Source organism: Bactrocera dorsalis, chromosome 5, assembly GCF_023373825.1.
Source record: "Bactrocera dorsalis isolate Fly_Bdor chromosome 5, ASM2337382v1, whole genome shotgun sequence".
In the NCBI taxonomy this organism is placed as follows: domain Eukaryota; kingdom Metazoa; phylum Arthropoda; class Insecta; order Diptera; family Tephritidae; genus Bactrocera; species Bactrocera dorsalis.
In genome coordinates, this window is record NC_064307.1 from 4,123,407 (window position 1) to 4,256,998 (window position 133,592).

At 33.7% G+C, this 133,592-nt stretch overlaps 14 protein-coding genes across 33 annotated transcripts; 8 read left to right on the top strand and 6 right to left on the bottom strand.

The window, feature by feature from the left end:
* The first annotated feature begins 1,590 nt into the window (after window positions 1-1,590).
* LOC105232645 (vanin-like protein 3) lies at window positions 1,591-3,568 on the top strand. Its single transcript, XM_011214416.4, has 4 exons — window positions 1,591-1,755; window positions 1,846-2,500; window positions 2,558-3,269; window positions 3,332-3,568. Exons 1-4 carry the CDS (start codon window positions 1,606-1,608, stop codon window positions 3,525-3,527), a joined length of 1,713 nt encoding a protein of 570 aa, XP_011212718.2. The 5' UTR covers window positions 1,591-1,605; the 3' UTR covers window positions 3,528-3,568.
* Window positions 3,569-4,683: 1,115 nt separating this feature from the next.
* LOC105232809 (elongation of very long chain fatty acids protein 4) lies at window positions 4,684-7,654 on the top strand. Its single transcript, XM_011214676.4, has 5 exons — window positions 4,684-5,019; window positions 5,096-5,258; window positions 5,331-5,502; window positions 5,632-5,759; window positions 7,487-7,654. The coding sequence occupies exons 1-5, from the start codon at window positions 4,853-4,855 to the stop codon at window positions 7,652-7,654; spliced, it is 798 nt and encodes a 265-aa protein (XP_011212978.2). The 5' UTR covers window positions 4,684-4,852.
* Window positions 7,655-11,272: 3,618 nt separating this feature from the next.
* Window positions 11,273-12,636, bottom strand: LOC105232644 (telomere length and silencing protein 1 homolog). Its single transcript, XM_011214415.3, has 4 exons — window positions 12,374-12,636; window positions 12,200-12,314; window positions 11,643-12,141; window positions 11,273-11,539 (listed from the first exon to the last, which is right to left on the bottom strand). The coding sequence occupies exons 1-4, from the start codon at window positions 12,529-12,531 to the stop codon at window positions 11,370-11,372; spliced, it is 942 nt and encodes a 313-aa protein (XP_011212717.2). The 5' UTR covers window positions 12,532-12,636; the 3' UTR covers window positions 11,273-11,369.
* A 17-nt stretch (window positions 12,637-12,653) lies between these two features.
* On the top strand, window positions 12,654-13,665 carry LOC105232643 (39S ribosomal protein L12, mitochondrial). Its single transcript, XM_011214413.4, has 2 exons — window positions 12,654-12,788; window positions 12,850-13,665. Exon 2 carries the CDS (start codon window positions 12,860-12,862, stop codon window positions 13,409-13,411), a length of 552 nt encoding a protein of 183 aa, XP_011212715.1. The 5' UTR covers window positions 12,654-12,788; window positions 12,850-12,859; the 3' UTR covers window positions 13,412-13,665.
* A 129-nt stretch (window positions 13,666-13,794) lies between these two features.
* Window positions 13,795-16,868, top strand: LOC105232641 (uncharacterized). Its single transcript, XM_011214411.4, has 4 exons — window positions 13,795-14,658; window positions 15,611-15,769; window positions 15,832-15,919; window positions 16,001-16,868. The coding sequence occupies exons 1-4, from the start codon at window positions 14,475-14,477 to the stop codon at window positions 16,782-16,784; spliced, it is 1,215 nt and encodes a 404-aa protein (XP_011212713.2). The 5' UTR covers window positions 13,795-14,474; the 3' UTR covers window positions 16,785-16,868.
* Window positions 16,869-20,464, bottom strand: LOC105232642 (valine--tRNA ligase). The gene is made up of 7 exons (XM_011214412.4): window positions 20,230-20,464; window positions 19,731-20,170; window positions 18,409-19,674; window positions 17,901-18,350; window positions 17,372-17,828; window positions 17,130-17,308; window positions 16,869-17,072 (listed from the first exon to the last, which is right to left on the bottom strand). Exons 1-7 carry the CDS (start codon window positions 20,333-20,335, stop codon window positions 17,022-17,024), a joined length of 2,949 nt encoding a protein of 982 aa, XP_011212714.3. The 5' UTR covers window positions 20,336-20,464; the 3' UTR covers window positions 16,869-17,021.
* A 255-nt stretch (window positions 20,465-20,719) lies between these two features.
* On the top strand, window positions 20,720-56,186 carry LOC105232639 (protein boule). Of its 8 annotated transcripts, none has more exons than XM_011214407.4 (9): window positions 25,079-25,218; window positions 26,315-26,455; window positions 34,528-35,081; window positions 35,310-35,463; window positions 38,998-39,057; window positions 39,587-39,689; window positions 39,773-39,873; window positions 40,000-40,033; window positions 40,505-46,776. In XM_011214407.4, the coding sequence occupies exons 3-9, from the start codon at window positions 34,966-34,968 to the stop codon at window positions 40,519-40,521; spliced, it is 585 nt and encodes a 194-aa protein (XP_011212709.1). In that variant the 5' UTR covers window positions 25,079-25,218; window positions 26,315-26,455; window positions 34,528-34,965; the 3' UTR covers window positions 40,522-46,776. The 8 variants fall into 8 exon arrangements, with proteins under 8 accessions (XP_011212710.1, XP_011212709.1, XP_019848096.1 ...); XM_019992537.3 differs by having other exon boundaries at window positions 25,129-25,255; XM_029552992.2 differs by lacking the exon at window positions 40,505-46,776 and adding an exon at window positions 47,526-56,186 and having other exon boundaries at window positions 25,156-25,317; window positions 39,788-39,873.
* Window positions 56,187-60,226: 4,040 nt separating this feature from the next.
* LOC109579995 (uncharacterized) lies at window positions 60,227-60,706 on the bottom strand. The gene has a single exon (XM_019992650.3). It carries the CDS (start codon window positions 60,572-60,574, stop codon window positions 60,350-60,352), a length of 225 nt encoding a protein of 74 aa, XP_019848209.1. The 5' UTR covers window positions 60,575-60,706; the 3' UTR covers window positions 60,227-60,349.
* An 8,307-nt stretch (window positions 60,707-69,013) lies between these two features.
* Window positions 69,014-74,746, bottom strand: LOC105232638 (uncharacterized). Its single transcript, XM_049457264.1, has 4 exons — window positions 74,406-74,746; window positions 70,939-71,049; window positions 69,424-69,807; window positions 69,014-69,305 (listed from the first exon to the last, which is right to left on the bottom strand). Exons 1-4 carry the CDS (start codon window positions 74,580-74,582, stop codon window positions 69,150-69,152), a joined length of 828 nt encoding a protein of 275 aa, XP_049313221.1. The 5' UTR covers window positions 74,583-74,746; the 3' UTR covers window positions 69,014-69,149.
* A 1,126-nt stretch (window positions 74,747-75,872) lies between these two features.
* On the bottom strand, window positions 75,873-88,587 carry LOC105232808 (uncharacterized). 5 transcript variants are annotated; one of them, XM_049457260.1, is made up of 19 exons: window positions 88,239-88,587; window positions 85,819-86,722; window positions 84,532-84,720; window positions 83,930-84,211; window positions 83,633-83,860; window positions 83,308-83,571; window positions 82,457-82,711; window positions 82,137-82,397; window positions 81,631-82,077; window positions 81,044-81,571; window positions 80,793-80,978; window positions 80,182-80,520; window positions 78,605-78,708; window positions 78,423-78,543; window positions 77,527-77,918; window positions 77,294-77,449; window positions 76,438-77,233; window positions 76,184-76,360; window positions 75,873-76,113 (listed from the first exon to the last, which is right to left on the bottom strand). In XM_049457260.1, the coding sequence occupies exons 1-19, from the start codon at window positions 88,308-88,310 to the stop codon at window positions 75,974-75,976; spliced, it is 5,841 nt and encodes a 1,946-aa protein (XP_049313217.1). In that variant the 5' UTR covers window positions 88,311-88,587; the 3' UTR covers window positions 75,873-75,973. The 5 variants fall into 5 exon arrangements, with proteins under 5 accessions (XP_049313217.1, XP_049313216.1, XP_049313214.1 ...); XM_049457259.1 differs by having other exon boundaries at window positions 78,605-79,044; XM_049457257.1 differs by having other exon boundaries at window positions 78,605-80,520.
* Window positions 88,588-89,472: 885 nt separating this feature from the next.
* On the bottom strand, window positions 89,473-91,051 carry LOC105232637 (cytochrome c oxidase assembly protein COX18, mitochondrial). The gene is made up of 4 exons (XM_011214403.3): window positions 90,450-91,051; window positions 90,120-90,395; window positions 89,951-90,061; window positions 89,473-89,891 (listed from the first exon to the last, which is right to left on the bottom strand). The coding sequence occupies exons 1-4, from the start codon at window positions 90,987-90,989 to the stop codon at window positions 89,664-89,666; spliced, it is 1,155 nt and encodes a 384-aa protein (XP_011212705.2). The 5' UTR covers window positions 90,990-91,051; the 3' UTR covers window positions 89,473-89,663.
* Window positions 91,052-92,120: 1,069 nt separating this feature from the next.
* On the top strand, window positions 92,121-102,128 carry LOC105232636 (F-box only protein 33). Its single transcript, XM_011214402.4, has 10 exons — window positions 92,121-92,285; window positions 92,575-92,821; window positions 93,058-93,213; window positions 93,294-93,398; window positions 93,464-93,695; window positions 93,768-94,040; window positions 94,114-94,188; window positions 94,246-94,482; window positions 94,540-94,709; window positions 94,770-102,128. The coding sequence occupies exons 2-9, from the start codon at window positions 92,682-92,684 to the stop codon at window positions 94,678-94,680; spliced, it is 1,359 nt and encodes a 452-aa protein (XP_011212704.1). The 5' UTR covers window positions 92,121-92,285; window positions 92,575-92,681; the 3' UTR covers window positions 94,681-94,709; window positions 94,770-102,128.
* Window positions 102,129-102,209: 81 nt separating this feature from the next.
* On the top strand, window positions 102,210-126,805 carry LOC105232635 (arginine kinase). 7 transcript variants are annotated; one of them, XM_011214398.4, is made up of 4 exons: window positions 102,210-102,469; window positions 104,769-104,817; window positions 109,127-109,561; window positions 125,357-126,805. In XM_011214398.4, exons 2-4 carry the CDS (start codon window positions 104,774-104,776, stop codon window positions 126,438-126,440), a joined length of 1,563 nt encoding a protein of 520 aa, XP_011212700.1. In that variant the 5' UTR covers window positions 102,210-102,469; window positions 104,769-104,773; the 3' UTR covers window positions 126,441-126,805. The 7 variants fall into 7 exon arrangements, with proteins under 7 accessions (XP_011212700.1, XP_011212699.1, XP_029408871.1 ...); XM_011214397.4 differs by having other exon boundaries at window positions 102,210-102,348; XM_029553011.2 differs by lacking the exon at window positions 109,127-109,561 and having other exon boundaries at window positions 102,272-102,348.
* Window positions 126,806-127,566: 761 nt separating this feature from the next.
* On the top strand, window positions 127,567-131,110 carry LOC105232633 (nucleolar protein dao-5). 3 transcript variants are annotated; one of them, XM_011214396.3, is made up of 5 exons: window positions 127,567-127,775; window positions 127,841-128,221; window positions 128,277-129,356; window positions 129,586-129,753; window positions 130,745-131,110. In XM_011214396.3, exons 1-5 carry the CDS (start codon window positions 127,677-127,679, stop codon window positions 130,895-130,897), a joined length of 1,881 nt encoding a protein of 626 aa, XP_011212698.2. In that variant the 5' UTR covers window positions 127,567-127,676; the 3' UTR covers window positions 130,898-131,110. The 3 variants fall into 3 exon arrangements, with proteins under 3 accessions (XP_011212698.2, XP_049313219.1, XP_011212697.2); XM_049457262.1 differs by lacking the exon at window positions 129,586-129,753 and adding an exon at window positions 130,187-130,379 and having other exon boundaries at window positions 127,568-127,775; window positions 130,410-131,110; XM_011214395.4 differs by lacking the exon at window positions 129,586-129,753 and having other exon boundaries at window positions 127,568-127,775; window positions 130,187-131,110.
* Window positions 131,111-133,592: the final 2,482 nt, after the last annotated feature.

A 133,592-nucleotide genomic window follows, 5' to 3' on the forward strand; every position in this document is an offset into this window, starting at 1 on the left:
TTTTCCTTCCTCTCTTCCCAGCTTATGTGCCATTATTTATTCATAGATGTGTATGTGTGCGCGTAATTTTTTGCATGGTTTACGGATAGTTTCGAATTTCTTTTCAAGCGTAAAAACATTTTAACCGCTTCATTGATTTACGAGCCGCAAACAAAGTTACAAAAAATTGCGGAGCTGCTGCGTGCATAAAAAATTATGTAAACTACTGGAGATATGTACAGAAGAGTAGGTGTTTACGTTTCCTAATTTAACAAAACAAGAAAAAACGCTGACTTCGGTTGCAACGAAACTATAAAACCTTTTACGAATAAAAAAATTCCCTTGCCAGAACATGATTTTGATCTGTAAATTTTTATGGCAGCTATATGCTATAGCTCGAAGATTGCACCGTTGGCTTGAACAATAATCGCTCCCTTCTAGGTGTTACAAACTTCGTGGCGAATTGAATATACTCTGCTCATAGTATAACAAATGTAGTTATTACTCCCGACTGAGACGAAGTAGTCAAAGTTATTCGAAGAGTTCACCTTTGGCGACGACATAAAATCTCCGACGGTTAACAAAAAGCTTTCCCTTCAAAGGAATTTTTATACTGGAAAAATGTAATTTGTCTACAATACATGGTATATACCGTATCTCGGTATTTGTATGAAGAACACATTATATGGAGATCATGGAAGACTTGTGTCGAACAAGCCGCTTATTCAACTATGCCGTGAAGGAAAGAGTCTCGTAACGTTATGGATCAACTCAAACTATGTATTGCACCAACAGGTGCTACTTCGGACTGAGTAGGCAATTGAGAAGTAAAGTTCTCTCTCGACAAACAAAAACCAAACTCTATAAGTCGCTCATTATTCCCGTCTATAGTGCAGAGGCATAGACTATAACAGCATCTAGTGAGTCGATGTTCTGCGGAGTCGCTAGTACTCACCGATCCAAACGGGGTTAGATCGTCGAAAAACCAGCCCTTGGTCGGATAAAATCCGAATCAATTCCGGTGCGTAGAACCGGCTGTCGTGGGAATTGTTCTACGGAATTGCTCATTGACCACGGCGAACATCGCATTCGATGGAACGATGAGCTGTATCAGCTCTGAAAGTATTCGACGCACTACCCGTCGGGAGAACCACAAAAAGAGGAAAGCGTTCACTCCGTCAGAAACACTAAGTGGAGAAGGAAAGTGGAAAAACAAGTAACGTAGTAAAGTTGAAAAGTGTGGCCTCTTGTACAGACTTGCTTTTTTTGTAGTTATGAAAACTACTGAGTAGTTCTAAACGTTTTCCCAGTCTCATCGAATGTCTTCAGAAGACGTCTGACAAATTGCAGCATAATATTCAGATAAGTTAAAATTATTTATTCACTGTTAGAATTGAAATTGAAAAGCAAAAATATTTATTATCAAGAAAGTAGTTATACACATATAAAGATTAAACACCTAATCATTATAACATCAATTACTACCGCTGTGTAAAAATGAAGAGATCTCAGGTAATAAAAGTAAAAGTAGTAGTAGTAAAAGAGCGTGAAAGAGAGCGCAATAGAGGAAAAGAGAAAATAAGCAAATAAAACGAATTAGATCAAGACACTTCGCAGAGCAACTAAATGCTACGGAAGTGGTGTGATGGGATTAGTAGTTTGACAGCCGGCATCGAGGCAATTGGCTCGAAATTTCCACAAAACATGGGGCCGTTGTTCGTAAATATTTTCCTCAACAGTTTGCTAGCCATTGCGCTTCAAGCTTTTGGTAGTCAGGTAAGAACGGCTTTCATGAAATTTTTAGACAGTGCTGTAGCAAATCATAAAGATAAGATAAATATTAAGCTTAACAAACACCTCATATAGGCCTCAGACATCAACGATTCCCACTTTGTTGCTGGCGTGGTGGAATTTCGACCAGACTTTATTGGCCTAACGACCGAGCAATTGATTGCCAAACACACAGATGCGTACATAGAGATACTCTCATCACCTGAGGCGCTGGAGACTGATATTGTAGTGTTTCCGGAGAGCACACTTAACAATGAATTTAATACTACCTATGTACCAGCACCTGAGGAAGCCATCATACCGTGTCTACTGGCTAATCAAAGCAGTCGCTATGAGTACTATTTGATCGCGCTTTCCTGCGCAGCCCGAGACAATCGAAAATATGTGATCATAAATTTGACGGAGAAGGAAGATTGTGCAGCCAACGCAGCCGTCGATCCACGGCCTTGTGCCACAAATGGCTTAAATATATACAATACGAATGTGGTATTCGATCGAGAGGGACGCGTCATATCGCGTTATCGCAAGGTGAATATCTATGTAGAGCGTAAAAATACCACTTATCAGCCCGAATTCGCAATATTCGATACGGATTTCGGTGTGCGTTTTGCACACTTCATATGTTTCGATTTGCTCTTTTATACACCAGCCGAGGAATTGGTGGCTAAATATGGCATTAGGAATATCATATTCACCAGTATGTTCGCCTCCGAAACGCCGTTTCTCACAGGTGAGCACTACTTAGTTGCCACAGTATGAATTTAGATATAAACTAATTACATTTCAGCCGTTCAGCTGCAGCAGTCGTGGGCTTGGGGCAACAATGTCACCTTACTTGCCGCAGGCGCCAGTTATCCGCAGTCAGGCGCCACTGGTTCAGGTATCTATGCCGGTAGTAGTGGTAGCTTAGTGTCTGCTATGATCGGCAATAGCGGCGTGCGCCAAATCTATGTGGCAAAAGTGCATAAATTTGCTGAAAAAAGCCCGTATACCACGGCACCAGAAACACACACCACAGCTGCTGCCCAACCCCAAACCGGAGTTAGATTACTGCGCGATCCACAGTTGGATAACTTCAATTCACAGCTGCTGCAGTTAAACGCTTCCTCCGTGATTTCAGTCGAGCTCTGTACCGAAATGCTCTGCTGTAGTCTGATTGCCGAAACTACAACTACAGAAAATTCCTACGGCAATGGCACCACCTCTGATGCTTACCAATACCGCTTTGGCGTCTTCACTGGGAGGCGTTCGTATGAGAAAGAGCAGTACAGCGATGTAGCCATTTGTGCTATATATGCTTGTACCGACGACACAGTCTCCAGCTGTGGTCTCTTATTCCCTGCGAACACGACGATAATGCCGAAGTTTGCTTTCAAGCGTTTGCAAATTGAGGGGAGCTTTCAAAAGACCGAACGTTTGTTGATTATGCCAAACACACTGGACTTCAGCTTTTATTCCCTGCAGCCTGCTCAGGTGGCTTGGAACCTCGCCGATAAGAGGTACATATATTTTTCCATTTTCATTAAGTGTGGACCTTTTATAGACCCATTTCATTTTTCAGCAAATCATATGATGCTGAAATAGCGTTAAAAGCCTCTGCGGACAATCTTCTGGCGTTTGGCATTTACGCCAATTACTATGACAGTTCGTCGGGGGCACACAAATATTGCAGCTCTATGTTAATATTGTCAACAAGTGTTCTACTCTGGATTGGAGCCTATGCCACAGATCTTTTATATGTATATGAGATTTTATAATTCTATTTAAATGTATTAAATAAATACATACTAAGATGTAATCTATATTTCTACTTAAATACATCTTAAACGCTCTTTTCCGGTAAGCTACGTGCGAAACATGATTCAACTGACCCTTTCAAGCTTCGATTAAGGATTCTAGTTGAATGTGGAAACTTTTGTTGCTAACAGTTACACTAAGAATAGAGTTACCATCTGACTGACATAAACAGCTGCTGCAAACACACTGGTTGACAGATCGCGCTAATTTTTGGCATTACCTGTCTTCCATATAAGAGAGAGATGAGAGGGGGGAAATGAAGAATTCTCTATGCTTTCTTGACAGAATTTACATAAGATGGTTAGGCTTTCTGATCTTCAATAAACGATTCAATCTTTCGATTTGCTAAAAAAGAGATTGTTTATCATAGAAATACACATACCAAGATTTGTACATAATATCAAATTACATAACCCCTGATATTTTAAGGAATTGTTGAGGATATAATGTTAGTCAGCTTAAACGATATCCCAAAAAGCGAAGCAATTACAGCGGTGATGATGAGAACATTTCAGCAGATAGACCCCTTATCAGAACGTGTATTCTTGGGAGCCGTTTACAAGCATTGTTAGTCCTTCCAGTAGGACCCTCTATCGATTAAACAAATCAAGGCCTCAATTCGTGGCGTTCATTTTGTGTTGAGCTGCGACGATAAGAAACGACTTTAACTCGATAAAATTACCTATGAGGTTATAACATACAGCAAAAAACCTAACGGTACTTCGAAATAGACGGCTAACCGATAATTGAGCTCGTTAGCGTTAATTACAATGGTCCTAAAGTTTTAATTTGTTTTATTAGTGAGATTTGACATGACTTATTGTAAGGTAGAGAGGCTCGCTCCATAGTTTTGTAATATTGTATTTGTAATAATTTACGCATCGTTGCGTCCAAAACTGACCAACCGATTATTGTATATTTCATTTTATTCGGTTGCTATTTATGTTAATGCGGATGACATTTTGGTCAAGGTCAAGGGCGTTGTTGTAACTTAAATGCTCTGCTTCTTTCGAAACGAAAAGCAGACTTAAATTTAAAATTTCTGCCGAAGGTTTTCTGGCCGATATGCAAGACTAAGTACAAATGTCTCGACGTTAAAAAGAAATGGTTCAACATTGGAGAAGTATGGGTACTATAAAAGCACTCTACAAATATTGGCTGATATTTAATACCAGACAGTTTCTACATGCGAGCATTACATGTTGCAGTGACGGAAAAGAAAAAAATTAAAACAAAAATAAAAAAATTGTAAACAAAAAATAAAAATTAAAATCAACTGAGAAGCATGTTATTGCTCCGACTCTTCAATTTGAACGACATAAGTTTTCCCTACGCCCACCTGGCGGACAAGCGCACCCAGAAGTGGCTTTTGGTGGAATCGTTTGCTGACGTCTTGGCGCTGGTGGCCTTGTACCTGCTGTTGGTGCGCTATCTGCCGCAATGGATGCAAAGGTGGCACAAACACAAACTAGCAAAAGAACGCAGCACAAATACAATAACACTTTAATCGCTTTAATCATTTTCGCAGACGCAAACCCCTTCAGCTCAGGCCACTGCTTCTGCTCTACAACTTTCTCTTGACTCTGCTGAACGCGCACATTTTCAAGGAGCTGCTCATCAATGGCGTGCGCTTGAAATACAACTTCTGGTGTCAACCGTGTCGCGAGCTATACTCCAAGGAGGAGCTGAGGGTGTGTTAAATGTGTTTGCATAAAATTACTGTTATTGTACTGTTTTCCATCCCCGTCGTTTGTCTTGCCTAGATTGCTGCTGCCGTTTGGTGGTTCTATGTATCCAAGCTGCTGGAGTTCGCCGACACTATTTTCTTCATTTTACGCAAAAAGCAGACACAACTGACATTCCTTCATGTTTATCATCACAGCACAATGTTTCCACTCTGGTGGATCGCTATCAAGTGGGTGCCCACCGGTTCGAGTAAGTGCAAATGTTCTCTCTCTCTCTCTCTGTTGCTAGTGGTAATGTGTTATCATTAATGTTTTAGTAATTTAATCTCGAGCAACAACAAATTTAAATATGTATGTTTTTGTCTTTAATTTCCCATAGCAATAGTGCCGTCGATGATTAATTCTTTCATACATGTCATTATGTACAGTTATTATGGTTTAAGCGCACTTGGTCCCAACGTGCAAAAGTTTTTATGGTGGAAAAAATATCTGACGACTTTGCAATTGGTAAGTTTTAGTATAGTTACTGGTTTATATATATATTAAATTTCGACTTAGGATCTCGGATATCTTCGGCAGTGGCGAAGTTTGTCTATAATCATCAGACTTTGTTTATAGGGCGCCATATCTTATATTCGCATAGTCGACCGTCTGATTAGAGTGATCTTAAACTCAACGTATGAATTCATACTTTTGATACAAAACGTGATCGGTTCAGTTTGGACTAATTATTTGCTTTCACTCTCACACTCGCACTCGCGACTTGGTTCTCACGTCATGTCTAACTTGGAACCAGTGTAAACACCACCAACAATGTCAGCCTGGTGCTACTTCAGACTGAGTAGGTAATTGACAAGTAAATTCCTCTCTCTACGAACAAAAGCCAAACTCTATAAGTCACTCATAATTCCCGTCCTGCTATATGGTGCAGAGGCTTAGACGATGACAACAACTGATCAGTCGACGTTGCGAGTTTTCGAGAGAAAAGTTCTGCGGAATATTTATGGTCCTTTGCACGTTAGTTACGGCGAATATTGCATTCGATGGAACGATGAGCTGTACGAGATATACGACGACATTGACATAGTTCAGCGAATTAAAAGACAGCGGCTGGCTAGGTCATGTTGTCCGAATGGACGAAAACTCTCCAGCTCTAAAATTATTCGACGTTATTCGGGTACTGCACCCGCCGGGGGAAGCAGAGGAAGAGAAAAACTTCCGCTCCGTTGGAAGGACCAGGTGGAGAAGGACCTGGCTTCGCTTGGAATATCCAATTGGCGCCACGCAGCGAAAAGAAGAAACGACTGGCGCGCTGTTGTTAACTCGGCTATAATCGCGTAAGCGGTGTCTACGCTAATAAAGAAGAAGAAGAATTTGTTTTCTTTCTCATTAGTTCTTGTTCTCGAAACTCTATAACATCTTTTGACTTATACCTATTTAAATTAAAAGGTACCTTGAATTGGATTTGGATTTTTAAATACGACCTCCATGAAATCTTTGCCATGGTTTGGGAGAACTCCGCCGTAACGTTGTATGTTAGGACGTTGGAGTTTCTCTCTGCATGGAAAAGGAAATAGCGAAGTAGGAACTTTGTTCCAAATCAAAGCCGAAAATAGAGCCACCTATCACTAGAAACTTTAGAACGCTATTTTTTTTGTTTTTTTTTTGGAATCCATAAATTAGAAAATGGTGTTAACATTAGTACCTGCGTATTAGGTCCAAAGCCTTTACTTTTGGACTTCTGACTTCCTTTAAATCTGTTTCTTTCTCTACTGGCGTAGACACCGCTTACGCGATTATTCATCTGAGGCTTGTTGTTCCTTTTTATTGGTAAGATTTTTTACGTGGCGGGTCCCAAACCCAGCGCACAACCCTGCGGAGGGGATGTTTCGCCTTCTCACTTTAGCTCGCCTTCAAACGGATGTTCTTAGAACTTTCCTTACTTGCGTGAACTTTTACAAATGACTCCATCCTCCATCTGTACCTACATGCCACATATTCCATCTCCGGTCAATAAATTTTTATGAGAAGCTTTTCCAAGTTCTAAATAAACTAGAAGCTGTCCTCATGCCTATCGAGAGCTTATTAGAAGTCACAGTTTGATATCTGTTGAAACTGTTATACATGTCAGATCCTGTTTAGTAGGAGTTTGCATCTATAGTTACACTTACACTCGAAATCACTTTTCAGCTATAAGAAATAAGTTATAAATTTCAAAAACTTTCATTTTCCAGGTGCAATTTGTTTTCGGTGCTGCATGGTCCACACAAGCCATCGCCAGAGGTTGCGACTTTCCCGCATGGATTAATTACATAACCATCCTCTATATGGCCACCTTACTTTTCTTGTTTGGACAATTTTATGTGAAAACATATCAAACAAAAAGAAATAAACATAATTAAATATCTAACGCATCACTTGTTCTCAATTTCCTTCAACACAGCCCCCACCAAACGCACTTCTGTACACACCAACACTCCTACAGGCTTAACATAAGAACTTCGACACCCAAAAGTGTGAACGTGTTTTATTGCCATTGAGACGCCCAACGAGAGCGCAGCACAATGTCCAGCGTCGAAAGTGTTTCCCAGCAACGTTAAGGAGCCAAGGAAGCCAGAATTGAAGGCGTTGAAAAATAATGGTGATGACGTTGGCGCAAATGAAGTTACAACAATGATTGCAGCTTAACAAAAATCTAATTAGCTGCGCTTTGACCTTCGTTGGCGCACGAAGCACTACAACAACACTCGTACAACTACATAAATACGTACATTTATATTTATGTAGACGCGTTAGACTACGAGGCTTGTAGTTTGTGGCTCCCTGCTCGCCCCAATTTCAGCAAGCTAAGTAAGAAGAATTATAAGAAAATCAAATCAGCACAAATCAGCAGAAATTCGTACGCCACGCGCACAGTTTTGCCAGCAACAAGAGGTTGCAGTGCGGAGCAGTGAAATGAGTAGTCGACTGTCTAGCCGCATGCATCTACAGACGCTCCTTTAATTCTCTCGAAGGAACAATTTATTTTAATATTTTCACGCTTGTAATGTTCATCTGCGTAGCAAGAAGATTGGATCTGGATACATCTATACATATGTATAATCTGTACTTTGTGTCTGTAGGAAGTTAGAAAATTTTCAAAACCGTTAGTCTTCATAGGGTCCATTAAAAGTGATGCCATATTTCAAGACTTTAATTGAGGTATCAATGAGTAGGAGATATGCGTAGCTTTCAGTTACAAGTCCAGAATAATATTAGTTGCCATAGGATGAACTTCGAAGTGTAACAGAAGTGTACAGCTGCTGGCGTAAGCCGATAATATTGATACCATTGGCCTCAAAATCCACGACCTTAGTTCTGCTTTCTCGAGACTAGATAAGGAAGCAAAGTAAATGGATCTGGCAGTGAAGGAAAGCAAGATGAAATATCTAATATCATCCAACAAACAGTCGTCGCACTCCCAACTTGGCTCTCACGTCACTGCTGACAGTCATAACTTCGAAGTTGTAGATAATTTATTCTATCTTGTAACCAACATTAACAGCAACAACAATGTCAGCGTCAATTGAGAAGTAAAGTCCTCTCTCGACGAACAAAAACCAAACTCTATAAATCACTCATTATTCTCGTCCTGCTATATGGTGCAGAGGCTTGGACGATGACAACAACTGATGAGTCGACGTTGCGAGTTTTCGGTTCTGCGTTTTTGTTCTGCGAAAGATTTACGGTCCTTTGCGCGTTGACCACGGCGAATATCGCACTCGATGAAACAATGAGATATACGACGATACGATAGTTCAGCGAAATAAAAGACAGCGGCTACGCTGGTTAGGTCATGTTGGCCGAATGGACGAATACGCTCCTGCTCTGAAAGTATTCGATGCAGCACCCGCCGAGGGTAGCAGTAGTGATCACTTTGGGAGGAAGACTTGTTCAAGCGATACTTAGTACACAAAGCATTTCGTACGAGTTTTGCCGATTACCACTTTTTCCATATTCTAATCTACGAAATTGGACCGGAGATGAATTTTTATCAGTGCAAGAGCATTCGACTCAGCTGTTGACTTTAAATTTGGGTTATAAATGATTTATAACTCTGTAGCAATCACAATTCTGAAGAAATTTATTTATTATATTTTATTCTATTTCGAAAAGAAGCGCATTGCTCGAAGGATCTGATAACTGTTTCCATTACAGTCGGGTATACGTAACCGGAACCGTCTTTTTATTAGGTAAAGAGCTGTCAACTCGGCACCATACCTCGAAGTTACTCCAGGAATGTTTTCTGTCACCACAACAATAACAGTAAAGTCCTGATAACAATTCCCACAACTGTCGGTTCTACGACAATAGAATTGATTCTTGGATTTTATTCGGTCAAGGACTGCTATATCGACGATTTAGCCCTCTTTGGACCAGAGAGTAATAAAAGGCCAGATACATACTTAAACGCGGAGACTGAGTATATTCGGCCAAAAAAAATATATTTCCTTTTCACCTTTCATTTCATTAGCTCACTAACAGTTAGTCGACTCCAGCAAACCAAAATTATTGGCCCATTACTTAATTATATTATTGTAGTGGCCGATACGTGCAAATATTTAGGCATTCCGTGCCCGCTAAAAAGTAACTGAGGAAAACATCACGACATCAATTTCATGGTGTGCGATATTTAAGCTCCAGGATCCTTTTCTAACCATAAATTAAAAATGTAATTTATTGGCAGCAAATTAGATGCAAAAACAGATGAAAAGCACACGAATACTAAATGGTGTGAAGTGTGTGTGTGTGTGTGTATGTATACATGTAGCCAGGCAATTCGAATTTGAAATTCCAGCAAACCTTCGTTAATTAGTTGCCAAACTGTTACGAAATGTTGATGAGACGAGCAGCGCAATGATGTCCGTTTATTTGTATGCCAAAGCAAGGACTCCGGTCGCGCCTCCTGCCATTTCCACCGAACATTAAGGTTGATTTTTATTTTAGTACTTTCGTTGTTGTTATTTTATTTGTATTTACATTAGTTGCTGTTTATTGGCTTTGGCGAGCGTCGCATTTGAGTCACGTACTTAATTCGATTTGTGGCACGAATTGGTAATGCTTGAATAACTTATTAAGCCGCATCGTTTGAACACAATGAACTGGGTAAATGCACTGCTGGTGCCGGGGGTGTGGAACGCAAACGGAACTGCGACCGCGAGTGTGGTTGTGTATGTGACAGCGAACGTTGCGATACATACCATATTTAAATATAAAGCAAATTATATTGCCCAGACGTTGGAGTGTTTTGATGGGCCGATGATTTGTCGTTAACATTAAATTATACGTGTGAGCACTTTTATGTACGTGCATAGTGTTGAGGTAACTAGATAGATTACACATTATTATATACATACATATTTATATAAATGTGGAATGGGTTAAAAAAGTTCAATATTTGAACAGGCTTAAGGAAATAGAAAGCTTGCAACATCGATCTCAAATTTTAGCTGGTGTTCAAAGTTTATTATACTTCACTTCAGAATAATTAGATCCTGCTAATTTAATACAGTCGACACAAAATAGTTAGAACATTGTGATTGAAATTAATTTCAAGGATGTTTTGGGAAGATTATGTTCAGAGTTGACGTAGATCTAATAAGCTGTAGGTGTGGATATTAAATGTAATGGAGAACTTTAGCAATCTAAATCCTACTTAGATCAATTATTTTCAGAAAATATCTACACATCTAAAATCTACTTAGACCCATTATTGAACCCGCATTCAACAACCAAAGTTCGCCGCCTTTTCACCGTTTGTGTATCCAAAAGAAGGCAGATAGGTGGTAAGGAGCAGCAAATATTAATAACGTGGATAACAATAAATATAAATTACTATATAGTAATTATACATATTTATAAGATAACGAAAATAAGACTCCCGTCGCTCTTTTATTCCCTTGCATCGAATATTGATTTGTTATAGAATCGCTTTCAAGAACTTCCATTAAATATTAAATGAGTATGTATGTATGTAAATGTACCTTGAAAAGTTTTGCACCATTTATTAGTTCAGGAGCATTTCTTCTTTAATATTATATTTTTACTATAATTAATGCTAATATGAAATGATCTTATCTAATAACGACGAAATTGTTTCTTAAATTTATCATAATGGTAATCATCTGTGGCACGCTTGACGCCATTTACAACGCCGCCTTGAGGATGTGATTGCTGTTGTTGTTGTTGTGTATTTTGGGCAATATAATCACGTTTGCGACGTTTTTGTTCGCTATCTTCTATGTTAACTGCAAAATATACATATATTAATTTAATTATAAATTAAATAAATAAAACGAGCATGGTATGTAATTATATATGCATATGTACATATGTAATATATAGACTTACATCTATTATGTTGCATAAAGTTTACAGCCATATTCGTCGGCACGAACTGTGATGGACCGTCTTTTTTATTCTTTTGATCCTGAAGTAGTTTTTGTTTGGCCTCCTCAGTCGCTTCAATATTTTTAATTTTCGCTTCAATGCCTAAATCGACTTCGGGTATACCGTTTAACATTTGATTGGACAACATTTCCTCGGAGCGATTGGAGGAGGAATGACGCAGATGATCGGGTAATGCGAGCAAGGCTGCTTCTTCCGGCGTTAAATACTTATTTGGATCACCTTCTTCGTTATCAGCATTTGCTTTGGCTAAACCTTTTCTTTTTTGCAATTCCTGTTCAATATATTTCATCATTTCTTCGTCTTCATCACGTTTATTTGTTTCTGCTGAAAATTGTGTTCCAATTCCTACGTCATAGGCATCTTCTGGTTCTTTCAGTTTTCCAGACTTCAGCGCCTGCATATTCACCAATCCACCGGTTTTTACATTAAATGGATCTTTCTGCGATATTAATAAATAACTGTTATTAAACAACCTATTTACCAAACCAGAAACTTACTATGGTGATTTCTTCTTCAGGTGCCAATTTCTTGCCCAACGCCAACCCTATGACACTCACCCCATGGGGACGCTGGCGCAACTTTTGACGCTCCTTAATTTCTTCCAGAACAGCGCTAGAAATTGAATCATTTAATAGTTTGGGGTTGAAATACACAATTCTCGACATACATACATATCATCTTCAGGTTTATCATCCTCATCAGAATTCGAGAGCTTCCTTTGTCGTAGATTCTTCCGTGGTTTCTTTTTAAAAAGTAATTTCCCACTCTCTCCTTCTACATTCGACTTTTCTTCGATATTTTCCAACTTTACCTCTACCTCTTCAGACATATCTTATATATTACTATAATTTTATTAATAAAAATCTATATTTCAACGAAATATATGCTTTAATAATTTTGTTCACTTAATTCGACAGTAATTTATGTTGACAAATTTACCTTTTGTTTTGTTACCTCATTCGTTTAAATATACCATTCACAATTGAAAAAATATCTATTGTGAACAATTGGTACGAAAACACGGGTTTTGACAGCTGAAACACCGACGATCATATAACAGGCACGTTGTGATAACATAAAATTTTTGTGAGTTCTAAATGTGATTTAATTAATAACACACATTATTAAATTTGTTTACGTATTTCAGAATTGGCAATATGAACTTCTCACGCGTCGCTTTGCGTCAATTCACACGTCACAGCAGCCGTGTACGCATGTACTCGGCCGAAGCAGCACCTGCTGCGGCCGGTGCCCCTGAAAAATTGGTGCCTCCGCCTCCAGAGGGTGCTGCCAAGCCACCAAACCCAAAATTGGACAGCCTTGTCAACAGTATTGCGGCACTCAACTTACTTGAAGTTTCTGAGCTTAGTGCGTTGCTTAAAAAGAAATTAAATTTGCCTGAAACATCATTCGTGCCACAATTTGCTGCCGGCCCAGCACGTCCTGCTTCTGCTGAAGAAGAAGAGGAAGCAGCCGCTCCGAAGAAGGTACAGACCGCATTCAAAGTGAAGTTACTAAAATTCGATGAGAAACAAAAGGTTGCGCTAATCAAGGAGGTAAAGAATCTCTTGGAGGGCATGAATTTGGTGCAGGCTAAAAAATTCGTTGAAAGTGCGCCAACTATTGTTAAAGAAGATTTACCCAAAGATGAAGCAGAAAAACTCAAAGAAGCTTTGAGCAAAGCTGGCGCTGTCGTTGAAATTGAATAGATTTGATGCATTACCTGAGTTACATGTGCAGTTAGAAGGAGCTGTATTATATGTAGCGCCCGTTATTCTTAAATACAAACATAGTTTTACACACATTTATTTGTGCCTACAAAAAATGGCTTATTGTTTTATTTTCAACTTTAATTACCAAAAATATAATAAATATTAATGTTTTATCTCTAATACACACTTTCTGTAATACATTTACATTTATTATACATTTGTTCGAAATTAAAAATCAAACTTTCCAAGAATGGATTCTTTTAACTTTCAAGAACAATCGAACCAACCAGGTGACTTGAGACTAACGCTCAACATTTCTTTCATTTAAGTGTATTTTTGAGAAACGTAAGAAATGCCACCATAAATGGATATTTACTTTCACGATATTTAAGAATAAATGTTATAATCAACTTGTCATACCTCTCCGATAAAGCAAGTGAATTTAAAACCGTTACGCAAATAACAGTTTAGCATAGCATACATTGTATCGAACACGATTCCAGGCATAACCTAAAAGATAAATACATCAAATTACTTTGTTGTATATAGGCAACAACAAAATAAGTGAAAATTTCATCACGATTGTGTTAAAAGCAAAATATCAACAAACATTCGTGTTGAACTACATATATTAATATTCTGACCGATCAAACGCGGTCAATTGCTACCATCAACCAACCAATGAAGTAACTGAACTTCCCATAAGTTTACTCATGCACACACACACAAACGCTACAGAGCGTGATCAATTGTAATTAGCACCTTTGCGACAGCAGCAAAAGAAGTTTGGATGCCAGTACTCAGTGCAGCGCCAAATTCTTGCAGGCACATCATATCTGCTTCACCAATGCTGGAGTAGACATTTACTTTCGAGAATTCTTGCAGAACACACATTCGGTTTAGCTGTTCGCTCGGCTTTGTTAGTGATTTTGTGGCTATAAGTGCACAATAGAATATACCATTAAATAAAAAATTATCATTTGGAGAACTGTGTAAAATATATACCAAAACGAAGTGATAAAACGAATATTCATACAAAATTTAAGTATATTTTGCAAAAATGACGTTCGTCTCTGTAATCGCCGGAGTGATAACGCTGGGCATTATCGGTTATGTTATGTGTAAGGATATTAATGAGTATCCCAGAGAATTATCATTTCAAAATTCATTAGAGACACCTGTTGACACATTGATATCCACCAATGAAATACTTCAAAATCATTCACATTCGAGATCTCCCAGATGTGAGTATGTGTACGCGAGTGTTAACCAATACCATTCGATTCTAAAGCCAGCTCACGCATATAAAATACATACACAAATTCATTTGCATAGATTTACAATTCACTTTATTATATAATTTACAAACGCTGCATTCATCATCCTCATCCTGTGTACCATTCATCTAAATGCATATATGTACATATATATCCATCCACATATTAAGTTTTTAATTTAAAAACTCTTCCAAAAACGGTTGTCAGTTTAACATTATCTGCTCTTGTTTTCATTACTCCATTTCCGGTCATTCCATGTAGAGCCTCTGCCGTGTGTGAGAGACATAAGTACATATGGTGCATACGTATGTGTAAATTATGCGCAATTCATCCAGAAGTGCTAACTACATATCATAAGTGTGACCTAATTTTACTTTTTTTAGATCAGCATGTATTTATAACAATTATTATCCCACGAATTGACAATTAATTAAACAAACAAATGTTTCCATACTCACTTAAGCGTAAAAAGATAGCGGTTTTAAACTGTGCAACAGATTTTAGAACACAAAAGTGAAATGTTCCTTATCGCATACTATCAGGAACCAGAGCGCCATCATCGATAATATTTTGAAATCAGGAAACAGTTTTCATTGAGTTATTTGGTAATTTTTGCAAGTAACAGTTTATTGCATACTTTTAGGAATTTTTAATTAGGTGTTGATAAAACCCGTTAAGCCACGTCCATACACATATACATACATATAACCACTCGCCATAACTTAGTTTTTAGTAGCTTATAAACAATTACGGTTAATTTAATATTTAAACTTTTAAAATTTGTTTAAACAAAATTACTCATTTATTGTTAGGAGATCCACGTAATAGTTTGTAGTTACAGCCTTAAGTCAAGTTTTTAAATCTAACTTTTTCATTCGATTTCATTACACCTGCTCCATTCAAAATCTTTCCCAATCAGGGTTTCCCTTCTACACAATTGGACGTTTTCCTAATGATGTCTGTGTGGGCGCCAATCAGCTGGCTGGCACATGTGTGGTGCGTGGCGAATGCAGTGATAACGGTGGTGTGGCGGCTGGCACTTGCAGCACCATTACAACACAAGCTGTGTGTTGCATATGTAAGTATGAAGTCCTAAAAGCCAAATTAAAAATAATTGCCGAACTCAATTACAATCTGTAGATCAACTGGGTTGCGGCTCCACAACAAGTTACAACAACACATATTTCTACAACTCCGGTTACCCAGGCACTTATGCCGGTGGCGGACGGTAAGGCTGCTTACGCTTTCAAACTCAAATATGTACAAATATTGAATATTAAACAAATTTTCTTCGTCCACCCTTATACAGTTGCACAATTGTTGTCTCGAAATGCGATAGTAATATCTGTCAGCTGCGCATTGACTTCCTATCGCTGTCGATTGCGCCGCCAAACGGTGATGGGTTTTGTGTAACCGATACCCTAACCATAACGGGTGGTTCAAGGGTACCCACAATCTGTGGTGAGAATAATGGCCAGCATGTATATGTGGATTTCAATGGCGACTCGCCAATCACTATTTCCGTCGCCACATCCGATGACTACACATTCAATCGCCAATGGCAATTTCAAATCGCACAACTCGCCTGCGCATCTGCCACGCAAGCGCCATCGGGCTGTCTGCAATACTACATGGATTCTAGTGGAACAGTGTCGAGCTTCAATTACGACTCAGCTGCTAACTCGCTCGCGAATTCAATTGGTGTAGCAGGCACGCGGCAAATCGCCAATCAGCAGTATGGCATTTGTGTGCGCATGGGCGCAGGCATTTGTTCAATTACGTGGAGTCAAGTGAGCTCCGATGCATATTCGTTTACATTAACCAATGATGTGGGCGTTATTGATCCATCGCTGCTCGCAACATCAACGGTACAAAGTCAAAACTGTACAACTGATTTCATTATCATACCAAATCCGACGCAAAACGGGGCGGCACTACCTAGCGATCGTTTTTGTGGACTAGGTTTGGTGAGTACAACCAGCGCGACGAAACCTTTTGTGCTTTACTCGGTGACGGACGGAAACGAGGATTTGGATATGTCGAATCGAGGCTTTCATTTGTCATACTCTCAAAATTCGTGCCCTGTAGTTTAAAGGCACTCAGGACAACTTACTAAACTTAAGGCTTACATTAAAATTACTTAGGAATATTTACGAGAATAAATGTGTGATTTATAATTCAGTGTTTTATCAATCGTGTTCTTTTTTTACATTTATTTAATAGATAGTTCTGTACAATTCCGATTTTTAAAGCTCCGTACATAGTAAGGCAACAACAAAAAGTTTAACTTAACAAAGCCTTATACATTTTGCTAACTTTTTTAACATATTTTAACTCGTCAAATTTCGAATATTTTTTATTTCTAATTCTAGTTGTTGAATCTGAAATAAAGCAGTTTTAATAGACATTCACAGAGAAATACTGAAGCACATAAATACCTTTTGGTTGTGTCGCTTTTGCACTTGTTCACTAGCCGAGCGCAGAAAGCCTTCGTCATTGATTCTCATACGGTAGCGTTCCAGTTCTGCTTGCAGCCGATCCAGTTTCTTTTGGTTCAGTTCATGACTGGGTTTAACTACTTTTCTCGTTTGCTCATAAACTCTATTTACTTGCAAACCTAAAAGCAACAAAATTATTGAAATAAGTATTTGTGGCGGAGGATTTTTTTTTAATTAACTACCGAAAGAGCAGTGATGTCCCGCAGTTGAAAAGAACTGAAACGACTGCCTGCGCAGCTTCAGTTCATTCGGTGTTAGAAGTTCCACAAACACCTCTGTGGTTAGTGTCAGTGCGCTTATTGGCTTCAAATGCAATTCAAGCTCCGCAAGAGCTTTTGGATCAGAGACGAATATAAACAAGCATGGTTCATGCTTTTTCGATATTTTATTTTGGCTCTTCAGCTGCCGCACGGCGTGACAGATAGTCAATATCACCTCAATTTCCGCCTCCACATCAGCATTGAAGTACCTACTCAAGTGCAGGTGTATGCCGCGTGGCAAATATTTCAGCAACTCCTCGACGATGAATGGCGTAAACACTGACATTGCTTGAAGACCCCAACTGAGACAAGTCGCCAATGTAGCACAACTAATGTAACCATTTGCCGTACCTTCATTAATTGCTGGTTTTGTGGTTTCCTGCAAATCAAAAGAGTTATTAGAACGGAAATGCTTTAAAAATCACTGCAACGATTTGAAACGCATGCGCACCAGATATACGTCGCACAGGTTATTATAAAAGAATTGTTTAAGCGCTGCTGTGGCCAAGTGGAAGTCGTATCTCTCAATGCTTTGACTAACTGTTGTTAAAGTGTCTGCCAAACGGCTGAGTATCCAGCGGTCCCATTTGCTTAATGGGCAATTTCCCATAGTCTCGATATCCGTAAGAGATAAATTCAGCTTTTCAGCCGCACCAATGGTGTATCTAGTTGCCTGCCAGATTTTATTAAGAAATAATTTGTTGGTATAACACTCGGCCACATCGAAGTTGACAAAATGATTTTTTATATTGTGACTGCATAGAGTGAAACGAAGTGCATCTGTGCCGCATTGTTGTATGCCTTGCGGAAACATTTTTTGCAACCCTCTAAGGGATTTTTTCAATTCATCTTGACTTAGTATACCCGCATCATAAGAAGCATGTATCTCTTTTTGTAGCTCCTGTAATAAACATTAAAGTAGTATAATAAAAATATAAAACATTTTTAATGGCAATTACCTCTAAACTGGCGCCTTGTACAACTTGGTTTGGCGTTACTACATTACCAAGACTTTTCGACATTTTTCGACCATGTGCATCGCACACAATACCATTTAAGAGCACTCTCTTAAATGGCGCCTCACCTGTTAGCTTTACTCCCATCATAACCATACGAGCCACCCAGAAGAATAGGATATCATGTCCTGTTGCCATTAAGTCCAATGGGTAGCGACTTTTATACTCTGACGAGGGCCAGTTGGATACAGAGAAGGGCAGCAGTGACGAGGAAAACCATGTATCCAACACATCCGGATCTCGTTCCACACTTCGAAGTTCTGCATTTAATTTCGTTTTAGCAAGTTTTGTAGCGTCTTCTGTGTTTAGTGCAGCTACCCAGCAAGTGTTGCCCTCAATGTCTGTAGCCAAGTAAGCTGGAATTTGATGTCCCCACCACAATTGGCGAGAAATACACCAATCACGACATGCTTCAAGCCATCGATACCAATCAATTTCGAAGTTTTCAGGTTGAATTTTCATTCGGCCACTTCGCACTTCGGAGACGGCAGCCTCCGCCAAGGGTTTACAATGCAAAAACCACTGCGGTCGCAACATGTACTCGACTACGTCTTTTGAACGCGAGCAGATGGGTAATACCATGGCATGTGGTTTGGCAGCCCCTAGCAGCTGAAGGTTTGAGAGTTCATCCAAAACGCGTTCGCGTGCTACGAATCTAGGCAAACCCTTAAATACTTCAAATTTATCTGTAATAGTCCCTTGTTCTGTGAATACTTGTATGGGTTCCAGAAGATGTTGTTTAGCTATTTCATAATCAATACGATCGTGAGCGGGAGTGATTTTGACGGCACCAGTGCCAAAATTCTGGTCTACTTTGACATCGAAAACCAGTGGAATCTGTTCGTTGCGAAAAGGATGGTTGAGAAAAACTTGCTCTTGATTGCGATATTTTTCATATCTTGGATCTTGTGGATGTACAGCCACTGCAACATCGCCCAGCACAGTTTCTGGCCTCGTTGTCGAAACCGTTATTTCATCATTAGAATTGCATACACGATATTTAATATCGTACAATCTTCCAAATTCAACACTGGCTTTATGACCTGGCACATTTAGTGTAGTGGGTCCACTTAGCTCTAATAAGTCCACTTCGATGTCGGAGATAGCAGACTCTAGCGCACAAGACCAATTGACTAGTGATTTGTGTCGTTGAATGAGACCTTCATCGAACAGACGAATGAATGCCGTATTCACAGCTCGTGATTGTTTCTGCCAACGTAAATAATAAACATATTTAAAATTTCTTTGGAAAAAAAAATATATACCTCATCCATTGTAAAGTATTCGCTATCCCATTCGAGCGTACATCCTAGTTTACGAAGATCTTCTATGATCCTATCACCTTTTTTTCGTTTCCATTTCCATACCTCTAACAAAAATGGTGTGCGCCCGAGTTGGTGTCGTGTAATACCACGTTCCTTAAACAAATTTTTTTCCACAATCACTTGTGTAGCAATGCCCGCATGATCTGTGCCCGGGATCCATTCTACTTCATACCCCAATTGCCGTTGCTGACGGCATATAACGTCTTGTAAAGTCGCATTCAATGCATGTCCTAAGTGCAGGTTTCCTGTTACATTCGGTGGAGGAAGGAGCATCCGATATGGACCGTGTTTACTACCACAATGTTTTTGTGTTTTTTGAAATACATATTTGTCTTGCTCCACAGATGCTGGATTATATCCTGTTGCTAACGGCGGAAGCGCTAGAACAAATCATTACTTTCAAATTTTAAATTGTCTATGAAAACTAATATGACAGTACCTGCGAATGTGTGTTTCTGATAACATGAAAACTTATTTTCATATCTGCTGCTTAAAAAATGCAATCCTTTATTTGTAACACGTGAAATTTTTAGTTTTGATTGCATTTTACATTTAAAAATGAATAATGTGAAAAAATAAAAGTCTTCAATTACAAAATTCTAAAAGCAGCTGATAAATAGGGTGATACACACTCCTCTAAATCGTTGTAAAGGTAACATGAGATCTACATGTCGGATAGGTCACTCAATTTTTTAAGATATTTATTAAATTAGAAATCATATACAAAACAAGACCAATACGATCTAGCAAAATACATTAAATACTTATTATAGTTATGAACTGGTCGTCCAATATAAGAAAAAATTAAGTGCAATTCACAATAAATAACACAATTGGCGAAATCATTGCATAACTCCCGTGTAAAAGTGGCAACACAATTTTGGGTAAATGTCAAAAGTACAGAAACAAAGAGAAAATACTGAAGAGGTAAAGAATTAAGCAAAAGTGTACAATACGAGATCATAACATAACTTGCTGCTCCAATTATAATTGTGTTTTCAGAAGAAAAAAAAATCGAGCATCCTAGAGTTTATTGAAGATATTTTCTAATAAAAGCTTGACAACCATTGTGCGCAGTAAATTTTCCAGCAAACGCAGGAAGAAACAATAAATAATTATACATTCAGAATTCCGTGGTAAGTGGTCACATGCAGCAAATTATTTGATTTACTTGGTGTTTTCTAGTTCTCTTACAAACTTATTAATGAAATGAACATTAAATTGAGAACTTTGCAAAACGGGCGTTAAATTTTTCATAACTACGAGCATAACTAAAGTTGCTGTGAAGAAAATGTTGTCCAAGAAAACCAGTAATCGAATCTCGAATTAGGTCACTATGTCAAGCTGGTGGCGTAAGTCGGCGTGATTGTTGTTTTTGCTAACGTTCTTCTTTGCCTTGTTTCGTCTACCATCTACGTAGAAGTTATTGTTGTTTTCTTGGTAAAATGTGTAAAAGTTGCGTTGATAGTTCTGTATTTGGTTTCCAGGATATGTATAATATCATAGCTGTGGTAAAGATTTGAATATTCATATTTAATATGACATGAAGGAGAATTGCATTTCATTTCATTAATATAACAATTGTATAGAAGAGAAATTGATTCCGAGTAAGCTCGAATCGGTTTCGGTTGTATTAATAATTTGCGATTTCGTTTTTTATGCAATTCATCTTATACCGGCGGTTTTCAAGCCAAGTGCCGGCATTCTAATTTATTACTTGAGTAGTAAAAATGGGGAATGATACATTTTGGTTACAAAGCCACTAACGGAATTAAAGTTTCATACCTATAGGGAATCTGGTAACGTTTGTTATTCCGACAATATTAATCTGACTAATCTGATGCAGTTAATTTTTATATTAAGTTATTTTGCACCCTAGGTAACGATATGTACATACATAACTTGTGGTATCTTAATTGATGGAGTTCTTTCTTCTATACAATCGTTTGTATGTAGATAATTTGGATGCATTTACGCCTGGATATGGGTCGTGAAGCATTTTTTATATTAACTATAAAACTAGTTACTTAAAAAATATTTAATACGGTAAAATTCTGAAATACTTTTTTACAACTTGCCTGATCTTAACCTTTTAATAATAGTAGAAACTTATTCTTATTTTCCTGTATAAATGAAAAATGTCATTTAAATTTGCACATTTTCGCACACACACATACAAGCATATGTGTATGATAGCATCAGAAGTGTTCCTTTGAAATGTTGATGGAGCAATTCAAATACACATGATACAGGTTTGTATAAAGTTAGTTGATAACCAGCTCACGAACCGCCGAGTAAATTGTCAACCAGACACGCGAACTGTCCAATCTCTATTCCGTGTCATTAGGTTGGTAGTTTACTGGATTACTGTGCTAAGAGATCGAAGAGAAACAGTAATTTTTCGCTATTTTAAGTGGGAGGATTTGATATTGGTGATGCAATGATGGAATGGATGTCCAAAGAGCGCTGTTAAAGAGAGTACTTGTAACCGGGAGTACGGACTAGTTACATGGATGTGTTTTTATGTTGGTTTTAATTCTGATACTTTTTTCTGTAGAGACTCCATTTGTATACATACATACATATGTAAGTTTACATTTTGGCGTAGAGCTTTGAAGATGTTAGGAGAAGCTTGCATGTATTGGCGGAAACTGTGCAAAATATATGCATGCTATGTATAAGTATACTATGTAGTATGAGAAAGTGAGCGAAAGGGAAATTTTTACTTTTAGCTGCGAAAGCTATTAAAAATAAAGAAATCCGATATGCACTTGAATATAAGAACTTTTGCTTAAAGGGTTCTTTGTTTGTTAATTAGCAGTGGCAAAATGCTGATCGAAGTTTTTATATAATTATTTAATAAATATTATTAAATTCAAAATGTTTTGTGATATTCTGGAGACTCTGCGTTTCTTAAAATATCAAGTTTTTTTACTTTGTAGTGAGACTAGTCTTTAATTTGAATAGGTCTAATACGCATGTTTCAATACCGTCTTACGAACTTTTTATATCAGATTTCGAAATTTAAAAATAAAAGTACCGACTCCTCATAACTTCAGAACTACTTCATCTCTCCTTTTGAAAATTTGAATGTTATTTCTGTAATAATTTTGGAAGTAACACCGGAGAGTTATTTGCAAACCTACTGATTTATCTTAAAATATTTTCGAATTGATGTTAGCAAAAAAATCATTCAAAGTGGTTCAAAAACGATAAATTAAACCCCGTTAAAGAATCTTCTTGCATATTGTAATTTTTGATATGTATGGAAAAGAACTATTGGCCTCAGTGCAATCTTCACACTAGTTCTATGTAATTTTCCACACCATATCTATTTATTAGTTTCGACTGCGTTGGAAAAGTTGTCCATTATACATTGTACATATACTTCTTGGAATTAATAAATATTTAACACCACCATAACAGTATGCATTACTGTGTGTACTCTATCTTACGGAGCTTTGAAACCAGCTACGTAAACCTTTAGGTCTCATGGTTACCAGTTAAACTTGTGTAGTAAATATTCTACATGGATATCCGAACTTGTCCTAAATTTTCTTGAAAAGTATCTAGTATATGTGATACGAACATATTCATACGCACTTGTGTATTTGTATGTGCTATGTAATAATACACACATATATATTTGGTGTTTTTTCAGATTTGCTGTTTTCACTCTATTTAATGGCTTTAAATATGTATTAAAGTATTTATGTTTATATGTATTGTATTTCAGGCCTTAGTTCGAGTGTGAATGTTGGATTATTCGATTACTTCAAACTTAAACTACATACACATACATATGTATATATTTTGAAAATAGTTTTAACACATCGGCCAAAAATACATATATTTAATATGGCAAATACACACATTTTAATATATATAATCTTATATACAACGCACAGGCTATTATTGCACATGCTTTAAGTAAAAAGATAATAAAACTTTTAGTTTATTAAGTCAACTCTCAGCTCACATCATGCCTATGCACTACTTATATACATAGGAGTGTGTCTACACACGTGTATGCAACGCTTAGCAGCCACACTTATTTACAACTCTCTCATGATTATTCAATGTTTTCCTGCCGGTGAGATTGAATTGGTGAGCAGCAACGAATTTGATATTAGGTTAACAAAGCGTCTACGTAGTGCTACTCTAGAAGCTAACTAATGTGAAACACATGTTTCCACATACATACATACATATGTACAATATATCTAGCGCTGTATATTAGTATATTAACTCAAAAATATAAACGTACGTGTGCAGGCTCTTTTGAAATACGCTAACCGAGTTTTGAAAAGCCAGTAAAAGAGCATTCGCATCGAGCAGAGTGGCTGCATGCGGCGTACTACACTTGACTTTTATTGTTTTCGTTCACATCAACCCGTTGGGTACTCCAGTTGGGACTACATGCGCACACATACATACATACATACATGCCAGCTTCAGTTTTTATTATTCATATTCTAGCTCATTTGCATTGCCATCTCCGTATCACAATGAAAAGTGAATTTATATTGCTATCACTGGGTCAGGGGTTGCTCATACACACATACGTACATATATACAACACACATTGAGGTTTGGAAATATATACACAGACGTATGTACAAATGCTTGTAGGCGTATTGTCATACCCACAAGGCCAGTAGAAAATCATTTTTTGTATATTTTTATAAAGTAAGCATGCATGTATGTAGATATGTATGTATGTGTGCTTATATGTAGGCATTTAAGGTAATATTCATTTATACATACCATACTGCCAATGTTTTCAATTATTATTTTCATGCAAAAACAAAACTTTGGCATTTCGGTTTGCGCCTCCCACACTGATAGGTAGTTTATCCCAGCTTTTGGCTTGCGGAAAAGCGTACAAACAATCGCGCATACACACATCAATACCATACAAATATACATACTTTCAGACATTGCGACACCCATATATTATAGCTAACAAAGCCGCCTATACGACCAGAGACTTGCCGAGATTGTGAGATACGCGTATTATGAGTTTGTTCTCCCACTATGTAGTAGCCAGAAAATTGTCGTGAAAATGAGTAGCGCGCTGCTCCAATGTACACATGTGTGTGCGCATGTAGGTACGAGTTGGATTTTCGGCGAGAGCAAACCACAAAAAATGTTGTTCTTTACCGTGAGCAATATTGTTTGAGAATTGCCTTTCTTGCTTGACGCTCTGCACCGCTATTCGACACAGGAGCATTAAGTCAAACAAGCAAGCGTGCACACAAGTGTACATGTGAAAGCTAGAAATAGAAATTTTCGCTGTCTGTTAACTGCCTCAACGCCGTCAGCTCTCACGGCAGGTTAGTTCGCTTGGTTGCTGGCTGCGTATATGCTCTCACCCGATTGAGTCGTTGTTCTACTGTCGATTGCAACACTTCTGTGCCAGTTTGTTGTTAGTTATTATTTTGCCTTAGCTTTAGTAGCCAAAAGTAATATATACAAAATATATAAAAAATATACAAAATACCAAATAAAAAGTGAAATAAGAAAAGTACGGAAATACAGAATGTGGCAAAGAAAATCACATTTATTACATACGATTATTTTTTGTTTTGCAATTCAACAGTCAAATTGTGACCGTTAAAAATAACAATAACAACAAGCAAATCACAATCGAAAAGAAATATATTGAATTGTTGTAAGAATCGTATAGGTTTTGCGCGAATTGTGTCAAATTTCAAAAAAAAATCCGTTCCTTGTATATTGTGTATGTGACAGCACAGTGTGCTAATGGGATTTTGTGTATACTGATTAGTAGTGTATATCAAGAGGACAAGAGCGGGCCTACGTATAGACATGTGCATGCGAGGGAGGAGTTTTGGCAGGATGAAATGTACATACATACCTATATTGCGTGCCAAAGGAGAATGTATCCTTCAGCTTTTTTCTTTTTTTTTTTTGCAAGACCGCATAATAACTATCCAGCCCTGCAAAAGCGCAATTGTGCCATACAACTTTCAAAGTAAATACCTTGTTTGCTTTTGACGCGTTGTTTTAATAGTTTCCCCTAAAGAAGCAAGTTATGAAATTCATTTGACGAAATTTCACATGCTATGCAAATTGAAAACCTCGTTTTTTCTGCCTCCTTTTTGCATACTCATACACAAGTAGATACAAATTCTGTTGGGCGTCTGCGCCAAGGCGTACTTGATTGTCAATACTTGGCAATTCCCATAGATGAACTTAGTATATGGCTCATACATACATACACATATATAAATATATGCTCATATTAGGGCAAATGTATCTGCAATTGCAACTGCACCTTTTTATGGACGTCGCAAGCACCTGGAGCAAGTGCATCCCCATATTATTCTTGCCTACTTACCGAGACTCTATTACGCTGTTGTTATTGTTGTTATTGCATTCTTTAAATGACAAATACTCGAAATAATGAAAATCATTAAAATAATCAAATATTTCTGTTCCATGCACCATCTACAATAATAATAAACACGAACTTAAAAATTGAAATTGAATTGGAGCAGCAAGGCGCTCCGCTTTTATAACGAAACAAAGTGAGATTCAGTGGTTTCGTCCGTTTCGCGTGTGTGACTCTGTGCTTTTAGCCAAGTGTTTGGTCTGGTCACCAGGCGATCGACGTCTATCTTACGGATACATTTCACAAGGTACTATAAAATGTTTGCAATTTAGGACACACACGCATATACATATATATATAGTATGTATGTACATAATATAATATATATTTATATGTGAGTAAACATGCATTAGTGCATTTCATTTCCATTTCACATAAATATCTAAATTTTTTCGCTATACTTTAAAGAAAAACCTTGCTTCTACATACATACGCACATAATTATATATCAAGGCATGATACATACATACATGCATATGCATACATGCACTACACGTATAATAAAGTACAAAAAGGTAACAAAACGAAATGCATTAAATACGTGTACTAAAGTACAAATCTACATACAGACACAAGCATGAAAAAATGCTCGGCCAACGATCGCTCGAACCCCATCGATCGTCACATGTGTGAAATGCGCTTCAGTTCTAAGCATGTGTGTGTGTTTTTGTGCATTTAAATGCACATCGTGAGTCTTGAAGATCTGTCCGTGGGGTGTACGTGTGAAGTATGTACTAAAGTTTTATAAATAAATTGCCATTTTCGAGATAATTCATTTTTTATGTTCATTGCATTCAAAAAAGCATCCACTGAGTGAGTTAGCGTGTTCGCAATGTGGTTGTGGCGACATATAGGAAGCAACAATTGCGTACACTTGTACTAATAATTTTATTTTTCATATTGGAGATTGGTATCCTCTCAATGCATCCTTATTTTTTAGTAAAATAAAAATTTCAAGCTTAAAAAGTGATTATCTATCTGCATTCAGCCTCACTTTCGATATGTGAGGCTTTAACGGTGCTCCTTATTTCTGTTAAACGATTTGTGGCGCTTTTTTGCATTGCTGATTTCACATTTGCTGCTTTATTGTAAACGGTAGCCAGTATATGTTAATCATGCATCTAATAAAGAAAGTTTTTATTATCATTTCCACGTGGATTCTAGATTTCAGTTAAAATTCGAAGTCTTATCTAACACGCTCTCGAATACTCCTATTGCACTCTTAAAAGCCTGAATAATTGTTAATAATTACAATTATTGATTATTTTACGGGTTCGCAACAAAGAGTATTTTCTGGATATTATTGAATTAAAATTTAAAGAGCTTATTTCTAAAATGTAAATCTCTAAAATTTCAAATATGCATACATATACATATGTATCTAAGATTCCCTGCATTACATAAAGACATTATATCCACTTGTGATTTTCAGTTTATTTTAAATATATAGAATGTACATACTTATATCTGAAAATATTGTTTTAAATTTTGAAGTAGGTTCGACAAATATGTTAGTTTCGGAGATATGAGCGTATTTATACATGTATGAATTTTTTAACTACTGTAATGAGCTCCTAAAACTTATAACTTGCGTTTCTCGCAACACTGTTTTGATAGTCGGTAAGGTAAATTTTTCTAAAACGGCAGTCCGATCAGCTTAAAGATTACACACAGTTTTCTCGGTAAGTCAAGACTTTCGGGAATATTTTACCACGGCAAAAAGTATAGGAAAAGTTTTTGCTTTAATCGTGATAATACACATTACGGATTACAGTTAAAACACACCCTGTATTATATATAACTTTTCCGAATCTCCATGCAGTTGTATTGAAAAGTACAGCAAAATCTTGTTTAGTGAATTTATATCATAACATATGTATACTATACATACCCCTGCATACAACACATACAACACATACATATAAACAACATTATAAACTCTTATTTACTGTACACTGCTTAAAATGGGTTTCTAACTTTCCCTACCGAACGATTTCTACATTTCGGTTGGACATATCCGAAAGTATATTAGATGGCTTACAATGTGCTTTGGTACAAAACCAGCGGGGCATCCTTCGAAACGTGCTTTTATATTGATTATCATCCCTTTGCTTGACTATACTGTAATATCGGTCAGCCTGGAAACTACCGTAACAAAAGTTGATGAGGATAAACAACTAAGAATAATATGATTTAGTAGCAGTCGTGCAAAAATTGGAATAGAACCTCGCAGGACCCCTTTAAACCTCATGTAATTACTTATCAGCATTTTATATTTTCAAGATTGTTTTCAAAAAGCCATAATTTACTATATCTTCTCATATTGATATGTGTTTATGTAAATCTTAATATTATATATATTTAGTCTATTTAAACAATTTTACGCCAAATCGTATAGATTACAATTTCCCGAACAAAATTTCGTTTTGTAATCAAGTAATTTTATATAAAAGTACTCCATAAAATGAAATAAGTACTGATAACAAAACTAATGTGCTCATTTTACAACTGCTACCATTAACAAAATAGAAGAGAAACTTTCGTATGATTTACTCACGAGTCCTTGTAGCTTGTTATCATGGCCAAACGGCTTTGAGCGACTCGCGCTCTTTATGTCCTAGTAGTGTGGTACTAGTCGCATTTTCTGAAGAGAATTTAGCTGCAAACTCTCTTATTTCCTTCATAACTTGCGCTTACTCTTAACAAGAGGAGTTCTAAGAGCACTTAGTGAAAACTTGAATTAATTGTTTTTTTTTTTTGTAGTTATCCAAAAAAGTGCGGTATATAGGAGGAATACTTGCGCGATTGTGTGTGTGCATTACCTAATCGAATAAAGGGTGTATTCTCGCACATAGCATGCTATAAAATTCAAGCAAACCGCTAATAGGACACTGGATTCCTTCATTATTAATATACTCGGAGGTTTGACATTGTCTGCAAGGGCCAACAATGTTGGAATGGCCTTTTTTGCCTCGGTTTGTATTTGAAACCTCAACTCCACTTCGCGGTCGCCTGACTGTAGGCAACGTTTTTTTTTTTATGTGTGTGTATGCGTTTTTCAAGAGCGTGCTCAACCGTAAACTAAAAGCAAAAGTTACCGATATTAAGGTTAATGCTGAATGAAGTTGGCGGTAATAACTACCATAAAATTCATTTTAAATAAAAATCGTTTGAAAGACAATTTGCAAAAAAAGCAACAAATCACGTTAACCATGGCAAAAATACCCTTCACAAATAAAAAATTAAATAACTTGATTTTGATCGGTCAGTTTGTATGGCATATTTAAGTAATTTCTTCGGAGTTTGTACCACTGACTTGGACAATAATAATATTGCCAAATAATAAAGCTTTATAATACATGTGAAGACTTGATTTTGATCGATGAGTTTGTATGGCACTATACGTTAAAATGGTCCAAAATCGGCAGTCCCGACAAATAAGCAGCTTCTCGGGGAGAAAAGAGTGTGTGCAACATTTCCGCTCGATATCAAATTGTAGGTTCTCCGACATTGCTTTTTGGGTGTTACAAACTTCGTGAGAAACTTAATATACCCAGGGTGTATATAGTTCACCATAGTCAAAATAATAGGAACATAAACCCGTGTGTCTTTCAATGCATAATAAATTCACTTTTATTCATATTTTGAAGGAAAGTTTGTTACATTTTTTTTATTTTTTCACTTAAATAAAATAAATAAAAACATTAGTAATAATAAAATTGAAATAGGAACTTAATATAAAATATGTACATCAGATATCTGTGACTATAAACAAAACTTTCTAGGTTCAGTTTTCTGTATCCTTTCTGTACTTCTTTTATCAGTATCTTGTATGTCCGCCGTATTTTTGTGAATCGAGAAATAAACATTTTCTCGTTATTCTGCCAGGTAAATTAGCTTGTAATTGTTGGGAAGATATTATCTATGAAATCACTCTTGAAGACATAAATGCGTCCTTTTTAGCGATACATGACAATACGGTTGTCTGTTGTTATTGATGAATTTGTTGGTCGACCGTGCGTTTTGACATTCCTTTTAATCTTTAGAGCATTCTGTACGAAATACAAATAAAACCCTAAATTTTTTTGCGATATTTCAAAGAACGATTTTCTTTTAGTCAGTAATTCAATGCTTATTTTTACATATCTATAAAATATTTACAAGTGAAAGAAGGTACCATTTGCTGAAAATCTTAGAAAATTAAAAATATATTTATAATTTTTTGACCACTTAAAAAAGGAATTTCAACAATAAATTGCAACGCTTGCTTCAATGAGGGGATTTGCCATTTTCTCTTCACTCTAAAAATATTGTCATATCGAATTTATTCAAACCGACCTAGATTTGCATTCTCATTATTTTGACCATGTGTATCTTATCGGACTGTTGTGGTGCTATGCTTCCTTAACTTGACTTGGAGTCAAGTCCAAACTGACCTTCACACACCACAAAAATCAAAAATATTAGGTATTATTCAATAATAGATATGGATTTTGACGAAATGGCATGAATCACAATAGAAGGAATTATAAATATTAGTGGTTAATGAAAAATAATTCTTTTCGACCTTAGTTTATTTTTCTTTCTGACTAATTGTGGTTAATTCATGTGTAAATCAAATTTTATGCCCGCCAAGTTTCACATCTTCCGGTGCACATACTTACATTGGTTCTATATCATGCCATTTGAAAATGTTTTTGGTAAACTGAGTTAGTGAGTTTTGAGGTCCTATGTTCCACCTAGGAACTACGGGAAAATATATATATATATAGTTAGTTTAGGACTAATTCGCTGGTTCTCAATCTATTTCAATATTTTAATATGCCGACGACTTACGAAGTGGCCATTTTCACCCACACTTCAACACACGTACTGAATTGCTGTAAATTGTGAACTCATTTAAGGAATCGCAGCTATGTTACCGCAGATGTGAGGATTAACTGAACCACATTTGATTCGTTTTGCAACTGTTTTGAGACAGTTACAAAATTTGTAGTGCGGAACTAGAACTAACGGTTGTTACATCTCTTTTTACTGCAGTATTCGAATATTTCAAAGTGAAGATTTTAAAAATTCGTCATCGAAAATATAGAAACAACACGTAAAAAAGCGCTAAGTTCGGGTATAACCGAACATTTCATGCTCTCGCAATTTGAAAGGATTAAAGCCAGGCAAGAACCAAGTTTCATCAAGTCTCAATTTTTGTTTAAGTTACAGTTTGCACGGACGAACGAACAGACAGACAGTCACCCGGATTTGAACTTGCCCCACCATCCTAATCATTTATATGTATATACATATACATATATATTTTATATCTACATGTATCTCGCTTAATTTTAGGTGATACGTACAACCGTTAGTTGAACAAAAATATTGTACCTTGTAGTAACGTGTTGCAAGAGTATAAAAAAATATTTGGTTAATTCAAAAACTTCTATGTGGATCAACTATTTTAGATTGACTACATAAAATAGTTGTGTGTATACATATGTATGTGTAGTATGAATGTGTATACATCAAATAACGGCAGTAATATACATATGAACTAAGTAACCTTATTTGGCTCGATGCGGCTATTTCTGAAGAATGGAGTGCAATTATTGTTCAGAGCATTTTTCCACGGTTCAATGATTCTATATACAAGTACTTTACGGTTTGTTTTCATTTCGATTGGAGTTACGGCTATTTAGTTTCAAAAACGTACATACAGCAATGTGCTTTTCATTCTAGATATACTATATGTATGTATATGTATATTTTCTGATCATTGAATATATCTAGTATCTAGAGCTGCATACATATGTACATATATAGACGTACCGATGCATAAGTTGCGTAAATATATTCGTACATTTGTTTATGATCATTATGGCCGCTGAAATTTCACGATTTTCACTTTCATATAGAAAATTACAAGCCCAATCGGCGACACGCATGAAAGGAGCTCGTTAAAAAATATTCACCGAAGCCCAGAATTCAATGTTTTTGTCTATATACCTATATATAAAAGCTTATGTACATATATATTTATGTATTTTTATGGTGTGTAGAATAGAATAGAAGAAAGAGACATCTATGTTTTGTTATTGTGCAATAGCAGAATGTTTTGGTTTTCAGTTTTTGTAGAATCGCCAAAGGTGAATTTTTAGAATGCAGACTGTCTCATACGGTTTGTAAGTGTATTGGGCATGTTTCAAGCAACACATACTAAAAATCACTCGCAACCGTATATAAAACTTTTAAATATGTACATATGTATATTTATACATAAACACAAAAGCGTACGTAGTTGTGTACAAGCGATGTCTTGCGACGTATTTTCTTCCGACCATATGTCGCAGCAAGCCAAAAATAGCCTATTGGAATATATACTCGTGCACCGAATTTTCCTTCCAAATAATGGCGAAGTGAGAAGTGAGAATCGGTGTACAAGAATAATTTCATCCGACGATTTTGATTAGCTCGATTGTCCTTAGTTATTATATTATTGTTTACTGAGTAATTTTGAAAACAATTTACATACATACATACATCGTCATTCGTGGAGGTGATCACATTTGCAGATCTGTGGTTGACTAAACAATGGTCACGCTGCATTTAAACAAGCCAAATATATGTACATATGTATGTATCATATATAGTTGTTTAACGAATTAATTTTTAATAATTGTCGTTATTGTCACTTCTGTTGACGTTTAGCAAACTAAAATTGCTAAAAACTTTTTGGGGAAGTTGCAGATGACCTAAATGTTTATAAAACAAAATATGTTTATCAAGTTTAGGCCACGTTTGTCAGTAGTGAATGAGTGCTCTGCTAGAACAAATAATTTCCACGAGATTAGTATTTTGAATACTTCGAGGTCTAACTATTTATTTCCTCTTGATGTAACCATGCCACATGCTAATATGGCTGACAACATTCCTTAAAAAATTTCGAGGATTGATGCTGAGTTGACAGTCCTTGGCTGGGTAAAAATCCGTGTCTATTCTGGTTGCGGAACAGACACGATTGTTGTGGGAACGGACGAGGGTTCTGAATGAGATTAGTCGAAATTATGAGGCTAAACATTTTACTGATAAATATGTTATTTATTTATTTCATGTAAAAAACTTAAAAATTGATGTAAGTACCTCTCAATTATAATTCAGTTGATCTTCTATTTTTTTAATTGTATATTTTTTCGTGTATAGTAGATTTTTGTATATTTGTAGATGGGAATGTACCTAGACCGGCAAATCATTAGCGTTTTCTGTCACTATGTCCCCTGTTGGCGTGTGAGAATACAGTTCGTGCATACATTTTTTCCGTTTATTTATAGGCTAAAAATGGTTTTCAAAAACAACCATACAAAAAATAACATGAAGCAACAGATAAATCCACATTTTCATGCAAACATGCATATATAAGTATCGACTTATAACAGAAATCAGATCGGCTACGTTTTTAGATCTTTTGTATTTAAGAATATTCTGAATATGTGCGGAGGTATTTTGTATAATAGAACGTAGTCTTAGATATTTTGTGTAATAATATACATAGTATATCTTATATATATGTATATATAAATATATTTACCTCTTTTATGCGTTGTATTTGTTGTAAATAATTATGTGCTCGAGCAGTCACATGCGACAGAGTTTAGCGAGCGCTCTTCACAACTTTCAAGTGATTTGCAGTAAATCGAAGTAAATGATTTTTTTAGATGGTTAATTTTTAAATTTTTTGGGGCTTATTAAAGAGGTTTTGAATCAAATTATACACTATTATTTAGGAGTAAAAAAAATATTTTCCAGTCGAAAATTTTTTATATTTTACAAAACCATACAGTTTCTCTTCTTAATTTATTTATCTTCACTACCAGTAATTAAGGTTGGGCTTTAGTACATTTTAACCTTCAAACTCAAAAAGTATTCATTGTTGTCCCTTTATATTAGAGAGGATTTATATCATATAACCATGTAATCTCATAAATTTGGCGACATGCCCGTTTAATTTCACTATAATTATCATCGGTCTTATTGTGCTTTAGACACGTCTACAAGTTATCAAGCCACTGCATATATTCTAGTATTGTTCCGTAATCTTATGTACGCTTTCCGCTGCTAATAAATAATAAAACACATACCTTTCATATACTCCTCTATAATAGATGTAGTTTTTGTAATACTACGAAGACTACATTTCTGAAACCCTTGTTGAAACGTACATGTTCTGACACTAACAGAAAATAATAAATGAGCATATTGACTTGTGGAAAATAAAATTTTTTCTGTCATACAACATACAATTGCTAATTTTTTATTTGTGTATTTCAGAATTTGTAATAAAAGAGATCATAGATCCGATTTGGTGTTAATTGAGAAATAACAACGGCTTTTCATTAACCCAGGACAAATACAAAAAATATTTTAAGGAAAGCGTCAACCGCACACTCCAGCGCCGAAAAAGCTCAAAGCAGCCACAAACCTTGGCCCACGTACTTAAAAGAGAATATAGTCGCATAGTCAAATAAATAGCGCGAACTGATTCATTCAAAAAGCAATTTATAGTGAATAAACTGCGAGTGATTATACTGGTTGTCGCAATCTAGATATTAGTGTATACTAAGACAAAAAACCATAAGAGAACAAAAAAAAGCAAAAAGAAACCACAAGTCATACGCATAAATCCAAAGGATATTCTGAGCCCAAAGGTAGTGATTAAAAACCGTCAAAATTCTTCCCTTTGCAAATTTTAAAATACAACCACAGCCAATGCACAAGATGGCAGCACCGGCCGGAGCAGCGCCGACGGCGGCACTTGAGGCCCCACTATCCGCCCCAAAGTATGGCACGCTTATACCAAACAGAATTTTCGTTGGCGGCATAAGGTGAGTGTGACAACATACATACATACATATATATATACTTATCTTTGTATATATAAGTATATATTTATCTTTATTTATATGCATTTTTGCTCATAAAATTCATTTTATTATGGCTTTCTCACATATTTCACTTTATTATGCACTTAATTTGGACCATCGCCCAACAACAAACAATATGCATTAACAAAAAATAAAAAATACTAATAATTAAAAATCTTACAAAAACAGTGGCGACACAACGGAGTCGGATTTGTGCCGCGTCTTTTCCGCTTATGGCAATGTGAAGTCTACCAAGATCATCGTGGATCGTGCTGGAGTCAGCAAGGGTTACGGTTTCGTCACTTTCGAGACAGAACAAGAGGCTCAAAGGCTGCAGACGGATGTAAGTAGTTTTGGCTTGCAATCTACATTTAATATTAATAATAATATTATATATAAAAAATATAGAACTTATTTCGTATTTATGGCACATTTACTGCTTTAACATCTTAGTTTTGGTTTTTTTGTCATACAGATAAAGAGCAACACTTGCAAGACAAAGTAAATTTTTAAATTAAAATTAACAACCAATTTAAACTACTTTGTGCTGTATTAAAATATTGAGGATACTTACTAATTGTCAATATAATTATAATTTAGGTTTAAATAGGGTTTATTCTGTTGTTCGTTTCTCGATAGCAAAATTGTCCAAAAAGTTTTGAAATGATTTACATATATTAATTGCCTATTTATTTTTTTATGGTTATATACTTTCATCTTATATAGGCATATTCATGATGAAATGATAATAAGGCGGTTCATCTTTGCGTTTGATTGTGGTGATCTAACTTGCCCAATTGTGCAAATCCATTTGACTGTTTGTGCACAAAATTTGTGCAAGGTAAACAAAATGGAACGAAAAGTTAAAAAATAAAGCCTTACTTCGAACAAGTGCGCTTGCGTGTTTGCAAGCTGTAAGCGTTGAGCTGCTAAATCGTTGAGTGTGAGGCATTTGATAGACACAAAAGTTGCTCTGAAACGAGAGAAATTCGTAAACGCAAATAAAGAAAACATAATACATATAAATAGGGTGCTGATGCTGCTGCGGCTCCTTGGCGATCGTAACGTTGCCTCTCGTAGGTGTCTTACGTAATATATTACGACGTGATTTATGAACGATTTTTATCAGTAAATACGTAACGACTAAATATACATACATATACATGTAATATGTAACGATATTTGCAACACCATTCTGCCTACTAGCGCCACTACTACCACAACACTGCTATTTAAACATTAAACTACTACTGCTACTGCTCTTCTATGAACTGTGTTCAATGCTCAGGGAAGAACCAAATATATCTTGATAATTTTGTTTGTTGAGTTTGTTTTTGGAATTGACAGTTTTTCTTATTCAATAATTACTGTACTCAAGTTTAAGCTATTTTGAATAAATAATCACCAACGCTGCAGCAGTTTGTTCCATTTAAAAAAAGTTAAATAATAAATAAATCAATTTTTAAATCAACATAAAACCTTTTAACTCACAATTTATAAATTTAGTTTGCAAATAAAACTTTGTTCAACATTTTCACATTATAAAAAAATTTCATGCACATATAGCAATCCAGTTCTGCATTTGCCTGGATATAAATTCAAATTAATATATACATACATATATAAAGCGATTTTCGTACTAAGTAAATTTTAGCAATCCTTAGAGGCAATTTTATAGTCGGATTTGCAAATACTACATACATTCTTTGTTTATGATGGCCAAACAATTAGATAGTGCTTCGTTTTGTTCACTTGTCGTTCTTACGATTGTATTACTTTAGCAAAAGCAGTTCCAGCTAACAATTTATTGTACAGTTGTTAATATATTTCAATATTATTACTATTATTTCATTCTATTTGATTTAGTAATCCGACAAATTATGCATTGTGTGTATTATATTTCGAACTGAAAGTTGATTTTGTACAAATTTGTATTTAATTTAAATAATTGCAATTTGGTTTTGTAATTTTTAATGTGCTTAATATTGTACATATGTACATGTGCGCGTCGATAAGTGTAGGGGAGTGAACCATAAACAGAAGTTTTGCAAATAATTTGTTTGTTTTTGCTTTGATGCGATATAATTAATATGCAATATTTTTTTGTTCTTATAATTGTCGGACCTAAAAGTTGACAACAAGTTATAAACAAGCAATGCGAATAAAAATTTTACGGTCATTATGAGTGTAGCCGTACTTTTAAAGTGTCTTCTGCCTACTCTGCTTTTATTAATAAATATATGTATATTATATACTACATATATAAATAAACATTAAATTAAATATTTTTATTAAACAAACAAAAATATTTCAATTAGTCATGAGTAAAAACTGCACAATAATTTTAGAATTTACATAATTTAGTTGTATAAAATTTCAGAGAGATTTCAACAACAGTAGAAAATCCCAAATATATCGCTTAAATTATTTTTAGAGAAGATATACAATTATGTTGGCAAAAGAACCACTTTTTATTTCTTAATTAGCTGCTATCGACCGTTTTAAATTATTTATTTGAGGATATATTCCCTAAAAAAATTTAAGGATCACTATTTCCAAGAATCCAAACGCATACAAAAAATAAATATTAACTGCAACGCAAGTCTGAAGGCATATTCATAAGTTATCTTAATTATGAATATTAACAAAAAATTATTGCATATACAAAGCTACTCAGTGAAGTATTTGCATTAAAAAATCATTCAAAGTGTCCTGTACATGTGTATGAGCGCACAATTCTGTAACAAAAAAATGTAAAAGTTAAGCAAAGTTTTCATTTCATAACACGAAATTAAAATTTTGTAGGCACTAGGCGCTAGCAATCAGTTTATGTTCTTTTTGAAAAACAACAAACATTCTTACCTTGTTCTTCAAAATATAATCAAAATTGAATATATACTTTTCTCAACGCCGTAAATATGCAGTCTAAAAGCTAACTGTTGCTAAGGTCTATCGCAAGCGTTTTTTTTTTATTTATTTTTCATGATTTACTTTAGTAAAAGTTGCCGTTTTTGGTTGAGTCACATACATACAGTGTGTGTGTGTCCGTGTATAGTGTATAGTAAGTTAGCAGGAACTGTCTTTTACTTCTGCAGTGTCTCCTTCAGCGTTTTACCGCCTAGTAGTGTGTCTTTAAAGAGTTTATTGTTTCTACTGCTAATTTGTTACAACTTCAATTGTTTTTTTTTTCTATTAAAAAATTGTTTTCGTTTATAATTTCGTTCATTTGATATACATTTATATATGTTTTAACGTATATAATTGTATTTGATTTCATTAACCATTAAACTACTGTTGTCGATTTTTTAATTAATTCTCGTTGTACATTTGCCGAGTTTTTTAAGTGCGTTTTAGATTTATTTATTTGAGTTACATATTGTTACGTTTGATTTCATTTTGCAGCCAATTGTGCTTGTGCGTTACATAATTTTATTGATTTAATGAAAAACAATAAAATTAAAAATATTGGTGCTAAATGAGTATTAATTAAAAAAAATGTAAACGATTTGAAAATTTGGTTTCGTTACTTCACATACTCGACGTTCAAAAATCTGCTGTGTTTTTAAACAAATATTCGTATGTTCGTATATTTTTCAAATATTGTATTAGTTGTTATATTTTTTAAGAGCTTTTCCTATTAATATTTTAGTGATAATTTTTTTTTCAGTTATCCGTTATTAAAGTCATAAAAATTCAAAAGATTAAATTGTTTCAAGAGTTTGTTTGTTAAAGAAGCTAAAGCATTTTTTCTAAAACGTTTTGTATTGAGCTGCCTTGAAATGTTTTCTTGTTTAGAAATGCAATTGAATTTTATTTTTTCGTTTTTTCTCTCCTTCTTGTTTCGTTTTTTGCTTTCACCACGTTTTCATATCTACAGGGTGAATGTGTCGTGCTAAGGGATCGAAAACTGAATATAGCTCCAGCTATCAAGAAACAAGTGAGTATGCCAAATATTTTCACATATATACAACTATTAATTATTACATATACTTTATTTATAACTTTCTTTATTTTGTAAAAAATTTAAATTTGGATCAAAATTTATATATTAAGTATAAATTTATTATGTTTCGCCTAAATGTAGGCAACAACTTCACGACATTCGAATAGTTAATCATAACCTAGATTGTGTCTACGGTTGTAAGCAATTTACTTTCGAAACGCTAAAGTCAAAGCAATTTTTGTATTATTTTGTTTTTAACTTGAGTCAAAGCCACGCTTTCCTCCATGCTTTCCAATAAATTTTTAAACCATATTCAGGCAACTTTCCAACAAATTCTACCAAATATTACAATTTGTATATTATTTACTATTAAAATATATTGAAGCAACGCTTTCCAATGTAATAAAATGTATCAAAATATTTTTTATTTTCGCAAATTAATTAAACACTTCGTTAACTGTAGTTTTCATAAATCTTTTGCATTAGAATAGTAAATTATATAATTTTTGTTTAAATATTTCAGTCGATCGTTGCAACGAATGGTGCTGTCTATTATACAACAACACCACCGGCCCCAATTAGCAATATGCCCATTGATCAATTCGCCGCCACGGTTTATCCGCCAGGTAACTCGCAATTTATGATATTTAACCACTATAAACTATAAAGATCAGATCAGTTATAATTAGCATAACCTCTTAACAAACAGTTACTGATTTTACAGCAGCCGGCATGCCAACAATTTACCCACCTTCAATGCAATATCAACCATTTTATCAATACTATAGTGTGCCAATGGTCAGTGCGGCGGTAAGTTAAACATCCATTGTACATTACTTGAATTTAACGAACTAATATTATTTTCTTTATTCCTCCTAATCGATCATCGTAATGCTGTGAATATAAATAAATGATCCTCCAAACTCGAATCAACAGAATGTACCCACCATTTGGCCACAGAATTATCAAGGTAATTAGAAGGAAAAGTTTTCTTTATATGCTTCCTTAGATACAATAAATGTATGTGCACAACTATACGAATCAACACCACTTGCCACACCTCAACATTTGTAATCTATACGAGTATAAGTTGGTTTAAATACAAAAGTATATTTGGTTGCTTTTAAAAAGGATTGTTAGCAGCCGCTTAACAGTCACATTTTGTTGTTAGCAATTATTTTCGCATAAAAATTATTTATTATTATTATTTGGTTTTTATTGTTGTTGTGCATATGAATTATAATATTTGTGTACTATGTCGCTTTGATATATACATACATACATAATGATATACATACATACGTGCGCTTATGTATTATATATTTTGTACAATGGTAGCTTAATCTATTTCACTGTTACATCTGTCTGTAAATATATGTATATATTTATATGTATATGTATATAAGAGTGACCAACTTCCAACTTGCTATCTACTTTTTAGGTATTTATCCATGTTAATTTTGAGGGTACTAACGACAGCATCCATACCCACAACTATGATCACACGACTACAATAAACAACAAGAACAACAGCAACATTGATGCTACTACATTTTATGCGTATAAATATTTGTAATGATGAATATTTAATGTTTCTTGGTGACAACCAAACAAATTCACAAATTGTAAGAGACACAACAACAAAGACACAACTTTATAACAATAGCTTCCTTTACTACTACTACAACTACAACAATATCTACGAGTTCGAAAACCGAGAAATTATGAGAAGAACAAAAAAACAAAAACAAAAAAGCGACATAAAACAATAATTTATTTGCGGCAAGAGAAATTGTTCGCTTTTTAAAACACAAAAAAATTAAGACGATGGTGCAAAATGTCGAACCGTTACACCGATCAGTGCATAGATGGTAGGACACTAAAAAGTGCACTAGCAGCGGCAAAGAGGCGATAATAGGCGAGAGTCAGAAATAGTCGATGGGATCAGGTGCAGGAAAGGATGTTTTCTAACCATAGTAAAGGCTGCTTTAGTCATTAAATAATTCAACATAAAAAGAAACATGGACTGAATTCAGGGCCGCCGTTTATTAAGAGAATGATTTAAAATACGCGCACATACACACAAATACATACATAACAAAACATACAAACCTTTAAAGTACGACACAAACTCTTATTTTATTTGTGTACATTAACATGAAAACGTACAGTTTAGATATAGAAAAGTATTGATAATTGAAAATTATTGAGAGTTGTATGAGCAAGTACGCGAAAGTAATAGATGATGATGAAAAGAAATACTAAATTTTAAACCCAGTGAAACTAAGTAGTCTTACGTAATGCTACAAATCGTATGTATGTATATGGAAAGATATTTAACTGCTACGTATAGCGCCAGTAATTGTTTATTGTTTTCGAAAACAATGTACGTATATGTTAGTATTTTCGAATTTCGAAAGTATACAAATACCAAAACGGTTTTGCCGTATCATAACGAATCGTAGTTAGTTATAGAAAGCGGAGAAAGACAAGTTGGCATGTTCGTAGTTTGTAGTGGAAATATGAAGGAATGGTGAATATATGAATTAACAGAACAAACAAAGAAAACGAAACTTGTTATAATGCGAAGCAACAACAAAAACCTAAATTATAACTAAGTAAGAAAAAAATATATATTATTTATTGATTTCAATTATTACTATAATAAATATTATACACAACTCTATATATTGATAATGACAAAAGTATATATTATTACTATTATATACTTATATAAAATATGTATCTATATATATATACATTAGACAAATTATATTTAAAGAATTTAAAATAAGATACGACGAATTAAAAACACCGGCTGGGCCTGTGAACCGGCAAACCCAAAAGCTGAACATTTAAAAAACAACAAAAAAAGGATTACAAAAAATTCAAAACAAAAAATATAAATATATATATTAGTATAACTTTTATTGGTATAAGACATGGATTATATAGTAGAAGAGTCAGTCTTAAACACAAGCAACACAAAACGATATTGAACTTAAAACAGGATTCGAAACTGTAACAAAAAAAAATAACTTAGAACATCAAAAACTAGTATTTAATAAAAAAAACATTAAACAAACAAATATTGAATAAAAATAACTAAAAGATTAGTTCTTCTCAAAAATCTTACATTGACCTAAGTAATAAATTATAGTATGAGAAACAATAAATTCGAAGAAACTAAGTTATATCGTATTCATACATATAAGCATATAGGCAAAGAATCTGAGTAGAATTATATACACAATATTAAAAAGTGAAAAACAAAAAAACAAAAACAAATAAATATTAAAGAAAAGCAAAAGTACATATACCTAAATATACATATACAATACATATTTTAAGTGAGCAAAATACACGTATATAAATATTGATATTGATAATTATTAAAATAATATACAACGCATATTCAAATATTGATAGACGATAACCCATGAATGTAGAATGATAAACAAGTACACACTAAAAATATTGGAAAGAAAATACAAATAAAAATACACTTAAAAGCAAATGTAGGTATAAACGCCACAACAAAATAAGCAATATAAGCATATTGGATGTGAAATAATAAATAACAAAAGCTAATTGAAAATGCAATAATCGATTAAAATTCTATTGTTAAGCATTTAAAATTATAATCAATTAATAACAGAATTGTGAACCAACTAATTGAGTAGTTCGGTCGCCAATGACTCGTTAACCAAACCATGCAATATGATTTCTAAAATTCTATGAAATAAAATTTATAAAAAAGACAATATAGGCAAAAAAATGCTCACTAATATTTGAATGAGAAGTCAACGGACCACCTAAAAGTGAAAAGCCCTTCCGAACAGAGCGCTTAATTGTTTGCAAACCAAAAATGTAAGACGAAAGTAAAAAAATAGCAAAAAAAGAAAAAAGATGTGCAACTTAGAATAATGATTTACAACTTCCTACGGCAATAATTTGCAAACTAATTTATTTATATAAAGCCGTAAAGCTTTTGCTTTTATAACAAAAAATTTTCAAGTTGTATTGTGTGAGCGAAACACCCACACACACACACACTGAGGCATTGGCGTTGTAATCATTTGAATTATAGGAATTGATAGTAAACTGAAAGTCATTTAGTTTATAAGAATGTTTATTTTTGTCATATTAAATGTTGTTTTTTTTAATCATTACAAATAGTAACATGGCTTATTCATGCAGGATAAAAATGTCAAGAAATATTCACTCATAACTGAAAAGACTCGGGGGTGTTTATGTTACAACTGCATAAAAAACCCATGAAGTAAACATTTTTTTGGAATTTTTGTTTTGCTTAAATATTTTGTTTACCTGTCGCTCTTTTTTTAATTTTTGCGGCTCCTAGTTTTTTTTATTTAATTTTGTAAAATTTTAAAACACACATAGATTATTCTTCAAACTCCGAAGAGTGTTTTTGAACGTTAACAAATCTTAAGCTTTCCTCAGTTGTAAGTTAAGGCGGTTGACAACCATCTGTTGAATTATATACCCTTATTAATAGGAGAAAAAAATATGTGTACTATTTTGAAAATCTCAGAAAATATTTATTAAAAACAAGCAAGTGCTGTAACATAAACAATTCCTCAAAAAGACATAGTGAAGTATCCTAAGTGCCAGAACTGTAACAACTAGTAACTTCAAAAAAAAAGATCGTAATTGAAATGAAAGTATTAACATGGCAATGTTTCTATTGAGAGCAAATTTCATTAATTGGGCAATGTCAAATTAATGCTTCTAGAATTACCATCACTGTCGAGGTCAAAAGTACTAAGCGACGAATTTCCACGATCTTCATTCTCTTGTCAATTACCAGGTAAAATACTGAGAAATTGCCGTTAATCTTATAGTCTTTTGATTATTAAAAATATGGATATTTAAAAAGCAACTAACGAGTAAAGCCAAATCCTGGGAATCTTTCTACTAAGAAAATTAATTCGACTGAAAAGCCGATTGAGAGAACCAATTATAAATTGTTGACACTTCTCCCATTTTTAACTAAAATCTATTAAATTGTCATCGTTTATCAAGCGTTGAAACCTAAATTTTGGTACTATTCACATTACTTATTTTAATTTTGAAATGAATTCCTGGCAGTTCTGGTACATTTACCGTTTACATATATCATTTGATTTTGATTTCTTTTTGTAATGTAATGAATTAAATTTTTTCTGTTATTTTATTATAATTATTATTTATTTTCTTTAAATCATTTTGTTTTTTAACTTTTTTTATTATTTTTGTTTTTAATTTTCATCATTTAATTTTTTGTTCGTTCATGCATTGGGGTGTTAGAGGCCATTGCTCATTGTCATTATTGCAATATACCACAAACACATACGCATACATACATATACATACACATACACATTATAATTTGTAAGTAAGTCTTTTCCATGTCGTGAATTTTAAACGCATACTGCAAACATTTACGTAGAAACTTAACTAGCGAAGTTCTCAAAGTGCAATTGTGGTAGGTAAGCAATGCGGCTACGTAATATCAAATGCTTAATGATTAAAAAATCAGAGGTTTCAAAATACCTGTGGCGTACCCAAATGCGTTTAAATAAAATCAAAATCATGCTTCATTAAAGATCATCGAACGTTCTCATTGACGAAAACTTGAAAAGCCGAAATCGTGCTGGTGTTAAACACTCCAATGTTATATGTATGTATTTGAATATGTTTACCCATTGAAAGAAAATATGAAATTGCAGTGAATGACATTTTAAGCAATTTAGTTGTTGAAGAAGTCTATTGTTAAATTATGCTTGTTATATGCATACACACACACACGTGAATAATGTAGCTATCTAAAATAAGATGTGGCAATTAATTGTAAGCCCAAAAACAGAAAAACATACAATATTTTGTGAAAAAATGCGTGATCATCATCATATAGAAGAAATTTATAACGAAATAATTTATAACAATTACAAAACAAAAATTTAAATTAAATAAAGTAAAAGGAAAAACTATTTATAAACGAATAAGTAAATCAAAGCAATAAATAAAGAAAGTCTTAGTCTTTAGTAGAAAAGGTTGTAGTGAAAAGTGCAAAACGAAGCAAAGAAGCAAACGTGTAGACAGCGGTGAAGACATTGTAAGCTGAAGTTGAGTGGCGGCAATTGAAATTGATTTGATTTGTTTGTAGATGTATTCTGTAATTGACATGCGTGTGCAAACATAATAAATTCTCTTAACTGAATGCACAATGTCAAAATATGCGCTTGCGCATTTTTCTGCAACGAAAGGTCATTGATAATCGAATTGAAAATGTAGTTAGAGAAAGAAAGAGAGGAGGGAGCAATAAAAAACTAGAATTGTGTAAAAGTATAAGCATCACATTACAGTTAATTATATACATATGTAGCTTCATAATTGGAGAGCCGGCTTAAATAATCGGTTTTGAGAGTAAAAAAAAAGAAAAACAAACTGGCGATGCGAAAATTATAGTACATTCGTGATATTTTTAAAAGCAAAAATAATTTAGACTATATAAAACCAAATATTTGCTGAGAAAACTATGTATTTGCAAAGCAGGTTTAGATAAACTCATTATTATCGCAGCTGTGCATTTTTCGTAAGCTATTTAAAGAAAAACATAAACAAAGAAATGCGAAAATAAGCGAACAAACGAATATTTGCCTACTTATAGAACGGACATACACATGCACACGCACACATATTCAAACATAAGTTGTAATGCGGTGCAGCAGTTTGCTTTTGTAAGTCAAATTTGTAATTCATGCCAATTAGAAGGCAAACGCTGAAGCTATTTACACATACAACAAACTTATACACACGAACATGTTAGGCAAATTAGAAAAAAAAACAAAAAAATACGAATAAATTTTGCCAAACGCGCCAAGTTTTTCTATTTTGCTTTTCTGTTTCAGTTTGGTCGGGAGTAAATTCCTGGTGCAACAAATGATTTATATACATACATACATATGCGCTCATAGGCTACAGCAACTTACCATACATACACTTATCTACAACTGTATATGCAAATGCATGCATCAAGAACATACTTAGTGAGAAAATAAATATGAGTAATGAAATACTGAATAAAACCGATAATGAAAATAAATACAAAAATAAAATCTAAAAACATAATAATTAACTTGTATAAATATGCATATATATATTTATATGATTATGTGTATACGTACATACGTACATATATTATATATACATAAGCATCTATGGTATTGCAACAGAATAGACACAGACAAGAAATGAAATTAGATAAATTTATCAAAAGCAAAAAGCTAAGCAAAAACACCTATCTTATCCTTCCTGTTGACTTTAGCAGTATACAAGTAACAAAGAAACAAACATACATACATGCATACAATACGAAGAACGTAATTCTCAACAAAAAGTAAAGAAATATGAAATTTATAAATTATAACCCTACTGAAATTATCTACTGTTACCTAGACTACTCTGTACTATGTAGTTAATAATTGATAATTTATTAATACCATAGACTAATATTATTTATAATAGAATTAACAAAGAAGCGACTAAGAAAGAAGACTTCTAAGTGACTTAACACACAAAACTCATAAGCGACATGCACGTTAGCAAAATCAGTAAAAAATAAAAACTAAAAAACGTAAGATAAAATAAAATTAAATAAATACAATAAAAAATCTGAATGGAGAGAGAGACATTCAAGCGAATAAGAAATATTTCTCTTTTTGCCAATGAGGTGGAATAAATATTAGATTTTGGCCTTGTTGGAGTGATTAAAATTATCTTCTTCGTCTTCTGTGACAATTTTTTGTATTGAGCGTGTTTTAAACGATAACAGCCGTTGAATATATTTTTATCTTAAAAAGGCGTTTGATATATTTGTATGCGGCGAAAAGTGCGCTACACAGATTCTGAAACCGCCAGCCTCATTCTATCTTAAACTGCTTCCGAGGGAGTTCTTTTTATAAAGGGATTTTCAATCTCAACAAGAGATGACTGTTTGCTTCTTTTTAAAGCGTTTGTGACCAAAATATCGGAATTAAGGTCAATATGCCAGAAGTGTAATATTAAGACTATAGCTCCTTCCAAAATAATGTTGTTAGTTGCAGCTAAAATGAACTGCAAATACTGTTTAATTCAACCGATATGGTAGCACTGGTGATATCGCGTCACCTGCGAGTTGCATACTTATAGGCAGTCACTATTTAGCAATAGGAAATGCAATTCTGTATGGTCGAATTCCTTATCCGCCAGAACAACAGAGTGACAAAACGAGACATTTTCGGCGAAGTTTTATTTAGTTGATTTTGACTCCACATGTTTAACCGTTATTTATTTACACACATAAGCTTACGTAGTTAAGTAGCGATAAAACCTGTATGTTAGTAAGCAATAGAGTAGTTTTGTTATCGGAAAATCTCTTGAACTTTTCAATATTCAAAGAATGCCTTATTTCTCCGTAGATATTTAAAGTAAACAGCAAACTATCAAACGAACAATATGTGTGGATCTGCGTATGTTAGCTGAAGAGATGGAGAAGAATTCGGAGCGGTATTATTAAACCTAAAAACAATAACCAGAATAAGAATAGTGTTAACTGATTACAACGTGATGTGATCGCTACCAAGTAGCGAGAGCTCGTGGGGACGAACAACGAAATTTGTCGTTTGGTTCATATATATAAAGCCGAAGATGCTTCTATAAACTGAGTGGCATTTGCAAAACTACACGTACATGAGAGACACAGAGGCTTTTAAATATTTTTTGTTACTTTTAATTTTATTTAGTATATTAGGCCTGGCAAAGCAATATTTTCTAAGCAAGAATTTAAACCAATGTAGGACAACGTGGTTGATTGCATAACTATTTTTCTCTTTTTGATTTTCCGACGGTACTACTCAGAATATTTCCCCTTCCTCTCAAAACTCATTATGTTTGTGACAAATGACTAAAGAAACAACAACATAAACTTAGCTAAAATATATATAAGTCCCAGCATAATTAATAGCAACACAACATCACTTACTAGCTGAAATCTCTATACTACCTATTTCTTACATTACCTTCGTTTGATATTGATTTTTTATTATATTTTCATATTTTCAATTAGACTCTTTACATGTGTAGAATGATAAACAAAAATTGCATTTAAATTTCGATTTGAAGTAACCAACACTATTTTAAATTATGAAAAGAAAACCCACCCTTCAAATTTTTTCATTGTAATTTAATTATGCATTAACTACTTTATTGATTATTTTGCTTGCATTACATAAATTCGCTTTGGTCAAGTAAAAATAACATTATCCCATTCTCCTTAACCTTACAATCGGCATTTCATACAAATTGTATTATGTACTAGTATGTTTTGTGATCTCAATGATGAGTATTGGTTAATTGAAATTTCTTTTAACATTTGAATTTATGTCATATTTCTGTATCGGAAAATGTATGATGATTTAAAAAACAAAAAACACTGAAACTAAATAATAATACACATAAATAAAAAAACTAAACAAATGCAAAAATAACTGTTATCAACGCTGAATAAATGAAATAAATAATGTAACTACTTGAAGTTCTCATTTCACGTCTGTACAAAGAAATCGGATCGGGTGTCAATTCGCTTTATAATTACATGAGTGTGCATGTAACCTTACCTGAAAAATATGACTAGAGATGAGCGTACATTTAATTCACAAATAGCATCGATTCTCTGCTATTTTCGTAGCGTCAGAGTGTCGCCTTTTTACATCAGTTGTCCGTGGGCAGATTTCCATGATGACATTCAGACACCTATTTTAGCGCCATGTGGTAGTTTGACAGGTCACAACGGTGAAGCTATAATGCCTAATATAGAAAAAATTCTTCGTTTGCAATTCGCATATCGATTTGTTTTCGCTGCTTTGCTTTCTCTCCCCATCGTGCACCGAAAGAAAGCTTAATCCCAAACTTTTTATAAAAGAATTTAAACAATTTTGAAATTAATGGCTCAAATTCAGCGATTGTCTGCCAATGATTGTTTCAATTATTACTAAGATTCAGCTTTTTTACTTAGGAAAGTACTATCGACTGATTTTAAATACAATATTACACGGTCGCAAAATATATATTCCAGTTTGGATTATAATCAACGATTTTGGAACAGACAGTGATTTATAAGGACTTAGATTTTAGAATGGATATGAAGGCCTCCGTAATGTGGTTAGGATTTATTTAGTTTGCTCTAGATTAATTGTTGAGAGAAATGTTTTCGATCCTTTAATCTTTGGTATAATCAACGAGCGAGAGCTCTTATAACTTCGAAGAAAGTTTAATATTTTCATTCATATTTAAATCTTTATGAGATAAAGCGGAAATACCATAGCAACTTAAATGTTTTATTTTCGTGTTCATCAATTTTGGTGTTTCTCTGTTTCTGTTAGTCTGATTTTAAGCGCCGCAACCTTTTTTCGATTAATGACTATAAATTTGAAAATATTATATTGGATAACGAAAGTGAAAGTCTTTGAAAGTATGAATAAAGTTCTGACACTTATTTAGGAATTAATATTCTTCAATTGTACATACAATTTCGAACATTACATAGAATGGGTCCTACGTAAGATATATTTACTGGGAGTACATTGACAGGCAGTAAGAAAGCACTAATTGAATGATTGGGCTGTGGAAAATACTTCAACTGTAATTTTAAAAATTTCCACTATGAAATATCAATTATAAATATAATAAAACTTGAGTAGCAAGTACCCGCAAATGAGCAGAGGTTAGGGTGAAACACAATTTGAATTGCACAAAAGGCATTTTTAGGTTTGGAAAAGTTCTGAAAACACGTACACTAATTAATATACATACATATATATAAAATGTAAATGCAAATAAAGAAACTAAATGTAACTACACGAAAGCGTAGAAATTCATGAAATACTGAATTATATACATACATATACGGTTGTGTCAAATTATATAAATAATTACGTACAGACTACATGTATAAGCATACATACATAGATTCATATGGTAAATACTTGTATGTAGGAAGCTAACATAACAAATATAGGATATTATATTATACATATTATATGTATATTGTATATTTTTTAAATAAGTGGTATATTGAACAAAACGAAAACACAAAACAAACTCTATACAAATCTCGATGTGGTCTATTTATCCTAAAAACATTGTTTGACGCCCTCAATATACTTACATATGTATATATAAGTGCGTGTACGTTTGTGCAGCCGTGTGTAAGTATACGAATTTGTTAAAGTTGTAAAGCAAATATGCAATATTAAGTAATATCTAATATTATAGTAACACAATAAATAGTTTAACTTAATTATACAAATTGAACATAACATAACTTTTGGCCTAGTAAGTGAACATACAGCAAATATTAGCTGTAACTGAGTATTATTATTATTTTACAAGAAAAAATTCAAAAAACTATTAAAAAAAATCTAGAAACTACTTAGAAAACTAATTAATGCTATAAAGTAATGAAAGACACTTGAGAATCTTGAATGAAACCAACAAAAACCGTTAGAGCTTAATTACTCGTATAAGTAATCAAGTAATCGCATGCTTACATAACCTCCCATATTTAAAATTATAGTTTTAAAATATTTAAAATAATTGGCAAATTTCCCACAATATAAAAATTAAAAGAAGCTAATCTTTCATTGAATGTTTATTTAAAATTTTCATTAACAATATTTTTATGTATTCATTAGGCTACCTTATTCACAGTATCTAAAGAAAAAATTTAAACGTTTTGTTTGGCCCACCCATTTATACAAATTGCAAACCCGAAGATTTCAATTCCAATTCAGAAACTTCATGTCTCACCATATTGCGACATACAATTTGAAAAGATAAACTATTCTGGGGATATATTTCGTATTTTCAAAAACTTTTAGAAATATAGCTTTTAGAGAAAGACTCAAAATAATTGGAAAATGTTTTCCGAGTAACCGTAGACACTATAAAATATATATATACTATAAAATATATATTTATAACAAATAAGTTCTGAGTCAGCAAGAATTAACTAAAACCCCAAACAGCGTGATATTTCTGTAAAAATTCAATGATGGCCACAACCTTTGGAGTTTACACGATGAATATCAAATTTAGATTAGACTCCATGTCTTCTTTCTAAATACAGAAAGTTTTGTCGCAGAATTTACCGCAAAGTATCCCCCAACCCAAACTAACCTAACTTTTATCAAAAACTTATCAGATAAAGCATTACCACTTGTAAAGGTGCTGGTTGAAAAATGTGAGACTGGGAGTTTTTTGGGATTTGACAAATAGCACTTTAAAAGCACTGTTTACCCCGTTTAAGAATCCTCTAAGTAAAGTTTCAGTGCATTTGCATATTATATTTATTATATTCGTATTACATATGTATGTGATTGTGTGTAAGCATGTGGTTGCTAATTATTATTTAAGCTGTTTTAGCTGTCTTCAAAAATGCTCCAAATTTGTAGGCAAAAAGTACGTTGAAACCATAAAACGAAATTGAAATAGAAAAAAAAACTCTTGTTGGCGACACAAATCGAAACTATTTGTGAAATTATAATTTGCATAAATCAATTATTTAGGAATATACTTATAAAATTAAGAATTATATTTAAATAATACTAAAGTACATGAATACAATAATTATATGCAACGAAGATTTATGTAAAATTATTGTGTAGATAGATTAAGCGAGCAAGGGCTGTTTAAATATGAATTTAATTTCCCATACCACAAATCATACAAACTGAAGTATTAAAACTCATGTTGACCGTTGTTTTTATTATTTATAATTTTTTCTGAGGAATGCAATAACTCGAAAATTATTATATTAGTTAAAGTTATATTATACTACGAGTGTGACAATTAGTTACAGCATACATTGATTCGCTGTCTATACAAATATGCTTTGTTCATAGAGACACTGAATCTACATTGAGATCAGTTCTAAGGTTGCGCCTGTTGTCTCTGAGGCTGCTTCACTGGTAGTATCTGTGGCGAGACATTGACACAGTCGATGCAAATGTCGAGTCCTGTTCAAAAGCGTCGGAAAGTTGGTATTTGAGTCATCGCAACTAGAAGAACTGGATTTCAAAAAGCAGACTTTAATCAGGGAACTTCCATATTATCTATTTATATGCGCTCCCACAACTGTATGCTGTATTTTAGCAATTTTTATCCGTACAAACAGATCTTTTTGGAAAAATATTATATTTTTTGGTTGTAAGAGCTATTGCTAATGTGAATTGAAGTCAATGTCAAACCGTAAGTTTCCAAATATACAAATGTAGATCACTGGAAAAAAAAATAATTATCAACAGTCAGGTTCGGTTGAAAGGTTGTTCCTAAGAGGGATCTCACCCAACATTATCAGCAATAGTTACTTACAGCCAACTTTTGTAATGTTTAAGTGTGTACGTATATATATATAAATGTATGTATATGTGATATTCGACCTTTTGTAAGTTGAAACATTTTTAGGCCATATTACATTGGCCGGGAGCAAAACAAAAAACAAAAAAAAACGAAAAGCTGTGAGGTTCATTGTTGTCTCTCCGTGAAAATTTTAAATATTTTCCTTTTTATATTTTTGAAATAGTTTTGGAATTAAATGATTTATTATTCCTTTGTAAATACAGTAAATTCTCCTCATTACTTATTCATTTTAATAACATAATACATATAATAGTTACATACATGTATATGACTTTGTTATCATTGAAAATGCATAAAGCGCTCTCTTTTATAAAAGTGTACAAATTGTATGTATGTAATTGTTTAAATACATACATATACACCACAACTGTAAGATATTTACGAGAAAATGATCATCATATACAAACAACTCTATTTTGATGCGTTTTATTATAGTGAACAAATGTAAGATTTGATTTTTTGAAATACATACATACATATATACTAACTGCAATACAAGTATTGATTAACTAAATTATAAAATAAAATTATTTCCATACCCATTATCCAGATTTATTAAGAGTAATGAATACATTCCGGCAAAAAATCGTAGTAAATGTAACAGAGATATGTATATGTAAGCAAGCCACCGATTTTCGCCAACGAGATTTGATTACCGAAGTCATTAAGAAAATCTACTGGAACAATATTATATGTTGTTGTTGCATTTTGCTGGCACATACTTAAGTACTCGTATGTGTATAAATCCATATGTATATTAAAAAGTATTTATTTTCATAGCAGTTAACAGCAGAAATCAAAATTAAGCACACATATACATAAACACATACATACACACATGTATGCATGTGTAAATTAGATTTGTATGAGGCGAAAAGTGTTTATATCATTTGGAAATTGGTATTCAAAATTGTTAAAAATTCAAATGAAATTGTAGCGCAAAATGGTTTCACCGAAATTGTTGAGTATTTTTTACTATATGTGTACGATATTTACTTAGTACATATGTATGTGCATATGTGTTTACATATGACAAAAACGATTTATTATTATTCGTGCATCCGCATATAGATGTGCTTATATATATATACAAATACCCGTTTATATACTAAATGCAATCAAATGCCAGTCAACGGATCGCCCGTCGAAACGTCGAAATACATTATTCGATGGCATGAAAATATTCCAAACTTCCTCTTCTTATAATTTCTTATTTATTATTCCTCCTCTGGTACACATAATAAGCGCTGATCCTTTTTGTGTTTATATTAACGAAGGTTAATATTAACTTCTAATTAAATTTGACAATGGAAAAGAAAAATTTACTTTCCACTATGTGCTTAGCCTAGCATGTCGAACCGATGGCAGCTTCATGTCTTATGTGCTATGAAACAATTTCTGCTTTTTCATCGTGCCAATTTACTTTCTTGTTTTAATAAATACTTTTCTGAAGGAGAATTTAAACTCATCATTTCTCATAAAAGAATTTCCATATATGTTATATCTTGCATGTTTCTTTTAATAACCTCAAATTCTCAATTCAAAATTGTTGCCCTTTTCGTTTCCGCTATAATTGCGTAGATTGCGCGCTTCAGGAAATCACATCTTAAGTAATGGTAACTGAAACATTTTCGTCACACTTAACTGTTTATTTTAAAATAATTTGTCATCCAAGCCTGCATCCAACTTAAGGAGCTATTATACCAGTGTGACACTTTCAAAAAAAAATTTTTTTATTTGATTTTTCCATAGCTTATATTTCCATAAATATCCTGTGAAATCGGGAAGGTCTTATCTTGAATAATTTTTGGATGACAGCGTTCTAAAGAGCGACCGCTCGGAGATGCATGCATATATGTATAAGTGGAACTTTAAACGCGTTTTTCTCAAAACGACATTTTTCAAAATTGCTGGCGTCATAACTCAACGACAAATTAAAACAGAGTATTTTTGAATACATTTGCTATACAATGACTTACGATCTTTTTGATTGATTGAAATTCTGTTTACTCCTGACTTCCACGTTATTGCGAGTTGCCTCAAACGAATTATGTGCACCTTCGACTTATCTTTATTATGACAGTCACAAAAGGTTAGGCATTATAAAATGTCAAATCCGAAGACAGATTCTTCCCAATTTTTTATTCTTAAGTTATTAGGCGAAGTAATAATAATATGTAGAGGGCACAATAGACCAAATATCTAAGTAATAATATGCTGTTGAGTATAAACATTATTCAATGAGACATGCTAGTCGTAAAAAACGACTAATGGATTTTCCAATACAGTATAACCTGAATGTCGCAGCCATTTTACGAAGACATAAACCATAAATTTGTATTGTTATGCCTCGTTTACACTTGCCTTTTTATGAAAAATATGTAATACTTGTCAATATATCTACAATTAACTCAAAAAAAGTCTATGTAAATATTTTTTTGTATTCGAAAAAGCATATTGCAGACAAAACCATATGAGAATGCATTGGTTTGACATGGCACACCCTGTATTTCAGTAAAATTTTTTTTTATTAATTCTCCGTTATTTTCTGAATTTATAAAACTTCCATTCCTTCAAATAAAAATTTAACATTCAAAATTTTGTGAATTGGTTTAATCTATAGCGATCACGTCTTCATTGATTATTTATATGATAATTGTTAAACATAAGTATATACATACGTATATACTACATGCGATCTTATCGAAAACTACAAAAATAATTAATTAATAATTTATTATATTGAAAAGTGTAAATGCTGATCTCTACTGTGTTCTATCTGATTAACGATAAAAAAATAAGTGAGAAAAATTTATCGAATCAAAAAATTACAAATATGGCATCAAGTTCAACTCATAAAAACCAACACGATTATTGCAAATAAAATATAAAAAAGTGTAATAAAACAAATATATATACATGCAAACATAAATATATACATAGCCATAAATATAGAGGTACATATATTTTCTCTTTTGAGACGAGATAGTTTTAAAATTGAGACAATGAATATTAAAATTGTATAATATGAAGCAGCAAACCAAATATTGTATTGTATTGTATTATACGAATATACCATTATTAAAATGATTGTTGAAATGTGAGAAATTATTGTAATTTAAACAAATAAATATACTGAATATATATAAAATAATAACAAAAATGAAATGTGTCTTCATAACATTAACAATGCATGACATACATACATACATGCATGCATATGAACTTCTAAAATATGTTAAATGTACTTGTCGCAATTTTCAATTAAAACGATAATACAGCGGCGATTGAATTTTGAAAAATCAAACACATTTATCTACGAGTACTAACGGTACAAGGCTGCACATGTTCATATACATACATATATGTGGTAATATATACTTGCATATGTGTGCATTATAGTGGTACAACCAATCTGTGCAGACTTCACTTGCAACGAACCCGATTTTCACACTCCACACGCCCACACACACACACTCATTCACTCACTCAAAATGCCTATGTCCCATGTATCAAGGAACATGCGCGTTGAAAGTGCAGAACTCAACTCGTCTACACCCATTTGAACTAAGTCTCCAATAATGAAAATCGAAAGCAAAAAAATAAAATAAAACAACAAAAAACAAAAAACAAGAAAAAACAGTTACAAATAAATATACAACTTATTTAGATGAAGTATACAGTACATACAAATATTTCCAGTAAATATGGTAAATGTGTCAGAAATTAACAAAATTAACAGAATTAATATATCAAATTAACTAATACTCACACAAGTGACAAAACCTAACAGATATTTGACAGTCACACATACATACTTACAACAAAGGTAAAACAAATATACAGATACATATGAATGTGCGATATTTGAAAGCACAAAATTTAAACGGAAATAGTAGAAAGGAAATGCACGAAATACTCGTACGTGTATGTGTGTAGTACAACGCGAATTCATTTCCGGCGCAAGGAAATCGGTAAGCGAGAAGACGAGTACGAAGTGTGACATGAAGAATGTATGCGCTGATGAAGCGATAAAGAAATTCATAGAAATATATATACATATATATATATATATAAAGTGTAATTATAAAGGCTGTAATTTTAAGTAAATACAATTAAATAAATTCGACACAAGAAGATAATGTTGAAAATAAAACGTAAATAAATAAATATAAATATACTGAACACGTAAAATATTGAAAAGAGATACATTTCACCCACTCAAAGAAATTACCTAAAATTAATCTTACAATAAATATACATATACTAAATATTTATGACAACTCTATGTATGTAATAATAAAATATAAAAAAGATAATAAACTAACACTAAATAAATATTCGTAAAATCATCTGAAATGCTTGTGTTTTATTTAGAAGTATTGGGGACTTGGCAACGAACGCACTCACCCCATTATAAACCTGTCGTATACTCCTATTATATACATACATATCTATAATACTCTGTCGAGAAAGATGGCCAATAGAGGCTGTGTGCGTTCCCGGTGGCGATTTTTAAGAGCAAAAGCAATAAGTTCCGCGATCTTGTAAGTAGCACCAGTATGGATACAGACGCTAGACGTAAAAGCATATGCTAGGCCAATAAACGCAATGCATATGCACTCTGCAATCCAAGTAATAAGTGCTTTCCGATTGATATCAAGTGATACCACTGAAGTTGTAGCTTGTTTGCCACCCATTGACATCCAGGGAGAATTCGCTCGATTAGACCAGTATCAGAACCGTCTGCAGGTAAAAAAACAAAAACAGGAGAGAACTAAGAGCCTTACAATAGTAGCAATCCTCATCAGAAGAGCGTTGGACACACATACTGATACCCGACATTCATTCGAGTATAAACAGACGACGTGGGAACCTGAATTTCTATCTAGCTCAAATACTCATACTTTAGAAAGTCTATTTTTCAAAATCATTATGTCGTTAGTACGTATTGTCAGACTTGTAGAATGCATAAAAACTCTGAACAAACATGTATTTTTTCACCATTTGCCACCGTTTTTATTCTCTTCAAAAACCAATCCAGTTAAACAATCAGGATAAAGAGACGAGTTCAAATCCGGGTGACTGTCTGTCCGTCCGTCAATCCTTCTGTGCATGCTGCAACTTGAGTAAACATTAAGATGGCGCAGTGGATCGCAGTAAAAATGTTTAAAAATTGGACGTAGTCCCGCCCTCTAATTGGTTTGGTATAGGACTGATTTTCTTCCTCCGCGACTGTACTTCGGAGCGGGCGCGAACTAATTGGACTCGGTAGAGGGCGTTCCTAGCTTACGAACGAGCGGCTGGTTAGTTGTCTCCGAGCATTTGGAGAGTCAGGACAAATATTTTCGCGCGACGTGTTTCTATGAGTGGTGCAAGCCGAAAATGCAGCGATTAAATTCTGTGTGAAACTCGGTAAATCTGCGACAAGGACGTTGGATATGTCAAACAGGCTTGGCCAGATGTTGCTTTAGCAAGTGTTTCGGTGGCACCAGGCCTTTTTAGATGGCCGAGAAAAGGTCGCTAATGAATACCGTGCTGGGAGACTTGCGACTTTGACAAACACCGACAATGTGACTCATGTGCGCAAAGTTTTGAAGTCAGACCGTCAACTAAGTATTATTTTAATTGCCCAAATGTTAAACTGATCAAAATCTGTGATTCATGACATTGTCCCAAAGTGCTCACTGACGACCAGAACTTGCGGCGAGTGGAAGCGTGAAAGTGACCCGCAATTTTTGATTAACGTAATCACAGGTGACGAGTCATGGATCTTTAAGTATGATCCCGAGGCAAAGAGGCAATTTCCGAATGGCACACGCCACAGAGCGGATCCAAACAGCATGCACCGCGGCTCTCAAAGCTACTACGGAGAATGCCTTCCGTGACGCCTTCAATGCTTGGAAATCGCGTTAGCAGCACTGTATAGACGCTGAATGAGCCTATTTCGAAAGTTTTTAAAGAATTGCTACGATTCGTTCAATAAATTTTTTTAAACCAACTCAGTCCTATTACTTTCCTACAAACCCTTTATAGCTTCGAATATTATGCACGATTTCACCTGTTCTTTTGCGACTCGGTCATATTTTATAGATTTCCATCACGTTTCCTCGACAAACTTTTAAATAGAAAGGAATTAGCATTCAGTGCAATAAATGTTCCTTTCATCCATAATAATCGATCAAAGTTTTACTAAATAAATTTTCTCACGTTCTTCTTATTTGAATATTTCATAGAACTTGCTTTCGACGCAATTTTGGTCATTTAAAATGCAATTCATACCGTTTTAATTTCTCATTTCCAGAAACATGTGTATTGTAGTTTTTTTCTTATTGAAGTGGCAATCACGCCAACGACTTTGGCTCATTTCCAAAATGCCCATTAATCGACGACCAGCCTTCGCCAATTGAAATTTATTTCTGTGTAAATTACATTTTATATAATAGTTTGAATAAAATATATATATACATAAGTATATGCATTTATAATTTTCAGTAGAAATAAATAAGTGGCTGAAATTGAAAAATTATGTATTTCGCCGCATAAACATTTAGTGTAATTCTGCCTCAACATTAATATTTTCTTGAAGGCTAATCATTAATTTCTAAGAGTAAGGATTGTAACATTAAAAAACTATGAACCGCTACCACCATTGGCGGCTCAATTCGCGCTGGATGCGCCACTTTGATGCATTATCATAGGACCTTATAATCTTGGTAACCAGTTTCATCGCTGCGCTCAAACCATTTTGAACTCTCAATGAAACTACTTATGTATATCCGTTATGATTTTTGTGGACAACGATTTAAGACTTGGTGCCTGGAGGGTTCCAAGTATTTTATGTCGGGTTTGTGATAGAGCTGGAACTATGACCAGTATCTACTGGTGATTCGAGAATACGAGTGTGAACCCAACCTCTGCCTTAAGGAAGATTAAATGCAAAAGGAACATAATAATTGAGTTATATTTAGTAAAATAATAAAGATTAATATATATATGAGAGAATAAATATTTTTTTATTGAAGGAAAGTAAGGAAGCTGCATTATGCTCAGTATATCTTGTAAATATCAATAATATAAGTTGGAAGGAACTCGTTGAAAAAGTTACTACTACATATTTGATGAGAGCAACTCTCGATGCGAATTGTGCTTAAGTGCACCAACACAGCTCCTGACAAGGTGCAAGCCTGTCCGCAATCTTGAGTTAGAAGTGGTATAGTTATGTTAAGAATTAGCAGGCCATAACCGCATTGATCCGGCGTTAAAGTGTACCTATTTTCTTAATCTTTCATTAGTACGTGGGAGCTTGACGTCACATATTGTTCCACATACACACAGTGTGAATGGCAGAGATTATTGTAACAGCAAGTGTTTACATATATTTATATGTGTCAATTGACATTAGAGTGAATATGTGCTTAAGTACTTTGAACGTAGCGACTTCCATTGGCCTACAATCCAAATCACACCATGAGCATGTGCAAGGTGTACGCACACACAGGCGGTTATTGTTGCTCATTAGTTGGCGATTAAATGAATTGAAGTGTTTCGTATGGACATTTACATGAAGCGTGCGCGTACTTTAACACATGCACCCACACAATTAAATATATCAATAAGGCTGAGTTTGTGTTGTACTTGCGCTTTTTGCAGTTTTAACTGTACCAAAACAAAAACAAAGCAATAAATAAAAACGAAAATATTTCAGTGTTAATAATTTACTAATTAACTAATTGAGTTGCGACATTAATAACTAATAGAAGAACACAAGCGCACATCTTATACTAAATCCGCTAATCTAAAAATTCGTTTTTTTCGGCCGAGATCAGTGTGCTCCATCCGTTGATGTCCAGAAGTTTTTATTGTAGTACTGCATGCGAATTTTGGCGGGCAGGTTCTGTACTTTGTCGAATTCACAGTTTTTATGTATTTTCACCATTCGTCCATCGGTTCCGGGCATTGTGCGCCAATAAACTGTCTGCATTGCATTTCGGCCGGCGATGTAGCGTGTGGTGGCACCGACAAGTGAATTAACGTTTTTCGCAGACATTTTCGGAAAACTTTGTTGTTTTTAACTTTAAATATGTTTTTGTACTAAATAAAATTACTTAGTGCGACAAAAGTAAGTTGAGTGCTAATATTCTTGCTTTCGATGTTCACGACAATCTGTTGAATACCCGAGCTGGTACAATCTTTATATAGTCAGTCACTTAAGTGCCAAAGTCTTAGTTCTCAACTGTCGCTTTGTTTTATTGTTGGTTTTTACTAGTGATTGGAGCAGCAATCAGCTGGTGGCCTGTTGGCTCTTATCAATTTTCACTTTGTTTGCAAGTGTGTGTGTAGTTTGCAGTTTTTTTTTTTGTGATTTCAAATAAACGTTTATGGTGTTATTGAATTATTGTGTTAGTTTGTAGTTTCTAGAGATATCAGTTTCGTGTAGTGCTCATACGAGTGGTTTCAACAAGAGCATTGTTATCTTTTGTTTTTTTTTTTTTAAACAATTTGAATCGTTTACTTAAATTACTGTTATAAACTATTTTTTTATATTTTGAAATACCACTAGTTTTGAAATCGCAAAAAATGTACTTTCATTTCTCAAGTAAGCACTAATTCAGAAGCCCGACTAAACTTGGTCAAAGCTTCACAATTCTATAGAATGGGTAAATAGTTGAATTGGCCATAATTATAAGATTTTAAAGTATTTTTTATTTTTAGTACTCAGAAAAAAGTTCACCTATGGTTATAATATTGTTTTTGGATTTGATATAATTTTAAGCAGAAAAATCTTCATCGCTGAAAGCCACCTTTTGCGGAGGTTCTCCTGGCGACCGGCTACGATATCAACGGAATCCAAAATTTGTCAAAATTAATCGCCGAATATGAGAGTCAATTCTGTAAATGTGGATATATTATTTTATATTATTTATTTAATAAAATTCCTATTAAAAAAATCACAAAATAAGGTGCTTTTTCTGGCTTGCAAATGGATATAACCGCGTAATGACGACTTAACTTTATTTTAAGTGAGTAGAAGTATACTTTATATAGACATATTATCTAGTAATACTTGAAGCAACATTGTGAATATCTTATGTCACACATTATAAATATTTTATTTGTAAATATCACCATCACTTTAGTTACATCATCCAGGATGTAGAATAGGAGGTAGCATTGTGAAAGCTTGCGTCATCCTGTGTTAATAATATTTACATATATAGCGGCAAACCGTTATCTAGTAAATAATGAGCTTAAAATATATGTATGCACTCACATATGCAGGTACAAAGTACATTGTATGTATGTACACATGTATATGTAGAACAGTGTTCACTTACACGAATTTACAATGAATTATTTACTGCGCTTAATACGCATTGAATCGCCATTTCATTCGCAAACGTAAGCCATGTTTTGTTTAATCGCAATCATCGATTACGTCAAAGGCTTCTTGGGCGCATGTTCTATCGATATACGAGTACCGTGGAAAAATATTTATTAAAATATACATATATGTATGTATGTAAGTATGTTCAATCACTTTAAAAACATCAGTAAACAATAATCATGGATGTAAATAAATAAATATGTATGTACATATAGTATTTTATTAGTAGCCACAGATAAAATACTGCGTTTTACAGCTTGTCTTATTAGTATTGGCGCATGCGTAGTAGTAATTCAATCCAGCACTCGTTTAATAGTATATATGTAAGTACATACATATAATTTATTTAAACAGATATTGGCGCTTGACTCACCAGCTTTTCATACGTAGTATAATGATTGATAACAGTGTTGATCGGCAAGTCTATTGATGATACTCGTATGATGTTACTTACAATTTGTTAAGCCTGCACTTAAGATCTCTCAATTGATTGCGCCGTAAGCAAAGTGGTGCTTTTAGTAAGTACATACATATGTATTTGAATTGCGTGACAGTTGAGGTTTTCTGTATCTCGTACCTGGGCTTTAACGAAGTCACAGGCCCCATAAATTGCATTGAGATTCTAAAAGTTCTGACAAGAGACAAAGGATCTAAGTATAACAATATTTTATCACAGACGTTAAAATCTAAATGTTAAATTAAGTAAAACGTATTCTGAGCCTACAATAAGAACAAAAAAACTTTCCAAGAATTATTCAGATTAAAATCATGCAAAACCTGATATACAAAGCCAACAGTTGAAAATATTTTCTGATACCAAAACCAGCAAGGTTGAGAATAATGGAGATTTTAGAGTGCAAATCTCGATCGAAATCAAATCAAAAAGATTAGCAATAGATTACTTCTAACATAGTAGTTTCCTTTCTAAAGAAAAAATGCTTCTCAACAAATCTCTTTGCAGAAAAGACATACATACAAACTTTGAGAACCACAAGACGATCACATGATTTCATCAATTGGGTGAATTAGTTCTGGATTTGTTCAAGCAAAATTGTAGGCATAAATTATTAAAATATCGTTCTACGTGTAGAAGTGGTGAGGTGTTAATTTTATAACTTCTACTTCAAAATCTTCCTTTAAAACATGTTTTGTTTTACTTATTGTTGCTGTAATTTCAAAAAAGACGCTTAAAGCTCTAAATATATCTGTCACATAATAGAAGTACAAGTGCTTATTATTTAATTTGTAAACAAATAATGGAAACAAGTTCAAGGGTTTGTTATGCATGGACGTGCACGCCCCTCGCACATGCTTATCGCCGAAGATTTAGCATGTCTGCGAGCTTATCAAACAATTAACTGTGACTTCCATTGGGAACACCTCGTATTTATTTGCTTGTTATTACTAATCGCACTTGAGGTTGTCAATGCATAAAGTTCTTTTTCTTCATCAGTCAAAACTGATAAAATTCCAACACATTGACATCTACGAGTACATGTTATACACAATATTATGAAATTTTAAGTCTATGTAGGAAGTGTTATAATATAAAATTAATAAATTATACCCAATGCACCACTATTTGCGATGATATATTGTACAACTAATAACAAATTTTAAATTCTGTGGCTATTCGGAAGAATAGCTTAACTGTGCGATTCTGTACTGTGATACAGTCTCAAGTCTCTAAATTTGAGATTTTAAGTTAGAGACAATTTTTCAGACTTGAGACGATTTTGCTATTCTGTAAGTGGCAGTCTCAAAATCTATACATATGTACATATATACATTTCATTATTCAGAGATGTTTTTATACTTGAATGAAAATAAATATGTCGATGACAAATATCAAATTTTCTATAACATAGTCAAAAAACGTAATTATCAATAAAAATAAAAATATATGTTGACTTTGTTTCATAATATCTACGAAATTGGTTTATTTTTAACCTTTTCATGTTTGAGTTGCTTACAAAGTATAAAAAACGGCAATCGGTTAATATCTATGATGATCTCTATTCAGTATATTCAAAATGACAGACAAGAGTTCTTTTTAGTTCTGTGATCTGCTAACTATCAGGTCTCAGTCACAAACTAGGTTTCAGTGCTAACTAGTCACAAATTGAGACTTTACCTCAAAATGTCTCAAATAGAGATTAGAGACTGGTTACAGAATCCCGCTATAAGAGAGGTGTGCTATGTATATTGCTAATTTTCGACTTTGTAAATCGCTTAAGATACCATCTCCTTTCCATTTTAAGTTTAGTTTAACGTTTATTTTTCAATACTTGTCTTTACTTTTACAAATGAAACTGGAACAAATTTGTTTGAATTTATTTATGAATCACGTACTGTCAAAGATAAGCCCTTCATATAAATTAAGAAACATGTAAGTTTATTAAAATAAAAGTTTAACAAAATCTTTGCTTCATTTTAATAATATAAAAATTGGAAAAATTAATTAAGTAGAAAAAATATAAATCACCATAACGTGCGTTGGGTTTAATATATTTGCTTTGAAAATAATTAGGACAATGTACAATATGTATATGTATGTATCATACCAAGAATCATCACGGTGCCACATGGGCTACCCCAATAAACAGAGTACTTAAAAATATATTGGCTTAGAGCTTAAATCGATTATACACTACGCGAGAATTGTTCGAACATAATTTCGGTCAAAGAAGTTGTGATGTTGAACCTTACTATTTACCATATTCTATGAGACCAAAAACAAACGTATGAAATTAATATTCTATGAAATATTTATCAAATGAAATAAAAAATAAAAAAAAAAATATAAAATTTCGTCTCAATACTTTTTTTAAAGTGGATTTGACAGAAAATACGTTGGTTCGTGAAGTTACTAATGAATGAAAGCGAGGGTTTCGTTGGCAATTATTGTGAAAGTTTAAGAGTTTCACATAGCGTGTTGCAATCGCCGCCCTTTCTTTATTAATAACTAGAGGACCCGTCCACGCTTCACTGTGGCTGATACATAGATAATACTACTACCATCTATATGATTTCTATTAGTTGGATTATAATTATTAGTTAATGAGATATAATATTTTGTGAAGAAACTTGTGTTAGTTTATAAAAAAAATGGATCATAGAGCATTTCGTGTGTTAATAAAGCATTTGGCTTTTTGAGGAAAATACCGTTGAATTTGGGCTCAGGGAAATCCACCGTTGAAAAGATATTTGATAACCTGGAAACAGGTGAAATGAGCAAAGTAGGTGTCTCGCAAGTTCATAATCAAAGAAAAACAACGAATAACTGATTCTGAGAAGTGTTTAAGTGCTCTCTAATCGGAATAAAGCCGAAATTTTTCATCAGTGATAGAAACATAACTCCATCCTTTCCCACTGGAGTCCAATAGACAGCCAATGTAGTGGACTGCACATGATGAACCTGATGAACAGGGGTGGAAAAACGAAAAAGGCGGCGGGAAAGGTTATGTATGACATCAGTCTTTTGGGATGCACGTGGTATAATACATACTCAACGACTGATTACTGAGCCATAGAGCCATATAAATATAATTTTTGTATTTATGAGTTGTATTAAATTTTGACATAAAGAGATAAAAGGTATCCTATGTCCTTACCCTGGTTCTAAGCTACCTCTCCACCAATTTTCAGCCAAATCGGTTCAGCCGTTCTTGAGTTATAAATGGTGTAACTAACATCAACTTTCTTTTATATAACGGGTGATTTTTTTGAGGTTAGGATTTTCATGCATTAGTATTTGACAGATCACGTGGGATTTCAGACATGGTGTCAAAGAGAAAGATGCTCAGTATGCTTTGACATTTCATCATGAATAGACTTACTAACGAGCAACGCTTGCAAATCATTGAATTTTATTACCAAAATCAGTGTTCGGTTCGAAATGTGTTTCGCGCGCGTGTTTTGTTCAGCGATGAGGCTCATTTCTGGTTGAATGGCTACGTAAATAAGCAAAATTGCCGCATTTGGGGTGAAGAGCAACCAGAAGCCGTTCAAGAACTGCCCATGCATCCCGAAAAATGCACTGTTTGGTGTGGTTTGTACGCTGGTGGAATCATTGGACCGTATTTTTTCAAAGATGCTGTTGGACGCAACGTTACGGTGAATGGCGATCGCTATCGTTCGATGCTAACAAACTTTTTGTTGCCAAAAATGGAAGAACTGAACTTGGTTGACATGTGGTTTCAACAAGATGGCGCTACATGCCACACAGCTCGCGATTCTATGGCCATTTTGAGGGAAAACTTCGGACAACAATTCATCTCAAGAAATGGACCCGTAAGTTGGCCACCAAGATCATGCGATTTAACGCCTTAAGACTATTTTTTGTGGGGCTACGTCAAGTCTAAAGTCTACAGAAATAAGCCAGCAACTATTCCAGCTTTGGAAGACAACATTTCCGAAGAAATTCGGGCTATTCCGGCCGAAATGCTCGAAAAAGTTGCCCAAAATTGGACTTTCCGAATGGACCACCTAAGACGCAGCCGCGGTCAACATTTAAATGAAATTATCTTCAAAAAGTAAATGTCATGAACCAATCTAACGTTTCAAATAAAGAACCGATGAGATTTTGCAAATTTTATGCGTTTTTTTTTAAAAAAAAGTTATCAAGCTCTTAAAAAATCACCCTTTATATAGATATATTATAATGATATATGTATTATATCACATAAAATAAGGGTCATACAAAGGAACAAAGTTCAAAGATAATTATTAAGAATACAAAAATAGAAGTCTAGACGATACTGCAGAGAAATTAAATAACTTGTTCTTACTTGCTGTTGGATTTGCTTCAGCTGTTTTGAAGTGATATTGATTTCGGGGGAAAATCGCAATTAGTGCAATTTTTTAAATTCGCGCTGTGTACAACTTTCGGAATTCTTTTGCCCAATACGGTAGACGTCCGCGGAATATTTTTTTAAAATAACTTATCATAAAATGATTAGATTACGGCAATGTTATTATGTTATTGTAAACAAACAACCTCTCTACAGACATGGAGCTATGCAAAAAAAGTTAGACAGTTGCTATGCAGTCTAACCAGTGCGACGAACTTTTTCGATTTAAAGAGATCCGCATAATTATCTAATTAAAAAATTTAGTGTAATGGGTATAAAATTGTGACGATTTCAATAAAGCATATTTTTGAATTTTTTTATACATGCAACCTGCTTTACAGAGTATAATAGATTTGTTCACCCGCCCAAATAATAATTTTAAACTAATTTGGTATGTGACATTCCTCTGCCCACGCCTACAGCCACGCCTACTTCCCATATAACACAACTTTAAACTCCATTTGAAACTTTCACTTTCTAGTATGCAAGTCAAGAATGAATAACTATAACAGGACAAAACTTTGCACGAATAGTTTATTTGAGGTGGGCCACCTCATGACTAAAACGTGCCCAAATCGAATCAAATCTGTTAAAACTCCTAGGTAATCTATATGAGAACTTAGTGCTTGAAATTGACTTTTTGCAGAAAATATCAGTAAATTTATTGACATACAATTGAATTTAGAGAGCGTGTTTTTCTAATAACGTTGCATTTTTTTCTTAGAATGAATAAAATCAGATGAAAACTCACCCACCATATAACTAATAAGCCTTATGTACATGAAAGTACTTCCCTGGTTTGGATCCTTGCAACTTAGCTCTTCCTTACTTGTTAAGTTATAATATTAAAATTGTTATTACGAGCATATAAATATCACTATCATATTCACCGAATTTAATTAACTACCAAAATGTCGCTTATAAAATTTTATTATGGCGAAAACTTACTATACCTTACCTTGACCAAAAAATTAAAATCAAATGCTCCACAAATTGATAATTAATATAAAAATATATAATTTAAATATTGTTGCAAATTATTTGTTTCAGATGTAGATAAAGTACGAATATTTTTGACGTCAATGGACATAGTCCACTTAAGGCTCATGCTCTAGTCATTTATAACGCCGCTGATTAAAAAATATAAAAATTTGTTACTGTTTATTTCGTGCGAAATTAATTTCCGAATTGAATCGTTACCGCTTTTATTTTTATGCGGCACATCGCTTCTTATATGCTACCAGACTATGATCATAGTCTTAGGCCAGAAGCATAATACAGTGGCAGCAAGGTTATCTACAATTTCGTCTATATTTAGGATTCATTAATAAAGACGTTGTACCACAAGAAAATTAGGCTCAGTACATAAATTATATGCTGCTTAGTACAAAATTTGTTGTTCAAATGAAGAAGAGTTTAGGTAGATACATACTTATATGGCAATAAAAATGTGTGAAATATCAAGAAATAATTTATTTATTTTCAATAAGAAACAGTATGTTATCTCAATGTGTTTAGTTTATCCATCCGAAAATTTAATTTGCGAAGTAACCATACCGACTTCATATCTTGACGGGCTTATAGGTTAGTTACATCTCCCAGATGTGGGTCAAAAGCTAAATTATTACAAGTTTCGTGAACTTTTCCAAGTCTATAAACTTTATTCCGCACAATTAAGATATTATGAAATACTCAATTTTTTCACTACCACTAGAGTATATACATACATACATATAGGCTTTTTTCAATTTTCAACCGCTAGACTTTCTGTCGTCACTCAGTTATGCTCCACACAAGCATCAGAGTGCACACACATTGATTACGTAAGAGGAAATTATTGCTTGTTTTACTTAATAGGCCTCGGTCTGTACGCTTAGCCAATCTTAGATTGACATAAATGCTGCATTATGTAGTTGTTGTTGTAATCTTAACTTAATTAGTTGCACAAATAATTTAATTAGACGCAACATACGCCTACACAGATATCTCGTTGTATATATGTATGTGACTATGTACTCAGTTGCTTTCTCATCGCTTCCTACTCTGTCTGACACTGGAGTTTAAGATAGCTAATTTAATTGAATTGAATTTAATTGGCCACAATTCGAAAAGACTTTGTATGCTGTCAAAAATTCATGTTGTGATCACACTGATGTGCACGTGTGTGTGAATACACTGACGTATACATACATGTAAATATGTACATACATCTGCCACTATTAAATAAGTGAAAACATACATACATATATTTGATGGGTTTTAGGAAATGTATTTCAAAACAATTAGCTGTACAAGTATAGAGATTATTGCATGAATTTAGGCGCTAAGAATGGTAGGGATATCAAACTTTGAAAATACTTAGAATTCAATTATGATTTGAATGATTAGTAATAGGATTTAAGTATAGCAAATACTCCAAGTAGTGTTAGAAGGGAAATATGCATTATCGCCGGACTCGCAGCCGCTGAACTGCACACCTTTCGAATCGTCTCCGTGTGTAAGCCGCGTCTCGACAGCAGATTTCGAATACTACGCAGCTCCTGTAAGCAAATAAATCATTTATATACATAAACTATGAAATACAATTTTGCAATAAAATCTATAATCATAAACAATTTTTTTCTTTATACTAATAAATTCATACTATTGCATACACACCTCTATACTTAGACCCTTTTCCGTTCGACTAAGAACCAGCGTGTATATGGAACTGGACATATCATTGCCGCAAAATGTCAATACCAAATGGTCATTAACGGCTTTCACCACCTGCACAGTACCTGTAAATTGATTGTAAGAGTTGAGCGCCACTAGTGAGCCCCGCTGTTCCCCTATATTGGTCCATAGACCTGGACTTCTTTCCGTGTAATTGAACATGTACTCCAGGTTCTTTTCGCTTTCGCTCCAAATTAGTCGGAGGTAACGTGCTGAGTTGCGTTCGTTGTTTGCGTTTTGTATTTGCTGTTGTTGTTGTTGTCCATTTTGTGTACGTCGTTGATTATATTGCTGAGTGTACTGTTGATTATTATAATGATTGCGCATCTGTAAATCAGCGGCATGTCAATACTCATATTTGTTGTTGTAATAAACTATATAAGCAATAATAATATAATAACAACCAAATGATGTGTTTACAAATATGTCATAGGGCTGCGCTTTGATTGACACGAAACTGTAATTGCCGCCACGACACATGTCTTTTTTACTTGGAAGAAACTCCTTATCATGGCCACGGTTTTCAAAAGCTATAACATTTTTTAATTACAAAAGTTTTTGTACTAATTGTACTATAACATAATAACTTATCGAATTAAAAAAAAAAAAATATTTCAAACTTCTGTTCCAAAATAAAACAGACAAATGAACTGATGATGATGAAGGCTTGCTCCAATATAACTCATACGCTCCGGTGCACCTTTTAGGCGCACTTTGGTATTTCGAAGAACAAAATGGATAAAAAGGATTTTGAGTTTTGAATTTTATTTTGGAAATTCGGATCTAATTTATAATTATGCGAAAGTTGTACCACCCTGTTCCAGAATAAATACGTACAATTTTCGTTTTTACTTTCTACAACTCAAAAGCTATCGAATATTTTAACCGAACATTGGTTTGAAAATCCGAAAATCGAGTTACAGAATATACAAAATCCGAATTCGAGTAAATTTTTTTTCGAATCGAGTTATTTGAAAAAATACAATCGAATAGAGGAAAAAAATGTTTTTGTTTTTGTTTTTAATTTGTGGGAACTTCTGGTTCCATCGCCGAGTCTTTTTTGATTTTTTTGGGAACTTTATGAAAATAAAGATAAAGATAAAACATAATTTTCATGGAAGTCATTAAATTATATTTACGAAAAGATAGTTGCGCATAAAAAATTATATGCAATAGATTCATGAGAAGAATAAAAAATATCAATAAGCAAATACTAAATAACAAATTTTTCTGCTAATAAGTTAATCACTCCTTTTGAATAAGGTAACGAAATAAATATTCAATTGCAGTCTATATTTTTCATTGAGTATTTATGAGACAAATCCAATCTATCCATATGCCCACCATTGATTTGAGCAAAGGCAGGTATGTACATCCATACATACATATGTATTTATATTTTCTTCTTCATTTGTTTGTTAAAGTGCAAAATACGCATAAAATCTTTCGGCTACTCACTTGTTCTGTTATATCATTTAGATGAATTATTACGCAACTGTCATACTCGTATATACCAGGTATATCCTGTGTATGAATAATGATCTCGCTGCCATACCACATGCCGGTGATCTGCAAAAAATAACAAAAACCAAAATTGAAGCATTCAAATGTAATATATGTATGGATGTGTGCGTTAGTTCTTATGACGCAATAAAAAAAGATTTTCTATCATATACACAGTCTCTTACATATATGTATACATGGTAAATGACGGTGCATTCACTTCCATTCATTCTTTTTGCTAGATATGATCAATGGACTCTTCGTCAATTGTATTATTAAATTTGTGTAACCTTTTGTTGACTTCTGTCAGAGCATTTGAGCATATGAGCGCCAGAAAAGAAACTAGGTATATGTAAACGTGTGTATGTACATATGTATCGTATGTAACTGATATATATGTATATTTTAGATATGTATGTACTTAAATAACTTTTCACGCATTGTTACGTATATGTATGCACTTAATTTTAAAAATTTATGCAGTTATATTTCGAAAATGACAAAATACAAAGTTTAATTCTCTGAGAGCAAGCAGCTCTGGAAACCCACTCTAGTTGGCAATTAAGAACTTTTAACTATTTTTTTTTTTAAATATTTGTTTTACACTTTTGCTTTTCTAAAATGATGTATATTTACTTAACATACGGAAAATGGCATCACTCACTGCTATAGAAATAAGGAGATTGGTAGTTGCAGGAAGAGTTATGGATATAGCGATATTCTGAACTATTCCCAGTGAGAATACTATCTAGTAGACTCCGAATGTCTTGATATCTTTCAATTTTTCCATCTACCAAACTCAGCTATCATCTTTAAAGTTGAAATATGATGCACATTATTAAACAAAGCGAGGAAGGTTTTGAGCACACTGGCAGATCAACTCGATATGTTCATAATTTGAGTTTCCGGTCACAAGAACATTTTCGGCAGCGAAAAAGCAGACGATTTGGGTATGTCAGTAGCCCTTATAGGGCACCAAAGGGTATGCACACAACAATAAAACGTAATATCAAGATATGAGGTCTTACGATAATGTATCAAATTATCGCTTCCAGTGCTAATTGAGCTCGAAAGGGCGGCACTCCTACCTCTCTGTAACCACGTCATATTAAATCACAACACCCACAATGACTACATATGTATTTAATATATTTATTATGGGAGAGATATTTAAAATTTTGCTTGACAACTGCATAAAACATACCTTAACATTTGAGAATAGAATCGTTCTTTGAATATATAGTTGTCGTTTCACCGAAAAAGTAATTACCCTAATTACAATTGATTCCGCATTTTTCCACGTACGATGAATTCTTATCGACACAACTCTGCTAAGCCTTGTAGCTTACAAGCACGTCGTTGTAGAATATGCCCCTAGTAGAACAGTGATTTATAATTCGCGAACTTTTCAACCTGATAGTGTATAATACAGTCTCCGCAATAAATATAATGCCGTATATAATATAACAAATTAGTTAGTTATTTTTCTAACAACAAAAACAATCCAAAACAAGTAAGAAAGGGCTAAGTTCTTGTGCAACCGAACATTTTATACTCTTGCAACAGGAATCAAAGTCAGGAAAATACCTTAAGATGAAAACGTCAACCAGAGGATCGGAACCTAAGCAATTTTATATATACATACACTATATATAACTTATATACTGACCTATATATTCGGACTGACCTATACATTCGGACTGGCCTATATATTCGGAAAACCAAAATCTTATACGTAGTCTTTGTACAAATTCAGCCGGATGTTCGAAAATCCTGGTACTGGTTACATGGGGGCTAGGTCAAGTTTTCGCCCAATTGTATCCATTTTAGACATAATGATGGGTAAAATATGTTCTGAAATTTTCATTGAGATTATTCAAATATCCAGCATAAAGTCACCAAGAAGTTCGAAAGTCTTTATATTAAGTATATGGGGGCTCAGGGAAGGATAAAGCCTCGTCATCCTATCTCGGAGGAGAAATTTAATGTGGCTGACGTAATTAGTCATTACTTATTGCGCTTTTAGTAGTTTTGAACAGTACCGTTATATGGGTAGTGAGCGGAGTTATCTTTCGATTTCATCAATTTTCACACTGTCGGCAGGAGTTCTTATAATATTCGAGCTTAGCAAATTTTTACTCACGTTACAGCTTGCCCGGGCAGACAGACAGAAAGACCCGAATTTTAACTTTTCTCGTCATCCTGATCATTTATATAAATATACTAGCTGACCCGGTGAACTTCGCCCCGCCCAATTTTTATTTTTTTTTTGGAAGTCATAGACTCGTATAACTTTACCACAAATAATATAAACTTCAAACAACGCATTTTCATTTAATGTTTTTAATGGTGGATAGCTCTTTGCTAATAATAAACAAATAATTTGCAATAAATAAATAATGCGACTATAAGGAGAGTTATAAACTATCCTATCTTTCAAGTTGGACCAAACTGCACACAGTGTTAAAAATTTCATTAAAATCGGTTCAGTAGTTTAGGAGTCCATCGCAAACAAACAACGTGACACGTGATTTTTATATATTAAGATATAACCCTATATCTATCTCGATTAGTTTCAGTTGATACGTACAACCGTTAGGTGAACAAAACTATAATACTCTATAGCAACAGGTTGCAATAGTTTAAATATTATTCCAGCAAATGAAACTTTTAAAAACCTGAGGTAATCGCTATATATAATATAAAAAAGTAAAAGAGAAAAGAGTAAACAAGGGAGTAAGGGCGGAATATGTACATAGTGTACCATAAATACATATACGAATTTTGAATACCTAAGTTTATACTCATATAAATATTACATCGCTCCTCTAATTGAATAATAGATTTTAAGATTTTCAGATCCAAACAATTTCAATTCGTTTAGTAGTAATATAAATTTGACATATGTATACCTCAGTAAGCCCTTCACTTTCTACTTTATACGTGTTCCAATGTAGTAAGTAGCATTTAAGTGATAATTCTTGGAGTGTACATCAAAACAAAGCAAACTTTAGATGATTTATAAAATCATAAACAAAAAGTTACAATAATTTTATGCCATAGAATACTTAGTACCTCCTTAATATTTTGAATATATATTTTTTTCGGTCTAGGAACTATTTAGGTAATATGGTACCATTTGGGCCGGGAGCTACTGTAGATGTTATAAGATGTGAATGCTTTCATTTCTAATTTCATTTAGTGCGAATTAACTTAGTATAAAAAAGTTCATTGATATTATTGCAAATATATTGATTAGTTTGAAAATATATAATAGGTGATCGTCGTTTAACTTTTTAGATGACTCACAAGCTTACAATTTGTAGAATATAATATTCATAATTCCATTACAGAGTATCTATTTACTTACAGAAAGTTAATTCAAAGTATTAATTTTTATATATATTTTTTCATTGGCCCACCTGTCCTATATCTACAGAGTGTTGAGGCTTAATATCCATGCACAATAGTGAATTCGTGTAGAAATTTCGATCCGTGCTTGAGGGCACTTCATCGTAGCTTTGATATTGGTTTATGGCGAAACAGCAAAGTAAGCCGAATTGAAACACAAAAAAATGCATCAAAATTTGCAACTGCATTTTAAAAATTCATATAAATATTTTCGAAAATAAATTCAGTTTTAACACTTTATTAACGTAATATTTTGTAGTTATTCCGACCTCGTGTTATTCGAACATAACACAGCGCGCACAACGTCAAAGCTCGCAGCACAGTTTTCAACTGGAGAGGGCGGCTCATCACCATTAAGCAGATCAGGAGCGATAAGCGATATTTTCTCCAGTAGCACTCAACATTATTGCCGATTTGTTGCTATTCATTGTTGTTGCAATGCTCATTCTTCTTAATTTTACTAGCTATTGACATTAATAAAGAGGATGGGAGCTACTGTTATTCCATTCCAACAACGGTACGTGCACACGCTCTCGCAGCTCGCTTTCGGAAAGCGTGGATCAATTTAGAGCAAAATTCGCTTTTCACAGTTATATTTATTTACGAACACATACATAGTATGTATTAGCAGATCGTTGCATGAATGGTATAAGTATATATGTATGTAGCATTTCGTATTTTGTGCATGTGTATAAGGTATGTTTATGTGTGTGTGGTTGGTTTGAGTGGGTCGAAATGTTATGAAAACTGCATACCAATATAAATAGTAAATTGGCAGCGCCGCAAATGGTGAGCGAAGAGAGAATTCTTGAACGCCTCCACTGAATTAAAATTTATCAGTTAATGCTGTGAGTTCGCCAAGGGGGCCTGATGTTTGCCCTTTATACCGCTATAAATGGCGTTGACCGTAAATGCTCTACTCATATGGTCCAATTTGTTGAAGATTATGGTATGAATCACTTTTGTACCCAATGTATTTTCGTGCGAGTATGATATTCAATTGCAAATTTATTTAATTTTTTTTTCAATCTGGTCCGTAAGTATTAATGCTGCAAGCATTTTGAGTATTATTTACTTTGGCGAAATGAACATGGTCTGGATTCGGAATATTTTTTGCTGTTCTGTGGAGCCTGTGTTCTTACAAATTTCATAACGAGATTCAATAGAACAACCTTCCCAGTTCCCAAAACAGCCAATTTATACAACCGGAATTTGGCCGGATTTGGTCTAGCCAAAGGCTGTTACTTCGATAATTTTACCCTAATTTGATCGGTAAGTAACAAAGTATTAACATTTGCTTCAATGAAATACATAGATGTGACCTGGTCTACGGAAAGGGGGCTTAGGTGTCAAAAAATCAATTTTTCACTTTTTAGTTGATTCGGATGTTGAGTTGAGTTGTTTATTTTTAAATTTTTTTTTCAAAAAAAAAAAATTTCGCACGTTAGCTTCCTTTTCGTAGACCAGGTCACATATAGTTAAATGTTGGAATACATTCCCCTTTATTTTACAAATAAATTCAAGCATTTCTAAGCTAATAAGTATATATAACGATATAAAAATTTAAAATGTCTCTATTTTATAATTTGTTTTGAATGGAAATATTGATTTTTTCCAATATCCAATCAACGTATTTCTCCACACGCACATAAACGCCCGGCTTATTTGCATAACCACAGTGCTGTCCCCATGAGATTATACCATACAATGTTTCACCATCTAGAGGAGAGTAAATTTATAAATTTTTGGGTTAAATAAATTTCATATATTGTGCAACTGCACTACATACCTTCATCGTGGCAAATCAGCGGACCTCCAGAGTCACCATCGCAGGCATCCGAGCTCTCGTCCATATAACCGGCGCAAAACATACCCTCTGTGAGAGATGCGCCGTAGACATGTTTTTGCTTACAAACTTCATCGGACAAAATTGGCAGTTCTGCTGCACGAAGGATATTTGAGGGTGCTAAATATGAGTTTTGGAAGAAAAAATTAAAAATTTTTTTTAGTATTTTTTACACTTAATTTGAAAATGCAACGTACTCGAAACACCGGACTTTATAGAGCCCCAACCGGATATTGTGCACAAACGATTCTCTGCCAGCGCCGCACCCTTGTTCGGCAGACATACCGGTTGAATGTAATCGTTGAATCTCACCGGCGTCTTCAGCACAATCACGGCAATATCATTGTTCATATGGGAGCCATCACGAAACTTCTCGTGTATATACCAATTCTCAATGAACGAATCAACTTCCGAAGATTCTGCTATATTTGCATAGTGATCGCCCATGCGCACAAGGTAGGCGCCTTTTGGATAGCCAGCAAGACAATGTGCAGCAGTTAACAAATGCCTGGAAGAAATGAGTACGGCCCCACACCAATGGCTTGATATGCCACCCCTGCCTCGTGTGCGTATCGTGGCCTGCCAAGGATGATGACCACGCTTCGCAATGCTACCGTTCACAACACGCTCCTCCGGATGTGCAAATTCATCGAGTAGGTTGTTTTTGAATTGGCCGCAACGTCTTTGATCGCCCACCGCCTTGCTCTTACGTTCCCATTGTTCGGAGTATAAGCCAATATCTTCTAACTGTTGTTGTGTGTCATCCAACTCTCTCTGTGTATTTTCAAAATCATTCAACTGTGGCGACGAGTTCTCCTTTTGTGGCGGCGCACCCAGTGTACACTTCAAGCCAACATCCTCAGTGTGATTGCAATTATGTTCGCCCCATGTAAAATGACCACACTGGTCGAGTGTGGTCTCATTGCCATAGCAAGATACCTGATCCAACCAAATGGGTCCGTTACCAGATCCATATTTGTTCTTAACAATAGTCTGGAAAATAAAAAGTTCATTAAACCTTCATTGACCACAACAATAAAATATTATTCACACCGGTGTTCCGTAGAAACCCATTGAGTTGCACATAACACGAGCCTCCTTCAAACCGAAATCATCATCGCATACAGTACCCCACTCACCACGATATCTTACTTCGAGCCGTCCCTCATTCGGGCTACTCCCACCCTCCAGCCGATATTTTATGGGAGACTACAAAACAAATATAAATACAAATTAACACCTGAACTTAGAGGTTTTATAAAACGTGGTTCCCACTGATTACGTACATTGCAAACAGTCTCACTTTCATCGGATTTATCAGCACAATCTGGTGTATTGTCGCACACGAATGCCGGTGGTATGCACTCTTGTGAGGTACTGCACAGCCAATAGTTGTTGGGACATTTAAGTTGCGGCACCTTACAAACTACACCGACTACCTCATCCGGTCCACAATTGCTAACTCCCCAACCTTTAAAGCTGCATTCTTTTAGGGATGTTTCATTGCCGCGACATTCGACTTCGTCCATCGCAAATGACACATCCACCGTTGTTGGTGGGTAATATGAAAAGCCACGCACTTCGCTTGCTCCCAATTTGAAGCCCAGTTCTCGGCACACCACTTCAGCATCGCTTAGACCAAACTTGTCATCACACACGTATCCCCATTTTCCAAGAACTGCCAAAAGTAAAAGAATGCATAACGTAACATCCGAAGTGAATAATTGAAAAAATCATAAGGAGCTTATGCTAATCCTGTTCTATTTGCTTAAGCAGAACCGGTTTAAAACCTAAGACAGCATTCAAGTTTTTCTTGAATCTATTTTTTTATGCTCCAACGTTCTTTAATAAAGATCTACGCTTTACCTTTCGAAAGGATCAACAAACATCCGAAATTCATAGTAAACAGATGTACCAAAAGGTTACGGACACTACATATATTTTTTTTTAAATCAAAAGTAAATTCCTGGTAAAGCTATTGATGTCCGCATAGTTCAAAACTTTAGCAACGAACTGACGATCGAATATGACAAGATAAGAAATTTAGACAAAACTGTATCAAAAATCAGTCAACCTAGAATGAGAGTTCCAACCATCTGAATGTGGTTAGGGTGTTTAGTCATTGTCGTAACATCTAAAGGAACATAACGACACCAAATTGTTATTTGCAACGTATACTTACCTTTAACCTCAATACGCCCCATGTTTAAACTTTCGCCACCAGTCAGACGCACTTCGTAACCCAAATGTTTGCAATCCTCTTCATCCTTTCGATTGCCACAATTATTAATACCATTACAAACCTAAGAGAAAATATTGTTCATCCATAACGGAAATTATGATGATGGGTTTACTGATACTCACCTCATGAGACTTTACACAGTTGCCATTTCCACAATCAAACTGGCAATTAATATCTTCTCCCCTCACATCTATCCTGGGTCTCACACTGAATGGAGTCGTGTTCTCTGCATGTGGATTTGGTAGGTTATTATTACTCAACTCAAAATTTGTTGTGGTCTGTGGTGTTTCGGGTGTTATAAACGGATTTGGTATTTCGGGGTGTCTCTGGTGATACGCCCTATTATGATTGTGTCGATGATGTGTATGAGTACTTGTGTGGTCGTCCTCATTAAAGGGGTCAAGTAAATTTGGATGTTTACGGTGAAATTCGCGACTATGTCCGTGATTGTGCCAATTGGAATTAGTCTTCGACTCTTGTCTTGTATTTTTCGAATAAAATTCAGTACGTGTTTCGTGAGTGCTATTCTGGGTTGGGACTGTGGTCAAACTATGTTGTTCACCTGCAAGTATAAGTTCAACCTCCTTTTCATTTTCAGCACCAACTGGCGAGTTTTTGATAGTTTTATCGGTTGATGAAGTTATGACGGATGTGTGTGAAGTAAGTTTGGGTGAGAGTTTCATTATATGACCCTCAACTTTATCGGCGTTTTCTTCCGAAATTGTGCCGCTACGATTAAAATAGGGACGCAAAAGTAGGCGTAAGGCATCAGCCATGAGTAAATCTTCAGAAGCCTGTACGTCTTCAAAATCGACAGACTTTGGTGGACTTGCATGTGCAACATTTGAATAGGAACCACTATAGTGGGGATCTTTAGGGAACATTGCTATTGTTGTATTCTCTAGCACGTTGTGTACAGGCTTTAAACGTGTCGAAGCCCCCGAATACGATCTAGTTGCAGTTGCAGCTGCAGGTGTGGGCAATGCAGGTGGCTGAAGGTAAGTCGCAGGTGTACTCGTGTCAATATCAGTTTTGTAAGCATTCATGCTTGAAGGAGGAGAAAGCAAATGCGGTTTTCCGTGAGCATTCGTGCTGAAAGCTCTGATAGGTTCGATTTCATCTAGAGATCTACCCGAGGGGCCACCTTTAGTTGGATTAGATGGCTCAAAGTTGTGAATAGGATTTGAAGCATGTGACAAAGGACTTTGAGGGATAGTAGGAGCTGGTGGCGGTGGCGGTGGTGGTTGCAAGCCGCCGTAGAGATTAGAAGAGTCAAATTGGTTTTGCGGTACAAATGTCGAACTGTCCCCCGTAGAACTATGAGCATGTCCGGTTGGAGGTGTAATGTAAGACGCTGGAGTAAAGATATTTTGTGGTGGAAAATCTTGTGCTTCAGTTTGCGGCTCAGGAGTGCGCTTCGGTGGCAAAAGCTCTTGATTAGGTATTGAAATCCATTTGTTCGAAGTTTGTGCAACATTAAATTCATTTTTATTAAATGGCAAACGGTTTGAAGATTGTGTATTTATTCTGGAATCGTCAAATACTTCCTCGGTGTTTTCTTCGGACCCAACAGGTTGTGCATAGTAAATGTTTGTAGTCTCATTAGTAAAGGTATTACTATTAACGGATGTAGCAGGTACGGACTCAGGTTTAAAAGGTGCTAAAGGAGTTGTATATGTGCTAAAAGTATTATAATTACGATTTGGTTGCAGCGAGCCTTCTTCGTAGATGACACTTTGTGTGGGCGTTTGTCGATCAATTGCAGAGCCGGAAGCGATCCAACCGACGTAAGTCATGTCACTAGCTATAGGCCGCTGCACATCCATGTTGGACCAACGGTCTCCATAGCTGCCCGTTTGAGTAGATGTCGTTGGCACACCGTTGCCATAAGTTTGTCTATCGTTAGCAGTTCTTTGAGAAGAACTACCATGCTCATGGTGTTGCTGCCGCCAGCCGTTTTGTGTTGAGTCCCGGTAGTTCGATTGTGTTGGCGGAGGCTGATAGTTTGCGTTAGGATTATTTCCATGAACGTTGTGGGCTGAAAGGAAATAATTCGGCTTTTTAGTATGAGTGGATGTAGATGAGAACTATTTTTGGTTCCAAAAGTATTTTTCAAAATCGATGCTAATTAAATAAAGGGTTGGAAATTCTAACAGATTTAGAAAAAATTAGGGCAATATGTCTAAAAACACAACAAATTAATCTCTTTATATTTCAAATGCAAATAATTTTCTTCCAAGGTAATTACAACACATTGACATTATAAGAATATTGTCGAACTTTTTGAGGAACCTTGCTCGAGTCACTTACTATCTGAACAATCGACATTCTTTATAAAATCGCAAGTTTCCAGTTTTGCATTCCAGGCAGTACCGGGGCCGCAATCTTGTATATTAGTTATGCCATTATCGCAATTAAGAAACTTTCTGCAATCCAAAGGATGGGGATATATACCAGTGGCTCCCTCAGGACATGTAATGGGGTGAATGTTGGGACCTGTATGAGGTTTTCGAAAAGCATTAGATTACATAGCGAGGAATCTTTCATAGATCAAATTTCACCTCTGTCATGGCCCAAAGCTACATTGTTAAAGTCCACATTATACGAGCAGTCAACTTTGTCTTTAAAATCGCACACCTCGAGCGCAGCATTAAAAGCTGTACCGGGACCACAATCCATTACATAAGTGATGCCGTTGGCACATCGCAAATATTTCGTGCAGTCCTTTGGATGAGGGTAAAGACCTGAAGCGCCAGATGGACATACTGCTGTTTGAACGGTATCTTCAAGGCTGAGCGTGTGAGTACCAGCACCTGTCATATCTACAGTCCCCCACTCACGGTTGTGATCGTAGGTGCCAAAATTATTATCAGCAACCTGACCAACTGTGCTTAACCACAAATGATCGGTGTCTCTTGCTTCAGTAGAGGGTATACAAATCTTATTTGATAAGCTGAAGAACGTATTCGGTGCACAGCTCTGTATGTTTGTATGACCGGCCTTGCATTCAATAAATAGTAAGCCGTCAAAAGGATAAATGAAGTAACCAAGTGCCTGCGCCGGACAGACGACGTAATTATAGTGCAGAGCTGTAAGTTCAACAAGCATTAGCTCTACTGTGATATTTCTTTTCTGTAAAAGTACTCACTTATATCTGTCATATACTCTTGAACGCACATTACATGGTCCCAGGTATTGACTTGCTCTTCGGAGAGACATAATCTCTTTGAAATACTGAACACACTTCCCGGTGGACAGCTCTGTAAGTTAGTTTCACCGTTTCTACACTCAATGTATTGATAAGCATTAAATGGCTGTAAGAATAAACCATTTACATTAGATGGACATGCCACCTTGTCCTCTGTAAATGCACTCTGAGCGGTTGTATGCAGCTTCGTGCGTCCCGTGCAATTTACATTTTTCTCAAAGTCACACACTTCCATCTCAACACTCCACACAGTCCCTGGACCACAGTCCTTGATATCAACTATACCATTGGCACACGAAAGAAATTTTCTGCAATCTTGTGGATGCGGATACATTCCCATCGAATTTGGGGGACAAGCAATTTGAGCGCCCACGTTCTCGTCCACAGCTAATAAAATGCTTGCTTTGAATATTTGGACGACACTTCAAAGAAAGAGACAAACTTACTTTTACCCTCCCTTATTACATGTGTGGTGCCTTGAACCCAGTGCTCTTTATTGAATGCATCATAATCATTTTTTCCACTATCATATTCGTAAACTTTCCGCTCATAGTCGCAGTACTTCCTGGCTTTACTGAAAATCATTCCACTTATGCAATTCTCAACGGTTGCTTGCCCATTTACACATTTTATATACTTCGTATTATCATTAGGATATGGATAGAGTCCGTCAGCACCCAAAGAACAGTTTGGCACGAACAATTGATCTAAGAGGATCAAGATATTTTTATTTCTCTTGATTTCCCCAAAAAAATTGTTAACTCACTTTTGATAGTCTCCAGTTCTGTTGAGAATTCGTTAGGAACCTCACTGAAATATTCCACGCGATCATATGCCTCTACCAGATTACGATTTATACATTCCCTAGCTGATATACTGAAGACTTTATCAGAAATGCAGTTCTCTATTTGCCCTTGGCCATCACGACAATACAAGTATTTAGTGCAATCGAAGGGATATAAAAAGAAGCCTCTAACATTTTGCGGACAAAGTAATTGTATGCCCACTAGATTATTATTAACTGTTTGAGAAAGAGCATGTATAAGATGAATCTTTACTAATGTATTATCTGAATATAAGTGTTTGTAAACATGAACCCAGTTTAATGACATTAGAAGTCAAAGATATTATGGGTAACTCTCTTTTCCTACATTCTCGCCCACTAACCTGTTTTATTTCATACCAGCCAATCTTATCAGTCATCAGTCATAAGCATTATCAAATCCTATAGATCTGGGGCTCAATAAGATACGTCCCTTTCTAGTTATTGAGGTGTTGACTGTTCGTTGCCCGAAAGATACTTCTGCAGAAAAAACTATGAATCTACACTGTCGAAATATTCTGGAAGACTGTAAGGAAGAGCCGTCATGCTTTTGCGTGAAAAATTTCTCAAAATTTTCAAGTGGATCTCCGGATCAGTAATCAGCTATGAAAACCTAACCTATATTTTAAGTTAAAAAACTAATTACTTTGTGGAATACATAAGAAAGATTTGTTGAATTGCGCTGTCTACAGGTTTACAATGAGGTCTCGACAACTCCTTTGACAATAGTATAGGTCTAACAATCCGGGAATCATGAATACAAACACATATACCCAATTAGTTAAACCACTCACAGTAGTCGTAATCCGATTCAGATGTACTAATCTGGCCAACATCAAACGATAGTGGAACCTGTTCAGTATTGCCAACCAAATCCTTCGGATCACAGTGTTTTGAAGACAAACTGAAAACATAGCCCGAATCGCAGGTCTCTATAGACAGCCTACCGTCAAGGCATTGCAGATATTTTTTACAATCAAAAGGGTGTGGATAGAGGCTAGAGTGGCCTTGAGGGCATTCAGGCAACTCATTCATGTAGTTTAGTGCTGCATTCCTGGCTAAAGTCAAATTGGACGCGCATTTTAAAGAAAGTGATTATTTTCATTATTCCAAACTTACAATCAGTTGACTCGACGTTGTGTCGTAGCTCCCAAGCATTTCGTACACGATCGGCGATATTCACTTGAGTTTCGGGCAGACATTCTCTGCGAGATATACTAAATACATATTTCGGTGCACAGGCGACAATGTTCATATGTTCTTGTTGGCAGCTTATGTATTTAGTGAAATCGTAAGGGTATAAGTGTAGGCCATCAGTGGAAGGTGGACAACTGACAATCGTCAGAGCTGTGTAAATTACGAGATTTGTGAGTTTTAGCAGAAAATTCGTATAGGAGAGCTTCTACTGGCACTTACAATATTCATAACGTACTTCAGACACTATGTAAGCGACGTGATCTGTGCGCGGTACTTTCTCCTTGGATTCACAGTAATTTCTCGATATGCTATACGCAGTGTTCGGCACACAGTTTTGTATCGCCGTGTTGCCATTTTTACAGTTTATGAATTTGGTGTAATCGAAGGGATATGGAAAGTGGCCAGACACGCCGGGTGGACAGAATATATCACCTTCTTCTTTTTCCTCGCCTCTTCCCAATGCGTTCTGCTGAACATTTGTGTCCACATAGTTTAAATTGGCTTAAAAGGCAATCGATTGTATTTCATGAATATTTTATTATGCTTAAATATATGTATGTATAGTATATTAAGTAATACGTAAATATGTAAATATTTTATTTCTAAGAGGAAGCAAAAGCCGGCGTACTAAATGGATGATAAGCAATGATTGTTTCATTTCTTTAAAAAAAATATATTTATGTGACTCATATGGAAATTGTTTTTGATGGCATGCATTCGAAACGTTTATATGTTTGCTCTTTTGTTGTTGTTAGTAATGGAGCAGCACAATGCGTTCAGTTGCAGAGATAGATAAGCGAGCACCGTTCATTTAAACTCACATTTGGCTTTAATTGTTGTTGTACAGTCAACATTTTTCACGTAATCGCATATCAACTTTACTCGATCAAATGCTGTACCAGGTCCACAGGATTGTACCACCATCTGACCGTGTGCACAATTGAGGAATCGAGTACAATCGTAAGGATGTGGGTATAAGCCACTCGCGCCCGAAGGACAAAACACTTCATCTACAGATTTTTACATTATTTTTTGATCTTACTTGTAAATACGCCTAACTTATCTACACATACATTTAGGTATCATTTTATCTCGAAATAGGTGACAATATTCTAAATTTTATTAAAAGTCAAGAAGTCAATATATCACATGATCATTTGATTGACCCGGACTTGTCAGTTAGTGTGTGCTTGGTAGCTATTTGCATTTGAGTGGCATAAAGCTCAGTCGTAAAGTCATCGAAAACTTCATGCGAGTCGTCTATCCATTAAATCGGAAAAGTTAAGTAAAATTGTCGTTTTGGCCTCAGTGTGATAACAAAAGATCTATGTATATCTCTTTTGGATCAACTCAACACATTTTTGGTAATGTGAAGCATGTCAAAAGATATACCAAAGACCTGAATCTTTTATAAAAACGATGTAGCCTAGAGATCACAATAGATATACTGGACAACGTGGCTGAGGTCCCTACTTTCATTAAACGCATCACTACTGTTGACGAAACCAAAAATGTACCAAAACCCATGAAACTAAAATTCGCTGAAGGCACCCAAGACCAATCCAAACGAATCTTATAACACGTGTATGGAAAGCTGGATTAATCGTTGGCAACTATGTTAAATGAACCTCTTTTGAAAGCGATAAAAAATATTTGTATTAAAATATGTGAAAATATTGATTTTTTTTTGGCCAGTCAGATGGTATATATGATTTAAGAGGCAAATATCTCAACATGAAACAATATTTCGAAAAACTTGCGGTCTTGTAGTCTTAAATGCAACCCTTAGTCATTTTAAAAGCTGTTAACCAATCTTATTTAAATGTTTACTGTATATACGGTATTTTAATTTATCATAACAGACTAAATGAAGTCGGTAAGAGAAGTTACGAGTATGCAACAAACAAACTTAAAACAGCAATATTTAAGGAAGGAATGGAATTTCGTTAACCTCATAATGTCTACCGGTTAAAAGTATGAGAGGCAAGTAATTTTTATGCGCGAGTTAAATACCCTAAACATAGAGGATTGTAATACATGATTAAACCTTCCTTGTGTATTATTTCTACTATATTGTATGTAAAACTTGAAAGCATGCAAGTACATACCATACTGACGGCTATCACGGTTGTTCACTGCTCCATAAGCCGAATTCTCGCGGTCACCGCAATCAACATTTTCTTTAAAATCGCACACCTTCTTCGAAGCGCTGAACGCAGTACCGGGACCGCAGTTCTGTACGTGGGTATTGCCATTAGCGCAATTCAAGAATTTCGTGCAATCATTTGGATGTGGCGCCAATCCACTGAAGCCGTTGGGGCAAAGATCTCTCACGCTATCTGTGCTGGCGTCTATTAAACGCCCAGCGCGATATTTGTTTTGCTGCGGTGCGCTGTGCAAAGTTGCTTGCTGCTCTCTGCGCTCACCATTAGTAAGCGCACCACCACAAACAACTTTGTCAGGTCGGTCGCATTCAAGAGTTTCTGGATTAAAGACCGTACCGGGACCACAGCTCTGTATGTGACCGCGTCCATGCCAGCAGTTGACAAAACGCCGACAATCATAAGCATACGGCACCGGCCCTGTATGCTGTGGCGGACAACCAGTGTCGAAGTCTGGAATTGTGCTCTCTAGGCCGCTGCTCAAAACGCTCTCTCTGCGCTCCGAGCGCTGTGTTGGCGTTGAGTGACGCACGTGTGCATTGCGATTAAATAGCGGTAATTCGCGTTGCTGATAAGAGGCCGTTTGTTGTGCGGTTTGTTTTTGATGTTGCTGCTGACCAACAGCATGCTGGTGTTGGTGACTGTGTGAGGGCTGTTGTTCAGTGCGAGACCCATCATAGTGTGGGTATGAATTAGTTGGTGATAACCTCACTGAACCGGCACCGTAATTGCCATTGGAAATGGGTCTGGGTTCATACGACTGCGAATTGATATGTGGCTCTTGCTCAGCATTTGGATAAGTTCGATGGTAGTTTCTTGTCTTTATACCATTAAGAGCTGGGTCGTATGTCTGTAAAATGAAATTTAATATTTATTTATAAAATTAGAAATAGTTAAGGAAATACATTTGAGCCAGCAACGTGTATAAAATGTAAAAATAAAATCAATGCTTTCGCCTGTAATTTACGATGTACCTTGACTTTCAGAACACAGATACTGAAACATAGCTGAAAATAGCACTTAACTTTTTGGAACTTCGAGTGAGCTGCAATATAATATTTTTTTAGCCCTACTTACATATTTAATTAGAGAATAAAATAATGCGGCGCGCTGCTGTTGCAGTAAAGGAAAACCAATTGAATCATGCCGGCAAAGAATTAACAACCCAGCCGATCTCTACCGCTTGCCATGACTCAAATACTTAGAATCCAAAAACCGATATTATTATGGATTGAGTAGGCATTTGAAAAGTAATTTAATCTCTCGCCCCCTGAAACTCCCACGCTACTCGTTTTACTTACTCATCATATGCAGTGCATGATAAAAGAGCTTAGTCGACGTTAGCATTCCAAAGGAAGGAAGTGTTTTGCATTTTTAGGCTCTGCGTGCCCATAATACATACATATATACACATGTAGACTCATCCATAGCAAGCAAATTAGAAGCAAAAATCAAAGCATACATTAAGGCTTCGCTTAATGTGACGAAAACTTGCGTAAATTTAACAAGAGATTTAACGGTAAATAGTCTAAATCCACAAATATGAGGACAATAGAACACCAGTTTTTCTACAAGCCACTTTGCATCCAACCAATGTACTGTTTGGTGTAGACACTGAACGTACAAAATCAAATCGCCTAGAATGGTGATAACAGATTTCACTTGACCCAAATCTAACCTTGTGCAGGCAACATAGACAAATTCATGCAATTTATCTCAGAGACGCCTAAAAGTCAATATAATTGATGTCAACGCTCAAATACAATCTTATATAGTAATATTTAAAGAATATAGATTCTATAAGTAGGTATCAGTTCATATCGAATCTCCTGCAGAGAAATATGCAGCCCTTGCATATATATTCGCATGGAAATATGTATATATAATCATAACAAGTAAAGGAATATTATGTACACTTCTGAAACCCAAATGTACATATGTATATACAAGTATGTATATATATTTGAAGAAATTAATGTTTAATTTTTTGTTAACTCCGATTATGTTCAGCGCATATTTATTTAAAAAAAAACTACAACCACAAATATAAATATGTACACATATTACAATTATATATGTATGCATATCGATGCATATTCACAACTAAAATGTAAAAGAACCTAACTTTTCATAAGTTTTCAGGAGAAAAAAAGACTTTACCGAAGTCTTCATATTAAAAAAAAATTAATTTTGTTATTACTTGGTTATATGTATACATATTTATGCTGGCAGAGACTAAAAATTTTCTAGTGTATGTATGTATGTAATATATTGTTCTCAATAGAAAACTCATTTTCGGTTTTTTTGATAATACGTTGTTTTGCACTTTAAGTGACGATATACTATATATAAAAACAAGTACTTACACCCTTAATGATAACGATGTGAGTCGCGCAAATAAGAAGCCACAGCTTCGAAATCATTTTCACTTCAATCATAAAGACGTTCTGTTCCAAATTTAGTCCTTTTTCCCTTATGAACACTTCTTCATATTATTTCATAAATTTTTCACTTTTTTTTGGACTTATTTTCGATAAGAAACTGAATTAATTCACGATTTTTTCTAATTATTTACAAAGACACTTACATAAGTATCTTTAAGGGCACTTGTACGCAAAAAGTCGCTCCACTAGTCCTTTATTAATTAAATGAAGCTGACACAGCACTTAGCCACGCACATACATACATATGTACATATAATATATTTATTTAGTTTATTTTTCAAGTTACTTTTGGTAAAATCGCACAATATTTTTCAAAACAGAAACACCAAAAATCCCATGTACTTTTAGGCAATTAAGTTCGTGTTTTCCCAGCCGACAGTATTTGCGTTTTAAAAGCAAACAAACGGTTTCAATTTCAATTAAGCTTCCGCTGCCAGTATCTCGTGGTAGAGACAATTAAGACTGCGCCAGTGAAATGAGAGCAAATTTTGAATCATCTGGACGTCCAATGGATTCGTAGAGAATGAGCATTATGAATGTATGTATGCATGTACATATGTATATGTATCTATTCAAGAATATATTTTAATTGTATGTGTGAGTGTGCATAAAATTATGTGTTCGGGATCGCAAGGCAGGAGCGCATAAAAGTATGATGCTCTTCTATAAAGAAGTAAAGTCGTTGGGAATGTTGCTCATTTTATATGCGAAATTTAGAAGACTTTATAGACAAATAAAGAAAAACATTTTGTATAAGCTACAATGTTTTGACTTCAACTAATCAGCATCGATTATCGTCACTGGCAATCTCTAGACCTTTCTGCTATACATAATGTACATACATAAGTTTTCTTATCAGAGACATTGAAGATTTATGTAAATGCATAGAGCTAAATAAGTCGCTTCGTTCATCCGATAGCAAGATATGTATGTACGTATGTATGCACTTATTTATACATCTGCTTAGGCTTGTTTGATGTTATAGAAGTATAATATACATATGTATATGTAACAGGCGAATATTTCTTAATGAATTTCTATTTAATTATTTAACAAACAAATTATATTTTCACTACTGTTTAAAAGTATATACTATCTAAGCATTTATTTTTCTTATAGCTTTTCAAATATTTATTAGCGTACATTTGTTTGCATATGTGCATACTTCTTGATATAATTCAAATGCACTAAAGTTATTTTCAAGATTTGTACTTTTTATGTTGTTTATTTCCATGAAACTCACTATCTAGGATTTGTTTTACATCGTACAATAATTTTTTACTTACTCATATAATTAAAAGTAAAACCAACACTTCGAAAAATTTCCCTTTTGTTAACCAAATAAATCTATCTCGACTTGGTATCATTTTGTGTTACATTTGTACTTTTTTCCACAGCTTTTTGTTCGCTTTTTGTTGTTACTGCTTTCATCCTTAGCCATATTCTTTCATACGGATTCGTTATTTCTGAATTTGTAAGTGGAATACCAACTGTACGTCGTACAACAGGTGCAGTGAGCAACAGGTTCTGCGCTAAACTATAAATACTTGAAGCAACCCAGTATAGGCAAAGAGCCTAAAATAAAATTGGCACAGTTGATATTTAAATTAAATTCCGAAATCGCAATATTTTACCGAAGGTACAGAACAGGCCACAGGAACCATTGCTACGGTCAATACTCGAAAAACATTAGTCGCATATTTTTGCAAGCGGGTAGTGGGACGGTTTCGTAGAACAGTTTGCATCTGAAATAGAATTTCACTTTCGAGACTTTTATTTGTATGAAGCAATAAAATCACTTACTTCTATTATGGCCAAATTTATTACACCTAACGTAACGGGCAAAATATATGAGCTGTCGACTTCTGTTAAATTAGGTATCCAACCAAAACCTCCGATAGTCATCTCTGTATAAATAATTTGTGCCTGTAATGTTGTTGGATCAGGCATCATATGAACAAGATTTCTTAATGCTACGGATTGACATATCCATAACGGTATTTGACCCCATAGCACGATAAATGTTTTTGCTGGATGACAATTGTCCCGCACTACCAATGCATTCCACTGTTTTTTTAACTGAAAAAATGTAATTCAAATAATAAATTCATGCATGCTCTTCAACTTACGCACCGACCGATTATAAACAAGTCTGGTTTGTTTCTCAGTCCAATTGAATTTTTTCATGGCTACTGCCGCCTCTTTTTTTAGTTCGGCCACAATTGCCGGCATTTCCAAAGCCAACAGCTCTAATCGTGCCATAATTTTATGTTGATATATTGCCAATGGAAGTGTTATTAAGGTGCGAAATAGTATTGTGGATACAACAATGGAGGCCCACCAGGTCAATCCGCTGTAGTCATGTATCGTTGTCAGTGTATCCTGTATATATGCTACTGGTGTACTTTGTGAAAGTGTATGCCAAATTCCTGTGAACGGAGAATGCACTTGTGTCGCAGCTATATTAGGCGCACTTGTAACTTCCGAGAGATTGCGGTGTTGTAGCAGCACCAAACATGTTCTTGGTGAAATGCTATTTGTGTCCCTGAACAAATTCTTTGAAAAGCTACTGCTTGATCCAAAATACGATAATGTACGTCCACATATAGAATATTGACGGTTGTGGCGAAGACATGGTATTATTTTTCTTTGCAAACTTCTAAAAGGTAACATATTTTATTAAAACTAAGCAGTCGAATTTACTATTATACCATAATATACGAAAATAGAATCAAAACATAAAACAGCTGATGACAGCTGGCCACAGATAACAATGAAAAAGTATTGGAAAACGTCGCTTAATTGTGAATGTACCTTCAGACTGTAAAACTGAACAATCGCTGTATCTCGAAGTTAATAATTTTAAATTATAGCAGAATTTTGTATAATTTAGTGTACAAGTCAGAAGATATCGGCAAAAACTAATTTATATGATATCATTGTAAAATTAATAAATAGTATATCACTATAATAAATTATCTTAAATAAATTAAATTGACACTCTAACAACATTAAGCAATGTTTATTGCTAGCAATCTGTCCTATACATTGCCATTGAGGTTGACAACGATAGGCACGTATGTACGTTTTGAAATGAAAATCGCGCTACCAAACCACCAAAATAACGGTACACTGCTAGAAATGAATAGCATGAAATATATTTCAATATCATTGGCTAAACATTTGATTGCTCATATTAAATTTATTAATTTAATTGGTAAATATTCATTATGGAACAATAATTTAATATCAATGATCTATATTGAATGACTATTTAGTGATATCAATTGCCAACCTCAATGCAACTGGCAATGTCTTTGACATATTGCTGGAAAGAACATTGCCTGTGGAGATGCGGCACTATTAAAACCATTTGTAGATGGAGGCAAAATGAAAACGTTTTTTTCCAAATGGTAAGTTTAATCGTTCAAATATTATTCCTGTATGTAGACCATTCTTCAATTATATAAGATTGAGTCCACAGCCCAAAAACCAAAATGTGTCAAAAGTAATTAGATCCATAATATTGAAATGATTCAAAATAATTTTTTCAAAGATTTCAACCATTTAAATTGCGTTTTTTGAGTTACAACTGAATTGTAAATAGATTGTAATTATGGCAAAAATAACAAAATGAATTCAGAAAATTTATAAGAAAAACAAAAAATTACTGATTTTGACATTAGGAATACAAGTACTTTTTCGTAAGAGGAAGCACGCTCGGTATAGGCATAACCTTTTTCCAAATAATTGAATCATGGTGTAGACGACGCATTATTTTATAAATAGCCTGGCAATATTGTGTTTATTTTGTTGAATATGAGTTGATGTAAAATGAAAAATAGCTCATAAGCAAATCTAATGCAGAAAAATAAAAAGTATTTCGCAAAAGACGCATTAGGAAAGTCGTTTCAGCACAAATTTAATAAAGAAAAATTTTGAAAGGCGAAAAAGGTTGAAATACAAACGGTAAGCTCACTTTCTTCAATTGAATACAAATCAAATGAAGTAAAGGAAGATTGAAACTCGAAATATTTATTGATTATCAAAATTTTTAGTTTTCAATTTTTGAACAATTCATTTTTGCGTCGTTATTTGTGTGTCGTTTTGCAAAAAAAAAATACAAAACTATTGAAAATATAATACACAAAAACAATTTAAATCCGTTGCATAGAAAAATAACGTTTAAAAAATAATTTTCAATCAACGGTAGTTAGTTGGCAGATGTGACGAAATATTGAACCCCTTTTTGTTGTAGTTGGAGCTGTGAAAACAGACGTGTAGATATTGAAGCGACAGCTACGCACTTAAAGGCAAAAAGTGAGACTACAATACACTCAATTAGTGCTGTGTTTGGTCCTAGTCATGAACCGCTGTGTCTTACCAGCATGGGATCAGTTACCCTTTGTCGTGCTGGGTAAAATATACAACTACCTGGAACCACAAGATCGATTAAACGCGTCGCAAACATGCCGTCTCTGGCGTGGGGTGCTTTTCCAAAAGAGGTGTGTATCACAAATATAAGCAAAATATAGATAACAAAGATTTGTAAAACTTGTTTACAAAGTTGGCAAAAATAAGATACAAGTTACCCTACCTGTAAATTAATTAGTATGTAATAGTATACACTTTATTGTACATATGTATTTAAAGCTTATTCGTAAAAGTTTATTCTACTACACCATTTCATAAATAGCAGTTTTTTCAGACTAATTTTTTACACTCGCACATGCATTTTCAGATTTTTTAACAATTTTAAGTTCACATTACAAATAAACAATGAACGACAATACACGTTTTTTCGGCAAACCCTTTGTAATTTGGCAACTGAAGTTACCATTAATTTTGACTTTATGAACGTTTTCCATATCGAGAAAGTAAGAAAAATCCTATACAGGTACGTAAAAATATAAAATCTATGTTCGATCGATGATATTGTTTCTCTAGCGAATATATTTTCTTTATATATATTTATAGGATCGCACGTTGTAATAATCTGCGAGGTTTACATTTCTCCACAAGTAATATGGGCATAATCGCCCCTGGGATTAAAAATAAGGAAAAACTTATCGATATTGAACAGTAGGAAAACAAATAACATATTTCAACGATTGAATTTGATAACATTATTTTATTTATATTCACAGATGTTTCATAGAGCCTCTGAAAATGTTTTTAAATCGTAAAAATTATCCATGTAAAATATTGGACTTAGGTGCGATTGAAGCTTTAACCTACTATGGCTTTGAAATACTAAAATCCTTAGGCAAACCTGACGCATTGCTCCAGTTAACTCTGGCTTCAATTAAGTTCGACTCCTGTAATTATGCCATACCTACCATAGAGCCTTCGTTGTTACAAAAATGCTCTTCACTGCAGGTGACTTCTTTTAGAGCAATTATCTAAATTATTTAATCAATATTGATATCGTGTTATATATTTACTTTTTAGGCTTTATCGCTTGATTACGATTGTTTAAACGAGAATCTATTGCATGCCATGGAAATACTACCATTGAAAAAGCTTTTAATCTGTGTTCACAATGTAAACCGTCAACATCCTGGTATATCCAATAAATCTTGGGCTCGATTTGGAGCTACTTTTCCCAATATCGATTTAATTGTGTCATTAGTATACGCATTTGAAGCGGTTGAAGTGCTGCAAGTACGCATACTGCGACGTAGTATGCCTATAACACATTTGCGCGTGCTATTTTGTGACATTGTAAGAAAATGATGGTTTCAAATTGTTATTTATATGTAAACATATCATAAAACCAGTTCATATATTTTTTTAGATGAACGCAGAGGCCTTAGATTGGATGTCTATCAATAATAGCAGCACGCTGAAGAGTATACAGTGGATAGATTCAGTAAGAAATTAATAAAAATAATAAATTTATTTTGTAAAAATATATTTAAAAAAATAGGCATACAAACATTCCAATAAAAATGTGATGGACTTGTTTATACGATCCGGTCAAGATCCCTTCGTTATGATGGCTTGGCGTTGCAAAAATTTGGAGGAAATCGTAATACATGGCTATGTAATAGATCCTCATAATATCGTTGGTATGTCACGTCTGCGCGGCAAATCCCTTAAGCGCCTAGAAATATCAATGATTGACCAAACTCCAACAGAAGCAAGCATGGACTCGTTCATAGATGTAAATCCATATTTTTATTTTATAAGCAATAAATTATATATTTCGATTTTTTTTAAGGAAATCAATACATTGCTTGGCCACAAATGGGAACCCATACCCCCAAATAAATTACATCCAGCACTCGGTTATATGCCAGTGACAGATGATGTACGTGATAAATACGTCTTCGATCTCATGCGCAGTGATATGGGCTATTAAGATTAATTGAACAACTTAAGCGAATTTAGGTGAGTTCATCTTTTGTTTCCCGTAATACATAGTAAGTAAAAGCATAATAATCATTTTAGGTTAACTATAGATTTATAACGAACAGAGAAAGTATGTAAAGTAATAATACATATTCATTAAAAACAACATATATGAGCGCAAAAACGACGTGCAAAGCGAAAATACATTAGCAATGTAGCTCCACAGAGACAAAAACCACAACCAAAGTAAAAGTAAAAGTTGAAATATAAAAGCATTGCAGTGATACTTTTTTCAATAACTTTAAATCACATTTAGTATGTTAATGGTAAATCCAAACAACTATCATTTGGAAAACCGTATTGAAAAGCAAGATTTAGTATAAAAAATAACAAAAAACGAAAAATGTGGAAGCATCAAAACTCAATTACCTACATATTCATTACTATATAAATATATATCTTTAGGCGATTATAGTTTAAGAAAAAACAATAACAACCACTCTTATACTAGAAGAGGGACAAATTAATTTGTAATTAAATATATGACATTGACATTGACTCAAGTGAAACACAAACCTAACAAGAAAAAGATCCTTATAAAATCACAAATCGCTCCAGGAGAAAACAATTTATTGGCAATGGAAACCATAAAGAAAACATCGACCAATAACGGTGTCGGAATGCCACAACATCTAATAAGAGCCATGGAAGTCTAACTACAAGCCGGACTTATCCTCAGATGTTATTACTCCATATTATTCAAAGCATTCTAATTGTTTATTTATAGTACGAATATTACACCGGAATATTGTAACAACAAAAACAAGAACGTATTGTAGATTTCACTAAAGCAGCGAAAGTAATTATTTCATAATTTTTATATAGACCTACATATACACACATAAACTAATAAGTATTGTGTTATATATGAAAAGCTCACATATATTCCATATTATTTTATTTCTTTGTTTTATAAAAAAATAACTATAAAGAAAATAATTTTACTTGACTTGTAAGTTTCTATAATTGGGTCACTAAATAACAGAAAAGAATAACAGTTGCACATAACTTAAAATTTACGTTAATTTATTGCCAATAACGGAATTATTTAATACTTATATTTATGTTCATCCTCACAATTTAGGGCTTATTAGCTGCAGGAATAATTACAATTACATTCGAAAATTTTGATTTCAAAACTAAAAAAAAATATAAAGCTGTGCTAGTTAAATTTAGTTATTTCGAAAATGTAAACATGAAAAGCATGGAATGTAAATATATAAATAACATCGAATATATAAAAAGAAATCAAAAAAGTAGCAACATATTAGGCAAAGGTGCCGATTTACAACTCCCAAAAGCACCCGTAGAAAAATAAAAATTGTAATATGTATTTATATTTTTGTGAATCTTTATATAATTAATGTAAATGCATAATATTTCTTAACCGCATTTTTGTTCACAATACACATACTACTGTTACAATTATTATAGACATAATTTAATAGAACACTGCACTGTAAACAACAAAAAAAAGCATGTGCATTTGATAACAACTAAACGCATTCAAAAGTATATTTTACACATGAAAAATTTGTTTGAAATTAAACGCTTATTTGTATGTAATTTGTTCAGCGACAAATTGTTTTAAGAAAACTGTATATTTATGTAACTGTGTGTAACCATTCTACAAGTGTAAACGAGATTCAAAAGACTTAAGACCATTATGAATGTTATGATCAAGAACAAGCGAACGTTAATTTAAAGTTAATATGACGAAATTCATGGAATTCGAATTGAAGTGAATGGAAATCTCTAAGAAAAACAAACTGAACAAATATTGAAAAACAACAACATTAATATTTTGTTTAATGTGAAACAAAGCTGTGATTTTATGCAAGCCAGCATACGTTAAGAATGCAACAACAAAAAAACGACAAACAACAACAACAAATCCATTGTAAGATGAACAAATATTATAATTAAAATGTTTAGATTAGTTAAGTAAACATTTGTTGACAGCAATTAATAAACAAATATCGATATGTATGTGCGTACAGAGGGCAGAGAGCTAAATTTTACAACAACATGTGTTATACAATTTTAAAGCCTAATAGAACAAAAGTCTCATACCGTAAACAGAATACACTTTTACAAATAAAGAATGAAATGGTTGGTCATGAGTAATGTTCGAATAATCCAAAACATATCTTTAGAAAGGAAAACATTTACTTATAACAGTCAACTTTAAGCTCAGCACTGACATATGTATGTATGTATATGCATGTGTTTCGAACAACTTTTAAGTACATATAGTGTGCCTGATAAATTTTCAAATTATATTTATTTGACTTATATGTTAATTTTATAGCATTCCAAATCTTTTTATAAGCCTGAGAGCATTTTACAAAAACTATATACGTATACATTTTTATATTAGCCAGAATTAGAAAAAAAATCCTTGAATACAACAATTTTGGATGATTAAAAATACGTGCTGTTCGGATTATATAGGCCGATCTTGTCATCACCAAATTATAATTTTTTTTTGATTATAAAAATATCTTTAAAGGGCACAACAAAGAACATATGTCTTTTTTATATGTAACTTACAAATGCCACCTTTACCTGTGTACTGTTATTTACCATTTACAAAATAAGATCATCTAAATTAGTATTATTACAATTATAATTTATTTTAATTGAAGCTCTCTGCTCAATCAAGCAGAAAATATGTTAGTTACCTTTACATAATAAGCTCAAATGTCAACAATGCTCAAAAGATGCTGGTAAAGTGTGCATATTTGTTTGAAAGTAGACCACATAAAGTGTTAGAAGTGTATATAAAACCAAATTTAACAGCATGAACCTGTTTTTAGGAACCTTACGCGGTACAAACTTAGAAAAAATTCCAACTACTCAGTACCAAAATGCACGAATAAAATAAAAACACACACACAAAAGCAGAGTATGCATTATGAAAAGCGAAAAACAAAACATAACCAACAACCAACAAATTGTGATGCAAAGTATAATTATGAATATATCAACCAAGTAATTTAGCGAGGAGAGAATTGAAAGACAAACAACAAATTTATTAACAGCTTCTGTATGTCAATAAAATAAGAACAAATGCAGCCAGGGCAAATGGTAAATATTATATGTATATTATAGTACGTACACAACACAATTGTACCAATGTACTCGTATATGTATGTATGGGCAAACAAATGTACATACATATGTATTATGCAATTTAATTGATATGTGATATGCGTCCGCCATAACAACAATAAGTTAGCGGCAAGCAACAACCTACTACAAAAACAAGCAAACGCAACATCTAAACAAAGAGTGTTTTAAGTGATATTAACTATTTAATAAAAAAACAACGTGAAGAACAACAACAATTATAGTAATAGCATTGTAAATTGTAAAATGGCAAAAGAGCTTTTAATATAGCTTTTAAAGAAGAACAGAATTAAAAACAAACAGAAAGGCAGTATGTAAAGTTTGCCAAATCAATAAATAAACAACATTGTGCTATAGAAAGTGTTAAGAGAAGCAGCAATCAATAAATCAATGTGATCCTTAATGATTATAACTTGAAATCAAACTGCTTAAGACATAAGAAAAGAGCATTTCATTTACTAGTGTTCCACAAACAAAAACTGAAACTGAGCAGCCAAAAAGATTTGTGAATCTGTATTCTTATTTTATTTTTTTTTTTTGAAGCATTAACCCGTGACGCCCTAAAAATAAATAAATTTCTTTAACAGTTTTTTGTGCCATAGCAACTTGTTAAAACTTACGGGATTATCTTTACAAAATAATTGAAGATGATATCCTTGTACATAGTGATTGCGTAAGATTTCGTTCCATTTCCAGAAGTCAGTATTACATTTTAAATGATTCAATAATATATATAAGGTTGTACCGTTAGCACAGAAACAACAATTTGACATCTGGCTAACACTCATAATGTCGAAATTAAATATTCCATCCATTCGCGTTGAATACCAATATATTAAAACAGATTCCAAAATCATCAAAATGTAAACAAAAAAGACTAGAGAATAAAATAAAAAGATATTTTGACAGTAAAGATTAAAAAGAAAGAAGAAACACTTTTCTAGCAATACCTCTTTATATGATTGACTCATGACATTCAACAAATAAATCGGTTGATAGCTATATACCATTCTTCAGTTGTTGGAGGAAGAGATACGTAAAAATTTTCTAAAAAATTAATAAAAATTAAAAAGATTATAGATTCACAATATTTTTGGTTTTTAAAGTTGAGCGAGCTGCACAAATATTTTGTGAAACTTTTATATATACATATGTTTTCAATATTTTGGTCAACGTTTGATTTCAATGTTTAGGTTAAAATTTTTGGTATTATTAGAAAACTGTTCAATACTATATAAATGTGTACTAAAACGATATCTTTCAATAGAAAAATAATGAATATTTACAAAAAAAGTTTCTTGAAAAAGGTTATAATTTTTTTATTTAGTGTTGATGTTTTGTCATCCTTTAATTAATGAATTATTTTATAATATGAATTAAACAATTTGATATGATTTTATATTAAAAAAAAATATTAAATAAATTTCTAAATTAATATATGTACGTTCGGAATTTTATTACCTTTTTAATTTTTTTTAGTCCTTCTTTTTTTGTCGATATGAGAAGTTTAGGTTCAGTTAACGCTATCTTGTTGACCTGGTTAATACATATTTGATAATATGTCCAGAATTTTGTATTGAAACAAAGGCGAAGCTGTTTTGTGGGCGAAGCCATAGAATCCTACAATTGGAATTTCAGTTCTAATTCAAAAGCGGCAAAAAGACATTATATAAAAAAAAGTTGTGTAAAATATATGTAATTAAAAAGCCGTTACGATAGCTGTAAAGTAAAAGAAAAAAAAACATTTTTTTTTAAATAATCCATATTTCATTCTTATTTGAAATCATACTCCAGTGAGAGGAGGTTATAGACTTTTGGCTATAGTCGTGCAGCTGGATTATTGTAAGGAAAACCAAATTATTTTTTCTTTTCATGATTTTAGATTTCTGTTGAAAGATATCGTTTAAATACATCATTTCAATGGAGAGCTATGTACTTCTGAAATTGAATGTGAATATTAGTAGCGAAGGTCGTTAAGACATACAACATACGCTTATAAGAAAATCAATTTAAGCAAATAAAAATATTAACAACAAATATTAACGACACCGATATACTATGTATGTATATACACAAACACTTACATCCTTATATATACATATATATATATATATACTTAATGTAGGTACATATAAAATTGTTATAACAACAACATGAATGATAAGAAATGATAAAATCATTAAGTGGAGCTGTGATAATCAAATTAAACGGAGAAATGATAAACAACATCCGAAAAATTAAGATTTGAAATAAAAATAAGCTAAAGACCCCAGAAAAAAACTGAATTATACGAGAGCATTAGCGTGATTAGCGTATGGAATATGTGAACGTTACAAATTTTCAGCTCGAATTACCATACACCTTAACTGTTAATCGCAATTACATACATATGTATATAAAATGGCGATAGTTGAGTATTAGAGAAAGAAATAATCACATTACGTGCAATTTAAAAAGAGAAAATGAAAACAAAATCACAATAAATCGTTATTTATTATTTATAACTATTATTGTATAAGAAACAAGAATTGTCAAAAATTGTAGAGATAAAGTAAACAAAATTTAGTCAAATGGAAATGTTAAGCAAATATTTGCCTACTAGCGGCCGTAAATATTCGTTTCGATATGCGTGGAAAGCGAATATGTGGCAAACCCATATGCCTCCGAGTACTTTTGTTTGTATTAGTCCATTAAAGGAGGCTTTTTGTCCCACATTCAAACGCACCTATCTTATTTATGTTTTTCACCTTTACGGATTGCCAAAATTTTGCATTATATCATACAAACTTTAAACGAAATCACCAACAAATATAATATCTATAAAATATTTAAATAATTTGTTATCATTACGAAAATAAATATTTTTGAAAAACTAATTTTCACAGAAATTTGGAGAAGTTAATGTGAAAATCGGGGTAAAGGATTTAAGATACTGCTAACTCTAGCTTTACGGTCGCTATTGCTTAGGATTAAACGACACCGCCATTTTTATAATAATTTGCTGTAATATTTTACGATTATCTGAAAATCGTAATAACCTAAAAACACCTACTGAAAAATTTTAAATTTTAATTTTTAATAATTATTTTAATATTCGATTTCTCTAATTGCGTTCAGAGCAGCTTATTCCAAGATCGACCTGTGTTCTGTGCATTGCCCATATGAATTTAAATAAAATGTAATATGCGATAATAATTATAAAGTGTTTCCTTTTACTATGTAATTTTATGTAAATAAAAATTTTGTTTTATTTCCATTTAAAAAACCTCGTTTTCGTAAATTTAGAAATGCATAAAACCAATTATAATACTTTATAGTCATTGATCGGAGCTGGAGTTAACTCAGTAAGTATTTAGTGCAATAAACAATAAATGTATAATTCGGAAAGTTTGACTAAACGACTCATCTCGAGTCAGTATTTTTATTCTCTCAAACCATAACTGGAATTATTCCTAAACGAATTTCAAATGAACTATTATCATCTTGCCAAATCGGTTGTTTTGTCAAAAGTGCCCTTACGCAAATGAAATATTAATAATGGTGGGAATAATTAAACATTTGTTTGCTTACTTCCTACTAAATATTTTTTTATATGGAAAATAAGCTAAGTAAAGTTTAACCGAAAAAAAATTTATGAAAGATATATAAATTTATAAATTTTGTACATATGTATGTACATAAGCGTGAATCTATTGGTTGGATATGACTAAGCACTTAATTGAGAAAGGAGTTTAGTTTTGGGATCTAATTAGCGTAACCGTATTTCGGTATAATTTCACCGTGGTTACTCGCATCGAAACCGTAACAATGACCTTTCATTGGTTACCTCACCCTCCATAATCGATCTGATAACAAGAAAGTCAGTAGAAAACGTGCGTATTGATTAAGAGCAAGGAAAAGGCCTCTTTTGGCTATAGGTATGCTTGCTCACACGTTATTTGTTTTTTACTTGCTTTTACTCTCATCGATAAATGACAGTTACTCATACGCACCCTGCACTCGCGGTGACAGCTTAAATTAACGCCAATGTTTACATTACCGCCAAGCGAAAAGAGTCTTTTAACAAAAATACATTGGATAGCACATAAGTGAACACATAGATATTCGCATAAACAGTTTATTATTCGTCACTCATGCTCAATTCTGCAGCATTTGTTGTAAAGAGAAAAGTTCTTCATTGAACTCATTTTGTTTGGGTTATGTCATCCGAAATGTGAACGAATTCACGTACAAATGCTGCACATTCTTCCTGAGTACGATATACGGGTATGTGCTTAAATATGTATATGTTTGTAGATACATATAGTCAGTATGTGTCCTCAGAGTAGTGAAATCGCGAATCAGTGAGTTGGTGAGCTCTTAAGTAACCGGTGAATAATTGAAACTGAAAATCTGTAGGTCTCATTTGGCTGCCGTTGAGCGAAGAAAACGCGAGCACGAAATTTTGTGATAAATTGAAATCTTGAAAATTGGTCAAGTGAAGCAGGTAAATTATTCGTAAAAATTTTATCGCAAGTTTTTTATTTATTTTAAACGGCAATCGGTGTGAAACGTAAATAGCTGCAAGTCATCCCCCAACTGCATGAGGAATTGAGCAAAATATTGTGGTTAGTGTTAATATCTAATGTACAATTAATATACCTATGTACATACATACATATGTAAGTACATAAGAATACATCACATGCAATTCAGTGATCAATAGAAAACATTTCCACTAATCGTTAAATATTGCACTCGAACAGTATATGTACATACATACATACATATGTATATATGTAGTTTACAGCGATTTGTGTTCGTAAAGTGTTAAAGAAGTATCGTGTTATATCAATTAACGCCTTAAAAGATAAAAGTTACAAGGAGCGTCAAACGCAACGAAAATCCGAAGAATCTCTAATAAACGTTATTTCTGTTAATGGAAAAAGTCAATATAGAACCCCAATAAGCAAAAGGAAAACAATAATAATAATAATAAAGAGCGCTAGATTTTAAGAGTCTACAAAAATATTTGATTGTAGTAAAATTTGTTGAGAGAAAACAGGTGAGCGCAATTTGGATACACATGACAGTTAGTGCTTAATACATATCCAGACACATACATATGTATGTACAGCTGTAAGTATTATGCTTTGGGCAGAATTACTCACGCTTTTTCCCATGCTTTGATGACGTAACAGTGCACAATGTTTTTTGATAACAAACGCCGAAATGTTTAACTAATGGGATGGGGCAGGCATACTTTGTTGGCAAAAAATTGTCGCTTCTGTGCTCAAGTCGGTCAAAATCATCTGATTGGCATTTGTGAATGAAATTGTTGAAAAATCGACACTGTACACTGTTATAGCCGAGTTCCACCTAACACCTCCTATCACCTAAAACTAGTCGTTATAGATATAGAGTTATATACATATATAAAAATGATCAAGATGACGAAACGAGTTGAAACCCGGGTGACTGTCCGTCTGCCCGTTCGTCCGTGCAAGCTGTGACGTGAGGAAAAATTAAGATATCTTGTTGAAATTTAGTAGACGTGTTCCTGGGTTCGGGTGATCTCCCCATATAACGGTACTGTTAAAAACTACTCTAAGTGCAATAAATCAATAACTAAATACTCCAAAGTCATTAAAGTTTATCTCCGAGATGATTTGAGAGAGCTTTAAAGTAGCCGGGGCAAAAATTGGACGATGGACGTGGCACCGCCCACTTTTGCGTAAAATCTCGAGACCCGTCCGACCGGTTTTAATTAAATTTAGTGACAAGGGCCTATCTCACATATTACACAATTTGACTTTCACTTTACAGGATACAAAGCATAAGAATCATACTTTGTTGAATACTCTCTTTCATTATCTCTCTAAAATCGTAAAAGAGTAAAGCTAGACAAATTTTCTAGATTATCTAATGGTAAACCCCTTATATTTATGTAAATAATTCTATACCCTGACGGAGGTACTTCTTCTAATTGAGGAGTGTTTAAGAAAATTAAGGGCTTTAGGCCTCCCGTAAGATGAAATTGCTAGCGGCTGTTGAAAATTCAGATAAATATGCATTTAAGATTAAGAAGATAATTTAAATATTTTTTTCATAACTGTACGTCTTTTTTTTATGGCTTTTTAAATACAATCGTTAGTGTCTAACTATAATTTATATAAGAATGTGTGTCTATATGTAGAAGGCGCAAAGGCAATTACGTGCATTCACCTGTCTACTTCGCTTATAGACTTTCTACGGCCGCTCAACGAAAATTGCTTTCGGCGGCTTTATTTCAAATTTTATCAGAGAAATGTGTTTATATAAATGCATATGTATGTACATATATGCATGTGACTGTGGCTAAGTTAGCAAAGCTGTCGCACCGGTAACTTTGTACTACACAAATCTTTTAGATTTCCTGTACTCGTACGTGAGCTATAAATACACAGTATGAGCAAATATAAGCTGCTCGCATGACTACCCCACTTCTGTACACACAATGGAATAGTCATGCTGACAATGGAGGAATTCATTATCCATCAATGCAGTCCAAAGTTCTGGTAAAATGAGTAAAATTTCGAAAAATCGGGCTGGAATTCCACTTAATTTTTTGGTTTTTGTTTTGACAAGTGACTGATTAGTTTCATTATAAATATTTAAAATTTTCGTTGTTAATCGAAAGAATGAGAAATTTTGTCTAATATGCACACGAATTTTTCTTGAATGACTCATGGAATGAGTCTCCGAGTTATAGCTGCTAACGATAAAAAAAATGTTGCGATTTTTTTATTTTATCAAAAATGCCGGCAGATTAATTTACAGTACCTTTCTAATCTAAAATAAATTGCTGCAAAAGTGTCATATTAAAAAGTTGGCTTCTTGTTCGCTCTGTCGTTATTACTATTTAAACTATTTACTTTTATTTTTCAGAAAAAATGTTTGCTTTGTGGTATTTATCGTTCGCCATCGATGAAATAAGGTGAGTATCGGAAATAAATATATAATCTAAGGCTAAAAAAATATGAATCCGAAGCAGCTAATTTCTTGAAATATTTTATTTCCTGCATGCACTTGCAAGAAAGGCCGACTTTGATTTTTGTATCGAGAAAAAAATTGTTGTCACCAACGTTTTTTTGTCTATTCAAATGTACTGCGCATTCAAAAATGATTTGGCGTGAATTTTATTTAACTAAAATAGCAATATTCGTGCTTATGCATAAGTTTACAAACATGTGTAGATAGATATAGATTTGATAGCTTTTTAAATATTAATTGCATACTTTTAGGCGGTGTTTAATCAAGTGTTCGCTTCCATGCACATTTGTTCGCCATTCAAAAAGTTTACGTTGCGCTTTTGTGAATAAACTTTGGAGCTTTAAATGTGTCATTGTGTTGCCATATTCTTTGAATTTTTTTCCATAAAAAATATAATTAATTGAAAGTAATATTTTTTTGCATCGGTTTTTCGCTTTACAAAATTTTTAAAGTACAAAACATAATAATGTGAAATAAAAAGAGTACCGGGTTTCTGTTATAATCGAGAGGATAAGATAGGAACAATGATTCTAAACAACAGACAGATTCCAGTCACTTCTTTTCAAACCCTGAAAAGAATATACATATGTATTAATTTTCTTACGATGTATGTAACACCCCGAAGGAAACGTCAGAGACCCTTCAAAATATATGTATACATATACAGTTGAACTTCCTTAATTCTCCATAACTCGAACTCTTGAATTAGTCAAACTTCATACAAACTTCGTTCCATAACTCGAAGTTTCTCTAACTCGAAGTTTGTTTGTGCATTATCGTGATTAGATTTAAGAAATTTTTTAATAATGTAAATGAACAGCATGACAAGCTGAGTCGCTTTGGCTATGTCTGTTTGTTGGAACTGAACGAAGAAAATGAAGTTGTTGTATGGAAAACTTTTTTATTTGAAGAGATATCTTAACAAAATTTTACATAGACTATTGCATGATTGCAACTCCAAGTCAACAATACAATCTCCGAAGAACTATGTACATATGTTTGTATGTATATACCTATACACCGAAGACCACTCTATCATCTAGCTGCCATACAATCTGACCCCTCAAAATAAAAATTTTTCAAGAAAACTTGAACTTTTGAAGGGTTTGGTTTGGGATTGTCTTAAAGAGTTTATATTAACGTCGAATTATGGCCACTCACATGTGTAACGAAGGTGGGGGTGGGTCGATTTACAGGGAGCACGGAAAATAGCGTATGCCAGAAAGTATTATGGATTGTTCTGAGCACTTTGTCTAAGAGACTATGGGCCTGAAACCGGCTTCGAACCAGCGATTTTTACGATGAAGTTTGTTAGTGATTATAAATTTTGTTCGTTAATTTATGAGATATGCGAATGAAATTTAATACGCAGGTGAACTTCAATATTCTGTTGATTACTTGTCAGAATCGATCAGATCGGACAACTTTATCATATACATATCTCCCATATAACCGTTTATTCAGATTTTTTAAATCTTCATATTTGCACTAAGCAAATTATTACATAAGCACACCTACTCTCCAAACTAATAAATTGCACTATTATCCATAGAATGATGAAACCGTTATGCAACCTGCCCCAATGGCTTGACCGGCACAATTGTTTGCAATAGCTAGCTATACATATGTGTATGTATGTGTGTTTATAAATTATTGTGTATTTAAATCCACAAAGCTAGATAAACACAAATAAGTGCAAACGTTTGCAAATTTTTTGACTACACATCCATACATACATATGTCTGTATGTATGTACTTGCATATGTACTACATACAAACATAGTATGCACGAATACAGCCACCTACGCTGATCGCCGATTTGCAGAGTTGATAGGCCCGGCCTGTACAGGAAAGATTTCCCTGTACACCACCGTTGTCACGTACACGGTTCTTTGCTTGACCAAAGAAGCGAAACAGATGAAAAAAGGAAACAAAAATAACTTTGTTTTAAATTTCCAGAAGTTCCTTTTTGACGTGAAATCTCGTTGCTTCATTATTCCCTTGTCAACGCCGCTATCTTCAATTCAATTAACACTTTTATTAATGACAAATGATTACTAAACTAATTTTAAACAAATTTTGTTACTGTGCTAATTTGTTATAGTCAACAATCGCTCAATGCGCTTGTATGTATGTGTAAACGAATAAAGAACTCTGCACATACCTAGTGCAACCCAATTAGCAAAACGCTGATCAATCGGTTGGGAAGGGTCCAGATTCCAAACTCGAAAGATGGCGCTATTGTATTGATTTGTATAATTATTATACCCAGAAGGAAACGTTAGGACATTATAAAATACATTTGTACATACAAATGATTAGCGTGACGAACTGACTCGATTTAACTCTGTCCATCTGTCCGTATATACTAACGAACTACTTTCTCATTCATTGATGCATCTGAAATGAAACGTTTTCTTATATCAAGAAGCGGCTCATTTGTCGGAAAACTTTTTTATTTAAAAAATATCTTCATGAAATTTGGCATAGATTATTGCTCAAGGCAGCGAACACCTTATTCGGCTCATGACACCGATCATTTATACATATTTACACAATTTACTGTGAATATGGTTCCCACCGCTTCCTTCCTTTTTGTTAGGATATCCAAATTTCGCATCTCCTTTGGTAAGTTGGTGCAAGATCCATTCAAGGATGACCTTTAATTTTTGACAGCTGTACATTTTCATTCTTAACTATTACCTCTTTCCTCATATTATGGTTTTCCATAAGTAGAACTATTAACCGTAATTTTGTTCGTGGTTATCGAACTCTCGAAACTGCTTGGTAATGCTACGAAAGCTTGAGTGTTTACCAGGTGCTCGTTATTAATCATCAAGCCGTCATAATAGCTAGGCACATGATATATTCATATCAAACTGTGTTTATCGTCAATTGCTGTTTGTTTTTTATGTGTGTGTGTGTGTGCGGGCACAATCTGTCCGATTAACTGTCATGGTGAGTGATTGCAATTCTGTGTATTGCCAGTCCATCAGCGCAGCAAGTGAACATACACACTTACTTTTATTTGCATTGCTTATGGCATACAATAGATTTCTGCGAACATGAGTATATACTTACCATAATAAGACTGAAAGTATATAGAAAAATGTAGATCGCTAACAAGTGGTTAATTGCCCAGCGGGGAAAAGGTATGTATGTACATATGTATGTACCATAGGTGTACATATGTTTATAGATTTGTATAAAGAATCGGTTTGCTATATCATGTGACAAAATGAGCTTTGCATTTTTGCAACAGGTTGGAAACAACATCATCCGAACAGTATTTTTCTTTAATCTAACGTTTGCCTACCCATTTGAATGCAATTTTGTTTTTGTTTCCTTTATTCGTGTATTTAACTAATTTTGTGTGAAAGCAACAGGAAAAAGGTGTGACTACGGCAGATGCTTGCGCCCATTTTCCATTCACTTTTATATAATCGACTTCTGAAAACGAAAATACATAATATATGTACATATGTATATGTTTATGTCTGTATGTGTACTTATATGGGCATATACATACATATGTACATATGCATATACTTAGATATATAGAGTTATATGCACTTGAAAGAAATCGATTAATTTCCGTTGCTTTCCAAAAGCCGGAATATTTACTGATTTATGAATTACCAGCCGTTTGAGTTTTTCTTTAAATTTCAATTATTTACTATGGACTTATATACATGTACATATGTATGTATGTAGCTTAAGGAATATGAACATTTCAACAAGCTTAATGGAATTAATAGAGAGCTGTCTATTTATTTATTTTTCGATAAAATTTCTATTATTTGCGAATGCTTCTTCTTATTATTATCAGTTTATATGTACGTAAGTATGTATGCATTTTCCTTAATTTATGCACATTTTGTTATTTAAAATAAAAATGGCAGTGCTTATTTGTTTACATTTTGTGAAAAAAAAATTTGTTAAAATAAACTCTTAACGCGAGACTACAGATAATTCGCATATTAGCACACTTCTCCACATGTGCCGCTCAAAATATTAAAAATAACCCACAACTTAGCACTATTCATTACTAGGAGGCATTTAAAACAAATTTAAATTTGTTTAGAAACGCCTTAGTTTACTCTATCTTCTATTATGAGTCATTTCGACTTAGATTTTTTTTGTTATTTCAACATTTAAGCATTTCAAATTTTATTTTTTTAATTTATTATTAATTTTCTTTATCTTATATTACGTTTTTGTTTTCTCTTCTTTTACCACTTTTATTGTTTTAGAAAACACTTTGGTTGGTTTTTCGCTAATATAAAACTAAAGGGTGCTAATAAAGCTATAGAGAATAAGCAGCCACCTGCGCCTCAACCACAACCAACTCCAGCTGTAGCTCCAAAAATTGCAGAAACTAAACCGGCTCCAAAACCAGCGCCACCGGCACCAAAACCCGTTGTCGCTCCCACCCCAGCACCAAGTTCACCGAAGCCAATTGAAAAACCGGCGCCAGCAACACCTCCAACGACGCCAACAACAAGTCCATCCATAAAACCAACTCCAAGTCCTACTACTTTCAAAAAGGAAGTAGTACCTGATGCCTTAGATAAAAAGCTAAAAGAAGCTAGCAAGCCTTTCGAAAATGGAAATGAAAAACTTAAAACTAATCTGAAGGATGCCACAACTGGATTCTTAGTAAACGAGTCACAAAAGGAACCAGAAAGGTATACAATAGATGGTTAAGAAATAATTAGTAGTCACGTGCCTGATATAGAATTAGTTTTCTACTTTTAAATGAATGAGATCTCTTTGTCTAATTGTCAGTGTCGGCCCATCCATATAGGCTGCCTAGGGTACAAGTATTTTCGGTTGCCATTTTGGCATTTCGGTTGCCATTTTGTTAAAGCAAAAATGCTTAGAGCGGGCGGAAAATGTGGCTTTTGACATTGTCTTAGCATTGGCATTGTCTTAGTTGAATTTTGAAATACCAGAATTGCAAAAGTGGCCAACCTTATTTCAACACTGTTTAAAATACACGACTTAAATTGTTTACATCCTTTAACAACAATGATTAAGCAGCTCCAAATCATGAGTATATAATTTACCTACATATACATATGTATATACATATGTTTATACATACATACATATAGATGTACATATGTACATATGTGCAATATTATTCAGTTATTAAACAAATCGTGAACAGCTCTAAAAGCATGTTTTCATCTTTTCGTAATCTTACAAAAGTGGTTCATGCGGTTACCAAGAACGTTTTAAAATATGTCCATGGTCTCAACGCCTATTAATAACGTCACTTTCTAAGAGAGTGACGAACATTTTGTGTCATAATGTAGATTTTATGAGCAATGCCTTATAAATTCTCCGTTGTTTAATATTTATTATATAAAAATAAAAGTTTAAGAAGAAGCTGAAGTTACAAACATAGTATGCAGAGAGCGTTAAACGCTGATTAAATTCTCAGGTTTTTAAAGTTGTACAGTTAATCGGTAAATAAATGCTCATGTTCTCAATTATAAACAAATTATTATCCAAACTTTGGAAACATTATGGATAAAATTTTGTGTTATATACTATATACTTCAGTATCCACATACATTTACATACATATGTATGTGCATTTTGTATGCTTGAAGTAAGAACCCAGTCTCTAAAGATTTTCCAATTAAAGTCTATTATCTCATAATTTAAAAGAAATTAAATTTACCAAGCATAGAATTTGTCGCCGTGACAAAAAAGAAATTATTAAGCTAAAAAGTGTAAAATATTTTTGCCTCACATATATTTTTACCGTTTCCTGTGCAAAATTACGTAAAAGTTTTGTGTGAATATTGCCAAAAACTGGCCACTTGTTTGTTCAACAATAATTTGGCATCAAGTCAAAAATTTTAAGCAAAAGGCGCGTTCTGCAGTTGCACCTACATAAATCTGCGTGCGTATGTTTGTATGTGTTCAACGAGTTTTTGCCATCATAATATATTTAATTTATTTCAAAAGAAGAAAATGATAGACTAAAATTCATTTTGAAACTTAAATGACGTGGTAAATGTAAGAAAATCTGGGAACTTTTACACGATATTTATCCCGAACAGCTTACACACGACCGGGCAGCCTACGAACCTACACATGCATTCTTACTTATGTACATATGTATGTATGTATGTAGGTATAGAGCAGCGGCACCAGTGCATCTAAGATGCATGCATATGTATTTCATTACGTGTTGTCAGGCGAAGAATGCAAAGAGAATTTATTAAGAAATCGTTGGATTTCCTAATGATATGTGCAAAACTTTTATTATTATGATTTTCTGAACTATATCAACGTACACCAGGTCTTTTATTCATTTAATTGGGCCGAAATAAATAATTCTCACAATAGCAATACTAATTTTCTATTTCTTCGCTAAGAATTTTATGTTACATATGTGATATAGTCTGTGTAGCCTTTTGAAAAAGACCTTGAAATAATACATTATGTACATACATAACCTATGTACGCAGGTTTTATGTTAACTTTGTAAATATAAATATATGTATGTATGTATGTATACTTACAAAATTAGCATAAGCACATGTGTATGTTTTTATGTACATATGTATGTATTTTACCTCAGAAAAGTATCTTAACTCCAATATACGAGCTTAAGTCATAACTCATTAGGGAAAAGTATAAAATATTATATTCAAAAATATATACACACATACATACATATGTACATATATCATACAAAATGTTCAAACAGGAAACTAATTTACTGAAACAAAATAAAAATTACGAACTGTTGATTACGATTAAAAATCAATTACTCAACAATGTTCAAGTAATTCATGACCAGACACAAGTAGAAAAAGTTTCCAACCAAGCGGTAGTCTCTGCACAATTGGTTAAGCAGGATATATGTATGTACATATGTATGTAGATATATATATACATGCATACATATGTATATGTATACTAATTTACTACAATTATTTGTTGTACTAAGCATTTTATTTAATACACAAGTCAACACGATTTTAGTTATTGGTTCTGCTTAAAGGATTAACTGACTAAGAAGAAATATTAATATTATTCAACAAATATAACGTGAAAAAAGATCAAAAAAAAAAAAAATTAAAGCTTAGAACATTCTTAAAATAATAAAACTATCTTGGTACAATAAATTGTATTTTAGTTTCTTTCGAGGTATTATTATACTGACACAACTTGTAGCACGGAGTATAATTGTTTTCTTCATCAACATTAAAACTATTCAGGTTAGATATAAAATCTTAAATGTGAAAATTATCACAATGACACCGTATGTAAATTGGAGTAAATGGTATTACCAGGAAAAACGAAAATAACAATGCCCAAGACTACTGATCAAAATTGATGAAAATTTAAAGTCGTAAATATAATCAAATATTCATATTTTCGACAATTGCATTTTATTTGGTTACAAAACTGTTTTAACTTGATCGTCAACTTGCCCCAAGACTTGAATGGAAAAATTGATATCTGGACGACGGTGAGGATATTACAACTAGAAAGCAATTCCTTGATCGTGTAGCGTCCGGGTAAGAGCGTGGTCTAAGTAAGCTGTTTTGAACCAAAAATGAGGGCCTTAAAATGGATTCACAATTCAAAAATTGCTTTTACATTCAAAATTTTCATAACAAAGAGATTTCACAGTGTTTGGTTGCACCCGAACTCAGCTGCTCCTTAACTGTTTTTTTTTCTATAATAGCTGTGTAAGCCACAAATCTACATTTAATTTATATTAGAACGTCGCTTTTGTAGAAAAATTCAAAACGAACTGGCGGACACTTTTTGACACATAACACACCATACAAGCATATATGTACATATATATGTATGAAATGTGTGAATACACTGATGATGATTATATACATACATACTTATTTATTACTCAATACATTCCCATCTATTTACGTATAGATGTGCTTTTTGAACACACAGTGATAGCAACAAAAACAAGGCAGAAATGAAAAAAGTGGGAAAAATACTATATCTGAAAACGAAAGCCCGAAACAACAATAAAAATAGCTCAGCACCATTCTGTTTAGATGAAAATGAAATGAAAACACATTCAGACTCTTATACTATAGTCGTGTTGAGATACTTATGTACATATGTGTGTATATTATAGATATACATACATACGTGCGCTGGATCCAAATATAAACTTTGTGGGGGAGATCATGTGACTTGACTCCGGACAGGCTGGCTAGATGGTTCGCTTCTGTAAGAAGTTACTGTGGGAAAATGAACGAAAAATGACTAACGTGAAGATACAAATTTGTTACAAGAAAAATTCACAGATTCTTACCCACATATGTATGTATGTGTGTACATATGCTTTTTTTCAATAAATTTATTCTTTTCTATGTAATCTTAAATATTATTCACCGAGAAGCTGTGGTGGGTGAAATTTTCCATTGTTTTGCATACATACACACTTACTCATGAATCCACGCTTACAAGAACAACTAGACATCTATCCACCGGCTTTCGGGCCGGCTTATAATTCACTATTTAGACAATCACTGTTTTAACGGGCAAAAGTTACGGTAGTAGGTTGCGCAATCTTGACCAGACACAATCGAATATGGGCCTAAAATATTATAGGGGATAACGATATAGGCTCAAAACTCATACATACATACATAAATATCTACTTACAGTATTTTCCTGAAACCATTTACATAACTGCCTTTAAAATATTTATAATTAGTATGTAATATTTTTAACAGATGTTACATGTACTAAATTTATTTGTTTATATATAAATGTTTGTACATATGTATGTAGAATTACATACTTACATAGGTATTACAATATAATAAGTTATAGAAAAAACATATGCCAATTATTTATTTTTCTCATCGCACAATTGTACTATTATTAATCTAACAGACTATTATTGATTATTGCACGAACCATCTGTTATAATTTCTTAAAGAAATAGTTATACTTATGTAGATATGTACATATGTACATACATATGTATATACCCATCTGCGTACAAAGATATAATAAATCGTATTAATATGTATACTTACCTATGAACGGTATACAAACAGTTATCGTCAAGAGTAAGGTAGGTTAGGTTAGGGTAGGCCAAACAGTACGCTATCCGAACAAAGTGATGACATCACAGTAGAAAAGGATTTAACTGAGTACATACATACATATGTATGTATGTATGTACTTATGTATTTGATTTTTCCCACCTTTTCTAATAACATTTTGCAACAAAAATTGTTTATAATTATATATAACCATTTATAATTTTTTTATAATTGTATACATACATACATACATATGTATGTATATTATATTGCTTATTTGGCATCGTTTCAATTTTTAGGGACAAATAAAAACAAGCAAAAGACTTCAAGTTCAAGAATTTCAAATGTCAACTAGAAAGTGAAATATTTACATACATAAGTATGTACATATGTATGTACATACTGTATATACGCGTACAATGAATTTATAACATCTTCGCTGTTGTTTTCCAAAATTTGAAAAAATTAAAAATTTCAAGTTCAAGATTCTACGTTGAAGTATGTGAATACATACACACATACAACATGCATATGTACATCGGTGCCAACAATTATAGCTAAATGGTATTTAGTTATGTACTATACTAATTTTTTTTCATTTATAAAAATTTAACTGATTAATAACAAACGAAATCTTATCCTTAAAAATAGGTGCTGAAACGGAACGCCTTCGAATTATAATTAAAATTAAAAAGCTTGTTAAAATCCCATAATTATACAATTTACTAACAAATTTTACTTAATTTTATTGAACAGCTGCAAGTTCTCTGGAAAGAGTGACAGTTCTAAAGTCATATTGCACACATACTAACGTCTCAAAAAATACCCTTCCATACATACAATATTTATACATATGTACATATGCGCATATATATTAACAAAAAGGGGAAAATTTAACAGGAGCAGTGGTTTTATACATACATATGTACATATTTATTAACTGCACGTCAAGAAAAGCTTTAAGACTCTTCACCATATGCATATACACAAACCATGTATGTATGTATGTACATATATACCGATATTATGCAAGTGAGAACAGACATACCTACATACATACAAGTAAGTATATATTAATCTAACAAATCCGAGAAAGATTTTTATGTGGGAGGCTAAGTTTGTATGCATTTATGTATGTATGTCATATATAGTGCATTTGCGCTTGTCAGCAATATGCATACATACATACATACATAAGTAGGTAGGACTTGTCTATTGGCAGGCGCATTGTGCAAGGCGCAGACATTGTTGTGAACTTGGGTACAAATCACATCCCAACAAGCCAAATCGAATACGTAAAAGCCTCATTAAATTATTAAAAAAAAGGTTATACTGTTGGAAAAGCCAGTACAGAAATTCTTTATCAAATTAGAAATTAGAGACTTCCTCTAAATATATTTTTGTACTTATATTTTTCGTAGCGAAATTCATTAAAGGAGATTGAAAACGAATGAAAATAAGACTTATGAGTATAAAAAATTGTAATATACATAGATAAATTCACTAAAAGAGAATTCGTTATAAAGAGAGCAAAAACTTAACGAAATTGCAGTGTTCTAAAAACTATTTCGCTACAAGGAAAACTATGTTGTACAGAAGTTCGTAACAAAGAAATTCAACTGTAGTTCTATATATTTGTACAACTTATTAAATACTTCGTTAACATACATACAGGCCCAGAAAGTTTTAACTGCTCAAAAACTTTGAATTTAAAGCTCCAACTCGCACTTATTCATTTTGTGTTTTAATTGTTAAAATATAGCTTACTGGGTTACATAGGAGGAGTGCATGTTAAACCTGTATATTACTTACATATGTATATTAATATAGGTATTTATGGATGTGTTCTGCCAGATACTGTAATATAAATATATACATTTGTATGTACTTTAATTACTGTGCCGCCTCTCTATGAACCGATTACATTTAAGTTATGTATGAATGTATGTGCGTAACAGCTCACGCAATATACCCTTGCGGCAGAGAATGTCGAGGAACGTACGAGCCCCCAACAATAGTTGCATTGCATGGATAAATATGCTAAGCACATATGTATGTACATATATAAAGCTTTTACATTTTCAAATATTCATATATATAAATATGTATACGTAAGTATATTTATGTGTATGTATGGAGTTGATCATTGCCGCTTGGCGCTGTCATGGCTCGCTTGTGTACGCCGATGTGCATAAGTGTGAGTTTCGTTTTTCGTTGCACCGTTATATATTAACGAAGCCGTAAAAATGTGTGAGTGACGCTCCGACGTTAGCTTGAAAGCAGACGAATGTTTGCCGGTGGCAATTGTTGTTGTTCTTGCAAATTCTCTGGTAACACGATTTGACTAGGCAGAACGCGAAAGCAACGCTAGCGGGGATATTGTGGGAAAGTGCGCGTTTTCAATTGAACAAAAACGAATTGAATAAAAAGCTGAAGAAGTGCTACAGTTGCGGATAGCAAAATAATTTTGATCATTGTTAAGTTGGTCGTTGGATACTACGGTTGAAAAAGGTGAGCGCTCTTCCCAAATCGTTAAAAAATTGTGAAAATATAGGAAATATATTCAAGTGCTTTGATAAACCATGAAGTAAATTAAGCTTTCGTGCATTTCAATTGTTCAGAGGAAAAATGAAAAGTTTTGGTAGTGTTTATTTCGGAAATGTGAAAATTTTCTTAACGTTTCCACGTTACGCAACACTTCAAAATTTTCCCTTAATTTTTGGGATATAAATTTTTATGGTTGGATGGTAAATTGTGTTGAAATATTTGGTTAAAACTTGCGAAAAGTTCGCAGCATTTAGTGTGAGTCAGCATTTACATAGTTGTTTTGTGTTTTCATTACTTTTTGCTTTATTTCTACCAAACCGGTTACCGGCATTTTTGACGTTATTATTTATCATCCTTTGTGTTTGATGAAGCATTCGTGGTAAAATACTTCATTTTTTATTTCTTTCGTTCAACGAATATAACAAAGTGAAGTGCGCTAAATTAACTACTCTTTTGCTTGCAGTTGAATCCAAAAATATGACTTGAAAATGTTCGTTAAATTGTTTTTTTTTTTTTTTTATTTACTTTCAAATTTTGTTTTCAAAAATTACTGCTCGTTGGTCACGTAGGCGAATTTTACCTTAGGGCGGTGAAAATAATTTGAGTATATACATACGTAAATACTTAGCCGAAGTGATCGTGACACTAAATACAAGTAGTTAAATATTTAATTTATTATGTGTATTTTGAGATCGTTAATTGTAGAGTAGACAATTATACCTATGTATATAATATATAGGGTATTTTTGGAAAGCCATATGTTAATTTGTTTATTCGTATACATATGTATGTATGTATGTATTAACGAACGAACTTATAATGTTCGTAGGATGTGAACGTCATTGCTTATACATGCATATGTATGTATTTAGGTGTGTGTATTTTGTTCTTAATTTTTAAAAGTTACTGACTGCTCATTCACCTGAAAGCCGATAACTTGTTTATTATTCTTGATCATATGATGCAAAAACGGAATTGAGTATTGTACATTAACTCGGAACACTTACGCTGCTTTTACTCCCATCTTTCCTAATTTGTAAAAAATATAAAAAAGATCAATTTTAAAACAAACATATAAAAGTCAGAAAGAATTGTTGTAATGAATGGTTTAGATTGCAATTTTTCACGATTACTGTAGATATTAAATAAACACAAGATTTCAGCGCACTTGAAATGAAGCAATTATTATAAATATGGTTTACTTTATTTTTTTTTTTTATTAAAAAGGGTCTCTGTTCTAGTTTTTTCTTTTAATTTTCCGTAAAAAATTTGTCCCTATGAAATATATAGTACGAGTATATATGTATGTACTATATGTATATCAAGTAATCTCTATTTAACTCTCTAAAACACTTAATTTTGTATCAAATATACACCATAAAAATAAGAGTATAAGGCGGAGCCGTGTCTAATTTTAGATTAGTTGAATAAATACACCATATCCTTTTTATATCAACGCCTCTTCCTGATGATATACACAGTATTTATTCATATATTATTTTGTTTGATTTATGAAAAGTTAGTATTGTCACATAGGCATATGAGTGTCCATAACTAAATAATACCTGGAATGAAACAAACAATCGAATATATATACTATATATGCTGGTGATGACTTAATCAAAAGCCTTATGACCATAATTTAATTGTAGAAACTAAATATGGCTGTATGTTCATATGTAGTGTGGTGTGCTCACGTTCATATTTCAATATTTTCAGTCGAAACACATACGATCATCCATCAATTCACATACATATGCATGTATGTATGTAAATAACAGCCGGCATTCTGGTTAATGTTTACTTATTCACTTTCCTTTCATTAACTCGCGCTATGAGTAACTACGATAGGCACATAAGTCCATAGCTACTGTATATAAAGAGCTACATATTTTAGAAATTACTCACAGTTGAATGAAAAACATTGCAAAGTTTGACAATTGTTCAATTAAGTCCATTAAATTTATGTGAATTGTCTGGCCAGCATCACGATCACCATTATTGCCCCTCACTTCCAACTTTCCTTATATTCTGGACATTCGTTAATGATGTTGCTCATTCAATTGTGACGATCTAACGCGCACAGAAGCAATATATCTAGTGCAATTTTTTGTATTCTTTGGATGGTAGATTCATAGATTGAGGAAATGTATGTATGTACGTATGTATATTACTCGAAGTATAACTAGAAATCCAGAATTTATTTTACGAGCGTTTTATAAGGAAATGTATTTGGGGAAAAAATTGGACATAAATTTGTAGTTACAAGCAAAAGTATAAAAAAGTAGAAAGTGACCATACTATTTAACGTTTTCTTTAAATACCATGTAGTGTTTGGCACAATGAAATGCAAAAATCCATACAAGTTTTCATTTAAAAGTTATTCCTTTAATTATACTAAAAACAGAAAAGAATCCCATTGAATCCAATCAGAGCCACAACAAAGTAACTGTCAGTGCACACATTCTTATACACATGCATGTATAAATCGTTACAGTCGTAAATGTTTGCGTAATCAACATTTAACCCGGATAGTAGAAAGAAATCGAGGGGGGAGGGGGGTTTAGCAGGCAACTTTTTAACTTTCTATGTACGTATGTATGTTTATCAGTACGTATGTGTGTAAATACAGATTTTACGAAACTGCAGTTAATGTAAATAAAAGTGTTATACATATATGTGTAGGTAGTATGTGCATATTATATAACCGTACTTAGGTTATGCAACGTTGACCCAGTTGGCGTTAGTTAAAAGCACGAAAGTTGAGCTTTCGTTACAGGGGAAATGAAACTGGAAGCTTTTAACAGCAATGCTACGATTAACAGTAAACTGTTAATTTCTCTTTGTTGACTTCCTTTTTTGCAGGGAATTTGAACAGCTTATTTACTTTTTAATATCCTTTATATATGTAGATACATATGTACGTGTGTTGCATTAGAGAGATTTTGTTACATTTTAAACAATTATTTAACTTTTTTCAATTATTGTTATTCTTATTTCTGAACATTTCCTAATAATTTTAATTTATAATTGGATTGTTATGAATTCTTTAATAAAATTATAGTCTCAGGTACAGAAAGATTACACTTCCATATGTATTTAATATTTATATACATTAGTGCAATTTCTCAATCTTTATTAATTCTTCTGTACCCTTGAATTTTTTTGTACACTTGTATTAAAAAATTGTAGACACGTATGCATGTATATGTACATATGTATGTATCTACATGCAACCCCTTTTTAAATTGCGAACTTTATATGAGATAATGAGACAAGCTTTATTGCTGCTCCAGACAATCTTAAATTGCCAACATCCGTTTTTTTTTTGTTATATATGACTAAAGCAAGTTATACAATATTTTTAAGAAAACTACTTCAATACATTCATACTAAGATGAAGGAAAGAATTATTGCATTACTTCAATCAGGTTCAAATAAACTTCAAAAAAAATTAGATTTATTAAAATCGTATGTGTAGGGGAATGAGTAACATTAAATTCACAATAAAAAATTTAACTTTATAAGATACCATACCATATACTTTCCTTTTTATTTTTTAATATCATTTCCTCATAAGCTGCTTTGGTACGCCGTACACCAGTGCTGACAATTATTGTTAAAATAATAATTTCTTGAAAGCTGACAATTGTTCGCACTAAACAATTTCACGAAATTGTATTACATAATTCATATTTATGTACAAAGCTACAACTTGATTACTGCTCTAACTTTTATTTGACATATTTACATATTTCACTAATTATTCACTTAGCAATCGTGTAGACATACTTATGTACATGTGTGTATGTTGGGCGACACTTTTAAGTCCACTCTTGAAAGTTACTTATCAAATAACGGGCGAAAAAATTAGTGGGTGATTCAGAGTCAAGCAAAAATTCATATCTACTCAGATAACTTTTACGATTCAGTTTATAATTAAATCTGTACAATTTGAAATGAGCAAACACACCTTTACCTTTTCACCAGCATTCGTTGTTAATAAAGCGATCGCGTAACAACGTTTATAATAGTCGGCGGTTAATTAATTTAGTACATATGAACCTGTTGTTGACTCTAATAGGAAAATTCTCAAGTATTTAAAATATCACCGAGTGGTTTTAATTATTATTTTCAAATGTGTTAAACCTACGTAATGTAAAATTTGAAAGAGCAGTTGTGAAAAAACAAAAACACTTTTTAATGAATATTTAATTCGGTTGTTAATTAATAATTTGTAAAATGTGATATAAATGAATGTTCATATACAGCTACATACATTTATAGATAATACAAATAACCTTGACTCCTTTAGACGTTTCCAGTTATTTTAATTTTTGATGTGCGTTTTCAATATTATTTCCCACAGTTGACTGCACTTGTAATTTACATTAGGGATGTAAAGTGTAAAATAAGTAACTGATCACGATTTTTAAACATGATTAGAGTGCAAGTCTTTGCGTAGGGTGTTTTGAAATATACTGACCGTATACGTATTTATTTATGTAAGACATATGTTTTTACTTTAAAAGTAGTTTTGATATCTAAATTTTAAGGAAATTCTATATTTTAAGAAAATATGTATGTAAATACTATATTGTATGTACTTGTATATATTTTCCCGTAGTTCCTAGGTGGCACATAGGGCCTCACTTGTACTTTTCGGAAAATACCCCTTGTTGAGGTCTGACTCCTTGAGCTCTAATGTACTTCACTCATTGTTATCGTTTCTGTAAATTTTCCAACAATCAAGATATTGGACATTAATTAAACACAAGTGAAAATGTGTACATATGTGTGTGCTTATGTGAGTCCATTTATATGCACCTTTTAATTATAACACTAACATTTCCCATTGCTTGTGAAAACTGCCAAAGCAAAAATTTCCGTACCTTATCAGCATTTAGTTTCTATTGCCGCTGATAGCAGTTATATTTCTTTATCAAATTCCATTATATTATTTTACTTCACCTATTTGTGGGACTTATTTAGATAGCCATATTCCATATTAGCAAATTCAATGCATGCAAATTTCACCCGCATCTAAGTATATACCCATGTGTGTGTGAAAATAAACCGAAAGCGCGAATATTAGCAAAGATAAAAACATAGTTTGAGTAAAGACCTTTGCACGTGCTTACCCGTAAATGTTTATTAGCGTATATAATATTGAGATGTCCACTTGTACATACATATGTACATCCTAAGCGGTTCGTTACGACTATATAACAGTTTTAACCGAAAATGTACAGTAATTTCAATTAATATGATCAAGAGAAAAGGACAATTGACAAGGATAGTCGTCCAATAGGCCATTACTTTTAATGAAACGTTTCAAAATCAGGGATTAAGAGCGGGATACATATACTCTTGGCTGTAGAGAGAAAATCGGTGCTTGAGAATGATTATAGTGAATTCTTGGAAAAAATATGGAAAACATTTTTCCATAACAACGGGCTCCCCTTAGAATTCCGGATCAGGGATGAATTTCACCCTCACTTCTGTCCTGAATATATCTCATATAGGATCATCAGGCATGGAGAGGGACTTAACGATAAAAATAGATATTGCATTTAAATAATTTATGAAGGCACAAATGATTAATTTGGCGTTGCATTCATTTTATATGTCAAGATAATTAATGGTGATTTTATAAGACTCAAATTTTATTACAAGTCAGCTTGGAATTACCATTTTTACAACAAACGCTATAATAATACACATACATATGTATATTGTATGTCAATGTAAATATGTACATATCTATTTGAGCACGTTTACGTTATGGCAATAAAAACTATAATTATGGGCCTGTCGGGAGTATTAAATCCTAGAATGAGCACATTCTTTCACACCTTTTGAATGCGCAAGCGTCAACATACGCAACACTATTTAACTAAATGTTTGTCGTAGAAATATTACTAAACACTTAATCGTGCAATTGATAAATATTATTATATTGTTCCATTGATTTAATAAAATCACTATTTTATGCATTCAATTGCCATTATTTGAACAACAATATCCTTTTCCATCCCCCGTCGAAAAATGCAAACATATATGTACACGTGTGTACGATTTCGCTCTCCAATCGCTCCGGTTACTCTTCATTCAGCTTTTAGTCAAATAGCTGACATGCATGCATCGTCTGCCTGTTGAACAACAACAATACACTTCTGGTGCCGTTAACCACAAAATATCCACCGTTCACCGGGTAGAAGTGCCATTTAAAAAGTCCACCTCTGCATAGCTGATTCCTGAATCTAAAATTTAGTTCCTTTAAAATTTCCGATTGCGTTCGTTTGTTGTCGGCAAATCACTAGGTAGCTAGCGGTCAGCTTCTCGCGTACGCTTGCAAAGCTACCAAATCAAATTACCAAAATCATAGCTGTACACAGCATAACTGAAGTATACTTTTGGGCGCGGCGGCCACAAATAAACGAATTTTTCATTAAGCGACGACGTTTAGCTTAGTACGAACGCGAACGTGTAGTTTTTTGTAATAAAAATAGTTTTGTCTAAAATATTTGTATATTTCAAATAACAATCAAATGTATTAAATGCATTTTGAAAAAAGTTTCCCATAGAAAAAATAGAAATATAAAAAATAGATTAACTTAACTTGTACAGCGTGGAAAACGTGCAAACTCAAAAGAAATTCTATTCAGCATATGACGGATAAGCTTACTTGCTCGTATTGCTAAACAACTGGTGAAAATATACCAGAATTAATTAACAAACATCAAAAATCAACAAATACGCACAAACTTTGTGAAATCAAAATCTTGTGGAAGAAGTTTCGAGGAATTTTAAAAATTTTACAAAGTTAATACGATTTTTAATGAATATCTAAGTCAGACGTCCTTTTGCCAATAAGCAACGAAATCAAAGACACTCAAAATAAAATATCTTCTTTTACACAATATAATACATATACTAAAACTCCACAACTAACCCACCATCATCTCACAAGCAAGTAACTAAAAGGAGTCGACAAGTGGATAGTGGAAAATCAGCTATAGAAATTTCAATCAACAACGACAATTGCGAAAATTAAAAAATTGTGTACACATATACATATTTACTTCAAAGGGGTTACACCTTTTTTTTGCTCTAATGAAATCATTTATTTAGTTTTTCAAGCGTTAGTATGCAAACTTAAGCAATAGTTAAAGTAAAACGAATTCTCTTAACAAATTTTTATGTACAAAATATACATACATACACATATACGAAGTATATCAAAACTACATACAGTAGATAAGTATAATCAAACGCCCACTTTGTAAGTTTTTGAGCAAATTACTAACCTCAAAATAACGCTGATATACCAACATTTTGCATTTTGGACCAAAGTGAATCATATTGAAACAAACGAAAACTGTGTGATTTAACATTAAGATAAAGGTCCTTCAAAAGTAGAGTAAGAGGGAGGCAAAACAAGTACTCAGTATTGTAGGATATTTATTGAATTCTGCACGTCAAAAATTAAGGATTATCTATACGCGTAGAGTCAAAGTAGAGAAGATATAGAAAAACAAATAGACGAAAAATCCCACTGCTGTACAAAGTATTAACAAATCAAACAAAAAGACAGTCTGCGATATGGGTGGTTGTGCTTCAAAAGATAAAAAGGACACAGTGGTCGACGGGGATGCGGCTGCCGCAGACAAGGCGGGCACCGCCGAAAATGTAGAGGACGGTGCAACTAACACAACTGCAGACCCTTCGGCCACTACTGCGAATGGCGACGCGATCAACAACGAAGGGTGTGTATTGCTTAATATTTGCAAATATGCGTGATTTTTGCAAATGGAACAAAAGCAACAAAAGTTGACAGTAATTTATATGTATATGTAATATATTATTTGTAAGTAATTTTTATTTGAAATATATTCGTTTTGCTGTTTTGCAGCCATTTGTTTATAAGTTTAATTTTATCTCCATTGGTTTTCCTTATTTTATTTTAAGTGGTCTAATAGCTGAGCTTAGAGTAAAAATGATTTTAAGCTTAATTAAAAAAATAAAATATTCCTCAAAATATAATTGGCGTAAGTACATGGCATCTACGAGGATATGTAGGCGTGTACATCAGTACATACATATGTGTGTATATACACAAGGGCTTGCTGCCGTGGTGTCGTCGCGGAAACAACGCCCGCTAAAAAGGATCTATTAAATTATTACATCTGTTGGATGCCACAGTAAAATGAGTCACACATTTCAGGTCTCAAAATTTTTAAAGTTTTTTTGGGTGGAGACAATGTGAATTCCGGAACTGTCATATACTGTATGTACATATGCATGTTTGTACAATATACCGAATTGGGGTAACTTAAAATAAAATAGTAGAGAAAATAGATACACATCGCATTTTCCTCTTAACCGCCCTTAATTTGGATCGCATGCGTGACAACTACTCATGTCATTAAGTCGGTTTGAGGCAGGACAAAAGCCGGTCTCGTTTAATGTTTTTTTTTTTCATTTTTCTGAGTATTCCACACATGCATAGTGCAGCGTTCGAGCACTTTTTGTTTAGTTTGTAGTGGGTTTAGTAAATGGAACCACTATAATAGATAAAATATCTAAAGAAATTCATTAGAAATGTTAATATTTTGACAATATTTTTTTTTTTTTCAATAAATCATTTAAAATATTTATTTTTGATTATATCGTTAACAAAATTTCATATAAAAGCTGAGAAAATGCGCTTGCTCATCAATCTTCGACCCTTAATACTCCGCGGTGTGCGTGTTGAGCAAGTTTCTCATGCTTGCTATACGGACTGGTGCAAGTAATTGACATATTTTAACTTAAATTACTGCAATTTCTTACAAAAATATTAATTCTTTTCAACTTTCTATTTAATTGCAGAAAATTAAACATCATGGTTGACGCTGCAGTTCTTGCTAAATTGGAAGAGGGCTACGCCAAGTTGGCTGCCTCTGACTCCAAGTCATTGCTGAAGAAATACTTGACTAAAGAAGTGTTCGACAGCTTGAAGAACAAGAAGACCCCAACTTTCGGCTCATCTTTATTGGATGTTATTCAATCCGGCTTGGCCAATCACGATTCTGGTGTTGGTATTTACGCTCCTGATGCTGAGGCCTACACTGTCTTCGCTGACTTGTTCGACCCAATCATTGAGGATTACCATGGTGGTTTCAAGAAGACCGATAAACATCCACCAAAGGACTTTGGTGATGTAAGCACTTTCGGAAATTTGGATCCCAACAATGAATTCGTTATTTCCACCCGTGTGCGTTGCGGTCGCTCCCTTGAAGGCTATCCATTCAACCCATGTCTCACCGAAGCCCAGTACAAGGAAATGGAAGAGAAAGTTTCATCTACTTTGTCTGGTTTGGAAGGCGAATTGAAGGGCAAATTCTACCCATTGACCGGCATGGAGAAATCAGTTCAACAGCAATTGATTGATGATCACTTCTTGTTCAAGGAAGGTGATCGTTTCTTGCAAGCCGCCAATGCTTGCCGTTATTGGCCATCTGGACGTGGTATCTACCACAACGACAACAAGACTTTCCTGGTGTGGTGCAATGAGGAAGATCATTTGCGTATCATTTCCATGCAAATGGGCGGTGATTTGGGTGAAGTTTTCCGTCGTCTAACAAACGCCGTAAATGAAATTGAGAAGCGTATTCCATTCAGCCATGATGACCGTTTGGGCTTCTTGACATTCTGCCCCACCAATTTGGGTACCACCATCCGTGCGTCTGTGCACATTAAATTGCCTAAATTGGCTGCCAACCTTGCTAAATTGGAAGAAGTTGCTGGCAAATATAACTTGCAGGTACGCGGTACTCGTGGTGAACACACTGAAGCTGAGGGTGGTATCTATGATATCTCCAACAAACGCCGTATGGGTCTGACCGAATACCAGGCCGTCAAGGAAATGTACGATGGCATCACTGAACTCATCAAGATCGAAAAGAGCATGTAAATTGCTACAATTTAAGTGTAGCGAACGTTTATTTGTAGTCAAGCAAAGCAGGTGTTGTGAAGTTTAGTATGTGCTAAGTGAAAGAGGGTGCAACAGTGACAGGTCCCGGCATTTTCAATAGATCCTATTGGGAAGCTGTCTTTGCTGCGTTCATATGAAATGCCTTCCTGGAGAAGAACAACAACACCATCTACAACACTGCTACCACCAATACAACCTAACAATGAAAACACTTATCCTTAAAAAAGAAGACGTCAAATGTTTGGACTTTTTGTGAAACTGAAAATAAAACACAAATAATTTATAATTTTAAGTCTTAAGTTTATAAAAAAAAATTTAAAATAAAACTTAAAACAAAACCAAAATATGGAATGACTTTGTATATAAAAAAAACGGGATTTGTGCAAAGGCCTCTCTATATTAGATTAATTGTGCTTTGTCAATAGTAGTAAATTTTACTTTCATATGTCTACGTTTAAAGGAAATTTTGGGTGAACAGAAAAATTGTATACGTTCTTTGCGGTTATACAAACAATTGCACATTAGACGAAAAATTTCAATGTGGAACATTCATTATGATTTGTTAAAGACATGCTGAAAAAAATCAGACACCTTAACGTCCCGCATTAAACCCCTTTCGTGTCTTATGTAGTTGTTACAGGTGTCACTTTAATTTGAGCGCTAACGATTCTAAATGGCAGAAAATATAGGATAGAATATCAAAGTTGGTTGGTATGTGAATGCTATATATTGATTTGAAAATTGAAAGTATATAGCGAAATGTTATTAATGAATATATACATAAAATTATATAAAAATTAGCAATTGTGCTATCCATTCCTATTAAAATTTAACATAATTTTTTTCTCCAGTTCTGGACTTTTCCGAATTAACCTGCATATAAACATATTTTCAATACATGAAACATTTTTTGTTTATAATTTTATTTATTTTGCAGAGAACGGAAATTATGGCAGAGAACGTTTATCTGTGATTGTAGATGTTCTCTGTCATGTGTTTCGTTTTTATAATGTGGCACCACTATGAACCACATTTTTCTGAAATGCATCTCTGCGATTATAATTTTTCTTTCCGATATTTCGATAAACGTTCTTCTGGTATTCTGATATTCTGCCCCTTTGCTATTTCGACTGTGCTAGCACGTGTTGGTTGTAGTTCCACGTTTATTTTCATATAGCTTTTCTATAATTAATTGAAATATAAGTGATTAAAATAATGGCTACAAATGAGCAATTGATATCCGCACTCGTGCTAGAGTATTTAAAGAAAAGAGATAAGAATTTAGCTAAAGTGTTTCAACAGAAAACAAATGCGGTATGTATTTGGTACAGTACTTTTTATCGTAGGACGGTTTTTAAGTAAAGCTGAATTATTTTCAGGGCACTGTCGGTAAAGGTTTTCCAAAGTTGGAGCAAATAATTGAAAGCTATCAACAAAGTAACAAGAAGAAGGTGCCCGTGATCAAATCGATTGCAGGCGACTCGAGTGATGAGGAAAGTTCTTCAGAAGAAGAAACAGCAACACCACAGACTAAAAAATCCAACGTTGCTTTAACCAATGGAAAGGCTGTTGCATCGAAAGGTAAAGCGAAAGAATCCAGCTCCGATGATAGTTCCGAAGAAGAAGCTGCTCCAGTAGTTAAAAAACCAGAATCGAAAGCAAAGAAGGATGAATCTTCAAGTGAAGACAGTTCTGACGACGACGAGAAACCCGCAGTAAAAAATAATGTAAGCAAACCGGTGACACAACAGTCGAAAGAGGTAAAAAAATTGTAATTTGGAATTAGTATGTGATTTTTATGGCTTTACTTTACAGAGTTCTTCTAGTGAAGATAGTTCTGATGACGAACCACAAGTCAAAGCACCTGCCAAACCTGTTGCCACCAATAAAGTGCAACAGAAACAAAAGCAAGAATCAAGCAGTGAAGAATCTGATAGTGAAGAAGAAACTAAACCATCAAAAACACCTGTAGTTAAAAATGTTGCAAAGAAAGATGACACTGAAGACAGTTCGGATGACAGTGATAGTGAAGAAGAAAAGGCTAAACCCGCACAGAAGCCGGTACCTGCAAAAGCTGTTGCCGCACAGAAAAAAGATGACTCTGACAGCTCCTCCGAGGAAAGTGAAGAAGATGGTAAACCCACCAAGGTTGTCCCTGCTAAAGCCAAGGCAGGTGTTAAAGCAGCAAGTTCTTCTGACTCAGATTCGGACAGTGAAGAGGAAAAACCTAAAGTTGCCGCTGCAAAGAAGACCGTAGTTAAAGCTGCGGTTACAAAGAAAGCTGACTCATCTAGTGAGGACAGCTCCGACGAAGATTCCAAACCAGCTGCCAAGAAGGTAGCAGCAAAGAAGGAATCCAGTTCAGAAGACAGCTCCAGTGATGAAGAAACTCCCGCTGTTTTACCGGCTGTAAAAAAGAATGTTGTCCCGGCCAAAACTAAAAAAGATTCAAGTAGTTCCGAAGACAGTTCATCCGATGATGAAGAGCCTCCAGCCAAGAAAGCAGCACCTGCAAAAGCTGCTGCACCAACTAAAAAGAAAGATTCTAGCTCTGACGATTCATCCTCTGATGATGAACCACCAGCAAAAAAAAAAGCTGTAGGGGCTGTTAAGGCTGTCGCTGTAAGCAAAAAAGCTGAATCATCCAGTGATGACAGTGATTCTGATGACAGCGAAGATGAGAAAGCGAAGCCTAAGCCAAAAGTTTTAGCACCAGCAAAGGCACAAAAGAAAGAGGAAAGCAGCTCTGACGATGACGATGACGACGAGGACGAGGACGAAGAAGAGAAGCCCAAACCAAAAGTTGGAGAAAAGCGAAAATTTGATGATTCTGCTGCTGGGAAAAATCAGTCTAACAATAAATATAATAATTTCGTTAAAAGCGGCGAAGGCAAGGTACGTAAAAAAATTTAAATTAATTGAACATAAGTTAGTTAAAGTTACCAACAAAAATGATAACCTTGATTTAAGGAAGGAAAATGTATGTATGTCATTAAGTTCCAAACCTCGGCAGAAAATCTGTTTTTAGAATAGAATATAAAGTATTCAATATTAGCAAAGCTATTTAAATTATATTAAAAAATTGTAGCTGCTTTTTAATACATATCATTTAAAATTTCTAAAGCCACAACCAAAAGGTTTTGCCTCTACACCAAATTTTAATGGTAACGCAAAGTTTAATGATCAAAGAAAATCGAATGGTGAAGTGAGGAAAAATACGCCCTTTAGAAGAGTGCGTGAAGAGGAGGTAGAAATAGACGAACGCGTAAAAGATATGTCATTCGAAGCCAAGGTAAGTGCCTCAAATGGTGTTTATTAAGTGGGTGAAATGTAGGACGAAATTGTTACAATATGTCAATATCGCAGCTGAAAATGGAATTCACAAATTATTAAATTTATGTTTGAGGCACTTACTTACTTGTAACGGATTTATGCCTTAGGCATAATGCTCTTAATGCTTTTTCTAAATATCTACACTTTTCGAATGGTCTTATCACAAACTCTATGAATTTTTCAAAAAATGGAAAACAATGTATTCCATTTTATGAAAACAATTTTCATAAGGTGTTAGTGACAAAGCCGGTTATTATTTCGAACATCTGTTCTACAATAAGTAATTTTGATTTGAAATTTTTCAAAAAAAAATAATTTGTGTTTCCTTTTTCATGTGCTGTTACCCTAACTATTGCCAACCGATTCACAAAACAATTATGTGATCATATTAGAGTGAAGGTGGAGACTTTAATAACAGAAGAGGCGGCGGCGGTGGCTTTGGCGGTCGTGGAGGCGGCAGAGGAGGTAGAGGTGGTGGTGCCGGCGGTGACGGAAATGGCGGCTTCCAAAAGTTTGGAGATAGAAAATCATTTGGTGGCTTTGAAAACGGCGGTGGCGGACGTGGACGTGGTGGTCGAGGCGGCGGTGGTGATCGTGGTCGCGGTGGATTCGGAGGTGGTGACCGTGGTCGCGGTGGATTTGGTGGCGGCGATCGTGGTCGTGGTGGATTTGGTGGCGGTGATCGCGGTCGTGGTGGTTTTGGTGGACGTGGCCGTGGATTTGGGCGCGGAAACTTCGGTGGAGCGAATAAACCCTTTAATAAATCATTCGATTCATCAGGGTCTAACAAAAAGATCACCTTTGATGATTAGACTATGATAACGAGTGCAAAATATTTTAGAAACACACAACATAACAATTTCGTTTACATTTCACCGACTATTTTAAATACGCTTGTGTTATTTGTGTGTTGTGATGATTACGAAAATCTTAATTTTATTGCTTTACAGAGGAATGCATCTGGTTCGTGGGGTGACCGAGCGAACAAAGATTTGAAATATACACGTGGAAAGTCATTTAAACATGAAAAAACCAAGAAGAAGCGTGGAAGTTATCGTGGGGGTCAAATTGACATGGGTGTTAACTCAATTAAATTTGATTAACAATTTTAAAATTCGCTCTATATATAAATTGCATTAGTATCAATCCTAATTAATGTAAAAGATTAAGATATGTAGTTATAGTGTAGTTTAAGTAATCTGAATACATCTGCATTGTATATAATTTTACAATATGTATGTATGTTTCCGATGTGAGAACTAAATATTCTTGAAACAAAAGAAATAAAGTCATAAACATCCTTTTTCACTAATGTGTATGAATGGTATTTATAAAACTAATATTAAATAACAATTGGAGTTTTAAAATTTATAAAGAAGATTTTTAAGGTTCCAAATGCATTCTATACAAATATGAGTGTATATGTGAACTTGGAAGGTAAATAATCGTACATATTTATTTTAGCAAAAAACAAAAGTAGAGATAGGTTTTGTTGTCATGGAGTAATGGATACGCCTAATTTAGTCGACTGAACCGTTTGAACGTGTCGCACATTTACTGAAACCATAGCAATCATCACTTGACTAGGAACGATAGGATGTAGACTGAAATGTATGCCAACAAAAAAATCATTAGTTCACCCTTATATGGTTGACTACCCTATAAGAAATACTTATGTACTTATGAGGCAGCGTAATATAAAAAAATGATAATTTTTACGGACGGTTTTGGTCATTTGCCAAAGATAAAACCGTTGGAACTTGTTCAGTTACTTTCGCTGAACGACTTGGCTGCGCATGCGCATTGTATTTATTGCTCCAAAATGTCATTTGTTGTTTGTGCAAATGGTTTGTTTGATGTATTGTAGATGTTTTAAAATTTTGATTCATTTTGGTTACTAAATGTGTACGTACTGAACACAAGCGTTGTTTTGCTTCAGCGTTTCAAAATCGTTATAATTTCAGTGTAGCGGATTTCTTGATGACAATCGGACACTGCTTAATGACGCCAATTGCTGTCGCATCCATCAAAGTACGAGCTGGCATGTAGTATAATATACAATTGTATTTATAAGTGCATGTATATATATATGTATATACATACATGCGTGCATACTCACCGGTCTAAGCCAAATTTGTAACAGTGATTTTAGCTGTTAACATTTAGCGAGGGAAACTAAGCGCTCGTAATGCTATCAACAAAATATGTGCAGCATAACAAAAGAAAAGTTGTAAAACGTGTTGAAATAACAGTTAACGTGAATAGATATAGACTTGTACGTAGCACATAAATATCATATCGTTTGCGTTAATTTGCTGTACTAATAAGTATTTTATTCAATTTACTTGCAAATAAAGATATAAAAAGTGTGGAGTATAATTACGTTGGAACAACAGCAACTTTCTCATCATTCATGCAGCTGGTTGACAATTGTAGCACAAATAATTACAAACGTTTTTATGTGTCTCGGAAGCGCACACGGGTACACATAAGTATGTACAATAAATCAATTTATGTATTTGTAACGATAAATATATCTTCACTCATTTGTAATATTTGCGGAAAATATTTAAATAATTGAATTTACATTTAATAGTTTTGTTAATTAATAATCTTTACACTTGTGTATATACTTTTTTAAAAAGAGCGTGACTTACTTATGTACATATGTTGTATGGAGTATCCAACATTGGCGTTCATATGTTAACTCGATACTTTTTCATAGGCTTATATTTAAAATATGTGGAAAAAACACTTCTGTTCATTTGTTCAAAGTTTTCCATTAATTAGGTGCAACATTTAATGATGGAAGTGTAAAGTTGTCTCAGATAAGAAAGTTGAGACTTTGAGACTTTTTGGGGATTTATGAGCTTAGTCTCGAAACGACACTGTTAGATCAAAGTTAAAAGATTAGAACAAATAGTTGGTAATAAAAATAAAAAGAAAATGAACTACTTTTGCAAAACATTTCAGTATATTATTACTGCAAATATGTACATATGTATTTATAAACGTATAGCAAATATTAACCTTGTCTGCGGTGGTTTCGGCTGTATCACAGTAATATTACCCAAAAAACATCTTCGAACTAAAAATACAAATTTACTAATTGTTTACATATACATACATACATATATACATAAATATATTGGAATAAGCATATACATATTTAAGTACATTGATTTGATATATTGAAGTAAAGCCACAAATATTAAATAATATATCGTACACTTACTGCGGTCGCATAGCGTATACTTAGCAGCGGGTGCATGCGTCAATTATAATGATCAGTTCCAGCGTTTTCTGTCTGTTAATTTGTATACAGTTATGTAACAGCCCACACCATTGTTAATCATCTTCACTTTCCATTCCCAGCATCTACCAACAAAACAAGTAAAATTGAAAAAAATTACGTCTAAATCGAAATCGATATAAATTATTTTTCACCCCAACGTCAACAAATCATTTCGCCATGCATTGTGCTTATTACACCTCTTTCACACGCTCTTTGCCCACCGTGTGCAGCCGCATTATAACATACATACATATGTATAATAATTATTTTTTCCATTTTCACAATTAATTCAATTAGTAATTATATAGTTAGCATAAAAAAGTCATGGTTTGGCTATTATATAGGAACTCGTCTTGGTTGATTTTAACTTACACCTGTCCAATTCCCAATTGTCAAATAAGAAACGCTTTCCGTTTCAATGCTCTGCTTTATAATGTCTTCGCTAAATAAGAAATTGTTAAAAATGTCGCGTACAAGGTGAAATTTTTTGAATAAAAGCGCAG

Bases quoted from the DNA above. Each gene is read 5' to 3' on its own strand.
- LOC105232645 (XM_011214416.4), top strand. From the start codon at position 1,606: ATGCTACGGAAGTGGTGTGATGGGATTAGTAGTTTGACAGCCGGCATC. The intron at 1,756-1,845 runs GTAAGAACGGCT...CACCTCATATAG, and splicing joins TTCAAGCTTTTGGTAGTCAG to GCCTCAGACATCAACGATTC. The intron at 3,270-3,331 runs GTACATATATTT...TTCATTTTTCAG, and splicing joins TGGAACCTCGCCGATAAGAG to CAAATCATATGATGCTGAAA.
- LOC105232809 (XM_011214676.4), top strand. From the start codon at position 4,853: ATGTTATTGCTCCGACTCTTCAATTTGAACGACATAAGTTTTCCCTAC. The intron at 5,503-5,631 runs GTAAGTGCAAAT...AATTTCCCATAG, and splicing joins GTGGGTGCCCACCGGTTCGA to CAATAGTGCCGTCGATGATT. The intron at 5,760-7,486 runs GTAAGTTTTAGT...TTCATTTTCCAG, and splicing joins ATCTGACGACTTTGCAATTG to GTGCAATTTGTTTTCGGTGC.
- LOC105232644 (XM_011214415.3), bottom strand. From the start codon at position 12,531: ATGTCTGAAGAGGTAGAGGTAAAGTTGGAAAATATCGAAGAAAAGTCG. The intron at 12,142-12,199 runs GTAAGTTTCTGG...TTAATATCGCAG, and splicing joins CTGAAGAAGAAATCACCATA to AAAGATCCATTTAATGTAAA. The intron at 11,540-11,642 runs GTAAGTCTATAT...TATATTTTGCAG, and splicing joins CTTTATGCAACATAATAGAT to TTAACATAGAAGATAGCGAA.
- LOC105232643 (XM_011214413.4), top strand. From the start codon at position 12,860: ATGAACTTCTCACGCGTCGCTTTGCGTCAATTCACACGTCACAGCAGC.
- LOC105232641 (XM_011214411.4), top strand. From the start codon at position 14,475: ATGACGTTCGTCTCTGTAATCGCCGGAGTGATAACGCTGGGCATTATC. The intron at 14,659-15,610 runs GTGAGTATGTGT...TTTCCCAATCAG, and splicing joins ACATTCGAGATCTCCCAGAT to GGTTTCCCTTCTACACAATT. The intron at 15,920-16,000 runs GTAAGGCTGCTT...ACCCTTATACAG, and splicing joins ACTTATGCCGGTGGCGGACG to TTGCACAATTGTTGTCTCGA.
- LOC105232642 (XM_011214412.4), bottom strand. From the start codon at position 20,335: ATGCAATCAAAACTAAAAATTTCACGTGTTACAAATAAAGGATTGCAT. The intron at 20,171-20,229 runs GTACTGTCATAT...GATTTGTTCTAG, and splicing joins TCAGAAACACACATTCGCAG to CGCTTCCGCCGTTAGCAACA. The intron at 19,675-19,730 runs GTATATATTTTT...TTACGTTGGCAG, and splicing joins AATACTTTACAATGGATGAG to AAACAATCACGAGCTGTGAA.
- LOC105232639 (XM_011214408.4), top strand. From the start codon at position 34,966: ATGCACAAGATGGCAGCACCGGCCGGAGCAGCGCCGACGGCGGCACTT. The intron at 35,082-35,309 runs GTGAGTGTGACA...TTACAAAAACAG, and splicing joins ATTTTCGTTGGCGGCATAAG to TGGCGACACAACGGAGTCGG. The intron at 39,874-39,999 runs GTAAGTTAAACA...TCGAATCAACAG, and splicing joins TGCCAATGGTCAGTGCGGCG to AATGTACCCACCATTTGGCC.
- LOC109579995 (XM_019992650.3), bottom strand. From the start codon at position 60,574: ATGTCTGCGAAAAACGTTAATTCACTTGTCGGTGCCACCACACGCTAC.
- LOC105232638 (XM_049457264.1), bottom strand. From the start codon at position 74,582: ATGCAGTTGCAAATTTTGATGCATTTTTTTGTGTTTCAATTCGGCTTA. The intron at 71,050-74,405 runs GTGGGCCAATGA...TATTTTTTGCAG, and splicing joins ACTCTGTAGATATAGGACAG to ATCACCGGCATGTGGTATGG. The intron at 69,808-70,938 runs GTGAGTAGCCGA...GCTGATTTACAG, and splicing joins TAAATGATATAACAGAACAA to ATGCGCAATCATTATAATAA.
- LOC105232808 (XM_049457257.1), bottom strand. From the start codon at position 88,310: ATGATTGAAGTGAAAATGATTTCGAAGCTGTGGCTTCTTATTTGCGCG. The intron at 83,572-83,632 runs GTAAGTTTGGAA...ATTTGACTTTAG, and splicing joins CAACGTCGAGTCAACTGATT to CCAGGAATGCAGCACTAAAC. The intron at 82,712-83,307 runs GTGAGTGGTTTA...TTTCTCAAACAG, and splicing joins TGAATCGGATTACGACTACT to TTAATAATAATCTAGTGGGC.
- LOC105232637 (XM_011214403.3), bottom strand. From the start codon at position 90,989: ATGTTACCTTTTAGAAGTTTGCAAAGAAAAATAATACCATGTCTTCGC. The intron at 90,062-90,119 runs GTAAGTGATTTT...ATTCTATTTCAG, and splicing joins TAAATTTGGCCATAATAGAA to ATGCAAACTGTTCTACGAAA. The intron at 89,892-89,950 runs GTAAAATATTGC...ATTTTATTTTAG, and splicing joins TGGCCTGTTCTGTACCTTCG to GCTCTTTGCCTATACTGGGT.
- LOC105232636 (XM_011214402.4), top strand. From the start codon at position 92,682: ATGAACCGCTGTGTCTTACCAGCATGGGATCAGTTACCCTTTGTCGTG. The intron at 93,214-93,293 runs GTACGTAAAAAT...ATATATTTATAG, and splicing joins GTAAGAAAAATCCTATACAG to GATCGCACGTTGTAATAATC. The intron at 94,189-94,245 runs GTAAGAAATTAA...TTAAAAAAATAG, and splicing joins GTATACAGTGGATAGATTCA to GCATACAAACATTCCAATAA.
- LOC105232635 (XM_011214398.4), top strand. From the start codon at position 104,774: ATGTTTGCTTTGTGGTATTTATCGTTCGCCATCGATGAAATAAG. The intron at 104,818-109,126 runs GTGAGTATCGGA...TTATTGTTTTAG, and splicing joins TTCGCCATCGATGAAATAAG to AAAACACTTTGGTTGGTTTT. The intron at 109,562-125,356 runs GTATACAATAGA...ATTTAATTGCAG, and splicing joins TCACAAAAGGAACCAGAAAG to AAAATTAAACATCATGGTTG.
- LOC105232633 (XM_011214395.4), top strand. From the start codon at position 127,677: ATGGCTACAAATGAGCAATTGATATCCGCACTCGTGCTAGAGTATTTA. The intron at 128,222-128,276 runs GTAAAAAAATTG...TTTACTTTACAG, and splicing joins TGACACAACAGTCGAAAGAG to AGTTCTTCTAGTGAAGATAG. The intron at 129,357-130,186 runs GTACGTAAAAAA...TGATCATATTAG, and splicing joins TTAAAAGCGGCGAAGGCAAG to AGTGAAGGTGGAGACTTTAA.